Here is a 132,392-nt window from a genome sequence, read left to right as displayed (position 1 = left end):
AGAGCAGGAGCAAAGAGGAGAGAAAGAAAGAAGAAGTTCAAACCATCTCTGCCATCCTGCATCATGGGAAATGTAAGATCGTTAGCTAACAAGTTGGATGAACTTTTAGCCTTGATAAGGACTCAGCAAGAATATCGGGAATGTAGCATTATGTGTTTTACTGAGACATGGCTACAGGATCATATACCCGACTCCAGCGTCTCTCTGCCGGGCTTCCTGACTGTACGAGCAGATCGAGATATAAAGACTAGCAGGAAAAGGAAAGGGGGTGGATTGGCAGTGCTTGTCAACAACAGATGGTGTCACCCAGGACATGTTACTGTGAAGAGTCGTCTCTGCAGTCCTGACATTGAACTATTGGCAGTAAGTTTTCGTCCATATTATTTGCCAAGAGAGTTCACCAGTGTTGTTTTGGTGGCTGTTTATATTCCACCCTTAGCTGTTGCCGACACTGCATGTGATGTCATCAGTTCCGTTGTTGCTAAGATACAGACTCAACACCCCAATTCTTTTGTGGCAATATCTGGTGATTTTAATCATGCCTCACTCTCTGCTACACTGCCAACTTTTCAACAATTTGTCAGCTGCTCTACCAGAGAAAACAAGACATTGGATTTGTTTTACACAAATGTCAAGGATTCATACATTTCCAAATCAAGACCTCCCCTGGGAAAATCAGATCACAACCTTGTTTTTCTCTGTTCAGCATATAAACCCCTTGTTCAGAGACTACCTGTCACAAAAAAGACTGTTAGAAAATGGTCAGAGGAAGCTGAAGAAGCCTTACAGGGTTGTTTTGATGCAACCGATTGGATTTCTCTTTGTAAGCCACATGGAGAGGACATTAATGCCATGACTGAGTGTGTGACTGTCTATATTAACTTCTGTGTGGACAACACCATCACCACCAGAACAGTGAGATGCTTCCCTAATAACAAACCCTGGATCACCAGTGAGCTAAAGGAACTATTGAACAAGAAAAAAAGAGCCTTTAGGGAGCGAGACAGGGAGTTACTGAGGAGTATACAGAAGCAGCTCAAAGTCAAGATCAGAGAGAGCAAGGAGGTGTATAGAAAGAAGCTTGAGAGTAAACTGCAGAGGAACAATATCAGAGATGTGTGGTCAGGAATGAAGAAGATCACAGGCCTCAAGCAGAGGGAGGATCGGATGGATGGAAGTCTGGACACAGCAAATGAGCTGAACACATTCTTCAACAGGTTCAGTTCAGGAACAAGCTCACCATCCTCTCCTCCTGTTCCCAGCCAAAGAGACATCCCACCCTCCTCTGACCCACAGCTTTCCTGTAACATCTCCACCTCCACCTCAGTCATGGATTCTTCTGCTTCCACTAGTTTGTCTTCAACCCAATCAGGAGATGCTGCTGTCCCCTTTGCCTCCCCCTCCCACTTTTCTGTTTCTAGAAGTCAGGTGAAGAGGCAGTTGGAAAGACTGAACCGGAACAAGGCTGCAGGTCCAGATGGTGTCAGCCCCCGAGTCCTGAAGGCCTGTGCAGAGCAGCTCTGTGGGATTCTGCAACACCTTTTCAACCTTAGCTTGACCCAAGAGAAGGTACCACTGTTGTGGAAGACATCCTGTCTGGTTCCGGTACCAAAGAAAACTCACCCCTCAGACATCAATGATTACAGACCTGTTGCCCTGACATCCCACATCATGAAGGTCCTGGAGAGACTCCTGCTGACTCACCTGTGTAAGCAAACCAGCACATATCAGGACCCCCTGCAGTTTGCTTATCGCCATGGAGTTGGAGTTGAAGACGCTATCATACACCTGCTTCAACAAACCCACTGTCATCTGGACAAAGCAGGCAGCACTGTGAGGATCATGTTCTTTGATTTCTCCAGTGCATTTAACACAATCCAGCCTGATCTGCTTAGTCTGAAACTCCAGAAGACTCAGGTGGAGGCCTCAACAATCACCTGGATTAATGACTATCTGACAAACAGACCACAGTTTGTCAGACTGAAGAAATGTGTGTCTAACCAGGTGATCAGCAGCACAGGAGCACCACAGGGGACTGTACTCTCACCATTCCTTTTCACTCTGTACACTTCAGACTTCCAGTACAAGTCAGACTCCTGTCATCTACAGAAATATTCAGATGACTCTGCAGTTGTCGGGTGTATCAGAGATGGACAAGAAGCTGAGTACAGAGAGCTGGTGGACCGCTTTGTGGCATGGTGTGGGAACAATCATCTCATCTTGAATGTTAACAAAACAAAGGAGATGATTGTAGATTTCAGGAGAAACAGGGTCAGATCAAACCCTGTTAACATCATGGGAGAAGAAGTGGAGGTGGTTGAGGAATATAAATACCTTGGTGTTCATGTGGACAACAGACTGGACTGGAGACACAACAGTGAAGCCATCTACAAGAAAGGACAGAGCAGACTGTACTTCTTGAGGAAGCTAAGGTCCTTCAAGGTTTGCAACAAGATGTTGCAGATCTTCTACAAGTCTGTTGTTGAGAGCGTCATTTCCTCTTGCGTCATCTGTTGGGGCAGCAGCATCAGAACCAGGGACCTAAAAAGACTCAACAACCTGATAAGGAAGGCTGGTTCTGTTCTGGGGACGACTGTGGAACCTCTGGAGACAATAATGCAAAGAAGGATTTTGCATAAAATCAAGAGAATTATGGACAACCCTGAACATCCTCTCCATGAGACTGTTATTGGAAAACAGAGTCTCTTCAGTCAAAGGCTTCTTCAGTTTGGATGCAAAACGGACCGCTACAGGAAATCTTTCCTGCCCACAGCCATCAGCATCTATAATAACTCTTTGATTTAATTGAGCTACATCAACATTTAATTTCCCTCTGGGATAAATAAAGTATTTTTGAATTTGAATTTGAATTTCGTTTATACTAGTGGTGGGCATAGATTCATTTTTTTAATCTAGATTAATCTCACTGAAATCTTGAAATTAATCTAGATTAAAATGGCTCATTCAGGATATGCTTGCTACCCAAGTAATGACTAAAAATCAGTCTTTGAGATAGGGTTTCTTAATACAGGGGGTGCATTAAACCAGGGGCTCATTTCCTGTTTCCAAAACCCATCACTGATTGCTTGAGAAAGCTGTTCTACTTTGATATTTGGTGAAGAAAAAAAAACGTGCTCAATAAAATGTACTTGTGATAAACGGGTTATTCAGTTAAACATGGAAATTAGTACGGTAAGCCTACAAGGTTTACATCAGTAGCTTTTTGTTAATCAGTCCAAGCGCTACTTTTCCTTCTTCCACCAGTCACTTGACCAGCTTATTCACATGCATGGCTCCAGCAGTTTCTCTAGCTTCGCCAACTTCTCATATTCAGCACTTGTTGGGAGGGCCAGATGGTGCTACTGTTGAGATAGCGTTGTGTGCAGTGCGTCTCTGTTGCGCCTCACGCGCTTGATCATCTCGAGGATGGAATTCCACCGTGTTGGAACATCTTGCACGAGCGGCTCCTGAACTTGCCCAAGGGAGGTTTGCTGGACTTTCAGCTCGTCTGCGTTGGCAGGACTGTGTTTGAAATGTCCCACCATTTTACGACACTTGAACTATCCCCGACCTCCATAAACTGCCTAGCACAGGCTTCTGCAAAGTGGCGTTCTTCTGTTTTCATCACACCTAACGGAAGACAAAGTACATCGGCCTACACCCGAGCTAAAATATCAAGGTAAAAGTCATCACAGTTTGCTTACCTATTTTGACCCAGTTCCCAACCCAATTTTGAGAATAGATTAACAGCGATATTTTTTATATCGCCCGATAAGACTCTCAGATTATCGCAGCACGTTAACGCCGATAACGGCCCACCACTAGTTTATACACAAACGGAGTTTTTTCCTCCGAAAACGAGGCATAAAAAACTCCGGCAAAAGTGGAGATTTTTTAAAAACTCCGTTTAGCGTTAAACTGGTTGAAAGAGACAAAAACGGAGTTTTGGGCAATATCCGCGGTAAAAGACCGACGTCCATTGTTTATCTGGCAAGCATGGAGGTACTAGCATTTCTGTTTTTAAGAGCTATACTCGCTTGTGTGCTTTTGAAAATTAAAGTCATACAGTGTATTGACCAACAAAGACGCATTAGGGCTCGGAGGGCAGCAATTGCGGAACTTCTTTTGGCAGACAGAGCTCGGCCATACCACCGCCAGCGACGGCGATTCTGGGTTAGACCCGGACGGACTGCGTATTTATGCTGATCAATGTAGACGTGTTTTTTTTTTAAAAACGGGGCTGTGTGCACCTAGTTATTTTTGCAAACGAAGGTTAGAAAATATGCGTTTATGAAAATACCCGGGTATGTGTAAACAGCACCTTAGCGTGTCCGCTGTTGCGTTCACACTGCCGACCCGGGCTGCCGCGTCAACTCGACTCGCCTTTCGACCCGCGTCGGACCCTAGTCTTTTTGCCGAGCCGAGTTTGGTGTGAACGCAATCGACGCGGGTCGGACGTGGGCGTGGCGTGACGTGAGGAGTTTAAAAGACAGAATGGACAGCTGATTCAGAACAACAGCGACAGGTGAGGACAAGTTTTACTCTGTTTTAGCCTACATCAAGTTCGAGACATTTTTTAATATGGCCAACTGGGGAGACAAGGAGGTCCGCGAGCTCCTCAGCCTCCGAGCAGAGGACGTTGTTTACCGCCACATTTCGGGTACTATAGTGCTCTTGTATTCTCCGCATATGTTCTTCGGCGGCATCCCACGTTGTAACCATCCACACCCCGTAAAATAACATCTCCATGAACTGCATATACAATTGCAAAAACGAGTCCTCAAGGTGTATTTAACCATACCTCCGACGCATGGCTTGTGCCTACGTCATTGTACACGCCCAGCATTTTCTGTGTTTCGTGTGACGCTCTGCCACTAGGTAACGCCCCCTGAACTCGGCTTCAGGTGACACGGGTCACCAACACGCCAAGCGTTCACATTGCTCGACGCGGGTCGAAGGTGCAATTTGGACCCGCTAAGATAGCGGGTCGCAGTGTGAAAGGGGCTATAGAAAGTTCCGACTCACTTCCGACAGACTTTACAAGTCTGTAAAATGTTCTACTTCTTCTATTTCACCGAATCCTGTCACATATGAAAAGGGCACAAAGATGGCACAGGCACAAAATAACCCTCCCATAGACGCACATTAGCTTACCTTAAAGGGGAACTCCGGGGCATTTGAAGCGCAATCCCATTGCTAGAGGTTGTCAAATACTCATAGTAGGACACAGACTGGTGCAAATCGGCGCTCCCTGTGCGGAGATTGCGCTGTTTGCGCAGCCTGTCATGCTAGCCAGTAACAATATTACTGGGCATGTATTGTTGTAATGTTTTAAATACTTGAACGCAGTTTTTCTAGAGAAGATAATTGTTTTGTATATGGGAGTATCGTCCATTGACTGTTTTGGGCTTTCACATGCGCGAGCATACAAACAACCGGTAAGTGACATGCTGTTTATAAAGTTGTTTTGTAACGTCCCCATGCCAGTAATGTAAGAACCATGCATATGGTTTTGATGGTAAGGCTTGTGACTTTATTGTCGGATGGTTTATAAAGTGGTGTGACGTTTCTGCAGTGTGCAAGTTGTTGTTTTACGTGGAAGGGTTAGCGCTTGCCCCTTGGCCACCACGTATTTGGCTAGCATGACAGGCTGCGCAAACAGCGCAATCGCCGCACAGGGAACGCCGATTTGCACCAGTCTGTGTCCTACTGTCAGTATTTGACAACCTCTAGCAATGGGATTGCGCTTCAAATGCCCCGGAGTTCCCCTTTAATATTCTTGCTACGTGTCAAGGAAAAAAGAAAATCACAAACTACAGTTGCCCAGAACGTTTATCCCAAGATATACATGATAGACTATAGAGTATAGAGTCTTATTGCATAGAGTATATGTTTTAAATAGCCATTACTGTTACAGTATTAGTTATCATTATGACAGACAGAATGATGAATGCAGTTCTGGTCAGTGGTTACTTCAGCTGCTAAACCCTGTGACAAGAAAGATCTTGGAAACCTTTACCGAAGTACTCAGGACTCTAATGTAGCTCATCCTGATTCATTCAAGGAATCCCTTGAAACTTTTCCATCTTTTTAAAGCAAACAGCCACATGAATCCCCAGCTGATTTACTTTATTCACCGTTTCACCTACCTGTACATCTAAGACCTCTGTCTGAGAGTAAACACAACGTAAATCCTGTTTTTGTTTTCACATGATATGACTTGTAAGTTCTCTTACTCGAGCTCAGTTTTTTAAATTGTTATAATATGTGAGCTCATTGCCACTCTGGCAATGAGGAAATAGGAAGAAAAAGAGATAAATGGGAATTTTTTTTTCTCTGCATTTTGCTTTGGTCACTTTCCGTCTCCTACTGTCCACCTTGTACATTCATGCTTTCCTTATTTAAGATAATTTGCTTTTTCTCATTTCTTCGCCTCTATTTCTACTTTTGTCCAATTTTAGTCTCATTTCTTTTCACAGTTCCTCGTATCCACACCATCTCTTCATCCAGTAACACCTTCTAATATATTTCCCTCTCAGATGAATCTCTTAAGAGGAGACCAGCTCTCCTTTTTTGTGTGTGTGTGTGTGTCTCCTTTGCGAACTCATTGCTCCATGAAGCTAATCTTGTTCGCACCAAATGCACCATGTTCCGCTGGCTCCTCTTAATTGCTGTTGTGTTATTAATGAGTGGGATGTGGGGAAATCACTCTTAATTAGCTTGTCTCGTTCACCAGGCATCTCCAGTGAAACAGTGGCGACAGCTCTTAGGCACAAACACACTGGGGATAATTAAAGCACTTCACTTGTAGGAGTATTTATCTGAACCAAAGAGCAACAAGCCGTTCCCACAATTAGCCTTGTCATTCATTAGTTGCAGAGTGCCATTAATTTGAGTGTTACAGCACGTTGTCATTTTGCCATTCACTCATTCAGAACAACTGTGGTACAAGTGTCCTTAACTTAGTGTGGTAAAATCACGGCATGGCATCATTGTACATTTGTTTTTAATGGTTTTTCTGAGTCTCTGATTTTGTATACAAGCCTAATACTGTGATGAGTCAGCTAATATAACAAGAATCAGATGGAGCATGCATCTCTGATTACCGTAAAACCTCTCATCTTATTTCCATTATGTCCAGCGCCGGCTGTGGGTTTTACCTGTTAATGGCCTAAAGGATTTGTCATATTGACAAAGCTCTACCAGTGGAGCTAGTTGGTAAAACTCTTGCCAACGCCAGTGAGGAGAAGAAAAAACATTTCGTACAGCCAGAAAAACCTATGGTGTTGTTCTTGGTCATTTTTTTTACTCTTGCGTTGAGCTCTGAAAAAAACGGTATTCTACGATAGCATCCTCAGGAACCCCTTTAGGAACTCTCATTTCGCATTTTTGGACCTCAGGAATCTTTTTATAGTTCTAATAACTATTCAGGAAGTTTGAGCTTTCCCAACATGAGAGAAACCATCTGTGACGTGACTGTATGTTAATTGACTACACCTAAGAAGACCCATACAAACTACAGTTTTCACACTGGCCACTATAATTCATACCTATAGTTTAAAGCTATTGGCCGGCCGTGATGTAACTTACGCAATCCTGTTTAAGGTGCAGATGCAACTATAGTAAAAGTCCTTGAAGGTTGTGCTTCAGGTAGTTCCCAGATCTGCACAATCCTCAGAGAGCTCCTGGAACTGTGCCCATTGCTGACTGCTCTCACACCTAAATACTACCGGCAGCTGCCAGTATAAGAGTGCATCTTGGCCACAAATGCACCTCGTGGAGGTAGGGATTCTTCCGTGAATCCTCAGTATTTCATCAGTTTGCACAAAATGCCAAATAATATATTTTTTTCTGTTAGTCTTTTGTAATAAAAAACTAAATTCAGTGAAGTAATTCACAGCCAGAGACATTTTGCTGCAACCCGTGTGAGCCAATGGTTTCACTGCTGGTAAAGTTTGAAAATGGGTCACTATCTCTGCTGTAGAAAATCTTAAATTTGTTAAAAGGCAAGCCTGAAATGTAACATTAATGGAGACTGGAGAGGTTATTGAGGAATAATGAATATGTATTTGCATTCAAATGGAAAGTTGATTTCAGTTTGTAATTTCTCATTAATGGCACCAAATGGTACCGTAAGCTTGAACTTTAAATAACATAACATGTTTTGTCTGTATGAAGCTGGCTCAATCTGTCTTAAATCTGTCTGTATTTTGTTTAGAGATCATCCCCTAAAGGCAAACCATATATAAGACAAAGCTGACACCTTGTCACCAAAAAGAGGAAAAGAAATGAGATGATGAAATGAGATTAACCTTTAATGTCCCCTGTGCCTGCAATGCAGTTGGGTTTTTCCGAGATACTGTAAGGTAGACTCACTCATTATTCCATAAATACACAGTACCCCCTTCAAAAATAATTGATTTCATAAAAGTAAGAACCACCTTGGCTAACAAATGAAGAGAAAAACTGAAATAATCCCTTGATAGTTTTTAACGAGCTGGTCACAAAGTGTAACTGAAAAAAACTCGACCAAGATGATTTGGTGGGTTGAGGTGTTTACAAGACACTGGTGTATTTAAAAAAAAAAACATTGTTCTATTTAAACACCCCTGTCTCACAAATGTGTTTTAATGTGTACTGTGTGCATGTGTGTGAGAGGCCACCTGTCTTTGTTTTGTGTGACTCTGACACGATCATGTCTGATGAGATACCAGTGACGGTGCACTAAGACAAATTTAATTTGCACCTACAGCAGAGTGAGATGAGGGAAGGAACTCTTCAGGGGCCCGACTAATTGTTGCCTGGGGATCTGTGTTCGTGTGAGCATCTGTGTGTGCTGTGTGTTTCTAGGGCTGTTTCTCTGCCAATGTAAACAGATTTCTGAATATTTAATGCACGTGTTTATCTGTGTGTGCCTGTCACTGTGTGATAACAAAATGTCAGCAAAGACAGAGCAGTTAATGAGGCCTTTTTTTGCCACATGGAGTGGCTCAAACAGCGTGCACAAAGCTATGCGGGCATTATACTTGTGTTTAATCATTACTGTCATGAGCAATTTGTGCAGCTGCAGTGCACATTATTAGAATTGATACCCAAATTCATCATCAGGGTAATGAACTTATCAGTTAACTCGCCAGAAACAACATTAATATTGGATGATTGTGCAATCCCATATACATTTATTAGAAACCAACAAAAATGATTATAAATTCCTCTTATCATGAATGAAGTAGCCATCCCCATTCTATATTTTAGTGTGTAAGGGAGCATCATAGGGAGTAATAATATGATGAATTGTGTGTTATCCCCTTCCTTTTTTAACATGACATTTTGTAACGTAATTGCTAAAGAGCATAAAGTAAGATGAGGCATATGCGGTTGATTACATTTAAGTGAAGTCAAATCAGATTTATATGTTGAACTAAAGTTGTCAGTCATTGGAAAAAAACACTTGATGGGGTCAAGGGTCACGGGTGAAACTGATCCCTCTGAGTTCTTTTTGCATGTCCTCCTCAATTTTTCACATCACTTCAATTATAAGCATCTTCAGAAACCACGATGTCTGCTTCAGTATATATTCTGATGGCTGACAGGTGACATCTGTTTACAGAACTGTTCTGGGCTGCTGGAGAAACATGACGACAAAAACATGCCCATCTGTGAGGAAGTGGACTTGCAACATCTGTAATTATAAAAGGCTTGTTAACAAAACCACAACTATTTACATTTTGTATACGCTAATGAAAACCTTATTCACTGGTATTTTAAAAGTCAAGCTTCATCAAGTCAAGCTCTTATAGGCAACCGGCTCTGTTGTCAGCTTAAGCATAACCTTGGACTTTGAAGCCAAATAAATGGGCAAACATTGAGCAGCTACATACAAGTCCACTGGAACCACAGCATAAAAGTGAAACTGAGTTGGGAAAAAAAGAAAAATAAAGATAAAAACAATATTAGTTTCATATTCTAGTTTAATGGATTTTTTTGCACTGTGACTCTGCAGCTTAAATGGGGCTGCGTTTGCTGGTTCATAAAGCAAGCTCTCACGCAGAATGGAAAATGTAAAGAACTACAAAGAAAACCCCAAAAAACAAACAAAAAGAACATTGAAAACAAACACATTATAAAAGCATAAAATGCATGTGAAGTGTACTTTAAAGTGGGTCTTGTTCTCATGTTGGTCAATGAAACTGAAACAACTTCTCCCCCTTTTCTGTGTCCACGTGCATGAATCAGTAGATTGACTAATATCAAACATGGTCCACATTTAAAAAATGAGTAATAATGGTCTTGTATTTCCTCAGATATTGATTACTCATATAGTTCTTATTCTTCATACTAGCAGAGCTCAGTCTATCATTATGTTGCAATAAGACTTCTACTTTAAGTGCCTTTGTAATTGGAATATATCTAATTATTTAGCCTTGCCCACACTTGTGCCAACATACTTACCATCGACCTTAGTTTCTGACATGAATCAAATCTGAATTTATCAAATTATTTTCAAGCTTGCTTTTAGTAAAAAACAGTTCATTTGTGAAAAAGAAACAAACAAATATCATACACTGAATGATGACAGGAACAAACCAGGCTAATCATTCGTAATCATTAAAACTTCAATCTTAATTTTAATCATTCTTCTTTATTACAGCCACTTCATAATGCTTTTCATTATTAGAGTTGGCGTTACAATACATATCTGCATTAATTGAAGGAAAAGTACTGAGAGGGGTAAAACTTTTTGCTCTGTGTAATCTCATCGTATTTAGTGCTCCTGTGTTTCCTCTGTCTCTGCACGCTCGTGTCCACAGCAGGCAGGCTCATAATTTGGGCAGCTAAGCCTTTCATAAAGTTTAATAAAGCGCTGTTTCGTGGCTCAGGGGAACTGGTATTAGTGACGAGAGCCACTGCTGCCATTCCGCCAAATCACATCTTCATAATGAGGCTGTACTATGGGAGTAAGACACCTCCTTTACCACCCACACATCTGCACACACCCCCTTTGTTGTCTTTATCATTCCGCTGACACAATGCAATGTCTTCACAGCATTTTCCAGTGGGAATATGAGCATAGAGGTGTTTAAACGCTGCGGCCAGTTTGGACAGTCTAGGGTTATTTCTCATTTAGTAAAGATCACAGACGCTGTAAATGCTCCGGCGGCATGCCGTGAATGCCAAGACCGGCATGATTGGCAGCTTGACGGCAGCAGCAGCATTTGCATGGCATTTAGCTGGGCGGGAGATGGCCACCCCCTTACACCAAGGTGGGTAAATAAGATGAGTTGTCTGTTCACACAAAGTTTCACGCGCACAAACACACATATGCTTACGCACTCACGCGTACAATCTCACTCCTCAACAACACTCAACTATCTTGGCCTGCCAAATCGGGAGTCACTCATAATTGTGTGGCATTTAGGCAGGGGAAAGGGACATCTAGTCATGTGGGCGAGGAGACTGCTGAAAAGTCTGAGCTGCACAGGTCTACCTTTTAGGCAGTTGTTTGAAAATGATTAGGCACAGTTGCAATTTTCTTCACTTCAGAAGTGAACTATGCATGGCAATGTAAATTTGGATGGAGTCTGTTTTTGGATTATGAATCCTTTTTTTTTGGAAAGATGACATTAGGAACTTGAAATACAAAAATAAGCTTAATCTTCATAATTATAAGCAGATATGGAAAAAAAAAAAAACCCACATAAAATCATTGTCCTAACTTCTTGTGTTGATGACAATTTTGTGTCACGGTTTAGTAAAGGAGGACCCAGGTGCAGACACGGGAGAAGAGCCAGAAGTAACTTAAAGGGTTTATTATGAATATAAAAGAAAAACACAGCCACACTGGAAAACCATTAAACTAAACTTGTACAAAAAAAACTAAGAATAAACAAACCAGGCTGGAAAGAGCTGACGAGGATGACCAAGGAAACAACAATGGAAAAAATCATAGGAAGTTGACGGGACAGTTTGACGGTGTAGTTAGACGTAGTTCGACAGAGGCTCTGACAAGGGCTGAAAGGAACTAGGAGACTAAATACTGTGGGGAGGGTGATTAGTGAATGGGAACAGCTGAGCATTACTGACACAGGTGAAGGGAGTGGAACTGACGACTGGCAGGGGGGAACCGAGGAAAGGTGAGGAAATGGGAAACTAAGAAAACTAAACAGATAAACACAAAAATACAACATGGAACATGACATTTTGTCTTGTTCTGCTCATTGAGAAAAAAAGTTTTACTTTTAAATGCTATTATTTAAATCTGTTTTAAAACCGTTTAACCAGAGAAACGGTTGTTACAGAGAGCTGAAGTAGCTCTGAAACAAACTTCACTTTACCCAATCATTTATTGTTATTGTATCATTTTCAATGATTGTTTGCACTTGTTTGAAAAAGAAAATGACGGTCCTGCTCACTATGACCTTCTTTTATTGGACAGCTATTGGTTCTTATTAACTTATTTATGTCATGAAACACCATTAAACACTGCACATGAAGTGACTGTCTCCCAGGTGGAATTAGTTTAATCCAATTGGTCTTTTAACCCTCTTTGTATCATCAGGCTATGATAACAAGCTGTTCCGTCCAGTGATGCAAGTGTTATTTGGACAGTTGCTTTCCCTGGACAGAGTGAACAAAACAGACAAATAGCTGGCAGTATAAGCTCAAAGCAGGCTGGGAGTCGTTGCATGGAGTCTGCTTTATTCAGCTGTAGTGAGAGACGAGAGACAGGTATAGAAGGAAGTTATCCTCATGTAAATTAACCTCAAACCCTGCAGTGCAAAGTTAAGCCCCTTTTAGACATGAAACACACAACAATAATGGTTTCATCAATCTGATAAAGCTTCAGCATTCAGGTATTCAAAAACATTTATGTTAATGTTCCTCACAACTTCAGATGCACCAAAAACAGTAACAGGGAGAGTTGCAGTGTGTGCGTCACATTTTTAAGCTAGCTGAATAGTCTGTGTGACTGTATAAGCAGCCCTAATTGGCCTTATTTTCACGACGGTTGTAACTGAGAAAAATATTAACTTTCAGCTCTCTGTGTTGTCAGTTGTGTGTGAGCAAGACGAAGCAACATTTCAGTGGCACAAAAAAATCACACGAACAAAAGCTAAGGTAACCTCAGCAGCAGGTGGAAAATTGCAGCTTTAAAACTAACTGTAATAGCAAAATACACCCAAAAGAAAGTAAAAAAAGCAGCTGTGACTACATTTGTTGTGACCTTCCCAGATAAAATCCTGCTTCACAGGTGAGGAGGTCACAGGACACAGGTCTGCGCCAAGGCCAAAACCAAAACCAAACTTCAGCTTACATTACAGATGTTCTGCCCCTGCTTTGTGCTGTAATCTGTTACATTCATCAGATTCAGATGGCTGGTCTCAGCTATTTCTTTACTGCTCCAAACACAGCTTTTGTTTTTTAACTCCAATTTCTAAGTGCTCCCTTGCTGTCCACTGTGAGAGTGTTGTGGAATAGTTCTAAATATGTCTGCAATGTCCCAAAGCAGTTGCATTAGTTATACCGTGTATATGATAATACTGTTTTGTCTCGTTCAGAATTCATTTTAGCTCTTTAAAAAAAATGCCGTTTAAAAGCCTTGAACACTCCCGACTTTTAAAAGCTGTAGTGTTTGATGTCCTTGGAGGAAAAACAGTTTCAACTTAACTGCGGTCAGAAGCAACTGTCTCATTTTATTCATCAAATAAAATAAAATCAAACTTTATTTACAAAGCACTTTTCATACAAAGTGCTATACATGTTTAAAAGCAGCCCCCGTCCCGCCCCAACCCAGCACATACACACAAACAGACATATGTACACACACGCAGAGACACATGTACACACCCCCCAAAAAAGCAGTTTACTATATATATATATATATATATATATATATATATATATATATATATATATATAAAACTAAATAAAATAAACTTAGAAACGTGTGGGTGAATACAGAGGAGCCAGGTCAGGAAACGCCATCACAGGAGGCCATCTGCACTGGGTGCTGCTCACAACTCACGACCAGGACGCCTCGACCCGGGTGAACACCAAGCTATAGGCCAGCGAGGGGCCCACAGCAGTGGAGCACTGCCGCAGACCCCCCACCTGGCCAAGCCGATGTTCACCACAAGTCAAAGACATCCCAGCCAGAGTCGATCACAGCCCCCAGCACAGACGGCCCCCACCGAGGAAACACTGGGAATATGGAATAAGAACATAAAACTACAAAGGCTAAAAACATCCATCCATCCATTTTCTATACCCGCTTAATCCGTCGGTCGGGTCGTGGAGGGGCTGGAGCCTAGCCCAGCTGTCATCGGGCGAGAGGCAGGGCACACCCTGGACAGGCCGCCAGTCCATCACAGGGCCACACAGAGACAAACGAGACAAACATCCACAAACGCTCACACTCACTCCTAAGGACAATTTTAGAGACACCAATTAACCTAACATGCATGTTTTTGGACAGTGGGAGGAAGCCGGAGTACCCGGAGAGAACCCACGCATACACAGGGAGAACATGCAAACTCCACACAGAAAGGCCCCAGCCGGGAGTTGAACCTGGAACCTTCTTGCTGTGGCTAAAAACATCAAATAAATAAATAAGTAAATTTAAATGATAATAGGAAATAGCTAATATGAACTCTGTCGTTAAAAGACGGGGGCCATAGTGCTGAAAAGATGCCTCACCGTAAGCTCGTGTTTTAGCTTTGGGGATTATTAAAAGGCCAGTGACGGAGGATCTCAGGGCGCGTGAGGGTTCATATAGTAAAAGCAATTCTGAAAGATAAGAAGGTCCAAGACCCCTAAGACATTTAAAAACCATTAAAAGAACCTTAAAATCAATCCTAAAACACACTGGGAGCCAATGCAGCAATTTTAAAACCGGTGTAATATGTGCCCGCTTTCTGGTCTTCGTCAGCACACGTGCTGCTGAGTTCTGTAAAAGTTGTAAACCTAAGATGTTTCTTTTTGGAAGACCAGAAAGCAGGGCGTTATAGTAGTCAATTCGACTGGAGATAAAAGCAGTCATTAGTGTCTCTGTGTTAGCACGAGAGAGAAAGGGGCCGACTCTGGCAATGTTCTTTAAGTGATAAAATCCTGTTTTTGTTACCTATTGTGTGGAATAGTTGTGCTCAGAGTCAAAGATAATGCCCAGATTCTTTACCTGATTGGATGGATTTAAAGACAGTGTTTGCAGTTTTAATAAAAGTTTCTCTCTCTGAGCCTTAGGATTGATAATTAAAACCTCAGTCTTGTCCTGGTTGAGCTGCAAGAAGTTTGCTGCCATCCAGGAATTGATTTCTAAAATACATTTAAAAAGGGCATCAATTGGCCCATTTATGTACCATTTAGACCTAGGAAAGGAGAGGGAGGTAAATTTGTAGAGCCTTTTGGCTCAAAACATCAACAAGAAATAATCATGATGATCATGCCCTAGAACTTGTGAATTGACAGCATCTTTGTGTTGTAGTTGGAGTCCCAACCAATGAGTCTTAAACCATGCAGTCCATAACAGTGGACAGTTACTGACTAATTAACACGTGGGAGCAAAGTAGAAAAGTGAATAAAAAAGCTTGTGGCCCAAGGGTTTTAATAATCAACATCATCACGTCACAACGCAAAGTGAAAACGTCATTGGTAGTGTGACAGCAGCTGTAACACAGTAGGGAAATGAGGGATGAAGATTGAGCTATTGTACAATTTTTGAGCTTTGTATTTTTGCTTAGACCAACCAACATATTTTACAATCTATCATGAGATCACGATGCTGAGTTTACATTAATATTACTCATCATCATAGTGGGAAACAATTCTAAATATTTTAGTGCTAACTAATACTTTTGCAGAACTTATATTAAGAGATACTTTGAATTTGTAAGGATGGGAGTTAACATTTATGTAAACATCCCGTTTGTTAAGTGTGTATCTGTTGCTGATACCATACAGCACTGGTTCGGTAACCTTCTGAGCTAATTAATGAGGGAGGATACCTCTGTGAACAGTCCTGCTTTGACAACCAAACGAACATCTATGCAAAAAAACATACATTTTAGGAAGTGTAGGTTACTGAATCAACTTGAACAATCACTTTTGGCTCTTCTATGACAAAACATTTCTTTATTCTTAGGGGGATTTCTTATTCTCGCTACATGTGTGAATTGGTGTTTATAGTTGTGGAAGCAAGGTGAGCATGAAACTTTGTAGACTTGTTACGACAAGTCTTTTCCACCTTTTGAGTTCAATTGAATTAAAAAATTTGCATACCTCTCTCTGTTCTTGGCAGCAGATTTGTTTAGGTGTCAGAAGTCATGTTAACTTCCCACATTATTCTCTAATATTTTTTTTCTGACTGCAGATGCTTACATGTACACACCATCCCTTGACTTTTATTCACATGAAATCATTCTGAAATTGCATTACCAGTGACAGCCAGGCAATAACAAAAGTACAAAAACTTCTTTGAAAAACAATAAATCAATAAGCCTTGCCAACACATCCTGTTACATTCCCGACTCCTTGACACCTGAAGCTCATTAAACACAGCCTAATGTCAACTTAGAGGAAGAAAAGTACACAGAGGCTTGCCATCTCTCAGCCTATCACAATAAGAGCTACTGAGCAACCTTGATATATTGTATATACTAGAAATAAATATGATCGTCCTTTAATCTGATTTTATTATACTGGGGACTCCCGCTGGCAAATCTACTGAGAGCTGATAGCCTGTAATCTTATTGCAGGGTAGCGCTGTGTATTTCATATCCCCATCTTGATGGTGTTTTATCATGTCAGGACTATTATTGTTCCTATTGGTATATGTGTTTCTCCATTTATATGCGCTGGTGTATATAACCTAATAAATCGAGATATTGCACATTCTTGAGCTCCTGACTCTGTTTGCATATGTATGTGTGCATGTTTGCAAGCACCCAGAAGTCCCTCCAGCTCTAATGCAGGTGCTAATTTTGCCCCTCAGCATGCTGGTCGGCTTTGAAGATTCTGCTCTGTTTATGAACCGGGCATATTGACCCAATTTATGGCCTTGGCGCTCTCCCCACTTCTTTTTCTACCTCCTCTCTCCCTTTTTCCGCCTGCCGGGGCATATTGCGAGCCTGCATGGTTGGGGAGACGGGCGCGCTCAGTCTGAACTAAACGACACACGCATCATTGAGCAGCATTACCAACCTCTCCCATCTCATCACTCTCATTGAATGCTGCAGGTGTGTGCGTGCATGTGTATGTGTGTACAATACATGTCCGTGTAGAAGGCCTGTTAACTAGAGGGTCTAATAAATCAAGCTGTTTGTCCACAGCCTCCGCTCCTCCTTCACTCTTACCTATTCCCCCTATTACTCCCCCCTCCTCCCCACTCATCTTTTCACTCCCACTTTCTATATCTTTTTTCATCGCCCTCTTCATCTTTCTTTCGCTCATGTCCTGTAATTCTTCTTTTAAAGCTCAGGGGGTGGGGTTGGAGGCATTGCGTGCTTCCTGATAAATTGTTGTCTCCAAGCAGAGCAGAGTAAAGTAACATGGCCATCTCCAGATCAACTTACTGGTGTTTTTGTGTGCATATAGATATTATGTTTGTGCATTGTATTATCCCAGAGGTTGTGCACTCATTTAACATTGTCTATGTATGTGCATGATTGTATATATGCCTCTCAGTTATTCATGGTTGCATATTATGTGCAGCCTGAGTGTGCATGCATGCCTTACAACTGAATGCTGTGCAGCATGTGGTCAGGACTGATCTCCCTGTCCTGCTGAATGGTGGCTGATTGAGACACATGGACTGCCTTTGTGCCCTGATCTAGTTGCCATTGATTACCTATCAGGGTTTTTGATTGCATCCTGGAAGTAATTCTTTTAAATAGGCCCTAATGGCCTCCAATCTGAGCTGATGAGGACCTCAGAGAGTCCAATCGCAGATCCATTTAGGCCCTTTCAGACCCCTCTATGTACATTCTGAAACCCTCGCTCATTGCTCAGCCTCCACCCTCCAACGCTACCACTACTACCTCTGTGCCTTGTGTGGTGTCAGTGCCAGATTTCTACAACCTGCTACTCACATACAAAAACTCGACAGCGATTATGAAGACCTTACATATCTTGAAAAGCACAGACCAGTTCTTTGTAAAAAGTTGATGATGGTGGGAAGTGAGCAAAGTAATTGAGAAGGACAGCCAGGATGATAGAATAAGTTGGACAGAGACACAAATGGAGTGTAATCCTGCTTTTACCAGGAAAAGCCTGAGTTAAGTGCGAATAACTCAAGGTTTCAGATCTGCAGGAAGGGGAGAAAATGAAGCCTGGAAGAATGAGGAGGTATGACAGATCTGTTAGGAATGAAGAAGAGAAGGGAGAGGGAGCGGGACTGCTTGTCAGTATGTCAGGCTGTGTTATTATAGTCTGAGGGTTGGATGGAGGCATGGGGAAGGAGGAGGAGGCGGAGGTGATGGTGGCGGTTGGGGGGGGGGGGTGTAGCAGACAGAAAGAGGGCTCGCCGTCTAATCCTCCAATTTTCTTACATTACAGCTCCCCCTCCCACTCTCCACCTTCATCCTTCTCTCCAGCAGCACACCCTCCTCCTCTCCTCCCTCTCTCATCCCCTCCCTCTATACTGCCAGGCCTGTCGACAAATGAAACCAGAGACAGCAGCAGCTTCACAGAGATTGACTTGAAGGAGTAAAACACACACAGAAAAGACAGGGCGAGACAGAAACCTCCTGCGCCTCTAACAACATAAACGTACCCAGAAAACCCCAGTGGCTCAGTCATCTATTGCTCTGTGCTGTACAAGAACAAAGGTCTTACATGTGCAATACTTATCACAGATTTCCTTCAACCAGAATCAAATCATAAATCACAGCTCTACAGGCAGGGAAATGCCTGTAGAAAAAGGCACTTGCTGATTTGCAAGACATGTAGGAAAAAAAATGCAGAAATCCTCTGGTGAGAGCAGTCCACAGCATGATCAATAACTTCCTGCTGATGAGGAGAAAAACCTGATGACAGAATATTGAATTAAAGAGGTTGTTTTACACTTGGAATGTATTTACGGCTCACTTAGCAGAATGGCGAAGAAATGATGACAAACAAGATTCCTTTGCCAGACAGTGCTGCTTGTTAATATGTTGAGCCTTGTTTATTTATTGATAGATTTTTTTCCACAGGATTTTATTTAATTTAGTGATACACTGTGCCTGGTTGGCCTTGCACTGATTTGATGAATGGCTGCTGCTGATTAAATCTGGGTTTTAGAATGGGAACGAAGCTGAGCTTTTAGTGGAATTAAACCCACAAATTTAGAATAATGATTCAACAATTTTCACTTGATGTCCTTGTACTAATAATACGCACATTCCACAGCCTTCAAAAACTGGAAATGGCTTCTTAAAGTGGCTCAAACTTTGTTTTTTTCAGCAGTTGACTTGAATTTCTAGTTTACACAAAATTTCTCATCCTCTCCTCTTGGCCACAAATTTGTGGTTTCCATTTCCCCGCCCTCTTGATTGATTTGCATTCCACTCATTTCTCATTGGGTGAGGCAGAACCCTGACTGAGTGGGACTAATTTGCCATGTTAATGAGATGGCTCCGACAAACAGAGCCAGCTGGAGACCAGAGTAAATGATCCTGTCATCAGTCAGGAACACAAACATGGCTAACAGCTAATTAGCTCGTGGCAGTTTGTAGAGGTGACATTCTGTCTGATCTATGCCGAGGTAAAGGAGAAGAAGAAGAAGAAAAAAAGGTGTAACAATGAAAATAAGATGGATGAAAGGGGAGGGGGAGATTTGGCTCGGATTCTGCTTGCCCACTCACCCTTATGGCATGTACTGTGAAACACCCACAAGCACATGCTCACACACATCTATAACTTCCCTGCTTCCTTTGCATTGCAATGTGCGAAGAGGATAAGAACAAATATGCGCCATCAGAATGAGGGGAGAAAATATGCTAAGCAGACAATCAGAGGTGTACCCCCTGGTGCGTAACAGCCAATCATGGCTGTCCCAGTGTGTGTCACTAGCCAGCAGGAGGCAGAATTAGTCCTGGTTAGCAGCCAGAGCCCTGCCGAGTGGCTGATTAGTCTTTTAGACTGAAGAGGGGACAGAATGTTAAAAGTCCAACTGCCTGTCTGAGACTCTTCTGCACAGCAGACAAAGGCAAGGACTTTTTATATGGAAAATAAAAGAAAGCAGCCTCCCTGTTGCCTTGTGAATGTGATTCACTAAACTCAACAATAATTAGCTGTAACAGTGCTACGCGTGTGTTTTCATTTTTTCAATTCCTAAGCATCAGAATTGAATTGTCACGGGGGGACCAAACATGCACAAATTGAGGCAAAGTTCAAATGATCTGACAATAACTTTGCAGGAAAAGCTCTTGATACAAACTCTACATTATAATGTTATAATGTGGCACACACACCTATTAAATGTGTATAGATTCATACATTCCAAATTAATACACAATTATTGCCTCTACTTCCACAGTGTTACGCATTTCTTGGTTTGCTGTTGCTCGGATCAGCTTTCATCGTTTGGCTCCTCAGGATATCTGTTCTTGATCTGTTCTTGATGTCCTGCTTCCCTTGTAATTAATTGTTCTTCATTTGGTCTGTGTCTTGCTCTTTTTTTCATTTCTTTTGTTGCTTTCAGCATCTCAGTCTGCTTGTCATCTGGTCACTTCACGTGTTTCAGTTTTTATCAGCACAACAAAGCATCCCTCCATTTGTAATCTGATAAAGAAATGGCAGCAATTTGTACGTTCCTTTCGGGGGGACTGGATGACTTTGAGCACCAGATGCTGATGCTCCCCGAGAGTCATTACCGAGATGGAGCCAATCCTTAACTTTCTCCAATAAAGACACACTTTCTCTCTCTTTTTCTGTCTCTCTAACTCTCTGTCTCTCTAACTCTCTCTCTCTCTCTCTCACACACACACACACACACACACACACACACACACACACACACACACACACATACTACCTCCCCTTGTTCACTCAGTGTGGAGGCAGGATTAACCTGCTGGTAGCGGAGTAAATCCAGCACTGCACTGCCTCCGCCTTTCTGTCTCTGTGTGAGGAGGCCTGGTTATCCCTTCACACAAGCTCTCTGTTCAAAGAGGTGGCCGCCAGGGATTAATGACGTGTTAAAGGGGCAACCATGGGGGATTTATACACAGCTTGCTGTAAGGACAGGAGATTTAAGAACATGAACCAGTGGTTCGTAATCAATAAAATAATATTATTTAGACACTGAACCCCAGACACAAAAATGAATAATCATATCATTATTATGATTATTGTTTTTATTGCAATTTGTACATCCTGATGATGTGATAGTGAAAGGACAATGTGCCTGATTATTGGTAAGTATACATCTATAATCAAGCTGACCTTTATGACAACAGTAAAAGTCTGCAGATCACTTAGGGCAAAAAGAATGGACACATATTATGGTCAGTTGTGAACGCATGTGGGTTATTTCTCAGATCTGTCTTTTATCTTGAGAGGATTTCGTCCCTTTTCTTTGTTTAGTTTTTGAATGATAAAGTCTAATGCAATATTTCTTAGTATGTAAAGAGCTGCAGATTACATTTCACTATGAGCTACACCACAAGCTTCAAAATTAACTTGATGTGAGTGATACTCTGATGTGTGTCTTTAGAATATTTTCCTTTGGGATTTCAAATGTGTCAGGGTTCAATTTTTAGGTTTTAATTCAAGACAGAGATGCAACTAATGTATGCGATGACAACTTCTAAGGTTTAGACAGGTTATTTATGTAATTTTTGTACATCAGTGATAAGCCTGCAGTGTGCATCCATGCACAGCAGAAGTGTATTTTACCTCTGCATTGTTAAAGTAGGTGATGTCATGTGTAAGATGCTTTGCATGCAAAAAGAAGTATGGACTTCTTCGCCAGAGAAAGTCAACCTTGATTATCTCGTGGAGGTCTTAGTTTGAATTAAAGTGAAGTATAAACTTGTGTAGCTGCAATACATGTACGATTTAACCTTGGGCTGAGGTTATCAGAGGAGTTTGGTTATTTTGTTCACCTCGTCGTGTTCTATAAAGAATACATGAACAGACGTGCAAAAGGACAGTTTGGTGAATTCCAATAAATGTGACATAAGGACAGTATGGTGAATGTGCTGATTATACAGAGCAAGCAGTTTCAATATTATTTTCAATTTTTTGGAAATACGGTGTCAACTCCAAAGTGTCCTTGCTGGAAAATGGTGTGCCTTCATCAATCTAACTTTTAGGTATATGGGGAAATAAGCAAAGACATGTTGCTGTTTCTTCAAACAATCCAAATCTTTTTTGTTAACAAGTCACTATGATAAGTTCTACAGTATTTTTCATTTTATCTCTGGAGTTGGAATTTCTGAATTACCAGTCAAAAAACCTAACCAGCTGACTTCAAAATCCAATATGGCTGCCTTGTATATAAATAATATGATAACAGCAGTCATAAACTATTTACTAATGTGTCTGTAAGCAGCTGATGATGGCTCTCTGTTTATTATTTACTCCTTTACTCTTAGTAATGTTCTGTTTTTCTGAGTTGTTAGTTAAGGTAATTTGTGTGTATGTTATCAGTTTTGTTGATTTTTGTTGGGGTTTATGGGATTTAGACTACCCTGTTGGATGGTAAAGCTTGGGAAGGAATTGATGGTAGTCTATAAAAGGTTGTCAGTTAATACCTGTGGCTGCTGCTGTGATTTGGGGCTACCTGAGAGACAAAGGTCTGTCTGTGTGTGTCATGATGCTATTTAGGGGTTGTGGGTGATTAAACACGTGGTTGGTCTGCACCAAATCTCTACCTCAAGCCTCCTGTTTTATCCAGCCTCTACAGGCCATCCTAACAACAGGTACTTATATCTTGTTGGCATCAGTGCAATGAACAAGATGTTAAGGTTGGGAGTCTTTGCCACCCACTCCCTACCACAGCCCATGTCGAGCCAGACTCCTCCTCCTAATCCTCTCCCCCATTCCTCCCTGGATAAGCCACTCTACACATTTTTTACACACAAAATCACACATTCGGCTTGCTACCCAACTACCCTCAAAATCCGCTCCTTTGCAATCTCCTGCGCATCAGCTGCCAAATGAAGTTCCTCTTAAGGATTCCTGTCGAATCATCTGCGTGCCTGGCGGCAAAGGCAGCCCTTGTGTTGAAGCCAATAATCCGGCATCAGAGCTTCAGGTGCGCAGAGGGCCGTGATTGACAGGACTCGATATGAGGCCCTCGCCTCACTTGACATTTAGGTTTCATAAGGTCTGGAACAAAAGGCAGGGGCAAAATAATCAGAGAGGGGCGCAGGCAAATAAATCTGTTTATTCCTCCTCACCTGCCCCCCTCCCTCACCTCTGCACCTCCTCTGCTCGTCCACATCATGCCTCCAACCTTGGAGGGAAAAAAAGGGAGGGCGCGATATTACCTTTTCACAGCCTTAGTGGATTCACGCACCACAACAGCGGGTCACTTTTGGCCCTGTGCTTACCTGAGATATTAGTTTGTGTGTGTGGTAGATAGAGGTGTGTATTTGAATGGCTGGGGCAGTGTGTATGTGTGTACAACCCTTTGTATGTATGAGAAAACGGCAGAAATGACAGAGAAGGATAGAGGCAGACGAGGAGTGAGGACTGTACGTGTCTGTAAGTGTGCAAGAAAAAACAAAAGGAGAAGCATGTAACAATAGTAGGATTCCTCTTTTATTAGACAGATGAACACATTTGAACAAATCTGATCCTAAACAGCTCCAATAAGTGAAAACAGATTCAGGAAATAAAAGAAAGTGTAATGCTGCACAAGATAATTAACTTTTTACCTCAGTCACTTAGATCTGCTAAATGATTAACTGCAGTGTTTAAGAGAGCTGCTGACCCAGCAACAGTGTGCTTCATCTTCCCACACTGAACATATACTAAAAGCCACAAATGCAGGTGGACACACTATGTACACCCATTCCCTCAAAGTGAATGCTGTAAGCTGTATGAGTCCTAGTTGTAATATTTCCTTAGTCAGCAGGCTTAATTAGATTGTTGCACTTGAATGGTAAAACACAGGAAAATGTGCTGTAAGGAACTCTTACCCCTTTAAATCTTTTTACATGTGCATGTACATACATGCACACACAGCATATTTAGTCTGCTTACACTTTTGGCAGAAAAATACATGATGCAAATACTGCATATTTATTATTTGAAGTTTCCCTTTAAAAATTACATTCATATTCACTTGATAATTAAACTCCATCTCATTTAAGAGAGAAAAATTCAGCTTTTTACCCCATATTTAGTTTCCAAGACTGTTTTACAATTGTGGCTTCATGAGAACCCAGAAATGTACAGGTGAGGACTTTAGGAAACTGAAGTTGTACAATCACAACAGTATTTTTTAGGTGGCGTAATCTTCACATTCTTTGGGTTATGGTGAATCAAAACTGTTACAACAGCACACAGGGCATATGCCGCACAATTAGCTTTTGCAGTTTGGGGTCTCCACCGAAATAATCAAAAGCAAAACTACCAGCAAGAGAGAGCCAAACAAAGACAAAAACAGCAGACCATCATGTCCGCTGAAAAACACAGACCCACACAATTGTGAACCAGAGCAAAGACAATCAGTCCGTCAATCAGTATATTTACAAGACTAAATTAAATTATTGTGATTGTTCATCTAAAAACTGTACTTTTGAAATACAGCACATATAGAAATGTCAGTCTGACTGAGTCATACGAAATTACCTTTTTTGGTCGGACTAACACGCATAGATAATGCAGCTGGAAGTTGATATTCTCCTGCACGTTTGCATTCAGTGGGGCTCAAACTGGCCTGGGCAGTCTGCATGTGCTCCATAGTTATTACCTCAGGCTTTGACCTGAAATGAACAGAAAAAGCCAGTAACAGCAGAGAATACCCATGAAGGATGGCTTCAATTCCATTTGTAACAACAACAAAAAAAAAGAATCAAAAGAAAGACATAAAGCGCCGGAACGAGCTCCGCATGGCTCAAACTGGTACTAATTTTCTGCCAGCTGATTTGTTTGATAGTTGTTGTGGTCTGTGACATAATGGGTCAATCGAAAAAGCTCAATAATTGATAGCTGAAAGGAGCATATCGCCACCCACTTTTGCAGAGACAGACATATTTTGATCGATGAATCTATTGCCCTCTCGTGCTTGTATACTGGGACAAGGAGAACAGTCAAATGAAATAGTAACTTGACTTAGCTGTGCATGAAAATGCAGTGTATCAACATGCCAAAGAGGAAAGTGAAAGTCTTACTCCCAATGGTACCAATACCAGAATGGATAAATTAGGTCTCAGACTATTGTCTCAATACCTTTTTACCCTAACAGTAAGGGAAGAATCAAATGACTAATATGTAAAAAAATCCTGTCCCATTCATAATTCAAATCCTAGATTTGATGAAAAAATGGAATCAGTCTATAAAATATCACATAAGGGAGAGATAATTGGCATGCAACCGATTACAATCTGAGTTTCAGCTGTAATAATAGTTCTTACATAAGTGTTCACATTAGTTTGTCCTCGCTCTGGATGATTTACACCTTATGCAAGCAGTTTGAGGTACCAACTGGGAGCTGAATGAGAATTTAATTGCCAGGTTGTAGGTGCAATTTGTGGACATGACCATGTAATGGGCGATTTTATAAGACAACACGAAAAAAAAATGAGACACCTAGAGGCCATATGGTCGATTCTACCTGGAAGTCAGTCTGTGAAAAACACATAAGTCAACAGATAGTTTCCAGATCAATCCTTGTGACATCCTACCGTTCCAGACCGAGTCCCCACGTGGGGGTCTGCTTGACTCGCATCCTTGTGGATGTGATTGGACAAGTTGAGAATGACTGACAGAAAGATGCAGCGCAGTATCTTCGCTTTTTGTCGCTATTGGCTGTCATTAATAGCCGCTCCTCCTCCAGACCACACACTATTGGCTTTAGGGGGTGGCTTCGCGGAGGAGCCGGGAAGTTGTAGTTCTTTACCGCAGAAGCACATCTGCAGGGCTGATTATCGTCCAATATGAATTAAACTACACGTCCCAACGTCATGGTACGAGCTCCCGTAATTGTTGTGAATATGTAATTGCGCTCGTACGACTGGTTGCTTCTTAATTTGGCGTAGCAAGGACAGACTGGTACAGTTGGTGAGGTGGTTGCTCGACCGGTGCTGTACGAGGATGTAAGCAGTAACGGAGACTATTGGACATACACAATAGATGCGTGACAGCAGGAACAACTGGAGAAGCTCAGTTGTGGACAAACAGGGTCAAGATATGCCAAAAGTTGATGCCTTGTGGGAAGATTTTCAGAAAATAGGGGATTCTTGTTTAGTTCAGTGGAAGAGCGTTGAGCTTTACGCGCACAAAGGAAGGTGCTGAAGATTTTGAAGAAGACTGAGGCAACTTCTGCTTTGATTGTCACTCTGTGTGGACTTTTGAAATACTCTCCTGTTTTCTTTGTTCGACCAAGGTTCCGAGGATGTTTCCGCTCTTCACTGAACGAGCCAGTGACTGACCTTTTACGCACGGGGGGAGGGAAATCATCTCTCGCACATTTTATTTTCGCGTGGATGAACTTTACAATACATTTCAATGATTCGAGATCTGAGCAAGATGTACCCGCCGGCTCGGCATCCGGTAAGTAGAGAGCATTCAAGGCAGATTGTCAAAACAGCGCAGATTAACAGCCGCGCGCCTGATGCGTAATCAGTTTAGATCAAGTTTTCGTGCCACTGCGCGCTCGCACGGACAATTGCGCTCATTGTCAAACTGCTGCAGCTGTATGTGTGTGGCTGTGAGTGTGCGTGGTTTAACGTGTGAGAAGACTGAGTGAAACCAAAAGGGCCATCATAGAGGCCTATTGTCAGCTGCAGTCCTGCCTGTGTGTGTCATGACACTGAACTTTGGTGGCTCAATTCTTCCTCTCTTCCTTCGCACGCTATTTGGTTTGGGTGAGGTCCCCCACCAGCCGGGGCAGCCGTTCAAGTTCACCGTCACCGAGTCCTGCGACCGGATCAAAGAGGAGTTCCAGTTTCTGCAAGCCCAGTATCACAGGTAGGAGTCTGAATGACACGCGTGGCAACATCAGCACATCAGCTATATAATTCCTTCTAAATATATATTTTTAACAGCTGCTAAAATATATAGCTGATTTTGTTTCATCTTGTTCATATTAAAGTTGCAGCAAGTGGTTGATTAACTAAGAGGGAAGTAATGTGATACAATAAACAATTTTACGTGGTAAAAAAACAGTTTATGGATAGGTTGAGACTGTTTCACTTGTTCAAATGAAGCAAAGCATTTTTAGTTGTTTTGTTGTGCGTTCTGGAGCTTTTGTTGAAAAAACTTTGCCAATCAGCATTGATGAGGATAATTAAGTTGCAATCTATAAACAACCCCATAATTAGGTTAGAGGTCGAGAAAGGTTGAAAAGTTTGGTTTCTGTGAAGCAGCCTTGCATCAGTCATATGTAAGCATTCGGTATGACCGGACTGTTTGGTAGTTGCATGATGCAATGTCATGAAATACCGGACAGAAGGTAATTTTTTTCAAGTTATGATTGATTAATGAAACATTGATAGTTTCACCATCTAGAGATGCTCTCCTCAAGCTCTCCTTACACACTAGCACTGTGGCCCTTGTTCGTCTGGGGTCCATCTATCACCAGCTAAACACAGGTAAACCCCATCGACCTTGGTATTCATGTCTCTCTGCAAGTGCAAGTGGTGTGAAATACTGTTTTACCCGACATGATGAAGTGTGAAATACGTTGCTACAGGGCAGAATCGTAAGCACGATACCAATGCATAATAATCGCCCACTTCTGGCCACCTTGTAATTATTACCCAATCACATGGTGAGATGAACCAGTGGTCCAGTTTTCTGGTCAATCCTGGGGCTGAACAGGCTGAACTGAGGATAATGAGCTGCATGCTTAATGCTGCAGCCACCCACATCAAACGCTTTCATACCAGTGAAATCCTAACAGGAAGGAAGAGGGGGGAAAAAAAGGGTGGATCGGGTATACACTATGAGAATACACCACAGGACAACGATTTATTGTCTTCACGTATTCTTTATTTGAGTCTTTAATCAATTTCTAGATCTCTTTATTTTTTTATTTATAGTCAAGCTATTATTTACAGAAAAGTAGAGACACTGGAGATGCAAAATTCTCATCCATTGTGCCAAAATGTTCTGCTCCTTGTAAAATATACATTCTAGTCACATTCTAAATGGACCTATGCATGAAAAAAAGTTTTATACATTACACACCTGATGATTCTCTCATTAGGAGATGCTCAATAACTCTTTGTGGTCATGAACTGAAGATTTCCTGTAAGCCACAACATTTTAAAGAGTTAAGATTTTGTGTAAAATGGATTCTCATGATATGGCTGCTTTTTTTGTTGACGGTGCAGTTTGAGCCTCCACTCACTCTGTAAGAGTATATGATGAGCTTTGTGTGTTGGTCCATTGATCCATTAATTACAGCACTGCACCTGCTGAGTAAGTGCCTGTGTGTGCAGGAGGAAGCTGTCATCCAAACATCTTTATTTTAAAATTTCTTTTTTCTTTTCTTGCTGCATTTAGATGTCAACATGCAAATTCGATCTCTTCAGCAACAGTGTCTCTGATGAAGTCTCACAAGTGTTAGCTTCATTTTGATACCAAGATGGTTTACACAGAGTTTGTAATTGCAGAGAAATACTCAATTAACAGTTCAAAGTAACAGGAAGCAGTACCTTACAGATGAAATATTCTGCAAGTAGCATCTCCACCTTCTGTTTTTTAATGTCACAGTTTCAACAAAGCATGTTGACTCTCAGTCAGATATAACACACTCAAAGTCAGACGCCGTCTCTGGTAATTTTTTAATGTACATTGTTTGTTTGCATGTGGCATGAGTTCGGTGCGGACATACTCTAACATTGCCTTTTATTTCCTGCCTCCTAGTCTGAAATTGGAATGCGAGAAACTGGCCAGCGAGAAAACTGAGATGCAGAGACACTATGTTATGGTGAGTCTCACTGACTACACATGCAGTCATTAACAGATTTGTGAAGTGCAGAAGAGGAACAGAGAAGACGAAGATCAAAAACAATGAGCAACCCTGTTTTTGATCCTTTTTCTTTAATCTTTTCAGTACTATGAAATGTCATACGGGCTGAACATCGAGATGCACAAGCAGGTAAGAAGCCTCTTTACGAAAATGTTGAGAAACATTCGCTGATTCCAACCGCACAGAGAAATGTGAAACGAGATCAACATGAGTTTTTATTTTAGGTTTGTAGATGCTGTTGGATTCTGAGATGCAATTCATTTGTCACTGCTATTAAGACCATTCCCGGAGGGCTCAATAGAAGAGACAAACTGCTGTCACTTTATGACAGTCTTGAAATTTAAGTTACTCTCAACCTTACATTTAAATACAGCCTGCTGTTAGACGTTTTGCTCCCCTTTGCATAACTACATGATTTTAACTATTTTATGCTCTTACCTCCTTTGCTGTTTCATATTCATACTCACTGCCCTTGATATTCTAGCGTTAGCATCAGTAATGGCCTGCACTGCACTTATATAGCACCTTTTAAACCCAGGTGTTCCACAAAAAGCTACACTGCTCATACACAGCTGGTACCACACACTGATGGTGGAGTGAGTGGAGCTGCCATGCAAGACTTGCCTGCCACCTGGAGCAACTTAGGGTTCTATGTCTCGGCCAAAGACACCTGAGTGTGTGGAGGTGCTGTGATTAGAGAACAACCTGCTCTTCCAGCTAAACTATAGGAGCCCTGCAGTCAAATAATCCTGCATTATACAGTATCTTGTTATCTACAGCTTTTGTAAAGATAGTTCCAAAATCCTTAAACACCTCCTTAACACATCTGATACATCGCTCTGTTTGCTACATGTTACTTGTCATATATGAAATTACTGTAAATATTTTGCTCCAAAACCAAGTAGTGGGTTACAGGTTAAGAGCTGATTAGAAAAAATGGTGATTTTTGTAAAAAAAAATCACTTCAGAGCAACAGAAACTTTTATTGTACAATTTTCTGGATTATTTAAGGAAATTTGTTGTATTTTCAGGGGTAACAAAAAAAAAACACACTCAAGAATTTGAACTCTCGCCTTATCAGTCCTAGTATAGAGTGGTCGGTTGCCTTGCAAGGATGAATAGTCATTTTGCATGCGAATAATAAATTCATCAGTTTAATTGAACAAGAAAATGGGCTGAAAAACGATTTGAGCCGACGTGGATTTGGCCTTTAACGAGCCTTTACATTACTGCTGCCTTTTTTAAAACACGGAGGGGCATTAGCATAAATGTCTGCATTAACCACACATCAGCTGCCACGATAAATGGACCACAGCTAACCAGCTACACATTCATTTCAACAGAAATGTGTGTGTGTGTCACTATAAAAGGAATTAATAAATGCATGGCCTTTGTCTTGCAGTGAGTACAGGTTTTTCTGTCGCTGTACAATGTGTTTACTTTGCTGTGTGTGTGTGTGTGTGTGTATGTCTAACAGCCCGTACATACTGCACATGTTGACTCTGTGTGTGTGTTTTCACGTGTATTTGTCTGTAGGCACATCGTAGTTGTTTATTTAGTTTTATATGCACTATTTGTGAATCTGTGCACAGTATTAGTTTGCTCACATTTGTGTGTGCGTGTGTACATATTGCCTTTTGTGTTTGCTTCCGTCTGACTGTGTGTGTGTGTTTGTGTGCGAATGTTGCGCACACATGCAGTTTTTTACCGAGACACTAATCAGAGCTGTCTGATGAATTACGAGGTGTCTACTATAAATCCCGGCTGCCTGCTGCTGTTTGTGTGTGCGTGCAGGTTTGTGTTGCGCTCGTACGGGCAAAACAGACAAAATGAGGAGCGGTAAAATGTGACCTGTAGCTCTGTGTGGTGGCGAATGATTTCTGTTAGGAAAGTGACTCCCTAATTTCTGTCTCTGTGTGCTGTGTTTTGTCTGTTTTTGTATGAGAGAGTTTTGGAGGCAGATCATTTTGACACTTACACCAGCATGTCTGGGAGTTAATGTGTGTTTTCCATTGTTGCATTCAGTATAGCAATGCAAAGTGTGTGGCTCGCTGGGCGGATGATTGGATTTAAGAGAGGGGTGGTGGTGATGTTTCTTGAGGGGGAGTTTTAAAGCAGTCAGCCTCCACTACCAAGTGAGTCGCTAATATTGCTTGTTTAGCATTTTCTAAGGGTAATAGGCCCATTGATTTTTGGCTCTGCTCTCTGTTTTATTTACACAGAGGAGCTCTGGTGCCCGGGGAGAGAAATGTACTGACGCTCGTTAAAGAGAAATTGACTCGTAGATGGAGGAGAGGACAGGCCGGGAAGGGGGGGGAGAGGGATAAAGAGGGTGGAGGGTATGGGGTGGTGTGGTGTGGGGGGGTGGAGTACGGGAGTGAGAGAGGACAGCTAATCAATTGCAAATTAGTGAGACTGAAAGAGGAATAAAGCAAGCGCAGGATGTGGGGAAAAAGGGAAGGAGGTATGAGGACAAAGTGGTGAAAGAAGGAAGTAATAAGATGTTTAGATACTGAAGACTGGCAGAGACTTCAATAAAGTCTGACAGGTAATTTCACTGCTGCAGATAGGGGGCCATTTGCCTCATTGTGAGGACTTGGTCATGTGGTGTTTTCTTTGTTATTTTGATATTTAGAATTTTTATATTGAGAGCACACTGGACCCTTTTAATTACTTCATTTTAAATGATAATCTGGTTTACGATTTTGAAATGAATGTATATACATATTGTAAGTATCTGCGTTTCCCACCAGTTGTCTCTGTAAATGTGCATCATTTCGATGACTTGGTTTGGAGTGAATAAAGTAAGCTGTGTAGAGTTGTCAGCAGGTGCTAGTGAAGGCTATGTTACACTTTGTGTAATCTACAGGGTAGTAGTCGCTAACTGGAAACAGTGTTTCAAACATGTGTCAGCAAGTTTGGGTTATCTTTATCCTCTGGAAGTGGACACAGCTGATGGTTTTCATGATCAGTCCGGTACGTTTTTTGCCTCATCAGAGCTGTTGAGATGTTCCTATTCGCACTCCTCAGCAACAGATAATCAACTTTTTTTTTTTCACATTTTGCTGTTTTTTCTTACAATCTTTTCTTGAGTGCAATTTTAAACTGCCCATCAGAAAACTGCTCCGATGCCTTACGTACTAGTGTTTGGCAGAGATTGTATGGCAATGTTAGATGTTTTACTTCATGGGACTGCGTGGGATTTAATTTTATCCTCAGTTCTAGTTTAAGATATTCAAAACCACTTTTTCATAAAGACTTGTTTCAGCATTAAACTGGACTACAATGTTTAAATTTGCTTCCACATGACATGCCGTCAGGTGGTGAATTGTTCCTTGACCGCCTCTTCTGGATTGATCATCCTAAGAATCTCCCACAGTGTGTGATACCATTGTAAACTCCAACAAGAGCTGCATCGAATCGACAACAATGTGGATCTTTAAACCGAGCATTTTATTTTGCTGCATGAGTTGTTTGTAGCGTGTCCACAGAGCACCTTTTGTATTTCCTCTCTGTTCCACCCTCCCATTCTAGCAGTGTCTTTCACACACTCACTCACATAGTCACAAGGGAATATAGCCTTTCTATGGTGAGGTCCATTAGGTGTATTAGCTGGTGGTGAAAAGTGGTGCTGATACGGTGCTTACAAAACTCCACAGGGGAGATGGACATTTGATCTTCTATTTGACCCAATCTGACTCCAGAGCTCCTGCCTGATCTAATTTCATTGTTGTTAGGAGTTAAAGTGGCACTATTTGAGTCGGCTCTTTTATTTTTTTTACCCACTGTCAACATATTTGTGCTACTGTGGCTTGCCACTTTATACCATAATCGAGCAATTCAAGACAAAAATTGGGTTTTCTTTGGTAAATAATCAAAGTATATTCAATGGCAGTTTGTACAAACCCCCTGTTTTGTTTGTTCGATTCAGTTAATCAATCACATCGCACCGTTTGTTGCTCCTAAAGCTTGATGTCATACAACTTCTTTGCACTGATTTGTCGCTTTTCTCACTGAAGAAAAATTTCTCCAGGGGCTCACAAATAGGGTCAGAGATAAATTCAGTGCTAGTGATCTCACCTCAGAGGTTGTTGCAGCTTTATGTGACCACAGAGTCCTCTAAACTGGCAATACGCTCCATGGATCAACCTGGTCGAATCCTAACCTTAGAGGACTCTCTGCTCAGTCGTTTCTTATTATTTATTCACTGTCAAGCCGATGACAGGACGAGGTCGTAGCAAGTCTTTTTCATTGCTGAAACTAATTTCCCACATCTGAAAAAAACTGCTGTGCACTTTCTGAGGGGAAAAAAGGAGCACTGCTTTTTTTTTTTGCTTTGCTCTCTGTAGTGCAAAGAGGCGTGTTGGCCAAAATCGCTGACATCCCTGCACTCTGGCCTACAATCAGGATGGTTTGCCACTGATGTAAAATGTCAGCTGAAATTGGTTGTGTTGCATGGAAAAGCACCCCCGTTTCCTTTTCTGCTCCAGTGCTTTTGTTTCTATTTTGATGCCAACATCTCAGGGTCAGCTCTTCAGGATGAATCAACTGGATGCTTAGGTTAATATTACTGAGAGATATTTTAATGGCTTAGCGCTGTATAGCCCATTTCCTTCAGCATAAGTTTGATTATTATCAGTGTCATCATTGTTGAACATTTTTCTGATTTTGTGAGAAATTATTTGGTCCATAGTCTGCTAAACGAAATGCTGGAAATCCATTTGGCTTGAGTTCCATTGTTAAACAAAGTCAAGAGTTTGCCGAATGATTTCAAGATTAACCTGTAAAAATGTTTTAAATAAATTTGATGGTTTGTAAGACTTTTGTTGCACATTATTTCCCTACTTCAGTCAGGTCCCTAATCCCACTTAATGTTACAGCGTTTAACATTTAGGACAACAGTTTGGCACAAATACAGTTTGATATTAATGTAGAAAAAGATGTGATGGACCACCCTCCTTACCCCTGACTGGAGTACCCCAGAAGGCAAAAACCTTATACTAGGTCCAGAGTGGGCCTTTGATCCCACTTTGTAATTTGTGTCACCAAATATCACTATATCCTGTACTCAGGACCTCTAAGTGACAGGTAAAATAAAGTAAAAGGCCAATTACTTCATATTCAGTACCATTACTTACAGAGCTTAAATTTGCAAAACTACCAGGATCGTAGTTGGTTTGCAGTGTTTTTTGGTCAGATTTGTGACTCTCTTTCCTAATAGCCAAATCTCCATCTCAATCGCTGTGTAGCATCCACTTACTGTCTACTTAAACATACAATTTTAAATACCAGGCCAGATGAAGCAGTTCTTTCACTCACTCACTTCTTAAGCTGCAGCCAGGTTTGAGGTTATCTCTGAGCTGGATGATTTTTCTGCTGTATAAATATTGAGCACGGTCAACACTGAACACTAAGATTCCCTTGAGCAAGGCACTTAAACCCCAATAAGCAGCCTCAGTGGAGTGTCTCAGAGGCTAATAGGTATGGAAAGGCTTCTTGTGAAGAAGAGCCAAGCTGAAAAAGGGCATGTGTGCTGAGCACATCTTGCTTGTATAAAGATTAAATAAAAAATGAAAATGTCAGTGTTTAGGTTATCTTTGCGAGTGTGTGTGTGTGTGTGTGGCTGCAGTTTTGCTTTATTGGCAGGTAAGTTCAAGATCAATCCTTTCTGGGGTCCTCATCTACCAGCCAGCCAGTCAGTTTGAGTATATTATGTCTGCCTGAGGAGTGAATAAGACTTGACTTGAATAGCACGTTTTTCTTTTCAACTGGTTTTCAGCCTCCACATTTTGAGCACAAACAAACCTGCTCTAGCAAAATTGTTGAAATTGTGGAAGGACAATGTAATTGTGAAAATTGCATCTTTTATGCATTCACTGAGATTGTCCTAATACCAGATATGTCCCCATAGGGTCTTTGGTCAAACTGACCTCTAGTGATTGTGAGAGTGACTGAAACTTAATCGTAAAAATAGCATCCATAAGGGTAATAGTCGATTATAAAAGTAATGTTTTTAGCTCTGATCACAACCATTTTCTAACCTTAATCCTTAAGTTATTGGCTAAATCCAACCAGGAAGTTTTGCCATAATGAGTTGTGTTTATATGTAATCAAGTAAATGCCAACCAGCTAAATACCAAAAACCATGTATGTGTTGTATTTAAGGGTATAAACAAACAACCTATATGATCATATGAATCGGAGGACATGTGCTTCCCAACCCCTGACTGAAGGCATTCAATTTTTGGGTTTTCTGTCCATCTGTGCACATGTATTTCTGATTTATAGTATGAGCAATGCTTTGAGATAACTCCGCTCTATTTGTCTATTTTGTCATCTCTGATAACAATGACTAATTATGGCAAATTGCAATGATCAAATCTTTACTTTAAGTCACTTCTGGTCATTATTCAATGCTATGATTCAGGAGCTGCAGGAAAGATGGCAGCTCGATAAGTTGTCTGAAGCGTACAAACAGTGTTTGATTAATCAAGAAAAGAATAGCTGCAGCCCTAAGTGGATTAGTGCTTTATGGGCATCCATTTACCGAGTTACCAAATATTTGATGTCCCAATTACTTTGAACTTCCCTATTCCCATATAAATATACCTTCTGCATATATTAACGCTATGGTGTTAATCTCGAGAAGAAATACTGTGAAATACAAATGGAGCTCTACACACTTATTGCTAGAAATAAAGAAGACGAAGTTCATCCCCAGGTGCCTATTATTATGTGTCTTTTGTCTTTGTTTATGTTTGTATTTCACTTGCACTGCTAGCCTTCCCTTAGGGACAGTGGTCCAGGCAATTTCCTGTACAAAAATAAAAAAAAAAGACACCTGACCTGGAGAGAGTGAGTGCTGTTTAATCTTTAAAAACCAAGCCAGGTTTGGTTCAGTAAAAACATCTGATGAATACAGAGAAGGCTGTGGATCGAGTATTGGCTATGCCTGTGTATGTGTGTGTCTGTGTGTGCTCACTGTTGTGTTGATGTGTATGTTGCTGCTGCAGTGTTGCTCGTGCTTTAAGCTGAAGGATTTATTTAAGTGTGTGATGTGGGTTTGCTGTCATTGCCTCAGGGGGCGTCTGTTAACACTGATACCAAACTTCACCTCTTCCAAGGTTATATACATGTAACAAGGTTAGAGAAGCGGCTCCTTCTGTGTTTCCGTTGGACTTGGAGGATTTATTTCATTCACGATGCCTTGTAATGGCTTACATTATCAATGGTGAAGTTGACATGTTTTTCTTCAGTCGTCAGCTCAGGTGGACTTACCTTTGTACTTTCTCAGGAAGGCAAAGTCCAGAGTGTGGAATCCCACCAATGGAATAAACCTTCAGAGATACTGATGTTAAAATATATAGTATCCTTTAACTGATACTGGATTTCTTTAAGCTTGTTTTGATGTTTAAAACTTTTATGTTTTTCAGTAAAAAAAAAAAAAAAAAGATCAGACACCAACATATCGGCTGACATCTTACATAGGCACAAAATACAAAGAGTATATCTAGAAATATATAGTTTTGCATTTTTGCAATTTATTTGTATTGATATATGGAGGACTGATAATTTTTGAATGGCTTAGACTGTGCTGGGTTTTGTAAGCTTCAGTGAGATGTATTTGTGAATATTCATAGTTCTAGCAAAGAAATGGGGCTGATGGATGGGATGAGTGAAGGATTTTAGTCATGGTTGATAACTTAATTTTGTCCTTTCTAAGCATGCAGACTGTTGCAAATACAACATAAAAAGCAGCTGAACTGCTGCAGTTTTCAGGCAATTTCCCAAATGAATTTATCTGACATTCCTGTTCTTATTGCATTATATACATATGACTTTAGTTTAAATCTTGCCTGTGTATTTGTAGTCTGCTGCATGGTCAGTGCTGCTAATTTTAAATGAAGATGGACTCGTTGACATTAAATGTCCCTACATGAGAAGAAGTACAATTTTTTGATTGAATTATACTGAATTACAGTGTCTTCCTTCATTGGCTGTTTGGTCATTTTGTGATAATGCGTACATCTTGTCTTATGAACAGCCAGTCAGCTGAAGCAGATGACTGCCTGTTGACTGTTAGTACCACTGAATGAAAAGTTCACAACACATTTATTTTGCTTCTGGGGGAGCTGAGCAGAGCAGAGCTTGATACATTTCCACCAACTTGACCAGACTTCAGTTCGCTGTGATGACCACAGTTTTAAAGTTGCTTGAGATGAATAAGCTTACCAGAGCACATTTCTGCTTTAGGGCAGTGACTCAGACACAGTACACACCCAAATCTTTATTCAAAGCAGTCAGGGGATGAGCTATGTTGTGCGGATTGATGCTATGTTTTACATGGAAGACAAATGCAGTAAAATGGAACTTTCAGTTATGTGGCATTGATTGATTACAATCTTTTTTTTAAAAGCTGCAGATGTTACAGAAGTATAACTTAGTGAAGTCCCTTAGTACTACAGTTGAATACTAAAGTACTACAGCTCTTTCTGGGGAAGGAACCAGATTTTTCTTTGTTTGTGGTACAGGCTGACAATTTCCACTTAGAATTTTCTCTCATGAGAGGTGTAGACAACAGGGAGTCTGAGTCTTAATGCATATTTTCAAAAGAAGAAAAAAAAACACTTGATAAGGTTTGGCATTTATTGTATGCAGCAAGAGAATGCCAGAACATCTTGATCACATATAACCAAAAAGCTGAATTGCAAGGCCAAAGCCTGATTGAAGCAACTGAGGAGGGTTGCTCATGTATTCTGAGATGTATTTGACATTAAAAAGGTGAAAATGTAAGGAATGCTACTGTAGCTCTTAGAAATAGATCAGTTGAAAACTTGATTGACTCATTTGTAGCATATGTTTGTTGGAAATTGTACATTGTTGCGTTTTCTGTGCGCTGCTCCTTCCAGAGATCATGCTTAAACCAACCAGAGTGTCTGCTGCTAAAGTTATTTTTTTCCATGCACTTTTTCTGTAGATCAAGTGTGTGATGGTTTTGCCACTTTTTCAGGACTGTTGCTTCTGAAGTTATCCTAGTGTTCTTCTCTTTTTTTTTTATTACAATCCATTGACCAACATTCCTCAAATTTAGAATTAAATTTTTTTTTCCAGATTATAGATCAGAAGACCTTTTTTTCACGCACACTAAGAAGGTTTGGTAAAACTCTGTTACTGTTAGCACACAAGGGATGAGATGATTACCAAAAAGGCATAAATATATAAGATTATTTATTTTCATCTTTTACAGGTTAAGAAAATGATAAATAAAGGGAAAGAGACCTTATCGTAATAGATGTTTGGTGACCCTTAACCACTTACAAGTGTACAAGTATAAGAGCTAATAATCACTCTTAGTAGCAGCCGAGAGTTTTTCAGTCTTCAGTTTCACTTCACTATTCATCCTGCATAAGGCCTCTGGTTCTGCTACATACCTGGGCGGTCTTGCATGCAATGTTCCTGTGAGGTCTATCCACAGAGTTTAACTGATGTTAACATTGAGGTCTGTGAAGGCTTTGTCAGAAGCTTCAGCACAGTCATCATATCCGGTATGTTTAGATGTTCATCTGCAATCTCCTGACATAGAATTGGCTTTTATTTGCCTCTCTAGTAAGCAGTTCTCCCAGAAAAAAAATATTATTTCTTTCAGACCCCAATTTAGTGTCCAATTTTTTTTCAGCTGATTCTACTGTATTGTAGAATCATCTACCAAAGAAATAGGTACATGCCAACTCTTCGTTGTCTTCATACAGTCTTTTTCTGCTTGGCTGAAATCATTATTTTAATTTTTCAAGTGCTAAAAAGCTGCATAGAGAAGTCTGTGGCAGCTGGTCATTGGATCAAGATTTGAAAATACAGAGTATTTCTAAAGCTTTGACATGTGCATCACCTGGCTTTTACTAGTGATGTCTATGAAGAGGTCAGAGTCTGTCTTTTTCTTAATGATCTTTTCCATTTGATACTAATAAATTGTTCGTAAGAAAAAAAGATCAAATGCCATAGTCTAGGTTTATGATGTTAAAAAGATTGCTGCATCTTGACCTGCAAGCCTTTTCGATATCAGTTCATCTTATACTCACTGTAACAGAAATGTTGACCAAAGGGGCCCATAGTTTTTGTAAGGTCCTCATATATATATATTTAAAAGAAATAACATGGACTATTACTTTGATATAAAACTGAGCTGATTTGAGGAGTAGAGGGTATTTGAAGAGGATGATGACGCCTTCTTGTCTGCTTGCGAATTAGAAGATGATTGTGTTCTCTGCGCCCACCCCTTTGTCTTGCAGGCGGAGATCGTCAAACGGCTGAACGCAATCTGCGCCCAAGTCATCCCCTTCCTCTCTCAAGAGGTAAGACTAAAAAATGCCTGTCACTGTGAGTTAAGAAGGAGGTGGGTGAGAGTGAGAAAGGGAGGGAGGCATAAAGACAGAATACAGAGAAGAAGTAAGTGGTGGATTCTTAAGCAAAAGAGGAAAGCATGGGCACACATGCATGCACACGCATACACACACAGATTATCCTGGGCTAATCCTCCCTGCTCAGGATAGGCAGATATGCTCTGAACTTATCAAATGTCTCCCACTAACATATGCAGGAGCCAGCGGCTGAGTGTGTGTGTGAGAAAATACTTTTTGTAGTGAAATATATTTTATTTGTGTGCACCAATGTGGTGGGTGTGAAGTGTGTTTTACACAGCGTGTTTATTATGGAATCTTGAGGTGTGTGTGCGTGTGTGTGTGTGTGTGTGTTTAGGTGATAAATCCTCCCTCTGAGGAGTTAAAAGTGTGTGTGCGTTGAGGGGTGGGAACAGCATGAACAAGTAAGTGTGGACTCCAAAAGCTCTCCTCCAGATTAGCCATGGATTAGGAGGGTTTAGGATGGATTAGGAATAATGGCATTAGATTGCGGTGCTGCTACACAGCCCTGAGGCCCGCAGAGAGGGGAGGCAGGGAGAGGAAGCTGCTTTGTGTTGATGCACAGCTTTGTTTACTGTGTGTGCATAAGAAATGCAACACATTCATAATATTATTGTGCAGCAAATCACATCGACTGTGTCTGCATACGCTCACGAGGTCTAGGTTTTATATTTTCATTTCTGCCATCTTCTGATATTGTTCCTTCACCTACATTAAAATTACTTTGACAGTAACATTGTTGTCCCTAATACGACGAGTTTTCGTTAGTTCACAAAAGAAATGCTTGAAGTTAACTGCATTCACAAGTAATATTGAGTAACATAAACAAAAATAGCAGGATAACAGGACAGAGTCTAGATTACGGATTTTGAATCTCGTGCCCATCCTTAGATCAGATATTTTTGTCATGTTCATCACAACTTGTTTGTCTTACTTGATTTTTGTACATTAATTCTCTCAGCAAGTGAAGGAATTAAGGAATAAAGTCACGTTTTGATATCAGTGTAGAAATGTATTAACTGGACTGGCATCTAACTAAAGATCCAGTCCCGGGTCTCATCAGATTTATCTGTACCAGAAATCACACTCAAACATTTCATCTGATGATTCGTGCCAGTTAAAAAAAAAAAGAAAAAGATGATTCATTTGTACACAGCACAGGAAACAGTAGAAAATAGAATGTATCTATATATATATAAAAAAGGAAAAGATTAATACTACTACTGGTACTAATACTAGTACTAATACAACAAGCTGCCATCCTATACAAATGGAACTGCAGCCATGTGTGTTTTGGTTGTTTGTACATGGTTATAAATGAGATTGCAGCAAATCTTTTGGAGCAAAGAATTGCAAGACGAGTAATTGTCCTGCACACATTTTAAGAAAAAGATATTTGCCTGTGTGACAGTATTTTGAAATAGCATTTGCTGATGAAATAAGATTTTTTTTAATTAGAAAAAATACAAAATCAGGTTTGGGCTTTGGGGTCTGAATGATGGTTTGAATAATATTTCAACAAGGAGAGTGAGTTGAATCCAAATTTGAAACCTTTACGTAGGCTAGCTCACAAATACTTCATCATTTGTCAAAACTCAAAGCTAATCAATAGGGGCCTCTACTGCACATTCAAATCTTAGGGAAGCTTCAGTGCTTCAAGAAGAGGGTCTTTATGTTACCTCAACTGAACAGTTGGAATCTTTGTGTTCACCACAGCCGGAAAATCTGTGACCATCATGACTGAGCATCTAATAAATTTTTTTGTTGGCATTGTTCCTGTGGTTCCAGCAAGTAATTTTAGCAATTAAAAAAAAAAATGTTATGTTTACTTGGTGTATTTCTGTGATAAAAGATTGTCCTAAGATTCAAATGTAAGCTGAACTTTCTGGCACAGTTTCAAAAGCCAGTTGCTGTTTCATTTTCTATTTATTTTTTCTATTAACAGGAATGCACAGAATGAGAATTTTTATTAAAGCACTTCACTAATGCTGTGTCAGCCACTGTTAGATACAAGCTATCAAACAGCATGAAGTAACCACAGAATACTTATTGTTTGGGTGCACCTGCTAGATGTGCAATTTGGTGCTCAGAATACTCATCATCTGACTTTGACAGAGATTCAAACATGTGGCTCAGTTTCCAATATATCTTAAACAGAATCATGGATCACACATGCATCAATCAGTAAAATGATGCAGACTTTGAACGAGAACATCAGACAGGCATCCAGTTCCATTTGATGTGCACTGCTCCGGGGCTGCCAGGTGGTAAAATCAGGTCAGAACAGCCCAAAAACAAACTTAACAAAAGAAATCAAAGTATGTAGAGCCAGAGATTTCCAGTAGAGAGTACTGCAGCATGTGTGGATCCTGATCTGTGATCATTTTGATGGACTTTGAGTATTATCAAATTATTTAAAATATGATATTAGATGGCATGCATGTCATATGCATGCAAAATATGTCAAAATATGTAAAAAAAAAAAGAACACTTCAAAAGTAGCCCAATTTCACAGGAAAACGTCCTACCTTGTAACTCTGTGCTACTCCTTCAGTACTCTACCTGGTCCAAAAAGTAGTGGGGGATGGGATACCGTCCTGACAGACTTTCTCAGTGAATTCTGTTTTTGAGCAAGCACAACTTTAGAAGTAGTTCTAAAATCTCAATCAGGCATAATTAAGCTTGTCTATTCAAATTTAGCAATTACTGACCCAATTATTCAATGGATGAAATCTTACTATCAATTAAGAAATATATGTATAAACAACGGTCATATTTTCCCTTACAACCTCACACTGAAGCATTGAATGATCCATTCACTTTACAACCAGCACAACAAAAAGGAAATTCAAAGATTTTTATGTAATATATATCAATGTATTGTCAGACAGGTATGTTTTGTTTTGGGAATGAAGGGCACACAGGTGGAGGGGGAGGAACAAACAGGTGGGTGCTTTATTTGTATTGAGTGATGCAGTGTCAGGCTAGTTGTTCTGCTTGTTGTTGTTGGAAAGCTTTCTCAGTTCACTGAATCCTTGCAGCCATCTGAAGGAAACACCTACTGGGGGATTTACTGTAAATCTGCAGCCTGTTTGCCAACATTAAATCAAGGAGCTGACAAATGATAACAAGCTGCAACAAAATGACCCCTTACAGCGCCTTCCTTGTATTGCAGGAGCTCGTTAACACATCGTGACCTCCCTTTTTTTGTGCAAAAACTGCTGCAATATGATCTACAGTGTGAATGACTGAATAGAATTAAGACTGATGGCACCAAATGTTAAGCTTTGCCGCATGTTCCACATGTGATTTTATATTAAAGCAGAGCATGCTAAAAGTGTACTAGTTTAAAGTGAAGTAAAACACATCTACATTGGTTGAGATGATATAGTTATCTATTAATTGATTTGTGTTGCGCATTCCAAGTGTCTAATTATTAGAACTAGTGCTGCTAATAATATCATGAAAGCTATTTGAAAGTCGTCATCATAGAGCTGGATCTTTCCTTGTATGCGAGTCACGTTCAGGCAGGTTAGACACAGTGAGCAGAGGTGTAGCTGAACTCTATGGTCAGGTTCATTTCCACACCTGATAAACTCTTTCATCTCTAGTTTACTTTGATGTTTTGCGCTCCTGGATGAAACTTGCTGCTATTTCTCTCTATCAGGATCTGTCTTCCTCTCTGTACCCTTTCTATGACATTACGCCGTTCGCTGTCTTTCTCTACATCTTCTCTTTCTCCCTTTATCTCTCGGATGATGATTTTAGCAGCTGCAATGTTTTGAAACGTTAACAAAAATGAAAGTAAAACATACAAAAACACAAAATACATAAATGATGTGATCATAGCTAGTTTGTCATAACCTTCTTAATTAAAAAAAATGAAGAAAAGACTTGTATGTATGTATCATACATTCTAGAACATGCTGAATGCTTTTTTTCTAGAAACTCAGGCACAAATTTCTCCCTTTTCTGTTCAAGTTGAGCTCAACCATCGCTCTGCATGTATTAAGTTAGAAGAGATAGAAGTAGACGGTAGGAAAATAAACTGACAATCGTTGTCGCTGACCTCCATGAAGCTTCCTGCTGTTTTCTCTGTTTTCCAACTCTATTGTAGAAATACCAAAAAAGGAAAAAAACAACACAAATAAAAGAAAAAGAAAGGCAAACTATTGGCAATGTGACAAAATATTCAGTCTGTTTTTTATAACTGGTTTGCCCATGTTTAAAAAAACCCAACATACAAGTGTTCATTTTGGTGTGAAAAAGGCATACTGGAGAATATGGGACTTGGATTGATTATGATGCATTCTTTTTAATGTGCTTGAGCTACAAGTTCAAGTTCCCATATGTGATATTTTAAACCTTAATGCAAGCGGCAAACCCCTACTTGCTTTGTGAAGAAATACCATTGCACAGAGGGATACGATTTGAGTTCAAACTGGCCTGCTTTATCTGAGATTGAGAGGTTCGTGCTGTTTAATGGGCTGCACCTTAGATTTCAGTTTCAGATTTGGTTGATTTATTCTTGGAGATGCTGCTGCTCAAGCGAGAGACGCAGTAGTTTCCTAAGTTTGTATATTTTCCCTGTAATTGACAATAAAGTTCTTTACACTCACATGTTGGTGGAGCTTTGACCTCTTTCAGGATTGTTCTCTCTCATATGTGTGGGGAGTTTTCACATGCATTCTTCTCATCCTAAATTAAGCTTCTTCTTTTTCTGTATTGTTTCTCTCTTTTTGCTGCAAATTTTATGCTGCCTTATGCCAATCCATAGCCCGGTTGTTGGGGATCATGGCTACCATGATATTTAAAATAAGCTGCTGTAGGGAGGTGCTTAGACAACCTGTGTGTGTATTACTGAAATACTGTAGTACGGTTGTCCTTTCTGCTAAATATTTTAATTTAACAAATCGTTCTCTCCTCGTCTCAGCCACTGCTTTTGGAACTCACTCTCTGATATTTCTTATTTGTCTGTCTCAGCATCAGCAGCAGGTAGTGCAGGCAGTGGAGAGGGCCAAGCAGGTCACCATGGCTGAACTCAACGCCATCATAGGAGTGGGTGTATTGCACACACGGGCACTCACACACACACATCCAGACAACATTTGCTTCAATGTTGAAAAGGTGGTAGACAGATTAATAGCAGCAGAATACCGGGAAGAGGAAAGAAAACTGAAACTGCTAAATGAATGTAAGATGTGTAGAATGAATGTGTCAGTAAATGCATTTACAAAAGCAAGGATTGGTGAGATTATTTTGATGCAGCTCTAGCTTCTTAAATTATAAAAGGCTAAAAAACTCTCCAACATTTTGTACGTTACTTAGTCCATATCAGAATACTGGGTCAAGTTTACAATTGAAACAATAGGTCGTAATGAAAGATTATCTTGTAAAGTAGTTGAATTTTTAGAAAAGAAAACACCTGTGGAGTGTCTTCTGTATGGGAATTTATCATTCTAATTTGTCTTAGCACAGTTAATGTTAGTTGTCACTATTTATCACAAAGAGCTTTTATGTTTCAATTAATAAAACCCTCTTTGTATTATCCTCTGATATGCAACACCAGTCAGGCTAAAGGCTAAATGTTTCAAGTAGCACGTGGTCTCCTTCTAAGGTCCTACCCCCCTCCTTCAAGCCCTAATTAGCTTTATGGTGTGTGCTTCAGCAGCAGCAGCTCCAGGCTCAGCACCTCTCTCACGGCCATGCCATTCCAGTCCCGCTCACCCCCCATCCAGCGGGACTCCAGCCCCCTCTGCCCCCTGGGGCCAGTACTGCCAGCCTGCTGGCTCTGTCTTCTGTGCTGAGTCACCAGCTGCCGCTCAAAGATGAGAGGAAACACCACGATAACAACAGCGAACATGCAAGAGGTAAGGTCTGCTCTGTGCCAGATTGTGCAATTTCTGAAATGATAGGCATCGTAACAGTCACAATGGGAGTTTTATGATCACTATTATTGCTTTGACATGTATTTATGGGGCTTCAGTCCAACCTCAGTTAAAGTTCAGCTAACTGTTTCCCCACAAATCATTTTATATAAAGTCATCACTTAGAATAAATCAATTAAAGTAGAACTATGTCCCATTTTAAAAAAAAAAGTAAATGGATCAAGGGATAAATGTATATGACATGTCACAATGTCATTGTATAACAATTTTATGTTCCTTTTCATTCTGATGCTAAATCTCTTAAATATGTGGTAAATCGACACAAACTAAAGGATCCTAAAACTATTTTGCATGTCTTGAATAATCATCATGTGTACTGCTACTTAATCGTTTGTGCTCTGAATAAACAGCAGTCAAAACAATTAAAAAGTGGTTTGCCATTATATATATATTTAATTGGTCTAAATAGGGAGCAGTATGCAACCACCACGATGCCTCTTTTCTCTTGTACATAAAGAACGACTTTGAGCTCAAGTATTTAATTACCGTTGGTAGAGACTGCGCGTGTGCGTGTGATAGAAACCGTGTGTGCAAGCACTTAATTACTCTGTTGCATGCATGGCTTTGAGGGTTTTTGCCGTGCAGCCGAGCAGTTAACCTTACCCTGTAGCTGCAGTAAAGCTAACAGCTGCTAATGCTGGTAGTGCTCACCTGCATTAGGAACACAATCAATAAAAATGCAACTCCATTTCCAGAGTTCTTAAGAATGAATGAGTGCCTGCAGGGAAAAGGATTTTTTTTGTCTTTTATGACTTTAAAACTATGTTAAGTGGATTTCTTACCACATTCAATTTTGAAATTTGGTTACCAAATTAGATGTCACCTGACCACCTTGATCCCCCCTTCGTTTATTTCCAGCAACTGTTTTGGACAGTGTCCTCATTGTCAGTGTTGATGTAATTTAAGACAGACATATATCTAAATGTGATGATGATCTGTGACTCAGTTTAGTTTGCAGTCGTTTAATCACATGATGGCTGCATTAGAAAGATTTAGTTTTATAATGTCATGTTTTCTCTTTTATTTCAGTAACAGTGTCAGTGAAACGTATCTCAAAGACGATGCTGTAGGCCTTCGCCTGTCTTTTTATTTGCACTAACAGGGTGCATATTTTCCTTTTATTATGTCAAATGAGCACTAAGTGAGAGCAAAAAGCAAAAAAAGAAAATTCCCTTTTAGCTGAACCTGATGTGATTAGATTTCTCCACTCACTTGGTTATGCGTCTCATGACCACTCATGTTTTCTCGTTTTGTTTGCTGTTTTAAGCGGAGTCCATATGGAATAAGTTTGTTAAAACCTCCTGTTGTTTTCAGAGTTTATGTTTTCACAATAGCAATGTACAGAAAGCATGCATGTTAAAGGGGAACTCCGGGGCATTTGAAGCGCAATCCCATTGCTAGAGGTTGTCAAATACTGACAGTAGGACACAGACTGGTGCAAATCGGCGCTCCCTGTGCGGAGATTGCGCTGTTTGCGCAGCCTGTCATGCTAGCCAAATACGTGGTGGCTAAGGGGCAAGCGCTAAACCTTCCACGTAAAACAACAACTTGCACACTGCAGAAACGTCACACCACTTTATAAACCATCCGACAATAAAGTCACAAGCCTTACCATCAAAACCATATGCATGGTTCTCACATTACTGGCATGGGGATGTTACAAAACAACTTTATAAACAGCATGTCACTTACCGGTTGTCGGTATGCTCGCGCATGTGAAAGCCCAAAAGAGTCAATGGACGATACTCCCATATACAAAACAATTATCTTCTCTAGAAAAACTGCGTTCAAGTATTTAAAACATTACAACAATATTACTGGGCATGTATTGTTGTAATGTTTTAAATCGCCACACAGGGAGCGCCGATTTGCACCAGTCTGTGTCCTACTGTCAGTATTTGACAACCTCTAGCAATGGGATTGCGCTTCAAATGCCCCGGAGTTCCGCTTTAAGCTCTAAATGCTCGACAGAAATATTTATGTGGGAAAGCTCCGAAGGTCATTTATTCAATTACTCCCTCCTAATGATTTTTCGGGTGTAAACACTGATCTTCATACAGAGCAACATCCAAAATTCAGATTATGTCAGCATCGAAATTAGCAGGCATTTATAACTAATTGCCTATGGTGATATTTTCCACTGTCACTCAGCTCTAACTCTGAGCTGAGTGGCATTGGTTTCCACACCTGATGCCATCGTACACTCCAGTTTTCAGGTTACTTTTTATCTATATGTGCAAATTAACCTTGTATCCAACTTATTATCTTCTATTGTGTACACATGACGTATTTTTCAAGCACTCCCTTTAGCACAGTACCAATTTGTTGAGGTGGTAATTCTTGTGCTTAGTTGTTTTTCTTTTTTCTATTCTTGTTTTGTTTTGTTTTCTGTGTCAAGTTCAGCTGAGCTTTTAATCGAAAAGTTTGAGTATTGCACACGGAGTCTCTAAATTTTCTTTTAAAGACAATCATTCTTTCTTGAAATATCACTTTCAGGTGTTATTCATGACATTTTCAATAATTAATTGAAACAATTGCATGAAGAAAAATGTTATAGTCCCAAAGGAGGCAGTTGCTTACTTTTTTAGCTTGTTTCATTGCGAGTCTCAGTGGCCTTTAGCCATCACCTGCTCTAATTGGTGGTTTTGGTTAGAGAAGATTTGGTCAAACTGCAGAGCTGATCTAAAGTAGCTTCAACTTACTGTTTTAACAAAAAAGCATTTCATGTACACAACCTCCTGTGTGTAATCACGAGTTTCATTTAAAGGCAGCAGATTAAAGGACAGCTACGGCGCTGATGAAACATTCTCAAGCATTAGCTTAGAAATAGAAATAGAAAAATAACTACTTATTAGTAGGTATTTCTAACAAAATTATTTCTAATCACTAAAAGCACGGTATGATTGAGTATAAAAGCGATGATAGTGTTAAATATGATTCAATGTCTCGGCCGTAACTGTGCCTTTACCCAAATTGGAAAGCATTGTGGTGTGTTGAGGCAGAAAAGTACTTTAATGCTGAAATATCCCCATCAAAACCACTAGCAAACCTAGTTCAAGTTGTATTGATTTCTGTGTGCATGCCCTTCATGAACTGTCTTTTATGTAGAACATTTATATTTCTATCTTGTGTGTTTTTCATATTTTTCCTCCTCTTGTCCTTTACCTCCTCAGACAGAGACTCAGTCAAGGTAAGTCTTTTCTGTTTTTCTCCCCTTTTCAAAACAACATTCTTGGTTAAGCTACATTTCTGCTCCTTCACTCTGATCTTTTGTTTTCATGTCAGATGATATGCCTGCAGTATCTATAAAATGAGTGCTCTGATTAATTTTTTTTTTTTTGCCAACAGCTGAAAGTAAACAAACAAATGTGTTTTTATTCTTTCCTACTTTATTGATTTTCATCAACTGTATTGACAATGATGGGGCTTATAAAACATAAAAATCAACTCACAAATCAAACAAACATTATTTTCTTAATTTCTTGGGTTAATGTTTTATACATTAGGTTAAAATTCATGTTGTTAGCAACATGAATTGCTAATGTCATAATCCAAGTATCTTACTGATAATGTAAAAGACACCGTTAAAAACACGGAAAAAAGACAGATATTCATTTTGAAAAGCATCTGATTTGAAAAAATCTTCATATGCTCACACAAACTGCCCACTCAGACATGCTGATATATGATCTAAAGTCTTGAATGTAGCTTATTAAACTGGTGTTATTAAGTAATGGCTCGACATTCACGTGAGCAGATAATTAGAGGCTTCTGATCTTCGCCATGTTTAAAATGTCTGATATGTCAAAATGATGACAACTTGCAAGAAAAAGCTGAACTGGGTGAAATGGAAATAACAAGATCAGGGAAAAAGGGCTTAGTAGTTTCGTTTAGTGAAGGAAGAAGGGAGCAGAAAAGAGGCAGCGCTACAGATCATGGTTACATCCAGTGCTTGTAGTAATTAGTCCCTTAAGCGGAGCTTTTTTCCCAAGGCAAACATTTGGTTTGTTGAATTCTCAATGAGCAGATTAGCATTTCTTTAAACTGGCAGCCTGAGCTCACAAGCTTGAGCACACACATCCACACACACACACATTTAGAAGGTTGTGTGTGTTCTCTGGTGTTTTGGGCCGGTGGAAACTGGGGGAATGTTTTATGATGTTATCCCCTGCCCCCCATGTAGCATATCCTCAACCACACACACACACACACACACATACATACAAAGAGATGTGAGCCCTGTGATGGGAGCAATTAGCATTGTGTGTCCATGTGAGGTCATCAGAAATCTGTGGTTAAGACAGAGAGGCCAGAATGATGAATGCCTTTCATTAGTGCCATGTGAGAATGCACAGACACACACACACACACACACACACACACACACACACACACACACACACACACACACACACACACACACACACACACAAACACACAGAGATGCTCTTTGACATGGCAGCCAACAGTCACTCCATGAAACCAATAAGCCCCTTGTCAGTGCTCCATGGTTTCCTTGGCAACAGTCCACACAGTACAGTGTGTGTGAATAGCATGAACATCTGTGTCTTAATGTCCTTGGCATTGCCACCTCACACACTGATAAAGGTAAGAGGGCATAAATGGCACACGCATGTGCGTCTGCAGGCTTATTTTTTCCAAGACAGGCAGTCAATTAAGCAGTCATGTTGCCTTCAAGGACAGCGCCTCCTCAGACCTTTTGTTGGTGTTGGTGGAAATGAAAATGACACTAAGAGTTGGTTCATTTATCAGTGCCGCAGATCTGCTCCTGGGTTTTTCATTTGAGTAAAATTCCTTTAAATAATAAGAACTACTCAGGTGAAATCAAGCATTTGACTATGTACTGTTTGTTTATAAAAATATGATGAATGGATTCCCACCGAGGCTTCCTCAAGTTTATAGACTGATTTTTTTCAATTGATCTCCTGTTATACTGCACGAACCACAGCTTGGTGTTTGTGTGGTCACTGCTGGGATTCTTAGATTTCTCCTTTTGTACTTTCTGTCTTGGTTTTGTCACTTGCAAACAAGCTGTGCAGCTGCAGTCCATTTTTCTGTGTTAATGCTGGTATGCTCTTTTAGGAGCTCTGACTGTTGTGTGGAGGCTGGACTTCCATGCTGTTAAGGCTGCAGAATAACAAACAAAATAGCATGGTGAGAGATGGATTCAACCATATTACTTCAGCCCAGAGCTTTAAAGATCCTGGGTTTGTGCAGAAATGGTATGTTCCTGAGAAGATAAAGCTTATAGACAAAGGGGATTAAACAGGATTTCTTACATGGACAAATCTCAAACTGTTAAGTTAAGTCACTGTCAACAAAACAATAGGGTCAAGATCAAAACAGTACAATGGTGTCACATTTTTATGCACTGGCTGCCTCTTTGGCATTGAGCAGCATTGTAATAATAGCATTAACATATAAAAGGACATATGAAAAGTCAACATGTGCTCGTTTCCTGGGTGATTCCTGTCATGACCATTGAAGCTGATAGTACCTCTCAGAGTCCACTTTAGGAGGTATGAGCCCATTAATTAATCTGTTAATTCATTAAGACGGATCATTCTGATTGGCCGTTCTTGGTAACTGGAGAGTCCTTGTATTCACCAGTTTAGTGACATTTCTCCTAAGATTTGGTCTGGCTCTGGCACTGATCTTTTGATTGGAATACGACCGCTCTACCACTCGAGTTTTAGCTGCATTACAGAATATTTGATATAGATATTTTGGGCTCTTGACCAAAGGAAAACAATTGTTTCTCAGCAAAGAACCTAATGTCTAAACAAGAATCATGACAATTTTGCTGGCTGGGAGTGTTCTAAATCAGTGAAAACAAATAACCCATTTAAGGGGTGATGCACAACTGGATCTGTGGAGGGCAATGAGTAATGTGCTTTCCCCAGAGAAACTTACTTTGGTTTGTGTTGGTCAAAATAAAGCATGGTTTCACTTAGTGGAACTTAGGAAGATGGGCAAAGTTGAAATCTATGAAAAGTAGATGGTCAGCTTAAAAAAAAGTGTATTTTTGCATAAACTACAAAGTTATTGTACATGTGTAGTTATGACAGTGTATAAAACATTAGCTTGTTGGTACAGATATCATTATCAGGACTTGCAGAATCAATTTGACATGGGAAGCTAATATAATTACGATGTCAATGAGAATTAATACTTTCACTCAGCCACGCCACAGAGTTTGTCACAGACACAATGCCTGTACTGCTGGCGGTGCCTTCATTTGTCTCTTTAGCTAAATTAATTTGCTTTGATGTTTTTGAAAGAGCTAATTTGCAGGCTAATTAATCTAATCAGTCTGGAAAGAAGATGACAGAGACTGAGGAGGCAACTTGCTCCGTCTCGCTCAGGGAGAGACGCACACCTGTACACACTCTGACATCTCCAGATTATTTACACATACAGAGTACTAAAATGTAAACAGGGACAAGTGTTGCACAACCGCTCACACACACACACGCGCAATCTCACTCTTCCCTCACACAGAATCTTTGTCATCAACACTTGCAGCACGGCAAAGGGCAGCGGAAAGGTTACAAGCGTGAGTTAGTGGAAAGGTCGAGCTAAAGGTCTTCCTTTATTTTCCTTCTCCCTGTCCAGCATCTGCCGGGTAAGCAGCGCCTCCCAATGAGAGGGGGAGCTCTGCAGAGACACGTAGAGCAAGAGGGGAAATGTTTAGTTGACCTTAGTTTGATCTTTACTTCTCAAAAGAAGATTAATCCTTTAGTAATGATATTTAAAGGATGCCATATTTAATTAGAAAAGAGAGACATCAATGGACCCACTGCCCCTAATGCCATGATGGTGTAACCAAACTGTCATCGATGCTGCACCGCTTTTCTTCTTGCTTGGTCCAGTAGAGTAAAACCTGAATGGTTTTGGTAAGCAGGCGAGTTATGAGAGGGATATGGAAATCTAACTAAGGAGTAGGACTGGGCTTTTTGTTGAAATTTCACAACTGATCTCCACAAGTCCAACAACTGATGAGTACCTAGCCTCAAACGCACCATGGACAGAAAGCAAGGCGGAGGAGTCCTTTCTTGTCCACATGCCGTTTCTATTTAAAACAATCATGTATTTTTACGACACATCGGCAGAAGCCTCCGTCTGGTTTGCCCAAAATTCTGGATTGTTGACTACAACTTGGGAAAATGATCAGGACAGTGTAAGTGATAAGTGCAGTGAAAGTTGGTGGTGATATATCCCGCAAAGGATATGATATGTTTCACACTGTGGAGAAGGAAACTTCCCATAAACCACCAAAAAATCAACTGGATATGAACTCCAGTCAGTTAACATAAGCCGATACATTTTTCCAGTTGCCATTTGACAATTTTCCATACCTTTCCATAACTAGGCTCATCTTCGCTTTTCTGTTTGACTGACTGGCTGGCCGATAGCATACAGTATGCTAGTTAGGTCTTCAGCTAAAGGCAGACATATTGAAAATGTCAAAGAATTGTTACAATTGCAATTCTGTTTATAAAAATGTGATGGTTTTGTGTAAAACATGAATACATATGAATAGAGTAATCACTTTATAAAGCGCATATGCTTCCAGGTTTTCCACTTGCCCAATGCCGATTTTTAGCTAGGGCCCAAGACAGAGGGCAAGTTTTTTGGATTTTGTTTCTGTATGTTCTTTCGAAGGTAGAGGGTTAACTCTTCTGAGCCTGTGCAGTGATTTCCACAATGTAATTATGTTTTTAATGCAGTGCCTGAAAATCACAATCATTCAATATTGGACCTCTACTTTGTCACATGCATGCTGACATATCTGTGGAACTCAAAATTTAGATTTTCTTGATTTTTAAATTAAATTTCTAATAGTATTAGGCACTTTAGATAATGAAATTCCCATTTTTACTTTGAGAAACACAATCTAAAATCCCTAGTATAATATTTTAACTTATACTGTATAGAATAGTCCAACTTTTACTGCTGTCTAATATGGCAGATAGTTTTATTTTTGAAGGTTTTAAGGTTGTCTGAGATAGCTGCCCCCTATCAACAGTAGTTCATAGGACAATATTTGGGTTTTTATTTGCTGTACTGTATACACCAAAAAACAAAAACAAATGTTTTATGAAAAATTCTCTTGAGCATTTTGTAAGTTGCTCTGTCTAAAACTGCTTCAGAGTGCTTCTGAGACAAATCCATTACGGTACTCGGTATACCATATTTAAATGTACATATTATATACAGTTCATAGCTGATGTATTTTAAAACAGAGGTCGGTTTACTCCAGCTTTTGTTCATGTTTTATTCTTTCTTGTAGAGCTCATCTGTCTCGCCATCTGCCAGTTTTCGGACTGGAGAGAAGCACCGGAGTTCAAGCGATTATTCATCCGACAGCAAAAAACAGAAGACAGATGATAAGGAGCTGACCTCCACACGCTATGTGAGTGAAGATGCTCAGATCAACCTTTTCTGAACAGGAGAGAAGATGAATTATTTAACAAATTGTTTTTGATCAGGGAACCGGAGAGCTGAATCATTAATATCTCTTTTGATCACATGGCCCTTCTGCTGCTACAGCTTTAGAAAACCTGAACTCACCAATTTTTGGGGAAAAGGGAAGTGCCAGATTTTAATATATAATCCATTATCATTTTCGTATTTTTTCAGACCTGGTAATAGATTCACACAGAGAGAAACCTAGTAAAGGTTGGGATCTGGTTGTAAACCAACTACTTCTCACCTTATGGCCCATATCTAAAGGATGCTTTTGGTTCTTGCATTGTGAAGCCATATTTACAAATGACAATGACAAAAAACTTTTTCTAGTTAAACACATGGATTCAGATCTCTGAACATAGTTTTTTTTTTTTCTTGTCAAACAAAAAAAACATAGAGGTTTCTACAAATCTGATTGTCATCCACTTTTTTTTTTATATGAAAGCAATTTTCAAGCTCTCAGTGAAATACTACACTCATAGTAGTTTATACTAGTCTTGCTAGCAAATAAATTGCCCCCAAATGTTCTGTATAGATTAAAGTAACATTTTGTGTCAATCCCAGGAAAGTGATGGAGAGAAGAGTGATGAAAACTTGGTAGTGGATGTCTCCAATGAGGTACTAAACAATTTGCGATGATGGCATTCTTTGTTACCTGTTCAAAAAAGAAGATGAATCTTGTTATCTTGTCTTAATCTGTGCAAACCCTCTACAGGATCCAGCATCTCCTCGAGGAAGTCCTGCCCACTCTCCTCGGGAGAATGGATTGGACAAAAATCGCTTGGTGAAGAAAGATGCGCCCCTGAGTCCATCTTCCATCGCCTCCTCTAGCAGTACACCTTCATCCAAGTCCAAAGAGATTAATTTGGTGAGTCATTTGGGTAATTACATCCCTCTGATCTTCCTTTTCATTATTTCTCAGGATAGTTTTCTATATTTAGGCATTCTAATAAAATGTAGAAATCAGAAGCATTCATTGGAAGGAAGGTCTGTTGGGAAAGGAGGATTCAAAGTGAAATATTGGACACTCATGTGTAAGAAGCAAGACGGCATATAGTTTTGTAGATAATTGATTTAATAACTGATACATTTGTCAAAACCATGGATAATTTCTTCTTTTTATGAGTGAGTTTTACTGTTGGATTTGAAAATGGCTGTGTGTGTCTTTTAGCTATGAATTCCCACTGTTTGTAATAATCTGTTAAGACTACTCCTGTTTTTTTTATGTTGCAGAATGAAAAATCCACAACCCCTGTGTCCAAGTCCAGCACACCCACCTCTCGTTCTGAGGCCCCCACACCTAGCAGCACCTCTACCCCGGGCCTGAGGTCTGCACCCAGTAAACCGACAGGGGTTGAGACTCTAGGTGAGTGTGGGAAGTAGGCCAATGGCTGCACAAAATGTGCTTAAAACAACTTCGAGACAGAACATCATAATGTTTGAGATTTAATAACATGATGATGATTTAATCATTTATATTTATATACCCACACAGCTGACGTGAGCAATTTAACTACAGATATCACAATTCGTACTCGCACTGTCTTCTAGCTCCTGGTCTTCGCACGCCGCTGGCAGTGCCCTGCTCATACCCAGGTCCATTTGGAATGGTTCCCCACCCGGGGATGAATGGGGAGCTGAGCGGAACAGGGACAGCCTACACAGGGCTGCATAACATCTCACCACAGATGAGTGCAGTGGCTGCTGCTGCTGTGGCAGCCTATGGACGCACACAAGTGGTACCTGAACACTCATTGACACATTCCCTCTAATATGTAACCACATTCCTATATATATATATGTATATACAGTATCAGAATTTAGGATATATCTTTAGAAATAAAGAAATATTCTAATCTTCTGACTGCTATCTAATCTTTGAAGTTCATGTGCTGTTGAGATGCTGTCAAACTGTGTCACTCTCTCAAATTCTTTAGGTAGGATTTGATCCTCATCACCACATTCGTGTCCCTGGACTTCCTCCCAACCTTTCGGGAATTCCTGGAGGAAAGCCGTATGTTTTTCTCTCCTCCTTGAATGAAAATGAACAAAATGAGCATTCTCTCTCTTTTGCTTTTACCTCACTTACTTTCTCTTCTTTCCCCGCCTTTGGTCCCTTCAGGGCTTACTCCTTTCATGTGAGTGCTGATGGACAAATGCAGCCTGTGCCTTTTCCCCCAGATGCACTGATCGGCCCTGGCATCCCACGCCATGCTCGTCAGATCAATACTTTGAGCCACGGGGAGGTGGTATGCGCTGTTACCATCAGTAACCCTACGCGTCATGTCTACACTGGTGGCAAGGGTTGTGTAAAGGTGTGGGACATCAGTCACCCTGGCAACAAGACCCCTGTATCCCAGCTGGACTGCCTTGTGAGTACAACATGCTGATTCTTACATTTAGGACAGTTATGAGTTACAAACATGTGTCAGATGATTATTTTGAATGACTTTACTCTATCTGTAACATCAGAACAGAGATAACTACATCCGTTCCTGTCGGCTGCTTCCGGATGGAAGAACTCTCATAGTTGGGGGCGAGGCGAGCACCCTGTCCATCTGGGATTTGGCTACACCAACTCCTCGGATCAAAGCAGAACTAACGTCATCAGCCCCGGCATGTTATGCCCTTGCCATCAGCCCTGACTCCAAAGTCTGCTTTTCCTGCTGCTCCGATGGAAACATAGCTGTCTGGGATCTCCACAACCAGACTCTGGTTAGGTAGGTTGCTGAGGAGGGTGCTATTTGAGGAGTTGATGATAATCCAAATTATGAAAATGACAAACATGACAAAAATTTCATTAAAACTAATTAAAGCAGCTAATTAAATCCAGCTATGAGTGGTCCACTGCTATGAGAACCAGCTTTGCATGCTGTTTTTGCCCCTTGTCCAATGAGCCCGGGAGAACGAGCAATATTGCAGCTCAGCACCACTGGAAGGACTGATGCCAAAGTTGAGTTGTTGTCAAGTCTTGTTGAGCTGTGCGGCAGCCAACTGGCACTTTTTCCAGCACTTCTAGTTCTAAACAACAAGTGGAGAAACTTGTATCGTTGCTCAAACCCTAAAACTTGTTAAGAATTGATGAGAGTGAAGGTGATGTCAAGGTGAAGCTAGAGCTTTAATCGCGGAAAGGAGACAATAAAACCACTGATTTCTAGTCTATTTTTATTTTCCATGCATTTGTAAGCCCCCAGCAGTGTGGGAGTGTGGCCTGCAATACTTGGCAAAAGCCTTGAGCCACTCCTCATTTCTTTATATATTTCCAGGGGAAAAACAGGAAATAGGTACAGGGATTTATTGAAACATGTGTAATAATAAAACAGAGTTTGCCCTATTTTACTGACCTTGATTGATTTATTTTTTTTGCTATGACCACCTTTATCACTCCACAAGTAACCTGTTGACATTGAATTTTCATCAGTTTTGTTTCTTTTGGCATATCTCAGCCTTTTCTCCCTGTTTCCTTTCCCTGAGAATGGCTTCTTGACAGCCATCCATCCATGGAGACCATTTCTGATGAGGCTTCAGTGAACAGTAGATGGATCAACTGATGGTTCAGCTGTATCTCTCAAGTCCCCTGACAGCTCTTTTGCTGATTCTTCTTTTATTATTTATTATTTCTTTCTTATTAGGACATCACTTTCAGATCCTGTTCATCTGTAGATTGTTTTTTTTTTTCCTATTGTCTACTTGTCAACTATCTTCAAATGTTCTAACTACACACTTCACACCGCGCTGAGATATGCCACGTTTTCGGCTAATTGCTCTTGAAAAACCTTGTTGGTGCGATCATACTATTTTATTTCTGTCAAACTATGTTAAAAAGAAATGGGAACTAATTATGTACCTTTGTGAGAGGCTTCTAAACAAAGTGCAGAAAGATTCGGTTCAAAATTGGTTCGATGCTAAATTATCTGTTATGTGTAGATACAACACTGGTGACCCCTTGAATAAGGTGCTTCATTATACTTTAAAGATTTATAGGTCTGTGTTAAGAGGCTTCACAAACATGGCTTCACAAAAAATGACATGGTTGAGTGAAAGTGCAACAAATGTCCAGAGAAAAACTTTTAGAAAGTCTGGAGAACTATTGCTCAAGACCACGATGAAAGATTACGAGAGTGCGGCACCTTGTCAGCAAAATATGAAGAAATGAGGAGAGTCTCAATACCTCTGCACAGCACTTTATATGCTAAATAAACATGAAAACACTTTTCTTTCCTTCCTTCATGTTTTTTTTTTTTTGTGCTATCCTGCAGGCAGTTCCAGGGCCACACTGATGGGGCTAGTTGTATAGACATATCTAATGATGGGACCAAGCTGTGGACTGGGGGTCTGGATAACACTGTTAGGTCCTGGGACCTGAGAGAGGGGCGGCAGCTGCAACAGCATGACTTCACCTCCCAGGTACACGAGAAACTCAAGAAAAGACAAGCTAGCAAATGCTTTTACCACCCTTTATGTACTAAAAGTCTGTACCAGCAGGTTGCAGGTATAAGTTTCTGTATGTGATCAAAAAGCTTGGTTTGGTACAAATGCCTTTTATCATTATTTGGTGGTTATGTTAAAGTAAGAATGTCACAGACTGGTAAAATTGTCCATCATAGGACAAATCACTGCCATTTGCCGTTTATATGATTACTGTCTCAGCTTTTGATCTATTGCAGTAATTTACAAGCTCAATTCAGAGCATTTAACCCACACTTAAGGCCAGACAGATGTTTTTTTTTGTACTTTTAACAGTAATAATACTTGCAGTTAGAATTTAGTTTTTAAGGTGAGAAGAAAAGCAGGAATAATAGACCATTACTGCAATTTTCCTGAATAGACCCATTTACAACATCAGTGTGCACATCAGTGTGCACATCTGAGTGTGCATTAAGGAGAATTCATAGAGGGCAGAGCAGATGGGCAAAGGGATGCAGCTGATAGAGTTCTTATGCTCTCTTCTTTGCAGCTTCAGCAGTTTTATTAGCACAAAACAAGAAATAGCACAGTTTTCACAACGTTTAAAGTTATCTTTTTTCCTTTTTATTAACCTTTGCTGTGAAAAAAAATCTTGGTTTGTTTCAAGAATAAGATTGGACTAAATCAGTCACCGACCATGTTCATATACTGGATCTGCTGTTACACTCAATTGGGACTGTTTGATTTGGTTGCAGATCTTCTCACTGGGATATTGTCCAACGGGCGAGTGGCTGGCAGTGGGGATGGAGAATAGCAATGTGGAGGTCCTGCACGTCACAAAACCTGACAAGTACCAGTTGCATCTGCATGAAAGCTGTGTGCTTTCACTCAGATTTGCTCATTGTGGTAAGAGTCCAATACAGTCCAGAGGTATAAAATTGTCTGTTGTCAATAGGGAGTGGAGATGGTCGTCCTAGTTTCACTCCTGTTTAGACCAGTATTTCTTAAGTTTCTTTTTAATTTTTTTTCAACAAATACCATTTATTTCCTCTCACTCTTTACTTTCACCCTGTGTTTGATCGGCTTTAGGCACCGAAGTAGCTTGGTTAGGTTTAGTCTTTGAAATGAATTGTTTGCAGTCACTGGCTTCATTATTTAACCATTATGATGATGTTGGTTTTTGGTTTGCTGATTTAAAGGGTCAGGTTTTTTATTACACTGTTCCCATCATAGATTTTTTTGGGGGGCTATAGGAGTGACCATATTTGAATGAGAAAGACAACCGCTAAGTGATTAGTTAATGCTAGTGATGGCTTGGTTAGCAGGGATGCATCCATAAGTCATGTAATCTGTGATATTAATTTAGATGCTAATTGTCTCGCTTTCGTGCAAACATGTGGTACGTCACGCTTAATGCTGCATATAACGTGCATCAAAACTGTAAAACCATAAACAAAACCAGCATTCACTTTTTAAAAAAGAAGGATATCGGAATCTCTTTAGTGTTTAGCCCAATTAACAAGTCACAAAAAAGGCACACTTATACAGTCTAATGACAACATAGTAACAGTTATCAGTCAAAACAATTGGCTTGTTACTTGAAGGTTGAATGAAAGACCTGGCCTATCTGCCCTGACGGGCTTGTCCATCACGCCTATTGGGTCTCTGAAATCTATATATCTGAGACTCAATCTCTTTTTAATTTATTTCAATCAAAGAATTACGTTCAAATGACCACCAGCAGAAGGACTGAATTAGCCACTGAAACCATACACACTTGCAGGTAAATATTATTGAGTCTTTTCATCAGAGAAGTTGATGCTTCTTTAATGAGAGGTGCATGGAGGTACATACAGTATGTTGCTCTGAGCCCACTCACAGCTTTTCCGCACTGGTGCTACTTTGAAAACGAAACTGTGTCCATCTTTTCCATACAGTGTATAGTGGCAGTCTGCAATGTTGCAGCTAGAATGAATTATACTCTAGACAATGAACCTTTAACTACATTGAGTTATATGTCCTGAAGGACATTACAATTTAAAGCTGGATGCTAGTGTTACACGTTGTGACTAAACAAGGCTTAGTAATGCCTGTGTGAGATTCAAGTGACTAGAAAATGTACAAAATAAATGTTATGCACACGACAGAGACGTGTATAAATTTTAGTTTACCATTTTCTGCAGGGAAGTGGTTTGTGAGCACAGGAAAAGATAATCTGCTCAACGCATGGAGAACCCCGTATGGAGCCAGCATATTCCAGGTTAGTGTCGGCAAGAATGCAAGTAAATAAAAGTAAAAGTACCTTCAGTAAGTGTGAGAACCTTTTTCAGATATATAGAAAGTCTTCTGTCAAATATCTGTGTCACATGCATGTTATAATAATCCTTTTTACTCTCTCTTGTTTTTCTTAACATCTACACATGTCTTTAATTACCCTCACAGTCAAAGGAGTCATCCTCGGTGCTGAGCTGTGACATCTCCATTGATGATAAGTACATTGTGACGGGATCAGGAGACAAAAAAGCAACAGTCTACGAGGTCATCTACTAGTAGAGCCAGCGTAGAAAGTCATCTTTGCATCTGGGCCTGATGTCTCCATCTGTGTACATTTTTTAATTTGTGTAAAATTTGAATGGAACAAACCAAACACTTTCTTGGATTGTGACCTTTTGACCTTCTGGCTGGTTGTGGATCAAAACAAACAAGTGGAACTAAGCACACCATTTTTTTTCTTTTGTTCTATTTGATTTTTTTTTTTAAGTGGCTTTTTGTAGTTATGAAGATGAGTGAATCTCCATGCGCACTAAATCTGGTGTGGCCAGATAACATTCCTTTGTGTAAAATATGACACAAGCCTCTCAGTTGTGGTACAAATGTTTTTGTTCACGTAGTACAGTATTTGCCTATATATTTGTATGTACCTGCAGGCTTTGATTTGAAGGTGAACTGGGGGGCTAATCATGGGCAACTTCAGAACATCTTTCTAAAGAATTTGCACTGTATACCAGTAACAACAAATTAGGATGGTAATATCTCATGTTGGTGTTGATATTAGGATTATTGCAGAAAAAGCTGCAGTAGCAACAAGTTTCTCCTCAAAATGATTTTTCTTTTTTGTTGTTGTTGTTATGTATCCAGAGACAGCTGTGAACCTTTCTTTACCACCATCATTTGTACGCCTATTTGCATCTCACAGCGGTGTAGGATAAATTTACGAGACGCATTCCTTTAGAAGATACATGATAGACGGGAGTAGCAATTAGGCACATGCAAATGTGTGCATGTTTTTTTTTTTTTGAAAGCAAATATATGAGGAATCAGTCAAGAACAACATTGAAATGCTTTTAAAGTGAGCTCCTAATGGAATATTTTCATCTTACTTGTATGATTCTGTCTTGCCTTCATGTGCTGTTCTTTTTTTTAAGCTGTTAAGATTTTTTTAAATATATATTTTCTTATTTAAATATGAAAAGAAAAAAAATCAAAAATAATTTCATTATAAAAGCATGCTGAGGGAGGATTTATGTGTAAACATTCCAAACTATCTTAAAAGGGTTTCCTAACATCTCAGAACGCCTTCAAGGACAGACAAAGAGAGGTTACATGTTGTAGTCTGGAATAATAATAGTTTGGAATAATTAAACACAGTAAAAACCTCACTCTTTTTGCATTGAGAAAAAAATCACAGTTAGTAACACTTCGAAATGTAAACTGAAAGCCAGGAGACAGTTCAGTTTAGTTTAGCTTAGCTTAGCACAGCGCAGCTTAGCATAAAGACTGGTTACAAAGATCTGTTCAAAAACAATATGTTTACTGTACATACATGTTTGATTTATTAATACTTTATTATTTGTGTAAAATATCCTTTTCTTTCTGCAACGGTTCCAGTCATTATTCTGAGGTGAGCTAACCAGCAGCTGGTAACAGCTTCATACTTCATATAGTTTGTATTGATCATCTAATTTGTGTATTTAAACAGAGCTTGTGCACATTACTGCCAACATTTACTGTATTTTCCATTTACTGTATTTTCTAAGTGTTACTTAAATGTTTTTATTTATTTTTGTCATTTTCTCTTGAATTCCAGCTTCCGAGTGAGGTGTGATCTCAGTCTGTCTGTGTGCATGTGTGTTGTATGCATGTTTCAACCCTGTGGGTGCTGAATGGACAAACTAACTGGACTGCCCTCAGTGTGCTCACTTCTGACTGACCTTTGCACTTGGTTCTGCCACTCCGTTTAGACTCCTCTGGATGCTCCCTGGCCCCCTGATAGATTTCAGTAAAACTGGTTTATTGGTGTTTGGAGGTCAACCTCCTTCCATTGCTAGACTGGGTTTTCTTTTAAGACTTTTGGGCTTTTATCTTAGAAACAAGCAGTTAGCAGTAGGGCCTGGATTTATCTTGGACTTACTTCTGTTGGCTTAAAAAAAAATAACACAGTGCCTTTACGATGCTACGCTTCTGTCATTTTGTCCTGCTGATTGTTCAACAGCACAAAGAGCTGAAATGTGGCTTCTGATGGAGAGGTTTTTGAAAATGGGGCTACTGCTTTTAAGTGTAAATCCTGCAACACTAAAAGATGGGTCTAGCTGAAAAGCTCAGTTATCAATAACGGCAGCCAAGATCATCCACTTCAGTTTGTGTCAGCTGTCCCCCTTGAAATATTCATGACCAAATGTCTCTTCACATTGACTGCTTGCTGGACACATGCATGGTAAATTCACTAATTATTTACTTGCTCAGTTTAACTTTTTGTAGTTTAGTTTAAGTGGTAGTCATTGAATTGTGTGCTTCAACTGGACCTGCTGGTTTAGCCACTTGTAATAAACCATGTTAGGTCAGGTTGTTTTTAAACTGTATTCAGATCAGTTTGGAAATGTTAAAACTGAGCTGTAATCAGAGATTGATATCATAACTTGCATATTTTAGCTTTAACTTTCAGTTCTCGGCCTACTGGGTGCAAAAAAACGATGTTATTAGATGGAAGACAAAGAATGAAGCTAGTACCAAACTGCGATGAGGTTACCAGTTTTGTAGTGTCTGTATGAGCCGCTGTCATGTAAATCAGAGCTGTCTTGTAATATTGATGAAGTCACCCTTTTCCATCATAAGTGGATATTAAGTAGACCCAAACCTATTACTACTCATTGTTTCTTCTTTTCCTTTCTTTTACAACGAAAGCCTCTCACAGTGATGTGTTTGAGGATAGATAAAAAAAAAGACAACAATTGCAAATATGATTAAAAATCTTTTCTTTTTTTTTCAAAATTGCTAGACAGCAGCGTTCAGTGTGAACCTGCCTGAGGCATACTTGTGATTTTTTTTCTTTATATTTAAGGTCCCAACACTTAAACAGTGTGAAAAACAGGTTCTCGTTCAAGTCTTAACTCATCATCATATTTCTCAGAATGTCCTTATGGTCTGCAGCAAATTGATATACAGGAAATCTGCTTTTTAAAGCCTTGATATTTTCTTGTACTGGATGGGAAAAAAAATAAAAAATTCAGTTGAAGGCAGAGGTAGAATTCATCCCATAACAACCCACGTGAATGCAAAAGCACGTTTTTGAGTGTAGTCATCTTACCAGAGTATAAGATCCAGCGAGTTTCATGCAGGGAAGACTACATATAATAATAGGCTACTCTCATAACAGATATTTTTTATCTGCCAGCTACACACAGTGGACAGGTCATAGTAGTGCTATTTTTTCACTGCATTTGCCTTCTTTGTGTTTTTCTTTTTTTTTTGTCTTTACTGCAGTCATCCTCACTTTAGATTTATTAATTTGTTATTCTGCTCTTGACTGAGTTATACAATCCGGTGGCAGTTGTTTGAACTATATCTAAGACTCTTCTATTTTCTTCTGGAAAGTATGGAATACACTTGATTGTTCTCACACTCATAAACAGTGAAATCTGAATGTTTTTTTGTCTGATCTGATTGCTAGCAGTTACATGACCTTAGACGGTGATGATGATACGGACAGAAGTGATGTACAGAGCACCTAGCTTGACTGAGTTCATGAAGGTGTTACAAACTGACTGCAAACGTGTAATTATCGGAGCTTACAGCCGAAAGAAACTTTCTGTTGCCAGTTGAGCGTTTTTCATTCAGTACAAAATGCCTTTGCTCTCTTTTTTCTAGTCTGTGGTTTAATAAATTACTGTGTGGAGTATTTTGTCTGAGCCTAATTTACTGTTCTGAAAATGTGTAAGATCTTACCAGAATTAAGTTGCTTTTCTTTACGATGTAAACCAATCATTGATTACAACGGCCCGAATTAACCAAACAAAGTGAAAAAGTAATTGCTGAGTGATTGAGGAAAGTTCCAGATAATAAAGCAACTCAAGTTTGTATTACTGTTGGTGACATCTTGTGGTGGAGTGTATTTGGATAAAAAGGATTTTTTTATCCTAATGCAGCATTTTTCTGCTCATTCAAGTCGGGCTGTTACGACCCAACTCAGCCAGGCGTCAGGGGAGATAACATGAAAATGTGTCAAGATGGTGGATTTGGACTTAAAGGGTTTATTATAAAACTAAGGAAACCAAAATCCAAGATGAGGGCTGGATCTGAGGTCTGTTGTGTGACATTTATGCCAACAGCCCGATCTTCCTACTTTCTCAGCAGTGTTTTTCTAAGATCTTTAAAGGCTAAATAACTGATTTGATGTTATTGTAATATTAATCCTTTGTGTCCACTTTAATATACAGACTTACAATAAGAATATACGCTTAAATTTTCACTAGTAGTGTGTATCAAGCCTATTCTATATCCATATTAAGTGGGCTGTGAAAAGCAAGGGTTTCAAGTGTTTTAGTGTGGCATTTTAGTACAACCTGACAGGTCAACACTAGTCTATGGCTAACCTCCCATTGTGAATGTGCTGTGTTCATGCAGAGCACAGCGCTGGACTGCTAAAGTAGATTAAGTGATATAAGTGAGGTCTGTGGAGGAGGATGCTCTACCATTACAGTGAATGATACTCCTGTTGCGGTTTTCCAATCAGCACTTCACACAGCCAAAAGTGGGAGAGAAGGAGGAAAGGTGGGGATGCAATGTGGGAACGAGCCACCCTACTTCAACGTTTTATATCAACAGCACTCGCGGCATGTAAATTGCCACTTTCCTGACGAGCACAGAAGCTGGATTAAACAACAGGCCACGCAACTGCAGGGTGACATTAGCTTTCATGTGTTGAAGCATGTTGCTGGTGGATTTGGTCCAAATGGTGCAAAGATAGTATACTCTTCACTGCACATGCCTTGTAGTCTGCTGGAATTACATTTGCAACTCACTTCTAACCATCACAATCCTCTGCTACCTTCAGAGAGCTGGAGCTGCTCTTAATTATTTCCTCGTTTAACAGCACTGAAAACACCTTCTGGAAACTCTGAAGGAGGATTTTTGAGTACGTGGATCGTCACTGCAGTTCCAAAACAAGTGTGTGAGACTTTCATTCTGAACACAGCGCACTACACACGCAATTAATGCGTCTCTGAGTATGCAGCTTGACCAGCAACTCTATGATATTCTAATGCTTAACAGTTCTTTAGGCTAAATGTCATCATCTATACAACAATATTACAAACATGTTAATGTTTACTATTGTTCGCTGTTTACTGCAGCTGCTGGTTGATTCTCATATGTACAGAGCTGTGTAAACAAGATGTAAAATTCTTTGCGTTACAACTTGAAACCCCAAATCGCATCTGATCACCATTCAGGCGGAACAATTTCCCATCCAGAGAACAAATAAAAAGCAAATAAAGGTGCGCTTTCTTAAGTCAAAGCAGCATTTGTGTTAACAAAGAGATTTTTTTCTTTTCTTTTAACTGAACCTCAGCACTGTGTGAGGTGGTGGCGTTGAAAGGTTTGGGAGGGTTGGTGAATAACGTTATTCCTTTCCATTGACTATATTTAGAGCTAACTGTAGATCAGATGAACTGTGAGTCTTTCAATGAGTATGTTGCTGTGTATCTTTATTTCCCTAAAAGTGCACAAAGGGACAATTACCTCTCAAAACAGCAGGAATTTTACACATAAGAAGACCTGAATAGTAGCTGAAAGCAAAAGCACAGTTCAGGCCACTTAATAAAGACCCCCTGTCAAATAGAAAAGGTATTACATACTATTACAAACTGTAATAGAAAAAGAGAATCTCTACAGATCGCAACAAAGTGTGTTTTCGAACTTTTGGGAGCAGTGAACAAATAGGAAAAGAAAATTTGTCAGTTTGGAAAATGATGGCATTAAAAAATGGTCACAGTTTGTGAATTTAGTCCCCACCCTGCCAAAAAAAAGACAATGAAAGGAAAATTTACCTCTAAAACTGCAACAATTGATCTTTCTGAGACAGGTAGCTGATTCAGTAAAAACAATGAAAGAATCAATGTGAGCAGAGATTCCTCTGCTCCTCTGCAAGTTATGCCAAGTATTCAGTGTATCATAGTCTAATTTAATAGGATTGGAGCACATCCACTCTATAAGGCTCACATGAATCTCATGGCCTTCTTAGGATTCCCAGCCATGTATATTGTGTTTGACAATACCTGTCCTTGACACATCTGATTTACTAATGTTACTCTTCTCCCATTTTTCACCTTGCCAGCACCATCACATCATTGAAAGAGATTGGATGAGGGTACATGGGAGGGAGCACATCCTTCACCTTATCCGGTGAGGTAAATTTGACAGTGATCCTGTAATGGGATGAAAGATTTGCAAGAAGCTTTATACTTTGGCGCAATTCAAAAGGACATTTCTTGCAACAGCTGATGCTGCTAACAATTTCCTGCCCTGTTACATGGAGAACTGATGATTAATTCATGTCTGTGCCATCTTAACGAGGTTGTGCCGTTAGTGGGCAGAAAAAAGGGGAGGGGGGGCGCTCTCTGCAGTGCTTTGATGTCCTACATTTAAGGCTGTGTCACACATTAATGACTTCTTTGAGCTGTGAAACGAGCATCATTATCTCCTTCCAAAAAGGGAAGGCTGAGAGATTTCAGCTCTGCTTGTTTAAAAAGACAGGGGAGGAATCAGTCACTGCGTGTGTGTATGTGTGTGTGTGTGTGTAGATGTGCGAGAGACTGATTGAGGGACACTTGAGGACAGCAAGCTGCACCTGAGGAAGAGGAAGGAAAAGGCATCTGTCACCACATCTAAATCAACACAAACCAACAATTCATTTGAGTTAAAACAGATTTCATTGGATTCACTTAACTGAAAAGAAACAACAGAGCGTGATCACTTCAGTCATTATTTTTTCTTCCTAAAATGGGTTCATTTGAGTTCTTGTTGAAGGAAATACACCCACATGTTTTTTCACTGTTCTGAACATCATGTTTGAGGAACAGAGATTGTTTTTGAGTGACTCGTGAGGTGGGAGAATATTCTTTATGGCCTTTTATCATTCAAGCTCACAAGTTAATGGCATTTTAATGTCAACCTAGTTCAATTCAACTTCAGCTCGAAACCTTGAAGCCCGATTACTCACAGCAGGCCTTTTCCAAAGCAGACATTTTGATTAGTTTGGAAAAATTCAGACAAAACAAAGCCAGTTGGTAACATTTGTTGGATGGGTTTCCGTGGTGTTGTTCTGTGTGGGTCTATGATTTTTTGCACTACACTGTCATTCAGATTTCAGATTTTCTGCTATAAGGCATCTACGCCTTGTGCAATTGTAAAAGTTCACTGCAAGCCCCACTGTGCAACAAGCATTTGATGAGTTATGTTGATGTGTGCACAATGATGATATCTGCTGAACTGTAGCAGGCTGTGAGTGTAAAAAGGAGCTCAGATTAAATGAGTCACAATGATTTAAAGTTTTGTGAACTGCAGCATTGAAAACGTGACTTTAATATTGTGTATTAATATGTTTAGTGGTTTGCTATTTATTTCGAGGTTGTAATGCCTCCGTGCTGTATATTTCTTTTTTTTGGGTTCACGGTGTGAACTCGAGGACACATCAAGCAGAAAAAGACTTGCGCTGCAACAACTCAGTTACATTTGCCTCCTAGTTGGAATTCCACTATTTGCACATTTATGCTATTCAGCTTCCATCTACACTTTTCGGCTTTGTTTTGGCTGCCACATAACAACAACAGCATGTTGTTCAGCACGTCACTCCATGCAACACTCCCTATTAGTTCATTAAGAGACGCAGGGTGTAAACACACAGCAAGATGATCATCCAAATTCTATGACGCTGTCAGAAAATCATCGCTATCTTTGGTCATAAAATCCTGAACGTCTCTCCCAGTAAGACCAGTGTTTATTATGTGATTATGATGAAAGATGGTTGTTGTGACACAACTGTGGTAATGCTGCTTTCGCAATGTGGCTTGCAGTGCTAAAATCTCACAATATTAAGTTAATCTTGGGTTGGGTTCTAGTCTTGCTTTCTGCAGCTCACTCTGTATAAACACACCCTGGTTTCTTTTGTTCAGTGCCATGGCTTGCCATCATTTAGTATTGTATGTACTAAGTGCTGTAAGAACTGCAAGTTAATCACTGTTTCTTTGGATCATCTGCCACATCAGTGCTTTTTGTTTGATTTTTAGAAAAATGCATTATGAGCCTGCGTTTGAGTCCTGCACTCCTCCTCTAAATCCTGACATCTAGAGCCACCATCAGATCAGAATTGATTTGCTAAATAATACGCAGAAATTTGAAATAAAAACAAAACCAATAACACACATATCAAAATCTCAATACAGACAGATTCCATAAATTTTACGACAAAAGGATGGTTAGGGTGAAATTAGTTTCTTTTCATGCAACGCGCTTGTGCTATTCAGCTACATTCTTGTACTCGCCTCCCAGTTTATCAAAATATTTCATCCATTCTTTTTTTCCCTTTTGAAATAGGCTTTTCACGCTGCTACATCTATTCTGTCACTTCACGGCCGCAGCTGTGATGGGTTCAAGGGTGACAGAATAGTAGAGAGTGCTGGATGAGTGAGAGGGTTTAAGTTCACACACAGAGTGGAGGATTGTATATTCCCTAAGAAAACAGGAGCAGCCATTTGAGAGGAGGTCATGGACATTTCTTTGCATGCTGATAGAATAGGTGGGAGTGTTGGAGGAGAGAGGCCTCTTAAAACCAAATGAACTAAAAGCTCTTAGTTTGAATGCTCTTCAGTTCGCACTCTGCCAAAGTAACTCCAGCTCAAATAAAGCACTTTGGTCAGAAGTAACATTTTTTTTAAGCTTTTAGGCTAACTCTGATTCCCACTTAAAGCCAACTTTAGCTCCCATTTTTGACAAGGCCTTATTCTGCCTAGTTTAGAGGTACTGTAGCATGCAACGAAAGGGATTTTTTTTTTGGTGTCTGTGAAATGCCTTGGATATCGGTACATTATACACTTCTGTGAAACTAAAAAGAAGAATAAATACCAAATACTGCATGATTCCTGAATTAAATCTGTCCAAATACATGCTCAAGTATCGATGAGTTAAACTTTAACTTAATTTCTTTAATTAAAAAATTAGTTAATTAATTCCTTGGAGTGTTACCCCAACTGTAAGCTAAACCATTACCTCTTCTCATCTAAACACAACCTGAACAGTGAGCTTAGCTCCAGAATAGGTATTTATATTGAAAATGTCCCTTGCTTATTGTTCCCTTAAAGGAGATGGAATCTGGGTCGGCTGAGATGAAGAGGGGTCTGTCAGTAGGAAGGTTAGCGGTTCAATCTCCACCTTCTTCAGACCACATATTGAAGTGTTCTGGGGCCTGAGAAGAAGCGCTGACAGGTCTGTCATTTTGTGTAGACTAAAAAATGTTGTATGTGTGACTACAATGGTAAGTGCTGTATAAATACAGTCCATTTACCATATCCCAAATATGTAACTGTGATAACAGTATGGCAGTCATCACTCAGTCAGAGAGGTGTAGTTCTTTTATAATCCACATGATGGCAGATTTAACATGTGATGCTTTGGGGATAAATTCCACCGGTTTCCAGTTTAATCAATCCTTTATTCCTGTATTTCCAGTCTCTCTGTGGTGAAATTAGAAAAGCAACAACAACAACACCAGAAAAAAAGAAATGTAAAAAAAAAAACAGAAAATAAGAAAAACAGATGTTACTTATTCAGCCAAGTCAATACTTTAAATTAGGGAGTAAATACAGCCTTAGAATGGTAAGTCTAAAAAGTTGAAAACTATAATAAAATAATAATAATAAAAAACTAATAGATGTATAGATATTGGGTTAGTCACTGACACATTTGCTTTGTCACAGTAGCATTTAGATACATCTTATTTTGTTGTAACAGTTAAGTTAAAGCCAAAATAATTTTGTATCTGCTTCAGTGTTTGTCCAGCAATGTTTGCAGTTGTTTTTGTTGACGGCATAAAACATTAATGCCCTTTCTTCAACTTGGGAACAGTAGAATAACAAAATAATGTTGTGTTTAGATTTTTATGGAGCTTTCAACTTCTATTTTCATTTTCATTCATGGAATAACGTTCCATGAAAAAAAGCAGGTGGACACTGATTTCGGCTATTTTAGCAAGTTTTTAAAATTTATTTTCTATTAGACCTAGATAATGGTGGCGACATTCTTTATTATATTATAATTCAAATTATGACTACATAAAGTAAAACACATTTCTGAAATAAAAAATATAAATGTATTTTGTAAACTTTTAGATTTGTAAGTTTGTGGTTAGATTTTTTTTTGACAGGTTCTGTTTGATCTTATGATAGGGACACAATAATAATATTTATGTAATCATGTTTGAACTTATCTTTGCCGACAACATAAAACAAAAATCACTTGAAACGTTGAATTTGTAGAAAAACGTTTTTCTATCATAATAAACAGCAGGTGGCGACGTCGAACTTCTTGTCGTCTACCACCAACCACAGAATAAGACAGCCGCTAGGTTAGCTAGCAAGCTAACACTTGAAAATATCGCGTTTAGGTTTCCTTGAGTTTCAAAATGCTTCTACAGACTGTTAGACCGTGGTTGCTTCGCTGCAGGAGTTTCCCACTGGCTTGCACAAGAACTTATCACGCTGACAGTGTAGCTCGACTCGGCTCTCAACCTGATAAACAGTCCTCTGAATATCAGGTAGGTTAGCCTGCTGCTAAAATCTTCTAGCCAAACTGAAACATTACATTTCGAGTCGCTGCTAATGTCGGGAGTTCATCCAGGTGAGGAGGCTCACAGGTGACAGACAAGCGGGAAATCACATAAAATGCCTACTTGTGTTCATAAGCACGAGGGGGATATTAAAGTTAGTCAGGAAGCCACGAAGTAACTAATGTTAGAGGTCAAAATCCCAAAAAGTTAAGGTTTTGGTATTATCAGAGATACTGTAGAGGCATTTGTGATCAGTTATTCAAAACCAGTTTCATTGGGTTTTGTGTGTGTGTGCGTGGGGTAATAAAAGTAAATGAATAATAACGTAACTCATTGTTATTTCTGTAAGTGGCCAAATAATAGCATTATAAATCAGTGCAAAAATAATAACGGATTAAGATTGTGGAATTGAACAGTCACACATTATTCTTCACTTGTTGTTCTTTTATTATCTTGAAGTTAAGATCACAATGTTCACTTGCTGTGTCCTCGTAAGCCAACAAACAATATAGCCTCACTGATGAAACTCCCAAAACAAAAGGTCACTAGATGGCACCAGAGACTCGTTATGTTTCGAAAGACTTCTAAAGAAATAAAAAAAACAACGAAACAACAGACACGTCTGCGTAATTGAGTTCTGACTTCGTTTTATTGCAGCTGTGTCCTTGCTCTTTTTTTCATCACCTTCTGACAAATTCAGCTCGATAAAAGAGTTTTAAGCTGGTAGTAAACTGCCCCACTGCAAATTGTCTTGGAGGTTAACAATAGCATTGGGGTCAACGCCATAATTCATTGTGCAGGAAATGAAATAAAATTAAAATATCATTAAGTTTGCCCACTGGGGCAGTTGTGTTTTAGATGTGTGCTGATGGCTGTTTTCAGTAAAAAAACCCCGATATTTATAACTTTTGACATATATCTGGATGGTGAGTAAAGGCTCACTTAGAACCATGTTAAGATCACTGTTTGGCCTGATATTGTTTTTATTGAATTATTGATCAATAATGTGATCCCGTCAGTAACAACTCTATCTATTACTATAGAGGCAGTGTTTGGCAGATCTCTGCTCTACTTGATAATCAGTACCTTTAAACAAAGTGGTAGAGTAGCCACTCTACAACAGCCTGAATATAGTGTCATTGTTTTTCAGGAAAATTATGATCGAATGCAAGTTCTTGTTGATGAACTGAAAAGCCGGGCAGAGAAGATTAAATTGGGTAAGTGGGAGCACATGAATATTACACACTGCGCTAATCATACATCCATCATTTTGTGTTTAGAAACTCCAGTAATCAGGATTCACTTGCAGATGATGTTATAAATTAAAGGGGCACTCTCCAAACATTACCCAGTAAATTGCAACTCGTTCACACTTATTCACACTTTGTTCGCTGTCTTTAATAGAATACGAAAAACTAAAAGTATTAGCGATGACTTTACAGTTGATTTGTCAAGTCTGATTCTCGTCTAACTTTAAGTCAGATCAACTTGTGTGCGTGAAGATTATTTTGAATTATTTGTAAGGCATCATTGTGAATTGGTTTGAAGTAGGTTGGGTCAACGTGACACAAACAATCAAAATAAGACTGTCCAATTCAGCCGGTTATTTTTTATTGATCGACCTAGGTGGAGGAGAGAAAGCAAGACGACTCCATACTTCTCGTGGGAAACTCCTGCCAAGAGAGCGTGTCGACAAACTACTGGATCCAGGGTATTGTTGTGTTTGGTCTCGATAGATTCAAAATTCACGACTGGTTTCAGTCGAGCAGCATGACAGCTTGACGCAGAACAGTCCTGATGGCTCGTGCCGTACACGCTTATTTGTAAACGAGTAAAGGAGGGTGGCATTGCAGTTAGATTTGAACATTTTAAGGCTGACTGTATTACAAGATTTTTTTCCCATTTGATTTCTTGCAGGACTCCTTTTTTGGAATTTTCCCAGTTTGCAGCATATGAGTTGTATGGAAAAGAGGAGGTTCCAGCTGGTGGTATAATTACTGGGATTGGGCGGGTTTCTGGGTGAGTTCTGTGGACATTTGTCATGATTACTAGGTGGTTTGCCTCCTTTGAAATAAACATTGGAGCTTAATTTTCATTTCTAATTGAACAACTGGTTGGTTAAATAATTGGTTAAATTTGACTAGAATCCGTTACAGATCAGAAATCTGGATTAAAGAAACACAGTCTCTGATAAAAAAAATAATTATTACACTGTATGCTTTCCGTTTAAATTTCACTTGATTAACCCAAATGTTTTTTTGTTTGTTTTTGTTTCTTCAAAGGGTGGAATGTGTTGTTGTTGCAAATGATGCCACTGTCAAAGGTGGAACATACTACCCAGTTACAGTGAAGAAACATCTTCGTGCACAAGAAATAGCCCAGCAGAACCACTTGCCGTGCATATATTTGGGTGAGTGTGTTCAGATTTGCAAGGGTTTCAGAAAGTAGCAGGCTGCAATTTCTATTAGGGAGACATGGAGGAGAAAACAGCCAAGGGCCAGATACTGATGATAATCTGTAAACATGCTGATGTCCTGATCTCCTTCAGTTGATTCTGGTGGAGCCAATCTACCCAGACAGGCGGATGTTTTTCCAGACAGAGATCACTTTGGACGCATTTTTTACAACCAGGCCAGGCTGTCTTCAGAGGGACTATCCCAGGTGATTTGGTTAATAATTTTTCATAAACCGTTCCTCTCCCCTCGGTCACCATCTTTTTTTATAGCCTGTTTTCTTAGACAGTTTGTTGTAATTTAAAACATTTAGCTTTTGGTTTATAGTCTACAGTAGTTTTTTTAAAGGAGAAAATGCTGTTGGAAGAATTTCTATCTTCAAGCAGAGATTGATTTGAATTCAGAGCACTGTTTTGGCTGTACTAAAATCCATCTCGCAATACACCTTTGCATGGGTCTCATATTGGCCGCTTTTTAAGTAAAAATAAACAGCTGTCAATATTATCAACCAAACACTGTCTCCCCAGCGAACTCAAATGGCTTCTAACTTTAAGTAGGAGTTATGCAGAAGTAAATCTACATCCCACGAGTTTGCAACATCAGCAATGCACAACACCCGGATTGACAGATCTCATTTCGGCTCGAATGAAACGCAGTCGCTGGTCAAACAGAGCTCGTTTTAACTGAAGCAAACGTCTTAGATCTGAACTCACATAGGAAACCGCAGATATTAAAGGCTTGTCACCCTCCAGCTTTGGAATAAGTTACCGACATTGATCAATTCTGCAGCTTACATTTTCATGGTCATTTTCATGCAGCTGAGATATCGGGGCTCTCAAATTTAAGTGGGCTGCCCAAGCTCTGCAAAGTCTGCCAACCAGGGTCGATGTGTTCCCGTGATAAAGGCAGGGCAGCTAGTTGTCATGCTAGTTTGAGGATAAGGCATCCCAGTGTACCTATCTATTCCGTTCCCTTCCACTGGAATTGGAATATTCTGTACAGAAATTCAATGAAAACAGTTTAAGCAGTACAACCACACAATTCAGCAGCTCACAGTGCTTAGCATTCTAACCCATTTATAACATGCTTCTATGCATTTTTTTCTGAATTTGTCTCAATCTGACTTTTAGGGTTTATATTTTGTGGTATCTGTTATTATTGTCAACAACTTTTATTTTTGCTCGCCACGTTTATTCCACTATCATTTTACAAACTTCTTGTATTAAGGTATAAGATTCCAGCTGTCTGCCTTGCACTAAATTTTAAATCGTCTGTGAAAAGTGCAATAGAAGAAGTAATTGCAAACCAACATTCCTGCTAGTTCAGTCAGTGCTGTGTTACCCACCTGCTTCCTGAAAATGAGTGGATTGTATAACAGCTTCTGAACTTGCGTTCGAACGTCAAATTAAAGGAGAAGTTTGTTTTTTTAAACCTGGACCTTATTTCTGGCATAAAATACGTTCATCTACTCACCGATAACAGTTTGGTGAAAGTTGGCGTCCTTTGGAAGATATTTAGATCACTCGAGATCCACGTATAACACGGCAGCTATGAACTAACAGTGCAATAGTACGCGTTCAGTTATTCATTCATCTTAAAGTAATGGTGAAATAGACAGATAATGCCTTATTTAGAGGCTGTATTGTCTATGCCACGTTCACTCCCGCGATATGATATACGCGGATCTCGAGTGATGACGCAGACTTTCACCAAACTGTTGAGTGAGTAGATGAACGTATTTAATGCCAGAAATAAGGTCCAGGTTTAAAAAAAACGAACTTCATCTTTAAGCGAAAATAATGATTTGTTGTAAATCCCTGTTTACTACTCTTTGATGTACATTGATAATCCTTTTAGATTTGAAAATGGATTGTAGAGTTAATGTTTTTCAGTGATAAGTGGGTTGTAGATTATATTTTCCTGCTAGATAATTACCAGACACAAGCTGTCATTCAGAGCACAATACATTTTATGTCTCTTAACAGTAGTCAGCAGTCTGTTAAGAGAATCTATATCTTTTTCCTCTCTCTTTCAGATTGCTGTTGTGATGGGCTCTTGCACAGCTGGAGGAGCATATGTGCCTGCCATGGCAGATGAGAGCATCATCGTGCGGAAGCAAGGAACCATTTTTCTCGGAGGGCCTCCACTGGTTTGCAGAATTTATCTATTCATTCTTTTTTATTGACAATTCAACAGACATGCCTTACATAGGCATGGTGTTTGAATTTGTATTCCAGGTACCGGGCAGATCTTTTAGCTTAAGAAATAAGTTTTATCAGCAGGGAAATGATAGAAAGCATTGCAGGGATAAACAAAATCCCTTCAAGTGAGACCCTCTTTGTCTTGTCAGGTTAAAGCTGCCACTGGGGAAGAAGTTTCTGCAGAAGACCTCGGTGGTGCTGATCTTCACTGCAAGTACGAAGACAGAATTGTTAAAGACATTTGTTGCATATGTTGTATACTAATAATTCTCTTCTTGACGTTTGTTTGCTCACGATACACCAACATCTTCTGCTAATGCATACATACATACACACTTCTGAATGTTTTATTACAAAAATTGTTAAACTGTTATTTTGACTGTATATGTCGGCTAAAATATGCATTCATCGCTCATGATCCCGTGTCCACAATCATTTCTTCGCTGATGTGTTGTGTGCTGTAATTTCTTCCCAGTTATTGATTTGTTGCTTATTTAACAGAAAATCTGGCGTGACAGACCACTATGCTTTAGATGACAACCATGCGCTCCATTTAGCAAGAAAGGCAGTGCGAAGCCTCAACTACAGGAAGAATATTGAGGTCAGTCCAATGATTAGCATAGTTAACAATTACAATCAGTTAATTGTGTCTAGACCTTCTGCTAATGCTGAGTCTTTGTATTTTCAGGTTACTGTAGAACCCACTGAGGCCCCTCTCTACCCTTCAGACGAGCTCTATGGCATAGTCGGAGATAACTTGAAGCGCAACTTTGATGTCAGAGAGGTATTTGTCAAGTGTCGTGCACATTGGATGAAGGGAGCAAGGTGAAAGCTTGAGGCTGTGGTCTGAAAAACAGAAAGTCATATGTTTCTGTCAGTGAGTTGAACATGTGATGTTTTTTTTTTTAAGTTTCTAAAATGGTAATTAGTTGAAAATAATTCCTTAGCCCCACTCAGAATGCTCAGTAGATGTTTCTCTGCCATGATTAAATGTTAGATGCGTGCCAAGCAGAGCAATGCCATAAATGTAATTGATTGGTTACATTGTTACAAAAAGATTGAATTATTTATAGATAACAGAATACGATTTACCACGGGTTCATAACTAAGATTTATGAATAGGCCACACAGATATGGCTTTTACAGGTTCAGAATGCAATTTAAGCAATATTTAGCTGTCAGGTCCTTGTATCAGGCTCGGAGTCAATAATGGCTGGCTGGCATCAATCACTTTGTTTTTCTTCTCTCTGAGCCTTTGATTCTTGATGTACACTCAGGAGCAAGAATTACTGTTAACTCGAGAGATGGCAAAGTGTTTGTAGTGTAGAAGAGTATTGGCAGTCCATTTAGGTTTGGGGATCAACCAATTGCACCCTGTTTACCAATGTTTTTTCAGCTGTAAAAGTCTGCTCAACACAGGGGATGTGCTCTGAATTCCTAAAAAAAAGCTTTCTTTAGGAAAACTTGCTGTGATATTCAGTTTACTGTCACTACCCTGTCGTTTGACTTGCATCGCGGGCTTTCATAACTTGACATGCTCATTGGATTGCAGGTCATTGCCAGAATTGTGGATGGCAGTAAATTTGATGAGTTCAAGGCATTCTACGGAGACACGCTTATAACAGGTATACGATGTGACTTTTTGTTTTCTATTTACACAACACACAGATTTTTTTTCCTTTCCCTTTTTTCAAATCTACCTGCATTAACATTAGATTTCTGCTTTGTGCCTGTGCAGGATTTTCACGCATATTTGGCTACCCTGTTGGAATCATTGGCAACAATGGAGTCCTATTTTCAGAGTCTGCGAAAAAGGTATTTTATCTTTTGTAATCAAAGATGAATTTAATGGTAAAACAGTTTTTTTTGTTTTAAAGATATAATAAATGTATTACACTCTTTTGAGTGTATAAAGCTGAGCACCATGATCACGTTGAAGAGTGAGTGTTGTATTTGTTATACCTCTCTGAAAATGTCAAGGACCTAAAAGACAATACTGAAGCAGTTCAGATGGTCATCTCCACAGAGATTAGTCGCGTACAACACTGAATGCCAATATTTCTCTCTTTAGTTGTCAGACATTTTGCACTCCACCCTTCACATAGAATAAGCTCTCAAATTGCACTTGTCTGCATCATCTCACGAGTACTTTGGTGAATGGAATATGATATAATATAATAACATAGCATTTAGAAACCATGGACAAAGGACAATGATAATTTTCATTCTGTATAATTCACTTAATTTGCAAACCAATTTGCTGCCAGCAGAGCTGAACTTTACGCAGGCTTAGGGAAGACGAGGAGCTGAATTTGTGATTACAGACTAATAAGTTTTTCCAAACACGTTTTGAATTAGATTACAAGCTTGATTCAGAAAAAAAGATTTATTTGATTCATTTTTTTCCCCCTGTAAGGTCTTCACACGACAGTTGAAGCCTGGGCTATCTCAGTGTAATTATTGTCAGAAGGGACAGACAGTGCTTCATACAGACACAGATGTGAAAGAGACGTGCTTGAGGGCCATATTCAAGAAAAATCAATACAGCACCTGTGCTTCAAGATGCATTTATGGGACATGCTGTCATCACTTAAGACAGACCTAAGCTTCAATTAGACTAGCTGTTAGACTGTTTAAAAGCTTGTCCCCTGGTATTTCTGGTGGTGAAAAGGATATTTAATGGAGAAAAGATGAGCTTTATGTTGTTGTGCATGCAGTTAGGAGCAATCCGATGGAATTCTTTTCACCGATTAACAGTTTCAAATATTCAACCGCGTGTTGTGTTACCTCGAAGTTCTGTTTACACTTTGCAATGCAAGCCAGGTTGCTGCACTGAAAGACAGCCAACAGTAGTAACTGCCAAAATGAAGAGAAAAACCTGACTAATTCTGTGTAAGGAAACACACTTTATACTCGTTTTCCTGTTCAGTGGAGCTAGCGGTTCTGTGTTGTGCATTACTTCTGTAATTCTTCCTCTTGGCACCGCTGACAAACAGTGACTTCCATCTTATTCACAGTAAAATCTAGCAAATACAAAGCCAGATGATTTCTCTCCCAAAGCAGCTCATTTCTATTTGGACTTGTCTTAGATGAAGATGATAATTTAAAGTGAGGCTTCTAGCTCAGTTGCCAGGCAATTTTCACAAGATATTTTTTTTCTATCACCAGACATCAAGCAAAGTGTCTAAAAGCATCTCTTCAGGCTACATTTACAGCTTCTTGTGAGAGCACAAACTCCAGATGTGATCCAAATTGGGTAGTTTTAGTGGGCTATTGCCCAGACGCCACCTCGAGCAGTTCAGCATATATACATACGTGCCTCGGATGTATCTGCTGTTAGATTTTTGCACCTCTGTTTCTTGCGGCAGTTCATTTTAAGTTTGCATGCTTGTTTGTTTATTGAGATGCCAAGAAAATAAATAATTTCCGCGTAATCATTTATTTAAAGTAACAATAGCACACGTGTGAGTTTTTACCTGTTGGCAGTTTTCCATTAAAGGTTGAAGTGTTTGATTTTTCTTTTCAGGCGACACATTTCATCGAGTTATGCTGCCAACGAAACATTCCACTCATTTTCCTTCAAAACATAACAGGTTTGAGCACATTCCTCTACATCTTTGACATTACTGACTTCCGAGAACTTTTTCCCTTTTTGGTGTTTATTCAGCAGTTTATTGCAAACTGACAAATGGCGACAGAAAAAGAGATGATATCACAGTTTAAACCAGAGCAGACCACATGACATGATGTACAGATACTGCCCCAATCCCTTGAGATAACAACACACAGACTCGCAAAGGCTTGTACAGTTTGTACTTAGTATCTCTCCTGTGTATCTTCGTCTCAGGCTTCATGGTGGGAAGAGAGTATGAAGCAGGAGGAATTGCCAAGGATGGAGCCAAGATGGTGACTGCTGTTGCCTGTGCCAATGTACCCAAGATTACTGTTATCATTGGAGGCTCCTATGGTGCAGGAAACTACGGCATGTGCGGAAGAGCATACAGGTATACAGAAGTTCTCTGCTGTAGCGTTGAGAGATTCGTTGCAGCAGTAACAAATTTTGTCCTTAGTATTATCTGCACGTAAGTGGGTTTGACCTTTTTGAATTCGCAACAACTCAGAGTTGGAACTTTTTAATGCCGAAAACACAAGTTGGAGCAAAAACATCAGTTTGAGTCAGAGTTTTCTGGCATTTACCACCACTCTGATCGGCTTTGTTATTCTTAGCTGTGTTTGGGACGACAGAATTATGTCCACAGGAATCATTTTTCAGAATTTGCTATAGTGTTTTCCCAGACCTGTAAACTAACTAGTTTCTGTTACATTTATCAAGCTTTTATGACTAGTGGCAAGCATTTTTCAGTGAAATTTGAATAAGCGCAGATTATTTGAATTTTATGAACATTTATTCTCATACTTTTATTCTTGACTTCCTAGATTAAGCCTTCATCGATGATGATTTAGTTTTGCGGGTTTCTTTTTTCCTATTAGTTGGGTTTTAGGTAATGTTTCTGGCTCAACAAACTCAAGTAAATTGATTATGTGTCTTATTTAACAGCCCCCGATTCCTCTATATGTGGCCAAATTCCCGAATCTCAGTAATGGGCGGTGAGCAAGCAGCAACAGTCCTGGCCACCATCACTAAAGATCAGAGGGCACGCGAGGGAAAGGAGGTAATGACTTACATTAATCGTCCCATCTGTGCTTCACTGGAAAGGCATAAATTGGCTTTGGTTGATTTGCTGCCAAAAGCATAAACATTATGAAAGACTTTTTTTTCTCTTCCGGTAATGGTTCTACATGGAAGGATGAAATTATATTAGTATAAAGTGTTACTGTGATGTCTTATTCTGAATTCTGCAGCCATCAAACGGCTGCAATTAAACTGTGTCAGGTGTGCTCTTATGGTTGCATTAACAATGTTGTAATTGGCTTCAGAATGACACCTCACATCAGTGCCCTGATGACAGGGGTTTTAATGATGTCTGAGATGTCTCAACATAAAACAGTCGCAAAACCTCATGATGAGTCACTTGAATATTCTTTTCTTTGCTGTAATTAGTCAACATGTCTTGACAGTTGAAACTGGTTGACTGCTCCATGCTGTCTGCAGGTACACAGAGTATGCCCACTTACACTCGTCAAATCTCCTCTCATATGCAACTTGTTCAGTAGTGTAATTCTTCTTTTTTTTCCTAGGAAGGCAAAGACTTGACCTGGCCTTCTCTGCCTCTCATCAGTTAGCAGTAGTTGCCTTCATTGGACGGGGTGGTTAGGTTTAGGCACTAATTTCATACTGAACTTGACTCAAGATTCGTGACAATTTGCAAGCACTACCGGCTCGTTTTTCTGGATCAGCTTAATAGGGCGGAGTGCTAAAGAGAGCTTCAGAAAATGGGGCTACAAATTAAGGTTATATCAACTTTCTGGACAGCACCATCAACGAGATTTACTTAGTTCTTTACAAGGACTTTTGTTTTTTGCTTTAGAATGCCGGCATAATTGTTTGTGTAATGTAATGTTTGTGATGAGAGCCTAAAACATGGCTTCACAATTCTTACCGGCTTGTGAAACCCAAGGTTCTCTATACCTTAAGAAGATTTGTTGATCATCTTTCCTCTCTCAGAGCTGAAGAGCAGTGTAGACAGTGCCTCATTAATTCTCGACTTATCAGTCGGCCTGGCTGTGTGTCGTGACGTTACAGATGTTAGGTCAGGGTGGAAGCCGCTATTGTGGTACCTCATCGGTTGAAGTATTCCATTTTTCGTGAGGCAGATTTGCAATACTCCTTAATATCATATAATCCAGCCACTTTTTTTCTTTGTTTTTTCCCCACTGCATTTGAACAGAATGTATCATCCTAACTGTACAAATTTATTGTTTAATTGTAGTCGGATACAATCATTTTGTTCTGACTGCTAACTCTTGATTATTTCCTGTCAGTGCATCCATGCAAATTGTTCACGTCCACATGGTGATACGTCTTAGAATGAAGACATTTTCACACCTCCAATTTTAAACTGTGGTTACCAGTTCATCTGGTGCCATCTTTACCATCTATGAAATGAAATAGTTCCCTTTGTGTGCTTTTCACTTTCTCGCTAGAATACAGACAGAAGACGCTATAAACAGTGAAAATCTAATATGATGACAGCCCGTCTGTCACAGGCTCACTTCACTCAGTCAGGTTAGGATAAGGGTGAAAGCAAGCTGTAGCTGTACCCTGATGAGATGAGTGAGAAAACATCTTTTCTGGTAAATAAGGTTTTAGTGTAGCTCTTTGTGAACGTACAGCCGCTTCACACGGTGAACAGCCGAGCAATTAATCAAAGTATTTGGAAGGTTTTTTACAGAGGACCTATTTGAACTAGTTTTTATTTAAGTTGTATATAGTTTCTGTTGCTGTTTGTCCCGTTTTCTTTTGAAGCGTTTCTGATATTTAGTTAACCTCATATGTAGAACATATGAGCGCTCACAAGCTTTAGCATTTACTCAAGAGTTTTTCCATTATTTTCCTTTTCTCCAGGAGAATTGGTTCAACATCTCCAAACTGATGAAACTGACTAACCCTTCATTACAAATGAAATGGCTGTGTGCTTTCGGCTTTGCATTTCACTACACCTCCAATGATTCAGGCAACCTTTAAAATGCATCTCTCTCTGGTCCGTATAGCCTTAATATGTTTTCACATTTTATTCACAGTTCACAGCAGAGCAAGAGGCTGCCATGAAGGAACCAATTGTGCGGCGATTTGAAGAGGAAGGCAGTCCATATTACTCCAGTGCCAGGTGAGTCATGGTTGTGACACATCATATATCTCAGGCATGTGTGTGATGAAATAAACAGATGTACAGTGGCAGTGCAGTGGCACAGCATATGAGTTTTTCTTTTCTCTTTTGTTAGGAAATCACAGCAGTTTTGACAGTGTTGCTGAAAGAAAGTGTTTTTGCAATTTGACAGTATTGGGTAAAGGGGAACTTGGAAATAACAAGAAAGACTTGATGCATGAGGAGTGGTCCTTTAATGTGTTTCAGGTCTTTTTTGTCTCCTTCAGATGTCCTGTTGCCTGTATTTGCTTTTCATTTAGTCCTGCCGGCTATGATCATTGTGTCTGTTAGGACAGCAGATGTCAGATGATGGAGTTTTTAGAAATATCATATGGTGGAAAATTGTATATTGGTAGCATTTCTCTGAGACGGTTACAATTAGGCAGCTTTGAATTAACTGTGAAGGAGCCTAACATAGATCGAACACCTCACAGCTGCGTCTAAGCGAATGCAGAGCTTGAGGAGCCAATTTTATGCTCACGCAGCATCGGTCAAATACCGTAATCCAAAGCTCCAAGCAGATGCAAAGCTAACGCTACCAGCTAACAATAAACCCCAGAGCAAAGGGAGACTCCCAAAGAAGTCACTACATTTCACAAGGTACAATGTTTTCATTCAGTGTCCTCCTTAACAATTCTCTTTGGGCTGATTCTGAGTCAGGCTTGACTGAATGAATGTTGGTTTGGTGGGTACATTTTTAATTTCCAATTTTGGGATTCATATTTTTGATTTATAAAATGTGGAAGTATTTCACATCTCAGATTGCCCACCAAGCATACTCATCACTGCCAGCCGTGAACATCAGTTCACAACACTTCACCTCACTTCACAGTTGATAATCAAGCCAGCGGGTTAAGACTTTTTTTTCCCCAAAATTGACTTTTTAGGTCAGTCAGGAGTACACCACCACATAAATAAAGTCTTACTATGCAGACAACACTCAGCATCTGCCTGTGCTCAGTGTCACAGAGCAGCGAGAGCCACTGTCATGTCTGAGCTGTTTGCACTTGTTCAGTAATGTTTTAGTTTGTTACTCAAATAGCGGCTGAAAGCTGCGTTAGAAAAAATAACAACGACACGAACAGGACGCGGAACTTTCTCTCTGCGGAATCAGTTTGCATGCAGATGTAGCCAAAAGTAATAATTCAAACCTGTTGTTTTTTAATGCAAGACTTAGTACTTTTCTTTGTTCATGGGGAAAGTCAGCTGTCAGTTGAGCAGCCTCTTTTCACAGCTCTTACACGTACACTTAATTGTTGATCAAGATGTAATCAACAGATTAATAGATACTGATGATGCTCGTTAAAATGCCACCCTTAAATGTTAAGAAAATCAAATGTTAGTTATTTCAGAGGAAGTTGGTGGATTGCAATACTCTGACTTGTATTTGCATTTTAGAATAAAATGTTTGAATTTTAAACATTAAAATCTGCACAAAAAATATTATTTTCACAGACTGTGGGACGACGGCATTATTGATCCTGCTGATACTCGTCTGGTTTTGGGACTGAGCCTCAGCGCAGCTCTTAATGCACCAACAAAGAAGACGCGTTTTGGCGTGTTCAGGATGTAATGCTCATGTAAGCGTGTAGAGGTAAAGACCTTTAATTTGCCAGAGTTCTGTTGTATTTATACTAACCCTTTGTAGTTTTATATGTGATGTGTCACCAGATTAAGAGGAACAAACAAAACACAAAGCACTAAAGTTGGAGTCACTCAGCCTTGGAGACTTGGGGATGTGATTGGATGTGCTTGTGGAACATTTCCACTGTAAAGTTGTGCCTTAACTGTAACTATTCCTGTGTAAATGAAAGTGTACTTATTAATCTGTTTCCTTGTATGTGTATAAGGTTTTTATCCCATACTGTAAATGAAGATTAAAAAAGGCAAACACTTAAAAATTGCTGTATCGTTTTGTTTTTGTTCTAAACCACCTGAAACTGAAGTATGCGGGCAAACAATTTTTCCTAAGGGGGCACTGTTTAGTCAAAAATATGAGATATCAGATCAAATATCAGATATCTTGTTTAGAGAAACATTTTGGGTTTATTTTGTTTCTGGCTTTCAAAACTAATTTACTATTTCTTTTGACATATATTACTTTGCAAATAATGTTTTATAGTGGACACAAGTAGGGCGTTTTGTCATGTGCTGTGTACCCCAGTTTCACCTCAGAGTGAGACTGAACTCTCACCAACTGGCCATGTTCTTTTTGCCCTCTTTCCCTTTCCTTTCCATTTTGTCAGATTCATCTCTTTGACAGAACAATATTACTTTCACACCATTTTATAGTCCACTGCACCCAACAACAAGTCTCCTTTTCACTCCACGGGACTCCATGAGGTCAGGGATTTGATGCAGCACTGGATTAGCATGTTTGTACGAACCAGCTGGTTAAAGTGCTTCACTGGAAGTCCTTCATGCTCCTCTGTGAACAACTGTGTGGCTGGTGCACTGAGGGCTGTGGAGAGGCTCACCTAAGGGAGAACAGAAATAACTCAGGGCATGATGTGCACGGAGGTGCGTGTGTGTGTGCCGCCCACACATCTCCTACCACCGTTTTTTAAAACTGGCCTGCCGGTTATTTCCTTCATCTTCTTGCACCAAATATCACCGTGGGAGGCATCACAAAACTGCATGTGTAAGTTATCTGGAAGTAACCAGACACATTTAGAGACCAAATTCAGGGAAGAATTGTGTGTGTCTTCAGTGTAACAAAAGAATCAGACTGGAGAAATGTGGAACATTGATCGACCGTAGTACTGATAACAAGCGGTGATTAATTGTCTTTGTTGTGGGAAATAATCTTTGACTGCTTTTAATAGGAGCAATAATCATTCACTGGGTGGCTCCCAGGTCTCTGACAGAAGGGTGAGTTTATCCTTTTGTCTGGCCAGAATATCTGGCAAGCTTTCCATCTGCTGTTGAGTGAGTTGTCCTCAAAGTTCCCGGCCTTTCTTTATATACACTGCATTAAAAGGGAGTTGGGACAAATTGTCAGGCACGCAGGCATTAACAGCAAGGTATAGATAGTTTGTCCAAAATCAATTGAATTGTCTTTGGACGGTTAGATGAAGCTGTAACCATTGAAAGTTCCACAATAAAGGGCTCAAACCTGACTTCATCTAGTCAATAGTGGCAGCGCCAATCTGTGGATGTCTGTAACGCTTCAGCATCCTGTGTCTTTTGTCGTGTCTGGAGGAATTATGGTTAATTTATTTATAGAGCACATTTAACTGACCATTCACTGAGACCGACCACGCACAGTGGGATGCTTGCTGTTGTATTCAGGGAAACTTACCGCTTTGAGGATAATTTCATGCTCAACTGACAGCAGCTGACACCACAGCAGTTATTCATAATGTGTTTAATGTAAATTCGGGAACAGGCGGTTGACTCACAGAGGAGCAGGAAGCGGCACAGTGCAGGAGAGAATGTGAGTCCATGTTCTGTCAGGTCCTCTGTCCCCAGCCCCCATTGATACTAAGATGTAAATAAAATACTCTGCCGTGGAAGATTAGCCTGTGTGTGCACCTCCTTCAGATTTGTGCCCCTTAATGTCCAGATGACCAACAAAAAGATTTGGACTCCCAAACAGCTAATTCATGACCTCTAATCTGAAAACTACTCCACAATACGGACAAAATATTTTTCTCGTATTTCTTCATATATTTTTGCTGGTTTGTCTCATATTCTCATGAACATGAAACAAGCGACTTAATTAGTCTCTTTTTTCATTACTTTAGCATTTGAGTGCCACCCACGACCCATTCCCACTTTTCCTCACCCAATTCATGAGTATTTTTCTCTTTTAGAACAAGAAGACATACCGTTTTTCTAAAACATGCAAATATTGAGCTTTTGTGTCCTTGTTTTGTCTTTCTCTTTGAGGTGGTTACATTAATTTATTAACTTAGGTTATATCAAATTATACCTTAGTCTGTATTTTGCAGCAACCAAAATTGATACATATTATTTTTGTAAATGTATTAGAAGAAAGGCAGCAGTGATGGAAAGTTACAGTTAAACTCTCCTATATACATTACTCACAGTAAGTTAAATTTTGAGATACATGTAGCCTACTGGTGTTTTGCATGAGTATTTCTGTCATTCTTCTTAACACTTCACTCCACTGCATTTCAGCTGGAAATGTTGTCCTTCTTTTATGGCTTGCATTTAGGATAAATATTCAATTTGTTCTCAAAGATGAAACGGTTTCACTTTGACACCGTAAAAAAACCAGTGTGCTATTGTTAAGCTGCTAACAGCTCCCACGGATGATGATCCTGGATTGATTTAGATCACCACAACTGATCTAGTGTCACAGAAAATCGGGGTTTAGACAAAAACTAAGAAAACTGAAAGAAGATTTGTGTTTTTTTCATCTTTCTGCTCCCATGAACCATCTCAGAACCCGTATGCCTCGAAACTGTAAAGTAGTTCAAACCAGCTCTCTCCTGCAGCCCATATAAGATTAACGTACTGCTTGCACATTGACGGGATATTATATGAAGTAGTAAATCAGTCATTTTACTGCCACTATATTACATAGGAGTCTTCTGGCAGGAATTGCTTTATTTATACGTAAGTATGGGATATGAATAAGCAGAGTTGCCTTTTGAAAAGAAAGTCAGCAACACTTTGTCTCAAAATGAAATACTCTTCTTGCTTGTTCAGTTGTAATGATTTAATGGTCTATTCATGGCACATAATACCCAAACCTGATTTAAGAGCTCGTTTACTCTTAAACAAATGTGCTTGGACAGTCATGACTCATGTGGAAGTGTAGCACAGGCCAGAATGTGAGTCACAATGTCCATTCCAGGGAGGAGATGGATTGTTGTCCGATTGCAGACCCTGTCAGTATTTTTTTTCCCCAACTGACATAGCTTGCTGATCATATATTTAAAATTGATAAGTACTTTAACTTATTTGAATTTTCATTTTGAATAAAAACAGAATAACTAGTGAAGCGCTTCTGATTCCCTTTCTCTTTTTTTCCACGTGACCATCCTTGTTTTTCGCCGGAACTGGGATTCACGTGCCCCACTTTACCCACATGTAAAACTACGCAGCTGCAAAATCAATCAATTATTATTATTTTTTTTCCTTTTGAGCTTGTCGAAATGAAAGCTAACGTCGCCTACACCACGGACTTTGTTATTCATATGATCTGACACATCAGGAGGCCGCAAAATCATGTGAACAACCAGTTCTTTTCAGACTGGAGCAGAAAAAAAAAGAAAAAAAAAGATAGAAAGGTGATGTTACTTGAACTGTAAAGTTGACTGAAATTCTTCATCTTGAAAAAAATTCTCGATGAGTTGAGAGGATCTGGTCCCTGGTTCTCTCCAACTTTTCTGTCCCGGGTTCCCGGGGGAGGAGGCTGCTTCCTCCGGGGACAGCTGCAGCCTCTCCGGTCTCCTGTGCGCGGCGGCCCGGACGCCCAAGTGACGAGCCTTTGTGGTGCAATCTACGTGTGCACCGTCCCCGGACTGACAGGGCCGGAGGTCCAATGAAATAATTCGACATATTGAGGTTGTCAAATCAAAGCCGAAGAGGAGGCGCTGTCCCGTCGTTGTCTGAATGACGTCATGCACAAACAGCTGGTCGTTGGCAAGTATCTGAAAAAATGTAGACCAGCACAGCGGCTGAGAACTGCACCCGGGCTGTAGCCCCTCACACAATCTTTTGCTTTGAACGATGTGGCAGCTGGAGCGCCTGGGCTCGGGATGCAGCCCTCTGAGGCTCCTCTTGCTTGTTTACACCTTTCTCTGCGCTGTTGGAGGTGAGTGCTTCCCTCTCATTGTGTGTCGCTTTGATTCGCGGAGAGCTGTTCCTTTTGTCGGGGTGCTGAAATCCCGGCAGAGGCGGCAGCAACAGCAACAGCAACAGCAACAGCACCGCATCCTGTTCCTGCTTTCAGTTCAGTCTACTAAACATCCTCAGCCGCTTTTTTTTTAGCGCCGGCCAATTACATTAAAATGGGCTGAGCTCAGTTACGCATCGCATGGGAAAGCTTGCTGCTAATTGTGGTACGGGACGCACTGTCCGATGCCCCTGGTTGTGGGCTACTGAGTACCGAAGAAAACACACCAATTTAGGACGTCTTCGTTGTCATTGACTTTCTTATGTTTGTTTGTCTTTGTTTTGTTGTGAAATGCTCTGATATGGGGGGAAATATTAGTACACTGTCCGGGTAGGACGTTGTCAATTCCTGTTTTTTTTAATCAAACCAACTTGAGTACCGAATTGGAAAATGAAGAGAATAATTCATTGTTGGTGCTCCAATATCTCAGCCCAAATTTTTTTTTCTCCCGGGTTTCACACTGAACCAAAAAAAAGTACAAGATACTACAATGACTTCTCTCTTCACGTTTTGAAAGAATACCAGAAATACGAGTGGTTGTTTTCCTTGTGCTTTGGAAGTCCGTCCATCCAGCTGTCACACTCTCAGTGCTGAATTGTGAGACAATAAATCCGTAACTACGGGACACACTGTACTGCCTGTGGTCAATGAGGACTTTTTAGGGTCTGTCTGAGGATGTTGTATACTTGTTGCTCTTTTTTGTACCATCAGTTTTTATTTATTTGTTGGTGTATTTATTCATATTTCGACTTGGCTAAAGACAGAAAGCCCAAGTCACTCCTTCCCCCTTTTCCCATTTGTTTTTTTTTTTTATGGTGGATGTATGTCAGTGTATAGACCTTATTACGAGCCAGAAGAAAATCAGAAGACAAATGCAGTAGAATTACACGGAGGAGTTGATTTGAATGAATTGTGAATGTTTCCCTTCTGCTGTCGACATCTGTGCAGGTAGGTTTGGTTTTGGCTTTGTTTAATCTTCAAGGTGGGTGTGAGCAGAGAATAGCCTGACCAAAATGATGTGAACTTCTTGCTTGTCACTACTTGATTGTATCTCTTTATATGTTTGTCGATGCACATGGTTCCTCTGTTGCAGCTGATTTTTGCCCACAAGAAAAAAAGGAATTTCTAGGAGCAAACTTTATGTCTGCTGTCTCAAAAACTAAAGTTTAAAGACAACTATGTCACGTATTTCAGCAGAAATCTCATGTTGAGGTGACACAAAGTGGGATTATGACTGTGTTAAGCCTCCGCTGGTGTAAAACAGTCATAGGGAGGTGCTCATTGAAGAGATTACTGAATTCAGAACCGTGCCGTGTGAACGCCCGTAAGCACTCTGCTGTCTTTGTCTTCAAATGACTTATCTATATTTAGCAAACAAGCATATTTAGATATTTTGGCATACATTTATTTATGTGGGTGGGGGATTGCCACAAATGCTTGCACTGTTGATTTAGAATAAAATTTCCTTTGCTCAATGTTATTTTCACATGGAGGAATTTTGGAAATATTTTGATGCCAGTTTGTAATGAAAATATTCCTCTTTCATGCATTTAATTTTTCAGATCAACCCATACATCTTTCTGATTTGGACATTTAAAATCTGGTAAACATCAAGCTTGTGACAGCTGCCAATAAAAGCATATTTCAGAATGTACACCGAGAAAACTAGAAATAGCACAGACGAAGAACTGCAGACTGTCAACCTTTATTGGATGGTTAATTTCTTTAATGGCTTTGTTATGATGCTCAGGCATTTAACGGTGCCACTGTAATGGGTTCCTATCTTCTTCCTCTGTTTATGATTGCTTGACACGAAACTCTGTTTCCCAGATTAGGAGTCATTTTCCCTTATTTGCACACGTATAGGGATAAACAACAAGAATGAAAAAGAATGAAGAAAAAGAAATTGAGAAGAAATAGAATATTGTGCAGCAAACTATATCATTTGATTAATGACGATGACTTACTTTATCTTAAAAACGTACAGTAAGGATGACCATTTTATTCAGATTTTTAGATTTCATTTGAATAGTACAATCCCTTTCCATAACTATACTCACTTCAAAGTGGACAAAATTGATGATTTTTTCCTTTCAAACATCTTTCAAACTAATTAGCGATCAAACAGCTCCAGTAGGTCATTAACCTTTAGCTTTAGCTGCGGGATCCGTGTCTTAGAAGAACATACAGTAAGCTCACTACAGGCTCCAGCAGTGTTGTGTCAAACTCGCGCTATTGCACTTAAGTCTGTGACCTCAGGCATGGTTATCAGGTAATCAAAGGGCAAATAGGAATTTGATTGTGAAAAAGGCTCAAATATGATACGGATAGTGATCCAAAAGAAGGCAATGCATGAGAGTTAAGTAGCGGCTGGAAGCTTTGTATAGGAATAGTCTTTAGCTTTTACCACAAAGATTGCTTCATTCCTCTTTCTTAGTCTGCATCTTTAGTATTCAAGGTCGCCTCTATACTGTAGGTTAGAGTCAGAGCTTTAAGAACTGGTTATGGTGTGGTGGGGTGGGTGCAGCGGAGATAAGCCATTTTTCTCTTATTAAGCGAACATTAGAAATTGCGCATTCAAGAAAACTCTTTTCTTTATGCATCTGTAACTTGTCATCATACAGGGTGGCCAGGCTCTCTTCAGTCTTTTAAACCAAAACATGCGGCAGCAAATGAAAACATTAACACAGTGAGCTTGCTTTCCACATCACTACAACTATTGAACAAATTGTGGTTGGTGTTCCATTCCATCCTCAGTACACTACCATGAAATTTTAGTATTTTTATAGAAATTGTAGGCAAGATAAATCCCCCTCAAACAAAAGGCTCAAACAGTGAGAGACGTCACCGCAGGTATTGCAAGCACAGATGGTAAAAATTGACACACAGGAACCCAAAGAGAACTCGTTTTGGGAAAGATTCCAGCCTCCGACTTGTTCCCATTGAAATCTGCCGCCTTGCTTGTGTTATGTTTATGATAACCCTTATCCAAGAGAAGCTTTATCTTCTAGTGTGGCAATTAACTGACTCACAGTTTCCTCCAGATTTTGCCCACCTGCCGGGCATGCTTGATGCCAGCCCAGCTCATGTAGGTAATGTGGCAGATTACACCTGCTGCTGTTGCTTTTATATGCAGAAGCTTTGGTGGATGTAATCCAAGGATTTGACATTATGCAGGATGCGAGTGATCATGCATTCATGCATGCATCTCTCTCCGCTGCTTTAAAAGGTGTTAAAGTCTGTGATCACATTTAGAAGATGTTGCTCTCTACAAACGGCTTGCGTGGTTCAAGGAGGAGCTTGTCATTATGGACTTCTGATAGAGAGACACCATATGGCTCTGCTCAATTTGCAAGAATGATAGCACAGCTGACAAATTGGAAAATGTTTGTTCAATCTTTGAAAGCAAAATAGTCATAAGGAATTCTCATTTGCAACATGGTGACGGGTGTTATATGTGTGGGTTGAGGCTTTGTGTCACACATAGATGTCTTAACAACAAGTGAATGGGTTGTCATGAAATTCTTGTCACATACTTATCTACTCTGAATCTCTTTAAATGATTTTGATGGTTGTTTTGTTTATCCAATACCACCAATTCAAATGGGCATATTCCAGTTAAAATTTTTTCTAAGAAACTGCTAATAAAATCAGTGCAATGACATTCAGATCTGCTTCACAAGAAGAGGTTTTTTTTTTTCAACAAGTATCGGTGACCTTTCAGGAAAAAAAAAGGAGAATTTGTCAAAGTATCTGACCTGGGCCCTTCCTTTTCATAGCCCCCTCATAACTTACTTGACTACACAGACAGCTATATTTTATATTTAGAGTAGTTAAACTTTAACCTCTAAGTTATCTTCAATACCATTTTTAAGAATAAGCACATTTAATGTCTTTACTTTAAAACAGAGGTTGGCAATTTGATTAAAAAAAACTAACTTTTTGTCATATTTAATTAAACTTTCACTATGCTTTGACTAGACAAGAGATGGACAATCTGTAAAAAAACAAATCGTGTTCCTCTGGCTCCTCCCACCCGATTCTAAGGTGCTTTGTGAGAATTTCCTATATACCTGAGTGAAAATAACCAGTCAGAGCCCAGAGGAGTTTAAAACTTGCAGCATTCACTACCACCTCTGCATATCTGCAGAGTTTCTTCTGAAAGGGGGTCTTTGGAAATGGCTGAAGCACAGCAGAGAGGGAGGAAACTGGAAGTTTTATTTGATCAGATTTTCAAGCTAAGTCTACCCTCTGAGGAATACCACACTTTAATGCTTTAATGTATGCAACCACTGCCATATATGATGCTGTGGAAGCTTCGTGTTGGAAGCACACAACCTAAACATTTGCATATTTTAGACATAATATATGAAACAAGAAAAGCTTTTCCTATATCTAGCAGTGTAGTATGATTTAGATCTTTTAACACTTATCAATATTTACTCCAAACCACACCTGAGCACATTATAAACGCAATTAAATGATTATAGGTGTTTTTGTGACATGTTGATTGTAACCCCTTTTTAGCTGTTTGAAAATGGTGACTAGAAATCTTAGATATTATTACCACATACCACCTAGTTTTCTAGAAAACAACATTGAAATCCTAGTTGGTGCTTACCAAAGTAGGTCAAAGACATCCCTTATCCCGTGAAACAAAGATCAGACACACATCTTTTTAGAGAATAATTACTTTGATAAACAACAGACTATTTATGTGCTGGTTATCAGGTCAAATATCTGTTTATCACCACCAAAAGTTAGTGACCATAGTAAAAATAACACCACAGTTAGCTGCCAAGCAGTAACAAGTAAGCATTAACTCAGTGTGATGATTTTAGCATGTTAACATGATGAACTAAAGAAATGAACATTACACCGTGAACATTTGGATGTTACTATGTATGTATAGATATATATATATATATATGCATTTTCTTTTTTTTTGCTTACAGAAGATTTTGCTTTCATTTTTCTTGCTTATTCAAACTAAACTTTGTTCACCACAGATTGCCTTTTTGTGACTGAATACTTCACCCGTACGCCTCGTAAGCTGAACGCTTTCAACTCCTTCGCCAGTGTGGAACTGTTCCACTTCAATGTGCCTGACGACACCATGATGGCCGTATGGAACCTCATCACCTTCAAGGAGCAAGGGGGCACATTTGGGGACAGCTGTCCAAACCGCAATGTGACAGTGTAAGACAATGTGTGAGGAGGACCAAGAATTACTGATAGCCCTGTCACATATGAAAACATTTGCCAAATTAAAGCTTGTATATTGCTCATCAACTTATTTCTTCTTTTTTTCATGTTGGTTATTGTAGTTAGTCATGAGAAATGGCGTTCTGAATGAAATCATAAACATTGCTGCTTCTATTTGAATGTGAATAGTTCATATTTTTCAGTTTCAGTTTCCATCTATGCCCTGTCACAGTTCCTGTAGATCAGTTTCAGATTTGGCAGATGGCAGTGTTGTTTATGAACATGCTAGGACTAACAGGGTTTGAATTGTGGCTTTGTGATTAATAGGTACTTCAGGTCTGGGGCTCCTCCAGTAATCAACCCCCTGAATACCCGCTTCCCTCGGGATACAGTCGTTCCAGGGTCGTTTGCTGTGACTCTAACCTGGACTCTTCCAAACCGTACAACAGGAGCATTCAATGTCACCAGCCCTCTCCCTGGGGACTGGTTCCTGGCTGCACATTTACCCAAGGATGAAGGCAAGATCTCAGTCAAGGTGAGCCCGTACATTTATCACAACTAACGTACTTACTGCAGCTCCACCGACAAACACATACCGTGAATAAATCTGTCTTGATATTGATCCACCAGACCAATAATGCCGTCCCTGCAGCCATGCAGTTAGCTTAGTTAAAATGTAAAAATCCTCCATCCCAGCATCAGCTGTTTAAAGCAGCAAATTAAACGCTTGAGTCACTGTTATGTTGTTCATCACTCACCAGTGGTGACTGGTAACATAACTTTAATGAGATCTACTCCTAAATTTTCTTTTCATGGCTGCTTAAGTCCCCTTTATGGATGGCAAAAATCGAATAAATATGATGTAAATAGTTGCTGGGATTAGTATTCCAGCTTGTGCTGCAAAGCTTAAAGAGGCAGAACAGTGTCAGAGTTTTTCTTCATCACATCATGTTCTCCTATTTGGCTGCATAAACACCTGCTGATTTCCATTTCAGGCAATTTATTTGTCACTGGCATGGAGTTCTGTTGGGCTTCCTTTGTGGTTTCCACTGGCTGGCAAAAGTGCACCTCGAGTACACAACAATCAAAAATATCATCAGAAGTTGCCATCAACATCAAATGTACAAAAGAATTGGTTTGCTTTGGGGCATTGGGGATGGAAGCCACCGTGGCTAAAATGTGACTAGTTTCCAATGACACACTGTATAAATAGAGATAAAAATTCTACTTTATAAAGCTTTTTTTTTTAGCAAACAAGATGCTTTCAGTTCAGAAAGAAAACACAAATGGAAGCAATGCAAGAGAAACAGGGAGATGCACGCTGCATTTATAATGATCCCAGTTGAATTCTGAAGTTAGCACACAGGTCAGCAAGTTTGCACTAACTAAGCACAAGCTTATTCTGGTGTCTTGTCTGAAGATTCAGGCTGCCCTCTCTGTGAATTATCTGACTTGTTTTTTGCTCCCTTAAAGTAGCCTATTACCAAATATACAGTTTTTTAAACTTTTCATTATTATTAGTATTATTTTAATCAATGATTACTCATTTGTTTACCTCATAATTTCCTTCAGAAGACCAAAATCAACAGTAGATACTACACAGATACTACATTTTCCCAGGTCTTTATTTTTAACACCAAGGCATCGTGTCCTAATTAGGAAATCTTTACTCTCAGCTCTGTGTATATAGAGTAAATGATATAGTAAATAATATCAAATGTTATCACATTGATCTTTGTGCTTTCTGATGTTTGCTGCCAACCAATTCATTTCATGTTGAGGTTGCAGGGATGCCAAGTAGTTATAAGCTGAAGTGAATGGGGGTTGTGCAAGTTCAGTGAAAGTGGCTCTTGCGGCTTAATAGCTGAAAAAATGTCTTCTTTCTCTATCCATTATTTAAACAAATCAATTCCTGTTTTATGATGCTCATTAAGTTCTGTTTTAGAGGTAGTGTTTTATAGCATATGTTAGCCTTATTTCATTGCTGGACAGTCAGTACCGTCTACTGTCCGAGGCTGCACATATACAAAACAACGTTAAAAAGCTCAGACTTGATCAGGTTTTCCACACCTGACCAATTCAATTGTTTGTTTTCATATCAACTTATGCTCAGGAAGCACTGTCTACTGTCAATTCAATACAGTAACACTATAACACCACAAACAAAAGGCTAAAAAAAAAAACGACCATTGTGTTCAACAGAGCTGAACATGACCTGTCAAAGGTTTCATTTATTGCACCACTGTTGTGACAGATTGCATAAGATTGTTCAGGTGGACGTAATAGACTGGAACCTCAGTGTATACCCCAGAGATGACCCTAAAAATGCGCAGCCTCTGTGACCATGTCTGACCGAAGGAGCTAAAATAATGGAATTAGTGAGGATTTTTTTTTTTTTTTTTAGGGAGTTTTAGTGCTTTATGGCTCTAATGGAGTTTAATAGGCTTTAACAGCTTGCCAAGACTGGAATTCTGTGAAAAATAAATGAATGCCAATGTCAGAGTTAGTATAAAAATGGTCAAATATAAGATAATAATTAATATAAGCAGTGGAAAAGCGCCGGCTTTCAAAAACCCATATTGAAGTCGTTGTAATTAAAATACAAGTTGCTCTACAAGATGCATGTGCAGGTGGATGTGACAGGCTCTAATAAATCAAAGGGTCACCCTGGCAGCTGCCAGACTAATGACACGTCACAGTAATTGTTGCGGGGAGCACAAGAGGTTAGTGATCAGCTGACAGAAACGAAGGACCTAATTTGGCATTCACACCTGTCCTTTTGAATCAAGGGCTTTTTTTTCCCAACACATTTTACAGCAGATCATGTGTAGAAACAATGCACAGTCTCGTGGCTTTTAAGTCATTCTGTCTGCTTGGCTCATCTCACAGCAATAATGGCTCAGAGCAACACAAGTGAAATAGTGGGTGCCAGCTACGCTTTGTGGCAGAGAGGAGGAGGACAGAGTGATATTAATCCAAGAGGCTGACAGGCTTAATGCACACAGTCCATTAGGAATTTTCAGCCAGTCTGAATGATATCTAATCTTCTCCTTACCAGCTTTAAAGAAATATTGGCGAGTTTGCCGCAAGAACACAATTCAAACCACTGTTGTGATATTGTTGTAGGGTCTGTCTGAGGAATGCCAGTATCTATTCCAACCGCAGCTCATTGTCCAGAGGCTGATTGGAATTTCTGTGCTTTATCCTGGATACTTCATTGACCAAATTATCCCGGTCCACAACAGATCTGCACTGTACAAGTAAGTCTTCTTTGTGAGCTTCTGAAAATGAAGAATCAGATTGTATTGCCTTTAAAATTACACACCAAGATGAAAAAACAAAACAAGAATAAAGTAGGTTACCTTTTCAGTCTGACCACTCATTTGCCTTTTCAGTTATGATTTTCCTTGAGTCTTCATTATGAGCTGGTGTTGCAGTTTCATAGTGTGCTTATGATGTGTTCACTTTTATCAACTCCACCCGCTCTTGCCTTCATAATAGGTCTTTTTTTTCAAGGTTTACATTTTCATTATATTTCTTTTTGCTCAAAGGAAAGAAAAGGCATTGTTACATGAGCTCTGTGTAAGAGTGATGTGAAAGGAATTGAACTGCTTATTTAAATTTCATATATTTATCACATTAACATTGAACTGAAGCCCTTTTTAAGGTTTAAAAGCATGACACATTAATTGAAGAGGCTGCTTGGTACCACTGTGGCCACAATCATTTATTGGACTTTGATACCTTGATTTTACAGGATCTGCAGTCGAGAATTGTTTGAGCAGGTTGTGTTAGCGATTTTTTAAATTTCACTCTGGCTTGGAAATAAGGAGACATATTGTATATTGTCTTTCAATTGTCTCTTATCCATAGAACTGAAGCTTGCTCACTCTGGGCTTCAGTTGTGGAGTTGTTTGAGACTGACTTTAAAAAAACAGCTATAGTTATGTATTAATCCTTGTTTAGTTTGAAAATGTGATATAACATCAATAATAATTTAAATGAACCTGACATTGGAATTAGTATGAAGCTGCTGCATTGGCATCAACTGGCAACAGCATTTTTTTTTTGTAATTTTTCAGAATGTACTAATTTAATTTAATTTTGTCTAACTACCACTAATAAATGCAAGTTGTGTGCTTTTTATAAACATTCTGCTGCACGATTTAACGCCTAAAACACCTGTTTTATCTATCCAGGGTGTTCATCCCCAATTACATATCGAAGGTGAAGGTGCAGCTGGTAAACTGCAGCACCAAGAACAAGAGTAGTGACAATTGTCCCGTGGTGCTGAAGATAAGAGCACGGGCGCCTCCTGTGCATAACTCAAGTGCCCTCGACTGCAGGGAGTGGAACCCGTGTGAATTAGTCACCCTCGTACCTGACTGGGAGCAGTGGTACTACATCCTTGTGGAGAGGTATCTAAGTAACTCTGACGTCTACTTTCGCATCGGGGTGCAAGTCACAGGTGAGAATGTTTAAGAGAAATATATTTGAGTGACTGGTTTTTGAAAACATCTTTTCCTCGCTGTTTGTATTTGAACTGTCATTAATCTTTTCTACCAAGTTGTGGCTTTTTGGCTGCAACAGAGATGTTTTTGTATTTCAAGAGTTGGAGAGCTGCATCTATTTTTCATTCACCGAATCAGCTTTAAATCATTAAATCCTTAATTCAGGTTTCATGTTTTTGAATTTGAAACCCCAGCATTGCTGAATAAATGGGAGAAATGAATTTTAATAAATTAATTTGAGTCGACATGACTCTGGTTGAGCAGAGCAGCAGCCTTCCCTGCCAAAAATGGCACTTGGGAGAAAAGGTAAAACTTTAAAACACGAAAACGGTACGGCAGAGAAGAGTACAGCCACCAAGTAGACTCAGTTCGTCAACACTAGCTAACCCCACGAGCCTTTTCTTCTGGCTTTTCCAGAGTAAGTCGCTCTTAAGACTTAAGACTAAAATCACAAAATTTTTCAAATGAAAATAAAAAGATTTAATTTTGTTCTATTGATATCTAATTTTGATTTTAAGAATTAAGTTTGCTACTTTTTACTTTTTAAAGGTTAAATGTTCAGGTGTTTTTTACTGTTACGCAGATTTAACTTTCATTAAAAGGCATTTATCAATATCTTGAGTTAAATTCTGAATTTACATACTTGTGTGCTTTTTTTAATATTCAGCAAAGAAAAAACATGCATTGTACTGTGCCTGTCAACAGATTTGCCTTTTTGTGGAAAAAAACAATAAATAGGTTTTGTGTACCCTTTTCTTTTAATGTCAATATATTTCACCACACTGGTGTTCTCGCTTCTTGTTTTAATTTGAGAATAACTGGCAATTCTTCATTTGCATGGTTTATTCCCATCAGGCTTTTTCATATGGCGAGGAGCTGATTGTTTTATAAATGCCACTATTTCACCAATTTTGAAAATAAACCAAATCATCTAATGGTAATTTCTCTTTTCTCAAATTATTTTCAAACGAATTGCGACAGTGTTTATCAACATGTGAGCTGTATGCTTCCCGCATTGGACATTCTTTTCCCTCTCGCTGCTTTGGATGTGTTATTTTGGGACCACACTCGGGTGGTCTCAAAAAAATCTTAGAACTCGTAAATTAGACCAAACAAAAGCTTAAAGTGGCTCTCAGCAGGATACCATACAAAACCATTTCCAAAACACTTGGCAGGCTGTGTAAAATGTAAGCAAAAACAGAATGCAGTGTTAGGCAAATCATTTTGAATTTGTGTTGAATTGAAATCAGTAAAAAGAAATCATATAAAATATTGAAACTGAAACATGCATGCTTAATTTGAGTTCCAGTATAAAAACATTTCACAACTCGTTAAGTCAACTTTTAACGGCTATGTAACATGGCCGGATATATAATAAGCGCTCCAGAGATACTTCAGTGAAAGTCTGTGTGAGACGAAAATGAAATGGTTTGATAATGTCTCTCAATTTAGAAATGAGTTTCATCATCTATGAACGATTTAGAACATTTTGAAGAAATCTTTCCATGTAAGGGACAAAGCTAAAATATGCATAGTTATTAGCCATGATCTTCAGGTCCTCAGGCTGCACCGTATTAAAAACAAATGTAATTCCTGAGTGGAAATCGAAGCATAAGTTCAGGAACATCACTGAACAGCATTGTCGGTGAACCCGGTGTGTTGCTGCATCCACACATGAAGGTTACATCTCTACCATAGAGATGAGAGAAAAAAAATCTAGAGATAAAGAAATACTGCTGCCTTCTGAGGCCAAGCTCATTTGACTTTAATCCTAGTGAAAATATTTGCAATACGAAATGAAAATTGTAACAAAGGAGGCAAAGAACTGCAGAGCAGCTGAAATTCTGAATGGGGAAGAAAAAAATAAAATCACTTCAGTGCTTCAGCAGCTGGACTTCTCAGTTATCAGACACTTGTAGTGTTAAAAGAAGAGCTGATGCAACACACATTTCCCGCCCCAGTGTCTTTGAAATGTGTTGCCGGAATCAAATTTAAATTTAAGTAAATTTTAAATGTAAATTTTGCGAGTCATAATCCACTGTCTCTTAAACCGACTGTACAGTTTTGGATTAAGGATACAGCTCAATTTCCAAAGATGTTTGGACACCGTGTGAAATGTGAATGAAAATTTGAAATAGTTTGAAAAAAGACCATTTCATTTTTCTTCTCTTATTTATTTTTAATTTTTTTCCAATTATCAGCTCACATGAAAAAATAAAAAGAATCCAGATGTCTTCCAGTGTCCATGAGGCTCATGCTTTTAACACGATACGCATGGCAGAAATAGATTTTTGGACATGCGTTTTGATATAAGAAAAGGACGGTCAGAGACTGTTGGACCATTAAAAAGCTTGTTCAAGAAAAAGCTGGAGCCCAAACTGAGGTGATTCATCAGGGACTGCTAAGAGCCCAGAGATTGCATGCCTGAGTGCTACATGCTGTTTTTGGGCTGTGGACAGCAGAAATATTCTTTATGCTTTTTCTACAAGGATCGCAAATCTGTGGGAAGTCCACGCTCATGTTGCGATCCTTTGCCTCTGTTCCACACTGTACAGTGCACTTTGTCACCATGGCAACACAGATACTAATTATTCACACTCTATCTCTCCTACTGCCTGCCAGGCAGATCTTACTTGACCTTTTGTGGATTTGAATTGAAGAACACCTCAGGTTCAGTGCGAAGACCATCTGGAGCTTTCACCTTCTCGTGCTCACTTGATAATATTGGTTCTTGTTGTTATAAGCTTTCTCAGAAAGAGAAATGTGTGACCTTATTTGAATTCAGTCCAATTTACAAGCGTCATAGTTGGTGGCTAGACAGAATGTAGTAAAACTAGGTTGCAATTTAATATTTATTGTTGTTGTGTGTACAGCTTTTTCGAGTGTCTTGCTGGATGTTTGGATACTGAATATAAAAGAAAAAATGCAGCCATAACTTTAGATTGTAAATTTTATAAAACATATGTTTGCGTATCCTTTCCTCCCCCAGCCACCCACACATATACATACATATGCATTTTCTATATGCTATATATGAGTCTTGTTCTACATTCTAAAGTCACTTCTGTCTCTTGCAAGCAGTGCATGCCTTTCCACTATTTAAGGAGAGCTTGAGCTGCCTGGATCCACATCAGAATATTTCACACTCTTTCAGAGACAACTCCATGCAAACGATGCTGAGCTAGAAAAGCCTTTGAAAAATACTTTCCCCTTGGGGACTGGTGGTATTTGATGATACTTTGCCAGTTGCCATCACTGACCATTCTGCTGCGAGTTGCTTTGTGCTGAGAGAGAGCATACCATTTGCAATTACAGTGAGTCTTTGTCTCGTTAAGAAGCAGTGTACAGCTCTGAATTTTGCTGGATACAATATGGGCAGAGAGAGATAACTTCCAAATTTTATAAGATTTCTTGCCTACCATGCCTACAGCAGCTCAAGTAATATCAAGTAAAAATATTTCTTCGAGATTGTTACATATTGTTTAATTTTCTTACTCGTTGCAGAGTGCATTGTAAAGCGTTTTTGCAACAAGCCAATTGCAAAATCCACCTGAATATTTTACTGATGCATGCATCTGTTTGACTGATCATCTTTGGATCTCTCTCTTCTGAACAGATTGCTCCAAGCCCAGTTTGTCGAAGGACCGAGCACAGCCCGGCTCCTCGATGAACATGCCTCAGTCTTTTGGAACGGCAATGGGTTTCTCCCTGTCTGATACGCTGTTTATGGCAGCTCTGCCCGGCCTGTCTCAGAATACTAGTCATCTCCACACCTCAGAGGACAGCATCATTTACCTCGCTCCCAAAGCAGACATTAATAAGTGCTGGCCCATCCGTCCAACCCTGCGCAATGAGCTGGACACTTTCTCTGTGCACTTCTACGTCTTCTTTGGTCCAAATATATCAATTCCACCAGACAGGGCTGCTGTATTCGCCATTAACCTAATGCCTGTTTTAGACAGCGGAGGTGTCCTCAACATGGAGCTCAAACTAAACATGGTGAGTTTGGCAAATAACACTACTTCTGCTTCAAGGGTGAAAGCCATGACTATACAAATTAGGTACAACAGCTTTAAACTGGCATGTTTCTTTGTTATTTTGCATCCCTAACACATTATATTTTCATACTCCTGGACTGCTTGCTGACAAAGAAACTGATCCAAGATTTTCAACGGGGCTGTGTTGCCCCCCTGTTCCCTCATACGCTGCATGCTTTTCTGTTGCATGAGATCAGATTGTAATCAGAGTGTAAATATGCAACAGTTGATGAAGAGAAAATCCCCAGCTAGAAAGGGTGAATAATTGGTCTCACAAAGTGTCTGGCTCAGCTAGACTGCTAAATATGGATGCACGCATGGTCATAGACTGTGCTGTGGAAACTTTGTAACAAAACCGAAGCCAGTGTTTGGGCCTGTGACATATGTCTCTAATTGCGAGTGATCAAAATGCAAAAAGTCATCCAAGTTGGGTTTGATAGGTCTCTGTTGATCTATCTGTCAGATAGTGATGGCATTAGGAATGCACCTACAGAGGCTCTTCTGGTCTGCAGGGAGTCGGAAAGATACGGGCTTGCAGACATACGTTTAAACATTTCACTCCTAATAGGAATCAAGACATCCAGGGCTGAAATAAGTCGAGAATAAAGCTTAATTGGATACCTTTGATTGTTCAGTTTAGAAGAACCTCCTGATATTTAAGGATATATTCCCTTTTTTGCTGCCTTCCCAGAAGAAAGACTGATATCAGTTTTATCTCTCTCTTGTTCAAGGACATTTTTAGCCTTAACACCCATCCAACAATTTGAAAAAAGTCTCACTTCCAGAATTAGCAGACAAAATGAGCAATTCATGTGGAAATCAATGTAAGACTAGTCATTAATGGAAAAAAAATCACAGTTGTAGCCTTGCATTTATGCATGGCAGGTAAAGTTGTTGAAATGCAGCTGCAGCCTTCACGCTGCTTCTCCCTGCCTCCAGACTTTGTGATAAGCAAGGCTAAACACATCCTTCATCTTCACTCAATGCAAAGAGATGAAATTGATTATGTATCTTTTTATCTCCCCCTGGTAAGAAAGCAGCAAACACCCCCTACTTCCCAAAATCTCAGAGAAAAAGTGAGCAAAAGGAAAGAATGAATGAATTGGTTCATGTTGCCACTGACAAAGAGATTGTCCTGTGGTTTAAGTGGCAGCTTTGGTCTTTTCTCGATCGAGTATTCATAGTTTCCATGTTTATGTATGTGCGCTTCATCCTGCAGTCCAGTTAGGAGAAACTGCATGTGCTATCTGTTAGCTTTCCACAATCTAAGTGTTTTGCTGCCACCCAATTCACACAGGGATAGACCCGATACCCCTCTCATCCCATGTCTTGCTATGGTCTCAAGCGAGTTGTTTGGCTGATTTGAACTGTGTAGAAGTCACAGAGACGATATGTTGTGAGGAAACCTGGTTGGTGCGATTGTTCTGCAAGCTGCAAGTTGTATTCTTCAGAGAGAGTGTCATGGTATATTATTCTACGGACAGATTTCTGCCCCCCTTGGCGATGATCTGTCACTTGCTTGTCACAGGCACAGAATTCAGTCATCCGCTGCCAGTGGGGGACTCTGGCAGATTTGCAGGGCTTTTGGAGACAATAGCATGAGTTCCTTGTCTGCCCCGTACCACTTTCTGAGCCAAAGTGTGAAAGGAATGCATATAGGTTTTATTTCCACTGTTACCTCAGGTGGCATTGTATTGATTCAGTCTTTTTGGAGCAATCTTCCAGTGTTCTCTTTTGGGCTTGTAGGGAAAAAAGAAATTATCTTAGGTACTGTAATGAGTGTTAGAATTTTAAGCTTCTTCACCGTATACCTTGTCTGTGTTTTATGTATTGCAATCTTTTTCAGTAACCTATAGTTTATATGGACCTAGAGAAATAGAATACATTAATGATTGAAAAAACACAAAATTTGACAAAAGACACAATACAATAACAAGAAACTCAAAAAGTAGATGTCACATTTTCTGTGTGTTTCTACTTATCAAAACTTTTTTTTTTTTTAAAGTTATGTGCATATTAATTCCCACATACATGGCCCTGATTTTCTCACAGATTCATCTGAACATCAATTCTATTTCTTTTTTTCTGCTTCGGTCTATACACGTTTCTCCACAATAATACACAATTTCTTTAAAGGTTGTAGATTTATTCAAATTAACGGACTGATTTTTCCCATTTACATGAGCGTTCCAACCCTTCATGTAGCTTTTGGTTTAAGAACCAGCAGCGATATTGCCTGAACACACCCACCAGTTTTCTTTGCAAGAATGTTTAAGCTCAACTAGGACGGATTGGTAACGTCAGTGCAAAGACATTTTCAGCTCTTCTCAGAGATGCTTTATGAACAGCTTTGAACCTTTTCCCCAAGTTTCCAGAGTAAGATGTTGCGTTTCAGAAAGATGCTGCCCTCTAACCAGCACACTGTTTGAATGTAGGAATGGTATCAATGAAAGGATGCTCACCGCCTGGTTCCCTCTACATGTGTTGTTGGGAATTCTTTTCAAATAGTCCAACCTTTATTTCACCAGATCAGAGAATTTTGCCCAGAGATTTGTCACGTCTTGTGACAAATCTTGTCCTTTAGTGAGGAATGGCTTGTATCTTTCCACTCTACCATAAATGCGTGACTGGAGTGCTACACTGAAGCTTGTGTGTCTGAAGGGTCCCATCTCTGCAAAGGAACTCATCCATGGTGATGATTAGGTCGTTGATAACCTGTCTGACCAAGACCCTTCATCCCTGATTACATAGTGTGAAAAGTCTGTTTAGTTTAGGATCAGGAAGTTTGATGATGGTTCCAGTCTTATTCCATTTCATTCACAGTCGCCTCCTGCGGTGGATGCTGCTGTGCTTTTGGGTACCTTCAGCGCTTTAAAAACCGCGTTGTTCCAACCCCACATCTCTGCTTTGACACAATCCTGTCTTTCGCATCTATGGACAATTATTTTGATCTAATGCCTTGATTTTCACGCTGACATAATGAATGTTTAATGAATGCAATTATGCTCCGGTGATTTCAGACAAGTTGTGGAGGCATCACAAGGATCGCTGACAGAAGAAGAGTGCATCAGAGCTCAGTGACAAGCCATACCAATGTGCCTGAATACTTCCATGAATAGGATATTTCGGTCTTGCTTTTGCTCCGTTATTGTGGAGACTCGGTACTGATGGGGAAAAAAGAATTTGATCTATTTTTAAGAGGAGCCTGAAACATAGCAAAATGTAGAACTTGAAAGGGTCCTCCTGACAGCATGTTGTATTCACATTAATTTATTTTCCATGTTTATTTTTAGTCCATTTAGAGCCAGGGGAGTCTGTGGTATATTTATGTTACGTCACCTCTGTTCACAAAGGGGAGGTGTGGAAACACAGGCCGAGATAGATGTCCGCAACATTGAAAACTAAACTCTCTTTCATTCGTGAATGTCTGAGTAAAGAAATATATGAATATGTAAAGATGTAAAAGATGTTGATCAGACATTTATTATTTGTTTTAGTGTGAAATGGAAATGTTGAATCAAAGTCAGGTAAAAAGGTCTTATTGTTGCCAAGCAACATTCATACATTCAGGAGGTGAGCTGTGGACTGAAATCATAATAATATAACAGAAGATTGAAAAATAAGAAAAAAATAGAAACCCTTGAGGAAGTTTCATTTTAATAGTTTGGAAACTGCAATGTGCAGGATCCAGGGTACGTGTCAGTTTCTTGCTGTTCTTGCATCAGACTGCGTTGTATTTGATCACCTTTTACATGTCAGCAGCACAACTCCAGGGAAATATAGCAAAGCAAAACTACACAAACTTACTAACAGACAAAACGGCATTCACTGAAACTTTTTCCCTCATTTTGTGATTAGAGCTGAGATATCTGTGGTCTTGTAGTGCTTTATTTTTCAGCTTTCTATTCAGAAATGTTTCCACAATAGTCTTTTCACTCAGTAACCTTGATTATTTAGTTGGTAGACAGCACCCCTGACTGAATTATGCCTCTGCCGTTCACATTCGCCAATCATAACTAACTGGTGCATAATGGATCAGGCATATAAAGCCCAATATTAAATGTGTTACATTGCCACTGTTACAAAGTGTCTTACATGCCCAAGCAGTAAATAAATGCCCATTTAAAAATAACATTAAAATTCCAGACATGAATTTGTAATAAGGCTTAAAGCAGAAATAGAAAGGAACATTGATTAACAAAAGATCACAAAATGTTCTGCTGGTAAAAGGAATTTCCAGACGTGTTTAAATTAAATCTTTTTAAAAGTGCTGGTCTCTGAATTGTGAAGATGCAGAGAGCTGAGAAAAAGACCTGGAAGACAGATGGAGCCCCAACACTTATCAGTAAAATCTTAATGTCTGCACCACACCGATACACAGAGTGGAGTTGAAGAAAAAGGAATTTCCTGGTTTCTCCAGAACACAGTTAGTTCAGATGATAGATTTAAAAGATCGACCATACCGTATATCACAAAATAATCACTGTATCTTGAGATAATCTTGCTACCTAATTCCTTGTGTTTCCTGGTGAACCTGGATGTTAACGGCAAGCAAGGAGAAGGGATCGTTTGTCCAGTTGTTCACTCGATAAATGAGCCCCCTATCAAGATGGCAGGGGTGGAACAGTACATCAACTCTGAGAAATACTCTGACTCGTAAACATGCCCCAAACCTAACTCGCTCTCTGTGCGGTGAAGATGAGAGTGAGCTTCATGTTTCAACACTTATTGAGCTTCCTTTCCCTCATCAGGATGGTCAACACCTGTGGAGGACAACCGATGAGCGGTTTAAAGTATCTAAAGATATCCTAGTTGAAATTTGCAATCAGCTTGAGAATTATTTGGCTTAATTTCTACCAAAAAAACAAGTTTGACATTCTCAGCCTCAAGCTGAATAACCGTGTTGGGGTTTGGTATTTTATTTGAAATGGCATACAGATGAATCCTCTGTAAACGGTGACAAACTATGTTTGGTTTGGCAGCACAAAGCCTTTCGGTTCAGTGAGAGTTAGCCATTCCAATCAATATTGTTTTATAGTGCATGAACTGTTGCTGAATCTGCAGGAGGAACACTTACAAAGCCAGCAATGAAAGAAAGCGCGTTAAAAGCGTATAATAGTTTTTAATTAAATATTTCAAAGAGATACCTTTTGGAGCAGATCAAGATTATGACTGCATTCAAAAAGGTGAAAGATGCCAAAAATGCCATTTATTTAAGTAGTGTTCTGGTTGTGTACACAGTAGGTGGGCGTGCGCTGCTGAATTGGTTTTGGATTTGAATGGAAATGTCATTAGATGTCAAGATGAGAATATTTTCTTTAGATTTATGATACAACATAATATTTTCCAGGTTGACATTCATTTTCAGTGCAGCCCTTATAGCCCTATTCATTCAGCAGATGGGCAGACACAAGTTACCACAGTTTAAGTTTTAGAACTTGAATAACTGATGGTGAAAGAGAAAAAGTGAACTCGCAAGAAACCTTTTCCGCCATAACGATCATAAAGTCATCCATGAATCCAAAGTCAAATCAAAGTCTATTTGAAATGTTTTGGTAATTATAGATATTTGAGTCAAAATGTGATATGTCAACTTTATGGCTGCATTTCTGGGTAAATTATTAAGCTTGAAATCCTCCTCTAGGGAACATGAATGTTTGTGTCTGCTGATGTTGCTGGAGAAAAAGTCAAAGGAGCAACAACATCTTGAATTTAGGCTCTACATACCCTGAATTTCTGTTGTAAATTCTTTCTCACGTCAAATAGTTGTTAGGCCGTTTCAGTCTCACTGAAGTGGTGGATTGGTTGTCACACAGGCATTGCTGTGCTGCTAAGAATGGATGAAAACCTTGACTGATCACTCAAGTCTTTGAAATGAAAACAGAATCTAGTTTTAGGGGCTTTTGACCCCTTTGCTTTTCATTGGTCCCAGAATACCGTAAGCCCTTTCAGTATTCCACGCTTGAATGTTTCTTGCTTAATCCTTCATCTTCAGACTGCAGGGGAGAGTTGGGATGAAAGACAGGGAGGAAGGAGGAGGACCCATCTCGAAAATGCCAGTGGGCGTGATTTAGTCTTCGTATCAAGAGAGTAACAGGCCAGATGGTGAGTTTAGGAAGTCTGAAATCTCAGCACTGGGCAAAGTGTTTCTTTGTCATTGCATTATTCAACAACTCCCTGCATATACATTATGCTCATTTTGTGCTATGGGGGCGATAGAGATCTTAATTATTCCTGAAATGATTGCCAAAACTTATTCCCACCATCAGATGCATATCCCTGGAAACAAAGCAAATGCATTTAATGTGCTGAATCTCGTTCTGTAAAGTTTTGTCTGTGATAGAAGGACTTATTCTGAATTCAAGGGCACTTTCTAGTTTAGTAACTCAGCTGAAAGTTTTTCACATTTGTTGAAAAACACCTCATCGCTCGGCTGCACCTACATTTCACTCCAAAAGACAGAGACATTGTGACTAAGTAAAGAGGCATTTAAAACTTGCGAAGTGTCAGATAAGGTGCTTGAGTGTGCATTGATGCGTTGTGAAGGCATCCATTTAAAAAAAAAATGTTTTAACTGTTATTTGTGCGCCTGTTGTTCTTCTGCTGATACATCAAACCATACTGCAGGGCCCTCCATTCAACTCTCTGCAGATTGAGCCACTTTATATTAGCATATGCAGCTCCCATCGCTTGAATAATTCCCCTGGATTCTTTTTAATGCATGTGCATGGTAATGTATAATTGATGCTTTAAGGATATAAACTGCCAACATCTTCATTTAGATGCCTCTGGCAGACAGAAGGAGAGTGCTCTCACTTGATTTGTTAGTTTTAAAGTTGACTGTCTCATGGCTAAGGAGAAGAGAGGCCTGTGGTAGTCATGAACAGTGTAAGCTCACCAACACGATGGCACCAGATGGGCAGTGGTTATACAGGTGATTGACGTTTGCTTGTTTTTTTTGTTTTTCTCAGTCTACGCTGAAAGGAGCTAATCTCACAGTGTTCGGCTGCCTGAACCATGGCATGCCTCTATTCTTGCGTGAAAACTCATCATTGAAATGTGAATCAGGTATGTCAAATTTAACTTTGACAAAATAGCCTAAACTTGTAACATTAAATTTTCCCAATTATCTGGCTTTTTCTCTGTAAAGTTAAAACTGTATCAGTCAAACTCATTGTTATTTTCTGGTCTGTTTTTCCTCAGAATCGGTGGCTGGGTTTTCCCTGTCTGTGAATGTATCTTCTAATATCACCAAACTAAGAATTCCCTACCCACAGACAGGAACTTGGTACCTCAGTCTTCGCTCCCTGTGTGGCACAGAACATGGGTGAGACAGACCATACGGTTTCATTAGGAAATAAATCCTGACTTGAGTTAAATGAAAAATCTATGACAAAGAAATGGATAAAAGAATTACATCTCCAATTCCAAAACATTTGTGTACGCTGTGTGTAAAATGTAAATAAAACCAGAATGCAATCATTTCCAAATCCACTTCTGAGAGACTCTGCCTCTCTGAGGTGCTCTTTTTATACCCAATAATGTTACTGACCTGTTGCCCATTAACCTAATTGTTGTAGTTTTTAAGTCGTTCATGGAATATTCTGACTCCTTTGGAAAAAAAATAATTTGCAGTTGTGACTTGATGTAGACAATCAGTGCTTTTTTCAAAAATGTGACTTTTGCCAGAAAACTTAGCAAAAAGACTGGAAAAACAGGAGCACACTGCTCCGTCTAAAGATGAGAATCCTTCTGATAACACAAGAGGGGTGTCTATCGTCTAATCCAAGTCTTGGCAGGAGAGCGAATAAACACATTTCCCAAAATATCCAACTGCGCCTTTAAAGCGGAAACAAGAGTGTAAATTGTGTTCCCTGTAGTGCTCAACCCAGAAAGTCTTAAAAATGTGATTTACAAGCAGAAATTCACTGAAACGAGTTGGTTCTCTGTTGCTCATAAATTTTTGACTATCTCATAATCAGTTCTTCGGCTTGGTACCAACACCCCTCGGCAACCTTTGGGAGACAATATTTGCTGTCAAACATAAAAGACAATTGCAAAATAGGATGCATGATATTTCCGATAACACATCTTCAAATAACAATCCCTACTTTGTTTATCAAGATTAATAATTTAGCACGCTAATGTAGAAACCACGCTATTCAACCACATTTCTTCCCATCCGTCACCCAGCAGACTGATTTGTCCTCTGGTGCCCACCTCACATGGAAAAACAGTTAAAAATGATTCAAACATGAACATAAATTTCTGTCTTTCCTAAAATGTAAAAGGTGAAATGTCATCATTTTCTCCAAGCTATCTTCAATCACACAGGGGGATATTATTGTAAATGGGGTAGACTGTATTTTTTTCTTCCATCTTGAGTACATTAAGCAGAGCAAACTGCCAGGCGGGTTTTCCTTTTTGTAAAGGGCATAGCTCCTATAGTTTGTGGGCTAGATAGTATCTTGCATTATCCAACATTTTCTAACCCCCTCATGTACTGAGTACTGTTTAAAGTCACTGTGAGAGATGTCGGCTGGAGGATGGGGAATGTTTCCATTAAATCGTCCAAAGCTTTTTCACAAGTTATTAAGTATTAGCAAATCAGCAGATTGAGCTGTTTCGCTGAACCTTTATTAGCCCAAAAAAATGTGAACAGAATGAAATTAGGCAGTTCTTTTTTTTCTGGTCCTCTTGAGACTTCCAATTGAATTTGAATAACAGATAATAACAGATGGTGTGAGACACATACTCATCTTCACATTAAAGCTAAGCTGAGGTATGAAAACAGTGACAGCATTCACATTGCTATGTGTTAGATTTCCCACTTATACACATGCTAAATCAGTTCAGTCTGGCTAGAGAAGAGAAGTGCTATTGCGATTGACAGCTACTCTTAACGTCCGCAATTATTAAAGAAGCGGACAAAGGTGTGATTTTAAAAAACTGTGAGGTGGGGAAAGACAAACAGATTTGTTGCCTCCAGGAGTTTCATTCTCTGTTATTGATTATCTTTGAATCCCCACGAAATGCAAGAGATAAAGAAATCATCAATTCATTCATGTGCAATTGCTACTTTGCAGACTGTAGCAGTAACTTCTTTAATGCCTTGAATTGTTTTAAATGGCTATGAAGAAAAAGTGGAAGAGACTCTTCTCACGAACTGCAGATAGAGCAATGTGAAAAAAAAACTTAATTTGAGTTAATTAATTAAATTACTAAGTAACTGTTGAACAAGTAGAACTCTTGTTTCATTGCTCGTCCTGTGTACAACAGAAATAGTTTTCAGAAATTAGCTTTTGTATTTCCTCGATGAATTTGGAGATTACGCAACCCAAATGAAGTACGACTTGTGAAAAACCAAAAACAACTTGACAACACAAAATTCTCTGCAAGGCTACAAATTGCCATATTATTCAGTGAAATGTAATGAATTAAGATGAGATAACAGTAAACATTAGACACTGTGGAGGCTGTTGTGTGTATGTTCATTACTATAAAAATAGCCAGTAACCAAAATAATTGACAAACTGGCCATTTTGATAGATAATGACCAACAGTGACGGGATCACCATGAACTGATTTCAGTAAGCATCAGTTGACATAAATATCCTGCGCACATTTATATTCCAATCTAAGAGCCTAATCAATAAATTTTAAGAGGCAAGTTGCCAGACTAACAGCAAAAGGCTGTGGCTAAAAGTGCTGATACTACTCATTAAAAAAAGAAAAAAGATACACATCCGTAAACCCATACAATTCACTAAAATTGAAAAGACGGCTGCAGCCAGAGCTTTGGCCCTGCAGTCTTATGACTGAATTCTAAAAAAGAAATAATTAGTGCAAACAAGTTGTTAAAGGCGTACTATCATATTTAATGTTTGGCTAATGATATAATAGTTTGATGTGATTAACAGAGAGATTAATTTGTTAACACCATTATTTGTGGAGTAATTAATCATCAGCAAAAATTTCATGATGATAACACCTCCATCTCCGACTGCTGCGTTCGCCTTTTTACAGGTTCGAGGTGTGCACCAATGTTACTGCAGAGGTGTATATGCGATCATACCTCACCCCGTGCATCAACGACTGCGGGACATACGGACAGTGCAAGCTTCTACGCACCAACAACTACCTTTATGCTGCATGTGAATGCAAAGCAGGTAACGATTTATGTAGAGATTGTGTTGCAATGCAGCACAGTGTCAGTGTATTTGTCAGGCTGACATGAAAAGCTCTTTCCCTCCTCGCTTGTAGATCTGAATTTGCGCCCACTGTGAGCTAAATTTAGATTAGGTCGTCTCCGGATGTCTTCTTTGGATTTGATTCAACAGTTCCCTTATTTATAAATTAGCAATTAATAATGAGCAGAAAGTGTGACCATAAATTAATGATTACTTGATGATGACTTGATTTTCAGCAGTCAGAAGATTTTTCTGCTTGCACGATGATGAGATGAAACTTTCTGTGAGGAAATGGGGTCATCACCACTGCAATGAATTTCTAATTTGTCGGAAAATACATCATGCAGAGTGACAAGAAAATGGGAGAGAGCCAGGTGGGATGGCATAAGTAATTTTCCAGAACTGAACTGACAATACTGCAATTGAATTGTACAACCCCTACCACTGTCCAATGTGGCCTTGCATTAATCTCATATAAGCTGTTTTGATAAGACAATAAAACATGCTCTTAATTAGAACAGCTTTTCAATAAAGATGAGCTTATGAAGCTAAACAAAGCATGCCCTCTGAGGCTTTTTTAAAAATCCTGCCTTTGATCTTCTTTTATTGGAGCCCGCTACTCTTCAGTTAAATTCATTGTCATACTTCATGTGTGTCTCTGCTTCCTGGCAGGCAGTCTGCATTCAGCTCTTGCCCTTGGCTCGTTTCATTCTGCAAAACCTCTGTTCAACAGTGCTAACGAATATTTAATCAGCTCTGTCTTATCCAATCCACCACTTGATAAGGTTCCAATGTGACAAAGCAGGGATGTGTTAAAACAGAAGGGAGTTCACGCAAAGAGACTCTATTCTGCTGGATCAAGAACTTCACACAAATATGTTTTATTATATTTAATAAAAGACAAATGATACATTCGTTTCATCAGGACATGCACACTTTTTAAGAGATACCATTGATTAAATAAATAAGGTATCAAAACAGTTTAATTAACAAGAAAATGTATTTAGAGTTCAAGGAAGACAAAACCCTTTCTTTTCTTTTTTTTCACACATGAAATTTCTATTTGATCTTTCTTAGGTCATCTTTCCGTTCTCACCGTGTGTTTGTTGTGTGTATTAGGCTGGAATGGCTGGGGATGCACTGACAACTCGGAAGCCTACTCCTACAGTTTCCAGCTCCTCTCCACCCTTCTGCTCTGTCTCAGTAATTTGATGTTTGTCCCGCCGGTGGCCATCGCCATTCGGAGCCACTATCTACTGGAGGCTTCAGTGTACATCTTCACTATGTTCTTCTCCACTGTGAGTAACTTCTAATATATCAAAATAGTGACTAAAGGAATTTTAATGCCTGAGGGGATATGAGGCCAAACAACTGGAGGGTTGCACTGCTGATTCATATTCAGCTGCTCTTTAATGAAACATAATAGAAATAAAGTTGGTGACTTTGGCTGAAAAGAATCTTGGATCATGATCATCATAATTTCATGTATTGGACATGGGCACAAGGATGTAATACAGATTGCTACCTCTAGTGTTAGGATGTTCAGCTAACTGTTCGTGAGAGTCAAGAACAAATGATGGTTGAAGAATGCTTAAAGCAACCGTTTATGATGGTAAACCAATTTCATTTAATTAAACTGAACGTGAACTGAATGATATTTTTAATTGTTATGAAATTAGCATCATAAAGAATCAGAAACAGTCATAAGTTGTTCTAGAGTCATTGCTGTGTGCAGGAATGATCTCTAAGGTTCTGTGTTTCCTCAGAGCTGAAGAATCCTCTGACTAAACATACTTTGTTGTTTGATCACTATCTTACCTAGAGGGTCCAGAGTTATCCATTATGTTGAGCAGCTTTACAACATTTTTCTTTGCATAAGCAGCATCAGGGGCTCCAGAGCAGTCCCCAGCACAGGGCCAGCTATCTCTTTCAGTTTGTTTTACTTCTGAGCCAATGGCTCTGATGCTGCTGCCCAAACAGATGGCTGCACAGCAGATTGAACTCTCCACAACAGACTTATAGATATGCAGCATCTTAGTGCAAATATTGAAGGACCTAAGCTTCCTCAATAAATAAAGTTTACTCTGTTCCTTCTTGTAGACAGTCTCAGTGTTGCATTTCCAAGCCAGTAGGCTCTCCAAGGGAACAGCCTGACAACTGTAGTACTCCACCATCTCCACCTCTTCTCCCAGAACGTAATAGCTTTTGGCTTATTCCTGACCCTCCCAAAATCAACAGTCCTCTCCTTTGTCTTGTTTACTTTAAAATTAAGATGATTGTTCCCACACCATGCCACAAAGTGGATGACCAGTCTCATGTACTCTTGTTCATCATTTATACCACCCACATGCTCAGACTCATCTGAGTATTTCTGCAGAAGACAGGAATCTGAGTGATACTGACAGTCTGAGGTATATAGAGTGATGAGAAATTCAAAGAATACTCTCCCCGAGGGTGACACCTTTGTAGACTCAACTCCTCAGTCACAGAAACTGTGGTCTGTTTGTCAGGGAGTCAATAATCCAGTTGATCGTGGTGGATTCAAATTAAGATTGTTAATTTGATATTTAGCAAATGATTAATTTAATCATTAGTAATGAAGAGTTTAAGAATTTCATACTATGCAGATGACTTGCATCTGTTTCTCTAACTTCTATAGTAATGGAAATGGTTAAACTCGCAAGACCTGTGTTTTTGTTGAATAAAGATGCTTCATGCTTGCTCCTTTAAAGTAGTTGCTAATTTTTTTTTTCACTTGAAATACATCCTTACATTCAAATACTAACAACTTCACAACTTTAAAGCCAACATGAACAGTCTTGGGCTCTACAGATAAGAGATACTTATGTAAATAGCACTTCGCTAACCATGTAGCATGAACTTTGAATCAGTACCTCATTAAGGTCATAGATTTGTTTGCTTGATGAAAAGCATTTGGATGAAATTACAATGGAAAAAGAAAAGGAAGTTACCTAAATGGATGTATTATTGGCGGTCTTCTTAGTTGACTTCTGCTTCAGAAGGGTTTAAAGATAGTTTTCTTTGCCATATATGGAAAGTATAATGCCTGTATTTACTTTTCTATACTCCAGAAAGATTTATTGAAAATGCTGACTTAGAATGATACCGTACAGTCAAATTATGTTACAAAAAGTTGAGATTAGTTTAGAATGTCCAGCTCATGTTTTGTTTGTGACTGAGCGGCAATGACATGTAAGTGAATTGTTGGGCTGTGTAAACAATCATCTCTTGTGCATGTTAGCAGTTAGCTGTTTGTCAGGTTAAAATAATAACTTATGTGTCCAATTCGTATCAATGGGTACAACTGTGGTGTACAAAGTGTAGAGTCAATATAAAATTTGTTATTTTTTACAAAACAAAAACAAAGTTCTTATTTTTTACAGAATTTGCTGTTTATAGCAGTATATTTGAGTTTTTTTGGCTGGTATAACCGCTGTCTTTTCCATCTCCTCCCACAGTTCTACCATGCATGTGACCAGCCCGGTATTGTGGTCTTTTGCATTATGGAGTATGACGTCCTGCAGTTCTGTGACTTCCTCGGGTCGCTTATGTCAGTGTGGGTCACTGTCATTGCTATGGCAAGGCTAAAGTCCATCATCAAACAGGTGTGTTTCTATTGTAACTCAGAATGAAAATCAACTGTCAGTGCATGACATGAAAGTATGTTGAAGGAAGAGTAGTTTATCAAATTATACTCAGTGAAGACAACATTTTTTTCTGGAACGTAGACTGAATCTCCATTTTGTTCCAACAAAACTTGTATATTTGCATTAGAAGTCAATGGATCTTTGAGAGCCTTAGGAGAAGGGAACCTAATTTTTCTAAACATTAAAATGCTTGCTTTTAATCTAAAGTTGACATAAGTGCTTTCTGTTATATTATTTAGAATTCTACATTTGTTTTAATAATGTATGAATGTTTTTTTTATTCAAGAAGCTCAAACATGTCGAAAAGCAATGTTTTAAACTTCACCCATCCATCACCAATATGTTTTTTACATCTACAGAGCATTTGTCAGGCTAATATTGATTGTCACGCCAATATGAAATGTCTCAGTAAGAGGACTCTGATCTCATGCCTCATAACCCACTTGATGTTCAGTCCAGTCTTGTACGAATTGCAACTGTTGTGCGCTAACTGTGGCTCTCTCATCTGACTAAAGCTGTGAGGATCATGAACATAAAAGTGACACACAAGTGTATCAAACAGAATGCCATCACATTAGGACACTAATGGAGCCCTTAATCCTATGTTTTTGATATCTGAATAGGTCTCAGTAAACACATATGCTACATGATTTGTTGTGTTGAGGCTTGTCAGAGCATCTTCTTCGCCATTGGATTTAACTGCATACACATTGTGTAAAATGTGAGATTTTGCTGCATAGTCTAACAATGGCCAGAGGCTTTGGCTCAGTGTGGTTGGAAAGCAGTTTCTTTTTAAAATTCAGACAAGCAAAACAAGCTGTATGATTTTTTGTTGTTGTTGTTGTTGTTGTTGTTAGATGTTACCTGTGTTTCCAACATCTAGACTTAGACCTGTTTGGACCTGAATGCATTTAAACTGTAAAGTCAGCTGGAGGCACCTAAACTGAGATGTCAGTGTCTGACAGAATGAACAAAGCCCTGAACAAAGAGAGATTAGAGGTCTCCAGAACCAAAAAACAAGTCTCACATATGCATCAAATCTTAGATGTAAATGAAAAGATCAGTGCGTTAGAATCAGCGGAGCGTGGCGCTGAATTCTCTGGTTGTTGACACATTGTGGAGGATAAACACTAGCAGGTGCACCTTCTCCCTGGGTTACCCTTTGGCTGCACACCAATATGGAGCAGTCTGAGGAAAAAGTGTGTGTGTGTGTAAGTGTGAATGTGTGTCCCTGTCCATAAATGAGACAGAGAGAGAGGGGAGTGGTGAGAGGCAGAGGGGTTGCGGGAGGGAGGTAGAGTATGAACATCTGCTGTCCTCTTGGGTTTTCATTTTTGCTTAGTGCTGCAGTATGCAGTCACTAATCAAATCGCACATGTCAGGACTGGGAAGAGCAACTGTGTACGCTTGTGCACTTGAATAAGACATTTTGTGTGCTTGTGTGTATGTTTGTTCGTGTCCACACCCATAGCAGCAGTAGAGGGTCCCAGCATCACCTTACATTGTGTATGTGCAGCACACATGTGATTGTTGGATCCAAAAAGCCCTTTAAGTCCTCACAAATATGTCAGCAGAACATTGTGGAAGCTTATTTTGTTTTCAATTCGCACATAGAAAGCTTAATTTGTTAGCTTCAGCTTGCTAAAGGCTGTTTAATCTGAATCACATCACTCCATTTAAGTGAAAATTATTCTAATCTTTGATGCAGCTACAAGTATTGCACAGAAGTCTTGAGCCACCCCTCATTTCTTTTTATTTTGACATGAAGGAGCTAGACTTTTATTTTCATTTTCTAAATGGTCTTGAGCAATGGCTCTCCAAGCTTTCTGAAGGTCTTTCAAAGTTTTTCTTTGGACATTGGCTGCTTTGTCACTCATTTTCAGTCTGGCCCTTGTACCTGACTGCCAAATGTGAATGTTTTATTTTTTTTGGCTGAGCCGCGTAACATTATTAAAACATGAAACAGGTACCTAGCTTAAAGGTCAAGCAATTTTGCGTCATCTCAGATAACAACTGTGTCTTTTTTAGAGAATAATACTTGAATTAGAATTCCATCTTTTTTGAGCACTTTGTTATCAGCAGCCTGTCACAAAGACACATAACACATTTGTTCCCATTTTTTTAGTTATATCTACAACACAGTTTGACCCTCAAGAAATAGTATTTTTGCACTAACAAGATGATTCCCAAAGAGCTATTAGCTGAAAAACTGGCATATCTCAGCATGTGCTGTGTGTCCTTAAAAAGATATAAGAGACTGGACAAGTCAAGTACAAGATAAGTGGCCTAGAAAAGACTAATACTTGGAGAAATTGTGCCTGGGGATGTCTGTAAGATAAAGGAATAAAGCAAACACCTGACACACGACTTTAGAGATGAATCTGAGCCTTTAGTTGCTCACTGAAGCCTCATAAGAACTGGGTTCCATGGAAGAGTGATTCCCAAGAAGCCATTCTTTGGGAAAAGAAATGGGGAGAAAAGGCTGATGTATACTAAATGACACAAGAACTGGATTGAAAATCAGTGGTTATGGAGTGATGAATCCTCCCAAGAGCCCGGACCTCAACATTATTGAAGCAGTGTGGGATCATGTTGACAGTGAACAGAACAAAAAGCAGCCGACATCCAAAGAAGAGCCAGAGAAGCCTGGAGAACTATTCGTGAAGAATACTTCAAGAAATGACAAGAAAGTTTAAGAGGGTTCGGGTTGTGTTGAAGAATAATATATTTCAGTAAACGCCTGTATCTATTTCCCATTTACCTGGCAATATATAAAGAAATGAGAAGTAGCTTGAGATTTTTGCACAGTACTGTACAATAACATTGTTTTCATTGCCGACATTTTGATACAACAGGAAAAATATGGGTCTTGAGACAGTCATAGAAAATTAGCCACATAATGTTTTTATTTGAGGATTACAAACTACTGATTGTCTTTGTGCTTATTATGTTTTTTTTGGACCATCTACTTTGTTGTGTTATTGGAAAATGCAGTATATAGATTATTATATATATATATATATATATATATATATATATATATATATATTTATGAATTTACTACAGAATTTACGAGAAATCCCTCTGAAATCCAAGTTGAAAAGAAAAGCTATGCAATGATTGACAAAGAGCTCAGCAAATCAACAGTGTTATTAGGTATCTAAGAGGCAGTCAGTAATGGAAGTAGATTGGAAGAATGTACAGACCAATAAAGTCTGAGCAATGACCTATAAAAGCTTGTGGTGCAACGATAAGATTTCAACATTATTAAATTCTTAATGGACTCTATGATCTTTCATTAAACAAATGACCACGAGATTAGCTTAAAAGCTGGGTTGCCAATTTTTCTATATTAATTAATGTTCAGTGACTGTAGACATCTTTGAACTTATAACACTGCCAATAGGCATGATGCAATCCACACATTTGTGAATACCATATAAGAACGTGTTACTGCATATTGGTGCGTATTATAATGGATGTGACCGATAAAAATAGGCTTGCACCAGATTTTTTTATCCCCTCGTCTGTCACAATGACAGGTAATGATTCATTACAGTAAAAACTCTCGTCTTTGAGTGTCAGTGCGTTCATGCCTGTGTACAGTGCATGCATGTTTGGGTGCCTCTGTATGATCTGGCAGCACAGTATGACTGATGACTGTAGCTGCACAGAGTTCTCAGGCTGCACCACGCTGCTCCTCTCCTCCTTAGTCTGTGCCAATTAGTCCTATTCTCCTGCAGGCAGGTCATCCCCTCTCCATTCAAAGATCCACAATTTCTCCCCACATCACCCACCAGCCAGAAGAATACAGACCCCAGACATCTTGAGCAGATTGAAGTCTTCCCAAAGCATATGTACACAGCTTATTGACTTTTTTTCCCCCTTATTTTTCTTTCAATTCCATATCCTGTGGCTATATGTCCAAGTTTAGGCTTAACAAAAAAATAAAATAAATAAATAATAAATAAAAATAATAAAGATATGTCATACTGTGACTCATATATTTACCATATAACATGATACAGTACTCTAGTAGCACTTTAAAATACCCTCTGGTGTTTCACCTTAGCTCAATAGATGCGGTAGTTTTCTGTAACGACCATTTCCCCACTGGCACATTAAACTGGTGGCATATTTACATAATGAGAGGCTTTCAATTTTTGTGTCACAGTCCTACCGTTAATGAAAGCCAGCTCTAGTTGTGGGTGTTTTAAGTAACTGTCAACATTGTTTTTGATGGGTTGTAACTTGTGAGTCAAATGACCACAGAGCTCCATAATGACTGCAGCGAGACACAAAATTATCACAAATGGAGACAAAAAGACCACAAGACACAAAATGATGATAAATGGGTGAAAATGAATCAAAGTAGATCAGGGATTTCAAACTCGAACTTGAGGGCCGCTGTCCTGCAGGTTTTAGATGTTTCCCTGCTTAAGCACACCTGATTCAGATTAAATGGATCTCTTGAAAAGATTGTTAAATTCTACTCATACCAACTCATGAGGCATCGATCTGAATCAGGTGTGTTGAGGCAGGGAAACATCTAAAACCTGCAGGACAGCAGAACTCGAGAACAGGAGTTTGAGATCCCTGAATTAGATGCTAACTTGTCAGATGCAAAATATCTTCAGAGACACCAAATAATCACAAAGAGATGCAAAAAGAGGATAAGAGCACGGAAAATGACCACAGAGAAATATAAATGACCAAAAAGGGATGCGAAACAACCAATCAGAGGCACAAAAGAACATCAGATACACAAAATGACCACCCAGAGAAACAAAAATATTACAAGGAAAAACAAAATAAATTACACTCAAAGAAAAAAAAGATGTCTGAAATGAGATAGACATGACTAAACCCAGATCTGAGTGAGCATAAAAAGTTTTAAAAACAACACAAATGCACACAATATAAACACAAAAATATATCTTGAGTGGGTTATCAGCTCTTTACAAGTTTGGTCTTATAATGAGGAAAACTGTGTGAAAATGACATAGCTGGTTAACCTAACAAAGCCAGCAACAAGCTAAAACTGATAGTGTATTACCATGGTAACTATAGCCCCAAATAACTGCTGTAAGGATTGTACAGCTTACTGTTGATTGAATTATTATCCTCTTTTTGCAATGGGGAAAAGTAACATTATCCACATACTGAAATGACACTTGGTGGTTTAATATTTACCAGTCGTTTTTATGCGATTAGATATGTATTTAGAAAGCATTTACTAACATATATTGTACAAAGATCACAATTTTCAGAAAGCAACACCAGTAGCTTTGCGGTGTTGCTTCACCACAAAATCCCTCTCTTATTTGCTGTGATGTAGTGGTGTTGACAGTGTTTATGGAGGGCAAGTATTGATTTGTGTGGTTTTCGTGCAGGTGCTGTATCTGCTGGGGGCGATGTCTCTGTCCATGGCTTTGCAGTTGGACCGTCATGGTTTGTGGAACCTGCTGGGACCCAGCCTGTTCGCTCTGGGCATCATGGCCGTGGCGTGGGTAAGGGAAACTTTTATTCTTAGAATCATTTTTATTTTCTTACTCTGATATTTACTCATCAGTTGAAGAGTAGTCCAGATTCATTGATTTTTTTTTTTAGGGAAAATGTACATGTTGTAGCAGCGCAGGAGAGAAGCTAAAAGGTTAGGAGAAGCTTTCTGAATTGCATTTAAAAGTTTAAGAGAATTTTACATTTCAAGTGTATAGGATAACTACAGATATGCACAGCCAGTGCGATCTCATAAGCATAAGATCTAAATTGCTTCGGATAAAAGCATGTGCTAAATGCATAAACATAAACATAAACCTCAACAATTGTACAATACATTTTCCTTCCTCAGTTCTTTTATGATGGTAAGAGTTAGGAGTACATGGGTAGGTTTAGATGTTAACAAATAAATGGTGAGGGTTAGAAATTTGTACTTGTCACAGACGCACAGTCTGATATTAATTGGTCGTGGTTCCTATCATGTGACCCTTCAAAAAACAACTGCCAACAAAAAGCTGTGATCACACAATCGTTTAAACCTGGAATGTAAAATGACTACATATTTGACATGTGAGCAAATATTCTGGTACGATTGGATCAGCATTGCTCAGCAGACTGCTTTATGGTCTGGTAATACCATTTTAGAACCAAACTCTTTTGCAATTATAACACACACACACACACATATATATATTTCACATTCCCACAAAATTAAATTTAGTTAATTTAATATACTAATTAATTCATGGTCTGTGAATTAATTAATTCATGGTAAAGCCTGCTGAAATATCCAGACAAAACATGTCTGCACTGTCCCTCACTTAGGCAAACAGACAGCTGGAAGGTGTGTGTGGCTAAAAACTGTGGGTTTCTGACCAATGAAGCTATTTTACATTAGCATACAGGAGGCTTTAAAAGTTTTTCAGCTTTGGGGTATTAGTCATGGGTCGTAGTTCCATTATAGCTCTGCTCGTACTTTCACTGACTCTTTGAATCATAATTTGCTCCCTGAACTGGGAAGATAAAAAATAATAGTCTTTCAGACAAGGTTCTTGGAAAAAATAGAGCCTTTAACACCAAACTCTCACATGAGTATGGAAGCAAGGTTTGTGGTTTCCTTGGAGAAAGCTTTGCATTAAATGAAGTGCGGGGCTTTCAGCTTTGAGAGTTATCTTTCTGTGAGCTAGAGGATAGAGGATGGAGGTTACAGAAATATGGGAAGATCCAGTTTTGTTTAATTCCACCGTGTAAAACGTGCATTTCCCCGATTAACACATTACAATTGATGGCACAACCGAAGGCTTTAGGTATTGGCTTTGTAATTCAATTATAGATGGCTTGTTGACACATGTTATGTGGCAAATAAAAAGTGCAAACATCATGGTCTTGCATATTGTGGCAACATTAACAGAAGGGATGTATGAATCTTTAGACATAATTTCTAATCTTCCCAATGAGACCACACACCAGCTTGCTGAAAGACAAAACTCCACCGAGCAACTTTTCCATCATAAAAAATAGAAACGGGAAAAAAAAACAAAAAACACTCGGATCTCATGCTAATGTTGCAGTTTTTAAAGATAAACGTGGCCTCATGCTTTGATTACTTGACAGTTAATCATTTATAAGCTGTTCAACAGAGTATGTCTGCATTCCAGCAGTCTTTCCTCGGTGCTGCGCCTCTCACTTTGAGCACCATACATTTTCTACAAGAGCCCTTTCATTTCAGCTTGTCATGCTTCTGCAAAGCTTGGCATTCTGAATATTCCCAGACACAACCGAATTAGATCAGTGAAGCGGCGGGCACAGAGTGTCTGCTGCTGTGCAAGGGTGTCATTAGCAGTATGCGGAAGAGGAGAGTTTCAGATCAGTCAATGCCAAATATCCCTAATACACCAGACTAAATGAGATCCCTGACTCGAACGTGAAAATACCATCCTGGTCTGTAATGTTTGCTTTAACATGAAAAAAATGCAGTTCCAAAGGGACTTGGGAAAAACAAATAGTGATTTCCTTCACTTGGCTTTCCACAGATCATTAGTCTTTAATCTGAAATAACTTAATCATAATAACTTGACTACAGACATTTCCTGCAAGAATATTTGCAATTATTTTTGCCACTCATGAACAGTTTGCATTTTCCCTGATAATATAAGCTTTTATATGGTAACATTTTGTGTGTGTGTGGGTGGGGCGGTGGGGGTACAATCAGTGTTCACAAACCGATGAAAATAGACCCGATAAAATCAAATATATAAAAAAGTCTTTTTATGATGTGCACGCTGCATTTCTGGGTAGCTTTAGGGAGAGAATGAGCACATTCTCGCAACTAAGCATATAGAGGCATCATATCCACTTACTGCCAAAAAGAGCACAAGCAGAGATGACAAAATAGATAAAGCAATGACTGGCCAGACACTAATTCATCCGCTGATTAGTGTAATGTTTTTTTTTGCTTCACTATTAGGTGTGAATACAAATTCCAGACAATAAAACAAATTGAGACATATATCCTGCAATTAAAGAGTTCCTGCTCATCCTTCACTGAAATCCCACTCTCAAAAATTTTAATGACTTTTAATGAAACGTCAGAGCGGTCAGGTTTTTTTAATGATATCCTTTCCTTCCGTGTGTCATAGTATCTCACATGTTGTAAGATACTCCTGCTGAACAGCTTGAAAAGCCTCATTTGTAGTCCAGGCCTGTCTTCAGTCACCTTGTAGCACATTCTTATAATGCCACCCTCAGATGACAAATGAAAAAAAAAAAGCTTCTGAGCCTTTGCCTCATTGTCCACCATTATTTCCTCGCTAGACCTGCTAACTCTAAAAAGCCTGCACAATGCAAAGTATGTCAAACACAATAGGCATTGTTAGCTTCAAGAGTGAACATAATAATCTACATGCATTCCTTGCTTTTGAGGAGCCGAAAACTTGAAAATTTGATAACTTGGATTTTTTTGATGACAATATCCTCCCATTCAGCAAGAATATTGGGTTTGTTTGCCTCAGTCCATTTCTTTTCAACATCGTATTTGAGAAACAATTCTGTCAACTGGGAATCAGACTGTGGGACAACAGTGGCTTGTTAATTAGCAGATCTTAAACACACTCACTAAAAAAACTTCATGAGCTTCCTTGGATTTATAACTTCCACTGCGTCTGATTTAATTTGAAGGAATCTGAGCGGAGGTGGTACATCGGGGTCAGTGATCCTGTCCAACTTTGTTGTTTGTCTTGTTCCTTTGCACTGTGATTCAATTTCTCTCAGGGTCTTTGTCCTCTCTCATTTACCATCTCATTCTCTCCCCGCCAGATTTGAGCATTTTGACCAACTTTTTAACCAAACTAAACCAACGCTAATCAGGCAAGCGCAGAGCACTAGAGAATGTTCTTCACAAGACGTCCCTCCTGTCCCAACATGCAACTCCATGTGACATGCTTTCACATTAACTTAACAATTTCCGTTGTAGCATCCAGTTGGTCTTGATCTGATTTTGCTTCAACCATTTACAAATAAACCTTGGGGTTTTGTTAGAGGTGACAGCTCTCAGAGGACAGCATATAGATAATAGAGGTTTGAGACCATGAGTGTGAAAAGCCTGCTGATGTAATTACAATATGATGGGATGTTGGACCTTTAAGATATCATTCTGATAATGTCAGAAAAGTCTTATCTGACATTAAAACATTTTTCATATGTGTGTTGTCCTATCAGACAGTGCGCACCATCCGTCGCAGACGTTGCTACCCGCCCACCTGGAAGCGCTGGGTGTTCTTTCTCTTCCCGGGCACTATGATCGCCACATCTGCCGTGGCACTGTACGCCTTCGTGGAGACAGAGGAGAACTACTTCTACATCCACAGTATCTGGCACATGCTGATCGCAGGGAGCGTGGGTTTCCTCCTGCCGCCTCGCGCCAAACCCGACGCCAAGGTGACCCCACTGAAGCGTAAGCGGGGCTGCGGCTATCAGCTGTGCGTGAACGAGCACGAGGAGCTGGGCTTGGTGGACCCAGCCATCATATCCATCAACAGCATCTGTACCAGCTGATAAATTCCCCACTCCCAACATTTTACTTTGGGACACTTCATTGCCTTCTTTTACTTGGGAAATTCACACATGGGAAATTAAGCCACAGAACTTGAAAAAAAACAATAGAAAAAAAAACAATGTAAATACTTAAAACCCTGATGTGACTCACTGGAATTATTATTTTTTTTTTGTTGTACTGGTCATGATTATTACAGTCAGTATGTAATTATTATTATCTATAGTTAAAGTTCTGATGAAATGTGGGTGTACAGTGACACACTGTTGTTTGTGAATATGTATTTAAAAGTCAAAGCTGAAACACTGCTGCTATCTGACGGTGACTGTAAAACTGCTTCTGTTGGTTATTTATTGTTGGTCTTGTAAGCAGGCCAGTTACTTTATTGTAGGGGCACAGGGAAACAGGGGACACAGTTAGACATTTATCAAGGGCACGGCTTTTCTGAAGTTGTTTTGAGATATATCTTTTTGCACTGAGACACAAAAATGTTATTCTGTAAATTTTTATAACAATATAAACAACAGTGGGCATCACATATGTAAAACCTAGTTGTCATGTGGAATGTTAGACTGTCTTTGCAACTGCAATGTATCACTTTTACACGAATGTGCTCCTTTTTTTGGTGGAGGGAGCAATTCCAAAGTTCTTGAGAGAGAAGAGGGGAGGCAGGGATACTTCAGAGACCTCAAACCAAGACCTCACCTCCCTGCTCTTCTCTGGCAGGACCTGTGTGACACTGCATTCATGAACAATAAATGTTTTCTTTCTTTGCCTCAGTATTACTTTGCTCCATTCAAAGCTCTTAAATGCCGTGCAACTGGTGAAATCTCTCACAAAGACATCATATTGCAATTCCTGGCCCTAATGGAAGCTAGTGGTTCTCAGACAGTGAGATGAGACACTGTCAACAGCATCCTCCCAGGAATAGAGCAAGAGATAAATAATTCTCCTACACTCAGTAGCATGAAGGCAGCTTCAGAGCACACTGTCGATATGTGGCCTTTCTCTTCTTCTGGAAGAGCTGGGAGAGTTTTATGACTCTCTGCTATATTCCTTTTAGGTGTGATCCATCAGTGCTAGTGCACGCCAGGTTTTTTCTTTTATGAGATTATTTCAGAACAGATGAAAGCATTTATTATTCTAGCAAGTGCAGATATTGTAGTGCAATTTTGTACTGTACCTGGGCTTGATGTCACACTGAAGAAATCATCATGCCTCTTAAAGGTATAGTTTCACGCTTTGGGAAGAGCACTTAGTGTTACTTTCTTGTCTTGAAATGATTCTTGCTGGTCCCCTTACTGGCTAATACACAGCTTCAGTCAAGAAACCCTTAGGAGAGAATAAAAGGATGGAAACAAAGGAACAGCTCACAAGGATCTTTTCAGACTGAACAAACAAAAATCTTTAGAGGTGTAGAGTTGCTCAATTTCAGATTTACCAAATATGATTTGGTATCGATCTCCCAAGGCAACAAAGTAGATAAGCCCATTTCCCAAAATGTCAGTCCAATCCAATAAGAATATTAAATGAATATGAGTATATATGTGTAAAATAAATGTGATTGATCTGAGATGCTTCCAATAAATGACAACCTTTAGCATTCATCATTTATAGGGTAAGATAGAGAATTTTTCAAAAGCCAACATTGCTAATTATTGCCTATAAGTCTGAACCAGATTTGGTACATTCAAGCTTGAAAAGATGATGGAAAGAGGTCACTGGACCTCAATCTGTGGCGTGATTCTGGGGCCGTCACTAAATACGAAACAGGCAATATGACTAAAACCCAAAGCTTTACGCTTGTCTCATAATTTTGTTGAATCATACATTGTTATCCTTTTTACTGTATTATTTTATCATACAAGAGATTATGTATTAAACTGAACAAGGGGCGTCCCATAGAGACTACATAATGTGTTGCTCTCTATCAAAGATAAATTTAAATTGGCCTTCTTGACATGTTTTTTTTTAATTCCTGCAAATACTTAAAGATGTTATATTCCTAAACGATGTTGTCGATATTGAATAGAAAAATCAATCAAAATCCTAAATGAAAATCAGTGCAAAACTTTATGCTGTATATATATCTTCTATGAAATTCCAAGTAATGGAAATTCATGTATTAAGAGACTCAATATTCCAAGTGCAGAGTGCACCCGTTGGTGTGAATAAAAGGCCTGTGACTGTACTTAATGAGACAAATTGGACCAAAATGGCAAGGTCTCAGATATTGAAATTTCAAACAGAGGATATCCTTTTACTTCGCCCACTCATGAAATCAAAGCAAGCACCTTCTTTGTATTCATGGTTTCTTGACTAACATAAAATGATTATTACTTAGAAACACCATAACCTTCAGCACAAGCTTTCTGAGCTCTGCTTATTTGCATGGATGTTTTCCTTGGGTTCCGAATCTGCTGTCTGAGTGCAGAGCTGCTGTTCTGGGCTGATATACGCTGTGCTGCGTGGTGCCAAAATACAAATTTTTCTGCATTTTGTTTAATTTGAGTCAGCCCATTTCATTCTTGCTTAAACATACCGTAATGCTTGGAGTTCTAATGTATTTTATAGAGGCACTTTGCAGAGAAAAATATTCCAGGATTACTGACCTGTACTACTGAAAAAGACGTGGTGTCAGATGTTTAGTAACATGGCCTTGTTTAGATTTACAAGCCAAGAAATACCTGAAGACATGTTTACATGGTTTTAGGAACATAATTAAAAGTGTGTGACTCTTCATGGAGCATATCATCAGTGGGCATGTGCCTGACTCCAAGTCCAAGGTACCACGGTGGCAGACGATTAAGGATGATCTATTTCAACCTTTTCACATTTAGGTGGGATTAAAAATAGCTCCCAAACCTGTTGCCAGTCAAGAAGATCCTCTTTGTTTAATCATTTTGCGCATATGAATTCCTCTTTGAATTACAAAATTAGCTTTTCCTTCATTCAGATTTAAAGTACAATGCTATTTAGGACTGATAGCATTTGTTTTTCAACAGTAAAGTTAATCATGTTAAGAACAATTTCCCTCAGATTGATTGCCCAGCACAGTAACAAAAGTCACTGTTGGTTCAGTAATTCAGTATTCCGCAATAGAGTTTCAGGAGGAAAAGTTTGAAATTCAAATTACAGGAAAACTGTTGAATTAAGTACATACTGTCTTTTGAAATGATGATGACCTTTTCTACCACATCAACAGAACCTCACTTCATTAGCATCCCAAAGGAAGAGCTCCAGCTGTGTCCAAGGTTGACGGAGAGACTCATCGTGTGGTTAAAAGAGGAAAGGATGAAAACATTTTGAAAACATAACTAATGAGTCCTCTTTTAATGCAAAAAGCTTTGGATTTGAAGAAAACCAAAGCATGCATTTAACTCACATTGTCTGTTTCCCATTATTAAACATGCCGGTCAATCTGTAATGGTTTGAGCATCCATCTGGTGAGAGTCATCACGTCCAGTGTTTGTTCTGCATGAATGCATAGCAACCAGGAAATATGAGCCCATTTTGTCTGACCAGATGCACTCCAGGGTGCAAATGTCGGTCCATGATGACGGCAGGTTAGTTTTGATTGAGTTAATAAAAAAATCAATTACATCTTGAGGACACCAATCCAATCAGAGGAGAAATTAAGATTTGTCTTAATAAAGATATTTTTTTAAAAGAAATCCTTTTAAGCGATCGAGAAAAATGTTACTTGTTGCTGCCATTTGACTCCTGAGTGCCGCAGGTGAAATGCTTTACTGAGATTCGAGATCCCAGCAGTGTACATAATATCTAATTGGAAAAAAAGTCGACTGAGTTTCAAGCCTCTCAACGGGACATTGTTCTCTCTAGTTTATCCTTAATGGCAGCAAGTTCATACTGTTTACAAGCACTATTTCAGCTCATTTACTCTCAGTGTGCAGCCAATCAATATCACATATATAAATCCTAAGGCTTAATTACAGCATTGCTGTTGTTTTGTTGAAACTGTATTAAATATTATGTTTAACCTGCTAGAGTGACCTTTTGCACTTGTAGATTACTAACTTGTAGCTTTTAGCCACGCTAAGGGCACAGCTATACTTGTGTGTCAGTTGGCAACTATGTTGTTTGGAAAGAAAAACATAGATTTATTTCTAGTTTTGCATCACAAATTCAAATACTTAAAAATACCAATAAAAAAAAAGGACCAAAACTATGAGCTTTAATTAGTGATTCGTGCCAATTAGCAAACATTTTACTAAATGTGATTACTTCACCACAGCAACAATCTTGTCAATATTCACATTGTGCTAATGCTTTTACACACTGATGTTACAGATCACAATACTGCTCTGCAAGCAGCCTTAGGTGCACACATGACTGCAGGTTGTGGCAGTTTCTAAGTATATCTGCTGGTAAAAAGAAAAAAAAAAAAAGCACAAAACACATCTTACTCTTGATCATCAAAGGGCCTCTCATTCATGACTAAGAACAGAAGTAACAATGATTGTATTTTCTTTTTATTCAGAGGGAACTGCATTCCAATAACATAGTTGTTTCTGATTTGTTGATGAAAAACAAAAGAAATAAAGAAAAGTTTCAAATTGAGTGAAAATAAGGCTACATTTATCTACAGACTAAAATAGAGATATTTATGGCATAATTCATAATAAAAAAAAAAGAGAAGGTATTTTAATACTGATACTTTTGTGTGACCTAAAAGTGGTTTGTGGGTAAGTAAAATTAGTTTTAAAAATAATAAATTAAAATAGCTTCATAAAGAATATAGACCTTATACATAATGCAGTATTTTCCTGGTAACTCTGCTTCCTGTAGTAGAATTTTTTGCCCTCTATTATCAATTCTCAGTCGCCCATGCAACACATAGTGGATACACATTTTGAGCCTTTTGGCTCAAATAAAAACACAAACTTACAAATTGAACGTGCATGAGAGTCTCTGCACTTATCAATTACATTAATATATAAAAAGGAAGCTGGGATCTGACTATGTCGTGTCTTTTGACATGTATAGATGGAAAGCATCTATGGTTTGTATCCCACGGGTAATGTGAGATAAAGATAAAAGTGTTTTTCCAAAATTATTGCTGACAACTCTGACATAACTGATCATTCAGTGTCACTTGAAACTCAAAGCAGGGGAGATGGGGTTATGTGGAGTTCTACATAGTGAGGATTTAAAGAGGGAGAAAACTGTCAAAACAGTGTAGATCTGAATAAGTAGCTTCACTTCTCTGATTTGGCTTCGCTCTGCTCCTCCTCCAGATTCCTGTCAGCACATACTGGACCCAAACACATCAAGCAGACAGCTGGGCTGTCTGATGAGACCAGAAAGGTCATGCTACATTTCAGATGCTGTGTAGAAAGGGATTGGTTGAATGTCAGGGCTGTGAGATTTAATAAAGCTTGTTGTGGCTATATGCAATGTGTAGCCCCACGCAGACATCTGTGACACACGACAAAATGACAAGTAGCTTTTGACATGCTAGAAAGCTGTAAGGTTGGTAGAGTGCTAATGATGGTCATGGTTTAAGATGCAATAACGGTGCGACTTGTGAACTAAAAGCTCTTGTCCTTGTAGAGCAGTTTCAGATTTGGCTCCTGCACAGAAGGACTCTGGCTTTAATTATCCCTGCTCTGTGTCAACACTTGTTACTGGTGGGATGCCAAGTTTCTCTCTTTTTTTTTTTTTTCAAAGGTTTTCTGAAAGTTCACTCTAACTTAAACTTTCAATCGTGCAATTAAAAGAAAAAAAGAACGGCGTATCCTCCATATCTGACACCATTTTCAATGATTTGCTGAGGTCAGTGCCAAAGTTCCAACGCCCTATATTTGCTATGGCATCACATGAAAGTTTCTGCTTGTTGGGGATAAACATTTTAAAAGAGTTGTCATGATCATTTTTAGCTACACTTAGCTTTAATCATGTTTGGCTCCCAGATCAAGCTGTCCAACTTGGAACCTTGGTCTTCCAGTGAGAGTGTGCTCATATAAATTAATTTGTGAAAGCAGCTTCTGCCTATAATCATAATAGAGTTGGATGACATCCTGAATAACCATAGGAGACTGATGTGTGTTTCCCATCTCAAACTGAAAGCCATCAAGTCTTTCAATTGAGTCACTAATTGTACACGTCAAAAATACCTCTATTTTCAACAAAAACTTGATTCTCTTTAAAATAATGCTTTTTAAAGGGGATAAAACTCAGCTGAAGGCATTTTTAGAATTTAGGATACATTAAAAAACAAACGTCACAAAGAAAATGTAAGTACACGCTTATAATCACTACACCTTACATTTCATGAAATTAAAATCAAAGGTTCCAGATAAGCTGCCAATGAATCTCCTTTGAGAGTGGCAGGTGGTCACTGTACAGTTTAATCCTCCAACATCTGCCCTGG

General features: G+C 39.3%; 3 protein-coding genes across 7 annotated transcripts; all 3 read left to right on the top strand.

Moving 5' to 3' along the window:
* Nucleotides 1–26,206: 26,206 nt before the first annotated feature.
* On the top strand, nucleotides 26,207–64,661 carry LOC142382060 (transducin-like enhancer protein 4). 4 transcript variants are annotated; one of them, XM_075467510.1, is made up of 21 exons: nucleotides 26,207–26,438; nucleotides 26,537–26,703; nucleotides 27,023–27,120; nucleotides 29,023–29,086; nucleotides 29,213–29,257; nucleotides 39,415–39,477; nucleotides 44,527–44,601; nucleotides 45,212–45,413; nucleotides 48,665–48,681; nucleotides 53,806–53,928; nucleotides 54,549–54,602; nucleotides 54,700–54,852; nucleotides 55,218–55,350; nucleotides 55,536–55,723; nucleotides 55,922–55,998; nucleotides 56,107–56,356; nucleotides 56,457–56,704; nucleotides 58,244–58,391; nucleotides 59,147–59,297; nucleotides 60,575–60,651; nucleotides 60,834–64,661. In XM_075467510.1, the coding sequence occupies exons 2-21, from the start codon at nucleotides 26,659–26,661 to the stop codon at nucleotides 60,939–60,941; spliced, it is 2,319 nt and encodes a 772-aa protein (XP_075323625.1). In that variant the 5' UTR covers nucleotides 26,207–26,438; nucleotides 26,537–26,658; the 3' UTR covers nucleotides 60,942–64,661. The 4 variants fall into 4 exon arrangements, with proteins under 4 accessions (XP_075323625.1, XP_075323627.1, XP_075323626.1 ...); XM_075467512.1 differs by having other exon boundaries at nucleotides 26,207–26,703; nucleotides 27,035–27,120; XM_075467511.1 differs by having other exon boundaries at nucleotides 26,207–26,703; nucleotides 45,215–45,413.
* Nucleotides 64,662–71,264: 6,603 nt separating this feature from the next.
* mccc2 (methylcrotonyl-CoA carboxylase subunit 2) lies at nucleotides 71,265–84,869 on the top strand. 2 transcript variants are annotated; one of them, XM_075467508.1, is made up of 18 exons: nucleotides 71,265–71,475; nucleotides 72,638–72,704; nucleotides 73,114–73,198; nucleotides 73,405–73,506; nucleotides 73,770–73,897; nucleotides 74,036–74,148; nucleotides 75,976–76,089; nucleotides 76,291–76,355; nucleotides 76,643–76,742; nucleotides 76,830–76,925; nucleotides 77,694–77,766; nucleotides 77,880–77,956; nucleotides 79,668–79,734; nucleotides 79,989–80,145; nucleotides 80,700–80,814; nucleotides 82,844–82,929; nucleotides 84,424–84,548; nucleotides 84,640–84,869. In XM_075467508.1, the coding sequence occupies exons 1-17, from the start codon at nucleotides 71,344–71,346 to the stop codon at nucleotides 84,539–84,541; spliced, it is 1,695 nt and encodes a 564-aa protein (XP_075323623.1). In that variant the 5' UTR covers nucleotides 71,265–71,343; the 3' UTR covers nucleotides 84,542–84,548; nucleotides 84,640–84,869. The 2 variants fall into 2 exon arrangements, with proteins under 2 accessions (XP_075323623.1, XP_075323622.1); XM_075467507.1 differs by having other exon boundaries at nucleotides 84,424–84,869.
* A 3,701-nt stretch (nucleotides 84,870–88,570) lies between these two features.
* tmem8b (transmembrane protein 8B) lies at nucleotides 88,571–126,772 on the top strand. Its single transcript, XM_075467506.1, has 13 exons — nucleotides 88,571–88,756; nucleotides 93,847–94,036; nucleotides 94,370–94,577; nucleotides 97,169–97,302; nucleotides 98,242–98,510; nucleotides 102,170–102,552; nucleotides 109,562–109,658; nucleotides 109,794–109,917; nucleotides 112,617–112,759; nucleotides 113,900–114,078; nucleotides 116,260–116,406; nucleotides 121,842–121,958; nucleotides 125,665–126,772. Exons 1-13 carry the CDS (start codon nucleotides 88,672–88,674, stop codon nucleotides 125,998–126,000), a joined length of 2,412 nt encoding a protein of 803 aa, XP_075323621.1. The 5' UTR covers nucleotides 88,571–88,671; the 3' UTR covers nucleotides 126,001–126,772.
* Nucleotides 126,773–132,392: the final 5,620 nt, after the last annotated feature.

Source organism: Odontesthes bonariensis, chromosome 6, assembly GCF_027942865.1.
Source record: "Odontesthes bonariensis isolate fOdoBon6 chromosome 6, fOdoBon6.hap1, whole genome shotgun sequence".
NCBI classification, from domain to species: Eukaryota; Metazoa; Chordata; class Actinopteri; order Atheriniformes; family Atherinopsidae; genus Odontesthes; species Odontesthes bonariensis.
Note: the sequence above shows the minus strand (reverse complement) of the source record. Positions and strands in the feature narration are given on the sequence as shown.

Bases quoted from the DNA above. Each gene is read 5' to 3' on its own strand.
- LOC142382060 (XM_075467510.1), top strand. From the start codon at position 26,659: ATGATTCGAGATCTGAGCAAGATGTACCCGCCGGCTCGGCATCCG. The intron at 29,258-39,414 runs GTAAGAAGCCTC...TTTGTCTTGCAG, and splicing joins ACATCGAGATGCACAAGCAG to GCGGAGATCGTCAAACGGCT. The intron at 55,351-55,535 runs GTGAGTGTGGGA...ACTGTCTTCTAG, and splicing joins GACAGGGGTTGAGACTCTAG to CTCCTGGTCTTCGCACGCCG.
- tmem8b (XM_075467506.1), top strand. From the start codon at position 88,672: ATGTGGCAGCTGGAGCGCCTGGGCTCGGGATGCAGCCCTCTGAGGCTC. The intron at 114,079-116,259 runs GTGAGTAACTTC...CTCCTCCCACAG, and splicing joins TCACTATGTTCTTCTCCACT to TTCTACCATGCATGTGACCA. The intron at 116,407-121,841 runs GTGTGTTTCTAT...GTTTTCGTGCAG, and splicing joins TAAAGTCCATCATCAAACAG to GTGCTGTATCTGCTGGGGGC.
- mccc2 (XM_075467508.1), top strand. From the start codon at position 71,344: ATGCTTCTACAGACTGTTAGACCGTGGTTGCTTCGCTGCAGGAGTTTC. The intron at 74,149-75,975 runs GTGATTTGGTTA...TCTCTCTTTCAG, and splicing joins CTTCAGAGGGACTATCCCAG to ATTGCTGTTGTGATGGGCTC. The intron at 76,090-76,290 runs GTTTGCAGAATT...TTGTCTTGTCAG, and splicing joins TTCTCGGAGGGCCTCCACTG to GTTAAAGCTGCCACTGGGGA.